General features: G+C 43.0%; 8 protein-coding genes across 9 annotated transcripts; 4 read left to right on the top strand and 4 right to left on the bottom strand.

Annotated features, from left to right (window-relative positions):
- Positions 1–9,699: 9,699 nt before the first annotated feature.
- Positions 9,700–11,148, bottom strand: LOC306916942 (uncharacterized protein). The gene is made up of 4 exons (XM_079495042.1): positions 10,801–11,148; positions 10,596–10,700; positions 10,054–10,156; positions 9,700–9,934 (listed from the first exon to the last, which is right to left on the bottom strand). Exons 1-4 carry the CDS (start codon positions 11,089–11,091, stop codon positions 9,882–9,884), a joined length of 552 nt encoding a protein of 183 aa, XP_079351168.1. The 5' UTR covers positions 11,092–11,148; the 3' UTR covers positions 9,700–9,881.
- Positions 11,149–11,645: 497 nt separating this feature from the next.
- On the top strand, positions 11,646–13,921 carry LOC306917102 (transmembrane protein 237A-like). The gene is made up of 4 exons (XM_079495232.1): positions 11,646–11,723; positions 12,152–12,239; positions 13,277–13,398; positions 13,716–13,921. Exons 1-4 carry the CDS (start codon positions 11,651–11,653, stop codon positions 13,778–13,780), a joined length of 348 nt encoding a protein of 115 aa, XP_079351358.1. The 5' UTR covers positions 11,646–11,650; the 3' UTR covers positions 13,781–13,921.
- A 12,803-nt stretch (positions 13,922–26,724) lies between these two features.
- On the bottom strand, positions 26,725–28,156 carry LOC306917460 (uncharacterized protein). The gene is made up of 5 exons (XM_079495686.1): positions 28,100–28,156; positions 27,666–28,015; positions 27,461–27,565; positions 26,919–27,021; positions 26,725–26,795 (listed from the first exon to the last, which is right to left on the bottom strand). Exons 1-5 carry the CDS (start codon positions 28,143–28,145, stop codon positions 26,743–26,745), a joined length of 657 nt encoding a protein of 218 aa, XP_079351812.1. The 5' UTR covers positions 28,146–28,156; the 3' UTR covers positions 26,725–26,742.
- Positions 28,157–40,466: 12,310 nt separating this feature from the next.
- On the top strand, positions 40,467–49,847 carry LOC306917558 (cytochrome P450 20A1-like). Its single transcript, XM_079495851.1, has 11 exons — positions 40,467–40,679; positions 41,182–41,231; positions 42,024–42,190; positions 43,202–43,458; positions 43,536–43,614; positions 43,893–44,005; positions 44,555–44,609; positions 46,412–46,532; positions 47,272–47,383; positions 48,445–48,636; positions 49,774–49,847. The coding sequence occupies exons 1-10, from the start codon at positions 40,608–40,610 to the stop codon at positions 48,526–48,528; spliced, it is 1,110 nt and encodes a 369-aa protein (XP_079351977.1). The 5' UTR covers positions 40,467–40,607; the 3' UTR covers positions 48,529–48,636; positions 49,774–49,847.
- A 15,531-nt stretch (positions 49,848–65,378) lies between these two features.
- Positions 65,379–116,244, bottom strand: LOC306917433 (uncharacterized protein). 2 transcript variants are annotated; one of them, XM_079495654.1, is made up of 16 exons: positions 116,211–116,244; positions 77,881–78,000; positions 76,792–76,890; positions 74,150–74,183; positions 72,200–72,280; positions 71,800–71,939; positions 71,028–71,166; positions 68,701–68,775; positions 68,492–68,610; positions 68,006–68,131; positions 67,464–67,509; positions 66,873–66,935; positions 66,439–66,788; positions 66,006–66,110; positions 65,737–65,839; positions 65,379–65,613 (listed from the first exon to the last, which is right to left on the bottom strand). In XM_079495654.1, the coding sequence occupies exons 2-16, from the start codon at positions 77,881–77,883 to the stop codon at positions 65,561–65,563; spliced, it is 1,536 nt and encodes a 511-aa protein (XP_079351780.1). In that variant the 5' UTR covers positions 77,884–78,000; positions 116,211–116,244; the 3' UTR covers positions 65,379–65,560. The 2 variants fall into 2 exon arrangements, with proteins under 2 accessions (XP_079351780.1, XP_079351779.1); XM_079495653.1 differs by lacking the exon at positions 116,211–116,244 and having other exon boundaries at positions 77,881–78,039.
- LOC306917438 (cytochrome P450 20A1-like) lies at positions 78,531–88,925 on the top strand. Its single transcript, XM_079495662.1, has 12 exons — positions 78,531–78,756; positions 79,385–79,434; positions 80,332–80,498; positions 81,492–81,637; positions 82,241–82,408; positions 82,473–82,551; positions 82,836–82,948; positions 83,345–83,399; positions 85,569–85,689; positions 86,327–86,438; positions 87,523–87,714; positions 88,852–88,925. Exons 1-11 carry the CDS (start codon positions 78,685–78,687, stop codon positions 87,604–87,606), a joined length of 1,167 nt encoding a protein of 388 aa, XP_079351788.1. The 5' UTR covers positions 78,531–78,684; the 3' UTR covers positions 87,607–87,714; positions 88,852–88,925.
- LOC306917557 (uncharacterized protein) lies at positions 103,286–116,247 on the bottom strand. The gene is made up of 12 exons (XM_079495850.1): positions 116,096–116,247; positions 115,145–115,243; positions 112,172–112,205; positions 110,221–110,301; positions 109,988–110,127; positions 109,215–109,353; positions 106,910–106,984; positions 105,050–105,112; positions 104,616–104,965; positions 104,182–104,286; positions 103,640–103,742; positions 103,286–103,520 (listed from the first exon to the last, which is right to left on the bottom strand). The coding sequence occupies exons 1-12, from the start codon at positions 116,096–116,098 to the stop codon at positions 103,468–103,470; spliced, it is 1,245 nt and encodes a 414-aa protein (XP_079351976.1). The 5' UTR covers positions 116,099–116,247; the 3' UTR covers positions 103,286–103,467.
- Positions 116,248–116,697: 450 nt separating this feature from the next.
- Positions 116,698–128,812, top strand: cyp20a1 (cytochrome P450, family 20, subfamily A, polypeptide 1). Its single transcript, XM_079495658.1, has 13 exons — positions 116,698–116,974; positions 117,485–117,534; positions 118,819–118,985; positions 119,903–120,048; positions 120,656–120,823; positions 120,934–121,012; positions 121,289–121,401; positions 121,955–122,009; positions 123,777–123,897; positions 124,651–124,762; positions 124,874–124,938; positions 125,812–125,901; positions 128,026–128,812. The coding sequence occupies exons 1-13, from the start codon at positions 116,903–116,905 to the stop codon at positions 128,174–128,176; spliced, it is 1,389 nt and encodes a 462-aa protein (XP_079351784.1). The 5' UTR covers positions 116,698–116,902; the 3' UTR covers positions 128,177–128,812.
- Positions 128,813–129,529: the final 717 nt, after the last annotated feature.

Genomic DNA, 129,529 nt, shown 5'->3' with positions numbered 1-129,529 from the left:
AGAGGGTCCACCTTGTTCAATTCATCAAAAATGAGTCAAACAATTTCAGTTGTAGAACCTTGATGGGCCACCCGAGTTACCTCCATTGGGCCTTTTGAGTTGACCTGGGCCTCCATTGGGCCTTTTGAGAAACCACAAATACTCAGGGAAGACATTTCAATATTCTAACCACACCTGGGGGTCTATTAAACTTAGTAATGCTAACTCCATAGACACATTCAAAACACAAAACGTACAGAAGTCACAGCACAACACAGCATAACATAGGCCATGGGGGCATTTCAAAAGGTATACCACATATTTTGTTTTGCATGGAATCCTGCCTTTAACTGCATATGTTTTCCCCGAATGTGGGTGTAGAAATGACTCACTCTTCCAATGTATACAATTGTGACAGGGGAAATGACCAGAGGGAAGCTTTGACAAGAAGTGTCAATGAGGAGCTTCTATTGGGCTGCTTCTTTTAATGTTTAGTCTTAGGCACGATTCATACTCCTATTTTAGAGCTGAATAAAAGTCGGTTCGGCTCTGTAGAGCCTACAATGTGACGTCATTTGAGGTTTGGGGGGGCGGGTACCGTCCCAAAGTCGGCTCTTCGGTGCTACTGAAAATGACGACCCAAAATCAATTCGGCACTACAGCGGTAAAATAGGCGTATGAATTGGCCCTTACACTTTGGTGACTTGGCAAGTCCTGCACAGAAAATAACAGCAGAGTCAGACCTATAGAGGTGTCCACAACCACTTGTGAGCTTGTAGAGTGGCTATTTTTTCGAGGTGTATAATAAATGTCACGTTATAATGTAGGCTAATAAAAGTTCACACGCGTGCATTGTCGGCATGCATTGTGCAGGCACAGTGACAAATGCAGTCAAGGGTGCGCCCTTTATTACCTAAACAGGAGAGAGCCATATGCGCACGGCGACCCACTGTATACTTTCTTCTCACCATTGACACCTCTCTCTCTCTCTCTCTGCACCCCTCCTCTCTCCCCTCCATAACCATAACCATGAAATGGAGAGCAAAATACAGCACAAGAATATAGTTTCACATGGCTATGCACACACCACGCATAGACAGTTAGACTTGTTGTTGCAGGTGTACTGCAATGGCATTTGGCCTGGGTCCTTATTGGTTAATATCCACAGTTTATCTGTAGCGGTCCGCAATTAACCTATATATTGTTCAAGCTTCGCACTCGGCACCAATACAAATTAAATCACCAGTCCGCACTGGACTAGTAGGCTGATATATGTATTATTGGAGGCAGCAGAGCAGAGCCTTTGCAGTTGATGCAACATATGATACGTTTTAAAGTTGTTAACAGTGATATATAAACATGAACAATTGGATAGATATCCATGTAGTTTCCATGCAGGCCTGCACAAGCTGCATTTCTCACCTAATTATAATAAAAATGATATGCGCTAATAAGCAGTGACATCATCGTTTCTCAAAAGCTCCGTTTCGCATGACTAAACAGATCCACTGATCCGGATATTTTCGAAAATGTTCACTTATTTATCCGTTTCCAAAAACCTCCGTTTGAGTGGCCGAAAACGCCGTTTGAGTGTGGCTGAAAGGCCCAAACGCGCACAAAAAAATTGCGTTTAGCAAAAGATCCATATTCGTGTAGCCTGGGCCTAAATGTAAGGTTGCAAATATGCTTATCGGTGTTGTGAGGATGAGGGGGTACCTGGAAAAAGATCTTCTCCCCAAGGGGTACCTGGGCCAAAAAAGTTTGGGAACCCCTGATCTAGCTGATCTTGAGGCCTAAAAAAAACGATCAACTAGTACCAACAAGGTCAACTAGTGGATTTACTAGTCGACTAGTTGCTTAAAGCCCTACTGCTTCGGCAGTACTTTTCTTTTCTCCAGTGTGGACAAGCTGGTGACTCTTCAAGTTACCTAACTTACTGAAACTCTTGTCACACTGTTTACACTGGAAAGGTCTGTCTCCAGTGTGGACACGCTGGTGTCTCTTAAAGCCACCTGAGAGACTGAAACTCTTGTCACACTGTTTACAGTGGAAAGGTTTGTCTCCAGTGTGGACACGCTGGTGTACCTTCAGTTTATCTGACCTACTGAAACTCTTGTCACAATGTTTACAGTGGAAAGGTTTTACTCCAGTGTGGACAAACTGGTGTGTCTTCAGGACAGCTGCCGTTCTGAAACTCTTGTCACAATGTTTACACTGGAAAGGTTTGTCTCCAGTGTGGACACGCTGGTGTACCTTCAGTTTATCTGACCTACTGAAACTCTTGTCACAATGTTTACAGTGGAAAGGTTTTACTCCAGTGTGGACAAACTGGTGTGTCTTCAGGACAGCTGCCGTTCTGAAACTCTTGTCACAATGTTTACACTGGAAAGGTCTGTCTCCAGTGTGGACACGCTGGTGTCTCTTAAAGCCACCTGAGGTACTGAAACTCTTGTCACACTGTTTACAGTGGAAAGGTTTGTCTCCTGTGTGGATACGCTGGTGTGGCTTCAGCTGACTTGAATGACTGAATCTCTTGTCACAATGTTTACAGTGGAATGGTTTTTCTCCAGTGTGGACAAACTGGTGTGTCTTCAGGACAGCTGCCGCTCTGAAACTCTTGTCACAATGTTTACACTGGAAAGGTCTGTCTCCAGTGTGGACACGCTGGTGTCTCTTAAAGTCACCTAACCTACTGAAACTCTTGTCACAATGTTTACACTGGAAAGGTTTGTCTCCAGTGTGGAGATGCTGGTGTGCCGTCAGGCTATATGACCTACTGAAACTCTTGTCACAATGTTTACACTGGAAAGGTTTGTCTCCAGTGTGGACACGCTGGTGTGACGTCAGATTACCTAACAAACTGAAACTCTTGTCACAATGTTTACACTGGAAGGGTTTGTCTCCAGTGTGGAGATGCTGGTGTGACGTCAGATTACCTAACCGACTGAAACTCTTGTCACAATGTTTACACTGGAAATATTTGTCTCCAGTGTGGACACGCTGGTGTCTCTTAAAGTCACCTAACATACTGAAACTCTTGTCACAATGTTTACACTGGAAAGGTTTGTCTCCAGTGTGGAGATGCTGGTGTGCCGTCAGGCTATCTGGCCAACTGAAACTCTTGTCACAATGTTTACACTGGAAAGGTTTGTCTCCAGTGTGGACACGCTGGTGTGACGTCAGATTACCTAACAAACTGAAACTCTTGTCACAATGTTTACACTGGAAGGGTTTGTCTCCAGTGTGGAGATGCTGGTGTGACGTCAGATTACCTAACCGACTGAAACTCTTGTCACAATGTTTACACTGGAAAGGTTTGTCTCCAGTGTGGACACGCTGGTGTCTCTTAAAGTCACCTAACATACTGAAACTCTTGTCACAATGTTTACACTGGAAAGGTTTGTCTCCAGTGTGGAGATGCTGGTGTGCCGTCAGGCTATCTGACCTACTGAAACTCTTGTCACAATGTTTACACTGGAAAGGTTTGTCTCCAGTGTGGACACGCTGGTGTACCTTCAGTTTATCTGACCTACTGAAACTCTTGTCACACTGTTTACACTGGAAAGGTTTGTCTCCAGTGTGGAGATGCTGGTGTGCCGTCAGGCTATCTGACCTACTGAAACTCTTGTCACACTGTTTACAGTGGAAAGGTTTTTCTCCAGTGTGGACAAACTGGTGTGTCTTCAGGACAGCTGCCATTCTGAAACTCTTGTCACAATGTTTACACTGGAAAGGTTTGTCTCCAGTGTGGACACGCTGGTGTGACGTCAGATTACCTAACAAACTGAAACTCTTGTCACAATGTTTACACTGGAAAGGTTTGTCTCCAGTGTGGAGATGCTGGTGTGCCGTCAGGCTATCTGACCTACTGAAACTCTTGTTACACATTTTACACTGGAAAGATCTTTCTACAGTGTCGACAGACTCGGCACCTCCACTTGTCTCCCCCCAATCACCACTGTCATCAGTGACTTCAGTGTCAGATTCGAGTTCAACTTCAGAGCAGTGTGAAGAGATGTCTTCATCAACTTCACCTTTCACTGCTAGTAATGTCAACATTGACCCATCAGGTTCCTCTGGTCTTTGAAGTAGTTCCTCCTGTTCTTCTTTAAGCTCCTCCTGCTCGTCTTTAATGTGTGGAGGCTCTGGTTCCTCCTGGAGCAGACTGGGGATCCTCTCCTGTCCAGGAGAAACTTCCTCTTTGCACACAACCATGTGCAGAATGTTGAGTTGTGGGAGGTCTTCAGGTTCCTCCTGTTTAATTGAAATGTCTTCAGGTTCCTGTTTAATAGAAATGTCTTCAGTTTCCTCCTGTTTAACAGAAATGTCTTCAGGTTCCTCCTGTTTAATAGAAATGTCTTCAGGTTCCTCCTGTTTAATAGAAATGTCTTCAGGTTCCTCCTGTTTAATAGAAATGTCTTCAGGTTCCTCCTGTTTAATAGAAATGTCTTCAGGTTCCTCCTGTTTAATAGAAATGTCTTCAGGTTCCTCCTGTTTAATATAAATGTCTTCAGGTTCCTCCTGTTTAATATAAATGTCTTCAGGTTCCTGTTTAATAGAGATGTCTTCAGGTTCCTCCTGTTTAATAGAGATGTCTTCAGGTTCCTCCTGTTTAATAGAAATGTCTTCAGGTTCCTCCTGTTTAATAGAAACATCCCTGGCTGAGTCTGGAGAGTTCATCTTCACCTGCAGTCTGGGCTCCACACTGGTTGAGGTATGGCTGGTCTTCAGGTTGGTCTGGCTAGGAGCTACAGGTGACATAAAAAAGTATTTTTGTAAAAAACAAAAATTGGTTTTCTGAGCTCAATTGTACCCAAAAGATAATCACACCCGTGTGAACCGAGTGGTGTAAGGTCTTATATAGCCTGATCAGCTGTGGTCTGACGTAATGGCTGACGTAATTAAATCACACCCGGGTGAACTGGGTGACCGTAGCAACCATGCTCATTTTTTGAGCACAGACAGACAGACAGACACGTAAACTAACAAAGCCAGTCGTAGGAGTGGTTTACACCACTCAAAAAACCTGAACTACAGAACATTCAGTAGATGTTCTGTGGTCTGGTGTTTTCTGGCTCAAACAAGTGCTCTGATCTTCCTGCTGTTTATGATGTCACAACCTGCAAATTCCATATATGTCAATGGGATTTGCCAGCAGATGTCACTGTTTTTATTGTTTTGCCTGTTTTCATTGCAGCTCAAAATGCTTCCAAACCCCAGAGAAAACGTCAGACCACAGAAAATCCACTGAATGTTCACAGTTCAGGTTTTTTTTGGGGTGTAATTGAGGTCATAAAACTAGCAGGGGGCGGACTTGTAAAGATTTGGTTTTTGGGGACTAGTTTCTGAATTTTGGTGTGGTGTTAGGTAGGCTATGCCACCCCATTCGACTGGTATCATGTATTGAATCGGCAAAATCATCCGTTATCAGCACGTTTGAATGGTGCCAAAATGTCCATACTGGCATCCTCACTGTTCAGTATGTCATTATCTGCGATTGTAGCATTGTCATTATCACTGATGTCCTGACGGTGTCTGGTGGCCATGAGCTACGTGAGGCACCGCCGAGCGAGGCGCTAGCCGAGGGAGTCGCCGTGCCGAGTGTTGCGAAGGCCACCAGACCCGACTCAGCGCCGTCCGAGTTACGTCCTGATAGGCAGAGAATAGTATATATTAGTAGCTCCTAGTTCCATGCACCGACAATAGTTGGAAATGACACGTCCACCTGGGGAAACCTTGACCAGGCTATGTGGTGAGGATGCCAGTATGGACATTTTGGCACCATTCAAACGTGCTGATAACGGATTTCGCCGTCGCAATGCAGAGATAACGTGGCTGGCTATGCCTAATTCTAAATGACGGAGCAGATGCGCAAAGACCCGCCCGGCAGCACTGTTTAATGCAATTTAAAAGTATTTTTTGTTGAATTACTTATGACAAAGTTGTAAAAGTCAAAAGTAGGTCTACCCATAACTTGCACAAATAAATTGCATTAAACAGTGCTGTCGGGCGGGTCTTTGCGCAACCACTCCGTCATTTTGATACATGCGTTAGGTATGGGTATAAGGTTTTCAAAAAGCTGTGCAAACGCGTTGGGTGCGCCCCCTAGTGGTCTGTTTGCACAGACTCAAATATTAGATACGTATAGGTATCGTTGAAAACCAAAATAATTGATAAAAGCAGTGTTGTAAATAGGTTTTCAATGTAATGAGTCCTGGGATGCAGGGATGGTCTTTTAGATGAGTCTCAGGGACATTTTATGAGTCCCACTTCAACGACGCTAGGAGTCATGTTTTGCCATTTTTACAAATTGCAGCATTTAACTCCCATTTCATTTTATATGGTTATAATGTGTTTATATTCATGTAGAAAACAGAAGAAGAAATGATATTATAACTAAAGCTAGCAAAATAAACTAGAATAAAAAAGTACAGTAGTACCGTAGTGCATCCCGTGGTCGTGGATGCAGAGGTTCTTGTTTTATTGCGTCCCTTAACTATAAACTGTGTTTTGGGATGCAAAATGCACCCTATTTTAATCTCTGTAAAAGAGATTTTTCAATTGATTCTGTTACTATTGGGTGTGCTAAATAACATACTAAAAGTTTGTGAACAACGAACAACCAGAAAGGCATAGTTTTCAAGATGGCGTCCACGGTGGCTAAAATGTAAATGTAAAAAATCATAACAATGATGCACTTTGTAACTACTTTTTGAATTGAATTTTGCATGGTGTTAGGTATGGGCATAAGGTTTTCAAAAACCATTGCAAACTAATTTGGCTCGCCCCCTAGTGGTCGGTTTGCAATGAAAGGATTCTGTTACCATTGGGTGTGCTAAATAACATACTAACATTTTACGGAAAACAAACAACTTGAAAGGGATCGTTTTCAAGGTGGCGTTCACGATGGCTGCCGCAAGCTTAAAGGGGACGAGCCAAATTAGTTTTTTTTTTTTGGAAAACCTTATGACCATAACTAATACCATGCCAAAATTCAAGGAGCAGTTACCAAGTGCATAATTGTTATAATTTTTTACATTAATCACAGTTTATATGCATTTTAGCTCCCGGCAGTGTCACGTAAAAAATCATAACAATTATGCACTTGGTGAATTTTGGCATGCTGTTAGGTATGGTCATAAGGATTTAAAAAAACATTGCAAACTTATTTTGCTCGCCCCCTAGTGGTCGGTTTGCAATGAAACCATAGGCATTTTAAGCTCCCGACAGCTCCATCGTGGACGTATCCCAAGAGGAGAATTAGCAAGAGAGGCCAACTTTCCTTATTTCCTGTATCTGCGTGAGGTGGGCGGTAACATTATTAGGAGACAGGAAGAATGTTGGAGTCTATTCATTCCCAATGGGAGAGTGAACGTGAACACAGCTTATGAACCATTCCTTAACTCCATGGTCACTGAACTAAATACTGGACCAAATCATCACAAGGCACACAATATTTAAAAGATATTCATAGTAAAATGGCTTCTTTTAGCGAGACAAATCAGGAGAAAATCGACTGTGTTAATGACATTTCTTTATCCCAGCAACAAACTCTCGCGAGATTTGAGATGAGTCCGGAAGCCTCTCTCTGTCCATCTGCAATTTCACGGACAACACATAGGGGGCTCTGACCCCATATTTAAGATGATAATATGTGAATATTATAATGTGAAATGAATGGACATATTTAAAACGATTAGAAATTATCCTTATGTGCCCAAATTAGAGCTGGCATACTTGGTCTGCATATTGAGACAGGCAGATATGTAGGCACGGTTGAGGAGGATAGATTATGTAGTCTGTGTGATCTAAAGGAAATTGTTATTGTCCATTCTACAGCTCTATTAGGGAGAGACTTTTTAATGAGATAGATCCAAATCATGAATTTATATGGTTGGAGGACTTCGAGAAACTAAAACGACTATTTCAAAAGTACACCTTGTCAGTTGTTTTCAATGTACTTTGTTAAATGACTTGTGTTAAATTACAGTGTGGTTGTCTTCTTCTTCTATTGGGTATCATGGCGGTCGGCAAACCTAAATGGTGCATTACCGCCACCTACTAGACTGAGTGTGGAAACAGTGTTGTTGTCAGGGGGGGGAGGGTGGAGGTCGGGGAGAAGCAAACCACGCCTACTATATTTAGGAGACCATTTGTAGGCTTTGTGTACCATTTCGCCTCTAGTGGCTCCAATGAAGTTGGCCCATCTTCATACATAAACCATCTTTGACGTATCCAAGACTACTAGGGCGCGCCCAATGCGTTTTTGCACAGCTTTTTGAAAACCCATACCTAACACCACACCAAAATTCAGAAACTAGTCACCAAAAGCCAAAGTCCGCCCCGTGCTAAAAGAAAAAGGAATGAAAAATGAATGTGAGAAACCAAACCTTTAATGTGGTATTTCAGTCCACTCACTGCCTTCTCAATCTCATTCCACGTTGCCAGAGGAACTTTGAGTGAAGCCCTGGTTGCTCAAAGCTCTATCTGGGTTGTCCTCTTTGTGTCTTCAGGTTGAAAAGGACAGACTGTCCCTCCAAACGGCGACCAACTGGTTCGGTTCACGTTAAACTTTCTATTCACTTGTATAGACGGACTGTACTTGAGGCTAGCTTAGCATTATCTCACAAAGCAAACAGTCTTTTTTGATCCTGCTGTTTTCACAACTTTACGCAGACTGTCGTGCAAAGACAATCTCAGACACAAAGTTACAGAAAGGTTTGTGCACTGCAGCACACGTCTATTATAAAACGTCCTCTGTTCGTCTCTCCTCTCCCGTTTGTTTCATTGTTCTCATCCACTCTCTCTGAGATGAATTCATTTGGTCTACTCCCAGTGTTGCCATATTTTGTGGGAGAAATAAGCAACCAGGACTATGAAAACAAGCCCAAAACAAGCAACTGCACTATTTCCAGCAACGACTCGTCATAGATCTGTTTTTATTTTTCAGATCTACAAGCCCAGTGCTTGTAGATCTGATATTTTCAACAAAACAAATATAGGAAAAAAGTGACAAATGTGGAATGTTTTTGAACAATTTGTCCTACACAAACATTAAATTCCCATTGACAATGGAGAATTTACGTCATATGTAGACGAGCACCGCATCAGCTCTTACCTTTTTGCCTATCCACTTCGTGCCTTATTGTGGCACAAAAACATCGACTACATTTGTCCTTGTCCTTTGACAATGAAGGGATGATAGCGCCCCTCACTTCACAAAGGTGTGATTTTTAATTGTTACAGCCTACTGCTGCACAAAGTTTTGGCATTATTACATCAGTCAACCTTGTCTTGCTGCAGTGCACACTGATATAGGAGAAATAACATGGGAAATAAATAGAATATGATTGACCGCACAGTGCACACTGATTCATCAGAAATGAAATGCAATTAAACCAAAACAAATGATTACATTTCTGTAAAATTGCATCTCGATATATCTTCATACACCGTGGCAGTGTTTTGTATAGAGATGGGGGTACCTTTATTGTAATTTAACACCTTTAACTTTAATCATTTTTGTTTAACCATCCGCCTTTAATAAAGACCATCAATGCTGTAAAGCAATTTTACTCACTAGTATGGAAACAAGTCATTTTGCATTCACTGTATGGAACAAAGTCAGTTTTTTATTTTTTGTATTTTAATAAAAGAAAGTCTTGGGAAAAGGGTTTTATAGGCCTACACCTTACAATTATTCCAAATAGGGAAGTGTGCATCACATTTTTTATAACAATGTCTCCAACTACAAATGTCCAAAGTACACACATTAGAAAACATGTGAATATAAAGTAAAAGACAACATGGCACAGCTACTGTTCATGTCAGAACTCAAATGTGAATTTTAATCATGTTAACAATTGTTTTGATTTTTATTCTTGTGGCAGTCATCCAATTAGTCAAACTATTTCAGTTGTAGAACCTTGATGGGCGCCCGAGTACCTTGATGGACCTGTAAAGACAAATTATAATGAAAAGTTAAATGTGACTTGACGATTCCATAATGATATGCTTGGTTACGGTACAATTGTAACCGTGCAGACATCTGCAAAAAGACAATGCTTTACATACCTGAGGGGCCTCCTGAGTAGCGATCTGCAGCACCGGGCATTCTGGAAGGAGGCGACGAGTAGCCCAGGGAACTCACTGGTGAACTGCTGCTCACACTAGGAACCTGCAACACTCAAGGAAAACCATTGGCAATTTAGTAGACATTTTCACTCCATTCCGTTTTGGTTCTGATTAAAATGCCTATGGTTAGAGCACATGCTCCTATGACACTGTTCTTGGTATCTGGAGCAGATTGATTGATGTATTCATTAACAGTTTGCAGAATTACAGTACATTTCAAGCACAACTCGCATTACACTTGTTTACAAGTTATGTTCAATTATCATAACATTTAGAGACATACAAATATACAGTCTTATACACTTCTATATAGCAAAAAAGGAAATCATCATCCTAAAGGAGGTAAAAGGGGAGAAGAAAACATATACAGTGAGGGGGGGAAAGGGGTGGGTGGTGGGGTCAGATTTTACGGGGCCCAGTTTCGAATTGCAGCCGTCCGTATAGTGCCCTTTGAAGTGTCCTGCATTATAAACGTTTCATACCGTGTCTACACTCCTCAGCCGGTAATCCATCAGCACATCGGTTAACTTCTTTAGCACCTTTAGCACAATTTGGGCATCGCTCTCATTTTCTATTCGGACGGTATCCTGGACACATTCCACACAAACAACAAATACAGTTATATTCATGAACCACAAATGATGTACACTGAAGCCATCTTTATAGCATTTATAATAACACACGTACCAGGTAATTGAGCAAAGTTGCCGGGAGGCTGCTCGAGTCTGGATCCGCTTGCGCCATCGAGCCTGGCCGATCCATTGTCCTGTCTGTTGGCCGTTCCAACAAGCTACTCCCCATTTGGCTGCCTCTGAACTCATCCGGAAAACGCCTTCCTGGGCTATCAACCTGCCGACCACTCATGCCAAAGTCATCTCTTCTGCAATCACGTCCAAAACCATCTCCACCCCCATGGTGATGGCCCATGCGTCTTTTTTTTAGCCATATCGAGGTTTGGGACATCTGGTCTGGCTGCATAGCCACCAAAACCCGGTTCTCGACGCCCAGCCATTTTAAACTCTCCAGGAAGCCTGCCCCCTGTAAGATTCCAATGTGTATGTGTATGCTCCATTTTAAATACATGTATTATAATAATAATAACAAAAGCGTTGAGAAAGAATCATCTTCCATCAATAGAGCGATATGGTCTTCAGCATTCAGTACATCAGTAGGGTGGGGCCGATATTAATAATAGTTTTTTTCTATACAAGGGTGGGCAGCATTTTCAGGCATGAGAGTTGATATTTCCAAGGCTGGTCACATGAGATCCACCATCACCAGACTGTAAAAAATATTAACCACCACTTTTACATCATATTATAGGTTGCTAACAGTTTGGGATGAATTATTATCTTGCTTTCCTAACTGTCTTTGACAATTCTGATGATACAAAATGATGTGAGGGGAAAAAGTGAAATTGTTAAATGAAATCAATTATAAGTCCATTGCTTTAAAAGAGATGTGTGCATTGTGTACAGTATGTATAGTCACACACATTGTTGAAAAATGAATTCACATACTGTGTTTTCTGTTCAGGATGAATCTGGCTAAAGGCCCCACGGCTATGCGGGAGTTTGTCACACTGGACCCTGTGGCGCTGGCAGCATTCTGTGAGTCTTTAGTTCACAGACATGCATTTATTTGAATGAAAAAAGGAATATCCGCACTCTCTAGTATAATCTCGATTGTAGTTTCTTCTTAACTTTGTATTTATAATGCACACACAGCAGCAGCCGAAAACGTCTGGGAACTTAGATTATGATCCCTATGACCAACCAGTCCCAAGACCAACCAGTAGGGGTCAGCAGTGACAACACTACACAAGTGTGTAGGGACATCAGGGAATTGGCATAACGACTAAAATGGGGGGAAAGTTGGCAGAAAAGAAGGAAGGTTTTCACAATAATGTACTTCTCCATTTTGTTTAGCATTCTGCTCGTCTCTATCCAGCTTACACTTACTGTGTCCCATTTGCCTGCCTGGGTGTGCACGTGCATGCGTGCATGTCTGTCTGTGCATCTTTCCGTACAACCTACAGTTTATTCCTCGGCCCTGGTCCTGTCTCTCAGCCAGCAGATGACCAGCGATCGTATCAACCTCTACGAAAGCCCCAATGTAACTTTGTGGTGAGTCAAGTCAAATCGAATGATCAAGTCAAAATGTCCTTTTAACTGGTGAGTTTTGTTGATACAATTGTTACAATTTAGGCATTTATCAGACGCTCTTAATCCAGAGCGATTTATAGTAAGCAAGAACAACAACCATGTGTTCCATAGGACGCACTTATAACATTTCTTTGTATGTGTTATTGATTCTGATGTTAGAATCGCTGTCTGTCAGTTTTCTTCGTCGGGTGGCTGGCATCTCCCTTAGAGATAGGGTGAGAAGTTGCAGTCATGCGACAGAGACTCGGAGTAGAGTCGCTGCTTCTTCGCCTGGAAAGGAGCCAGCTTAGGTGGTTCGGCCATCTTGTTTAGGATGCCTCTTGGGCGTCTCCCTATAGGGAGGTCCTCGAGGCACGTCCCCCCAGGAGGAAGTCACTAATGTTGCTCTGGAGAGGGAAGTCTGGAGCGCTCTGGTGGAGCTGTTGCCCCCGCGACCCGACTACGGATAAGCATTTGAAGATTGATGGGTTGATGTGTTGATTTCGTCGACTAAAACTAAGACGAAAAATGTTCGGCGACTACCTTTTTCCACTGACGAAAACTAAATGGAAACTAAATAATAAGACTAAATATAATGAAAATTTCATCAAAAAACTAGACTAAAATGTTAGGAAGGGACTAGTGGACAAGAGATCCAGTATAAGTCCTTTTACAATTAGCTGCACGATGAGAATAGCCGATCTACAAGCTCACAACGTGTCGTGGGCTTGTAGATCAGCTATTTTCAGCAAGTGTAAAAAACGGCATCAAGGCCCACCAAAATACATTTTGTTCGACTAATTCAACTGTAGATTTAGTCGACTAAAAATCTTATGACGACTAAAACTAGACTAACACTAAAACATTCCAGGTGACTAAAACTAAATGAAAACTATTCAAGAGAATATGACTTAAAACTAAAAACAACACTGGATGGATGGGATGGATGGATTCTGGTGTTATCTCCGAACAGCTTTTGAAGCCGTTTTGACTGAATGTGCTCTCCCTGTCTGTCTCAGGCCTCAAGGCTCAGAGCACCACTTCCTTCACCCCTGGCTGACGGTCAACCTGGTGGTGGCGCTGTTGGTCGGCCTCGCCTGGATCCTCATCGCCACCCGGCCTGACATTGACCACACTGAGAGTGAGAGACGTGCACACACACACACACACACACACACACACACACACACACACACACACACACACACACACACACACACACACACACACACACACACACACACACACACACACACACACACACACACACACACACACACACACACACCCCTTTTCCTAATTGTAAACCTATCTCAAAGTCTTAACCATAAAACCATAGAACAACCATTTCTCTCTCACTTGTCTGTTTCTCAACGCACATGCACGCACGCACGCACACACACACACTTTGCAAAAAAAACAAACGAAAGTAGCATTCACGTCTGTTGTGTTTTTCAGGGTACCTCATGGAGATGGAGATTAAACCACCTGAATTAGAGGACAAAAATGAAATGACTGCATGAGACAAAGAAAATACGCAATTACACATTTCACACACCTTTGTACTATTTAGCATCTTTTTTTGGCAGTACATTAGTTTTGTATTTTAATCTTTAATCTGTTGTATATAATGTTCACCTTTTGAAATATAAGATTTTATCCAACTGCAGTGATGACTGTGCTTCGTTCTTATATTCTATTGAGCTCAACAGTGAGATTTCGGAATTAACCCATTTTGGGGCGGGAACCCCTTTTGGTGTTTTAAGCATTGTTATACTTTAGCTATTGAAAAATAGCAGATCTACAGGCTCATAGCTACGAGCTTGTAGGTCTGCTATTTTTGGAGAAAAAAAATTAACTCAAATCTTTGCTTCTGGGGGTGGGGTGGGGGGGGGAATCCCTGGAACAACATATTTTCAGATGGGGGTCGGCGGCCAAATTCATATAATTTTTTGGGTGCTTGACATGAAAAACCTTGAGAACCACTGACATAGAAACATCGTGGGTTTTTCAGAAAATTATCAGGATTTAGAAGACATTTGTAGAATCGTCGAAATTTAAACGTTCCATTTCTGTCCTCTGTAGAGAGGATTTCATTATTTATCAGCCAATCCAATGTAGACTTACCACTAGGTAGCATCCTGGTTGTAAAATGACGATATGCTCCCGTATAGAAGCCAGGCGTCTGTATGCAATCACTATTTAAAAAATACTGGTGTAAGTTCTTACAGAGAAATACTCTACTACAAAGCCTAAAGAGAAATAAGAATACTGCAGTCAGGATACTGTGTGGGGTCAGTTTTTGCATCTCCATTTTCTCTCTGTTAGTCCAAGGGATTTATAACTTTGTTTTGGACTTAATTTAATTGTCTAACTATGTCTATATATATATATATATATATGTATATACACGCGCGCACACACACTTGGTAACATCTTTTTTGTAATAACTTAAGTTTAATTGAATTATATCCATCCATCCATCTTTTATCCAGTCAGGTTGCAGAAGTAACAGTTATGGGAGAGGATCCTAGATGCAATCTTCTAACTATAATTGATTAATTGCCTATAGTTAAATCTGTTCAAATGTAGTTACTAATTTGGTCAGGCTAGGGGGGTCCTTAGTCCCCACTTTGAAAACCAATGCGTTAGGGCCTAAACTGATTACTGGTGTTATTTTCAGCAAAAAGGTTTGGTGTCATCATTTTTCGACCGCGGTCGAGATCGTGGATTTCACAACATCACGCCAGACTTCCCGGTCCTTCATTGCCACCCCAGTTCCTGCTTACTGATGCCTGTGTCCCTAGGGGAACGACAGTTTTCTACCTCTGGTCTGCTTTGAGGCAGGACTCCAGAGAAGAAGGGAAGATATAACCTCATTGTCAGCTCTGTAGCAGTGGCCGGCAAACTGTTCTTCAGGATCGGACTAGTGAAGAAACACAGGGAACTGCAAAGACAATCTCAGACACAGGTTTGTGCACTGCAGCACACTATTATAAAACGTCCACTGTTCGTCTCTCTCTGCTGTTTGTTGTTTGTTTCATGTTCTCATCCACTCTCTCTCTGAGATGAATTAATTTGGTCTACTCTACTCCCAGTGTTGCCATATTTTGTGGGAGAAATAAGCAACCAGGTCTATGAAAACAAGCCCAAAACAAGCAACTGTTACTGCACTATATGTTATTGTCTCCACCAGGCCGAAGGCATGGGGAGAGAGTATGTTTTGCACGTCCGTCCGTCCGTCCGTCCGTGTGTGTGTCCGTCCGTCCGTCCTTCCGTCTGTGAACAGCTAATCTCCGGCACCATTAATCCGGTCGATGCCAAATTTTGCACTCACTCCCTGGATGAACCTCTGCCCCAAAATTTCCAGAACGGCCTGTTATAGCGCCACCAGGAGGCCGCTTTGTGCAAAACAAGTTTTTGGACAGTACACCTACAGATTTTGTCCAAACATCACGCAAATTGGTACACAGTCTCTCTAGAGCCATTCAACGAAAGGGTCTTTCAGATTTCTCAGACTCCATCCTGATTGGCTAAGATTGGCTTCCAAAGTTCGCAGGAGTGCTCAGTTTCAAACAAAATGCTGCAAATCATAAACACATCGTGTGATTTCCGTGAAATTGTGCACGCACATTCCCACTAGGACGAGGAAGAAATGCCAAATGAACATTTTCAACTCGGCCTCATGGTGGCGCTATAACTGGCCGAAAAGAGTTTTTACCTCTAACTGCACGGATCTGTGGATAACTTTGTATGCCAACTCCCTAGAGGCCAAGGAAAAACCTTTGCCTGGATTAAGAGCGTCTGCTAAATGCCTAAATTGTCTAAATTGTAATTTTAGCGCCACCAGGAGGCCGACATATGTAAAACACATTTTCTAATATTACTCCTTCAGATTTTATCCAAATTTCACGCAAATCGGTACACATGCTCTTCATAGTCATGTGATCAAGACGGGTTTGTTTAATTTCTCATAATCCACCCTCATTGGCTACGATTGGCTTCTAAACTTTTCAGGAGTAGCCCGCTTTGTACAAATCGCCACAACTACTGAATGCAGCGTCCGATTGTGGTGAAACTGTGCATGCATATTCCCACTAGGCTTTGGAAGAAATGCCACTTTTCGAATCAGCCTCATGGTGGCGCTACAACAGGCCAAGCCGCGGCGCACACACACACACACACACACACACACACACACACACACACACACACACACACACACACACACACACACACACACACACACACACACACACACACACACACACACACACACGTTTATATTGCTCCTAAACATTTTGCCAAACATTACACACACACTCCTATACTCCTGGTGGAGAGTAGATCTGTGCCCAGAAGGGCACTTTTTCTAGTTATTTATCAGATCTACAAGCCCAGTGCTTGTAGATATTGATATTTTCAACAAAACAAATATTGGAAATGTGGAATGTTTTTGGACAATTTTCGTCTTACACAAACATTATATTTACATTGACAATGGATGAATTTACGTCATATGTAGACGAGCACATCGGCTACATTTGTCCTTGTCCTTTGACAATGAAGGGATGATATACGATAAGAGTGCCCCTCACTTCACAAAGGTGTGATTTTTAATTGTTACAGCCTACTGCTGCACAGGGTTTTGGCATTATTACATCAGTCAACCCTGTCTTGCTGCAGTGCACACTGATATAGGAGAAATAACATGGGAAATAAATAGAATATGATTGACCGCACAGTGCACACTGATTCATCAGAAACAGCCTGTGCAAATGAAATGCAATTAAACCAAAACAAATGATTACATTTCTGTAAAATTGCATCTCGATATATCTTCATACACCATGGCAGTGTTTTGTATAGAGATGGGGGTACCTTTATTGTAATACAACATTTTTGTTTCACCATCCGCCTTTAATTTAATTTAAAAGACCATCAATGCTGTAAAGCAATTTTACTCACTAGTATGGAAACAAGTAATTTTGCATTCACTGTATGTATGGAACAAAGTCCGTTTTTTTTTTTTTTGTATTTTAATAAAAGAAAGTCTTGGGAAAAGGGTTTTATAGGCCTACACCTTAAAATAGGGAAGTGTGCATCACATTTGTTATAACAATGTCTCCAACTACAAATGTCCAAAGTACACATGCACATTAAAGAAAAGTGAGAAAAAAAAACATTTGAATAAGTAAAAGACAACATGGCACAGCTACTGTTCATGCCAGAACTCAAATATGAATTATAATCATGTTAACAATTGTTTTGATTTTTATTCTTGTGGCAGACATCCGATGAGTTTTTTGATTGATTGATTGAAATATTTATTAACAGTTTGCAGAATTACAGTACAATTCAAGCACAACTCAATACAAAGACTTAATTGAGTGGACAACCCAATAAAGCATTACACTTGTTTACAAGAGGGTCCACCTTGTTCAATTCATCAAAAATGAGTCAAACAATTTCAGTTGTAGAACCTTGATGGGCCACCCGAGTTACCTCCATTGGGCCTTTTGAGTTGACCTGGGCCTCCATTGGGCCTTTTGAGAAACCACAAATACTCAGGGAAGACATTTAAATATTCTAACCACACCTGGGGGTCTATTAAACTTAGTAATGCTAACTCCATAGACACATTCAAAACACAAAACGAGTATGAATCTTAGGCACGATTCATACTCCTATTTTAGAGCCGAATAAAAGTCGGTTCGGCTCTGTAGAGCCTACAATGTGACGTCATTTGAGGTTTGGGGGTGCGGGTACCGTCCTAAAGTCGGCTCTTTGGTGCTACTGAAAATGACGACCCAAAATCATTTCGGCACTACAGCGGTAAAATAGGCGTATGAATTGGCCCTTACACTTTGGTGACTTGGCAAGTCCTGCACAGAAAATAACAGCAGAGTCAGACCTATAGAGGTGTCCACAACCACTTGTGAGCTTGTAGAGTGGCTATATTTTCGAGGTGTATAATAAATGTCACGTTATAATGTAGGCTAATAAAGGTTCACACGCGTGCATTGTCGGCATGCATTGTGCAGGCACAGTGACAAATGCAGTCAAGGGTGCGCCCTTTATTACCTAAACAGGAGAGAGCCATATGCGCACGGCGACCCACTGTATACTTTCTTCTCACCATTGACACCTCTCTCTCTCTCTCTGCACCCCCCCCTCTCTCCCCTCCATAACCATGACCATGAAATGGAGAGCAAAATACAGCACAAGAATATAGTTTCACATGGCTATGCACACACCACGCATAGACAGTTAGACTGCAGGTGTACTGCAATGGCATTTGGCCTGGGTCCTTATTGGTTAATATCCACAGTTTATCTGTAGCGGTCCGCAATTAACCTATATATTGTTCAAGCTTCGCACTCGGCACCAATACAAACTAGAAAGGTCGCAATTTTAAAAAATTGCAAAGTGTGGTTGCCGCAGTGGCTTACATATGCCCCTCCCACTGATATTGCCAGCCAATTACAATGTCACGTCACCCCTGCGATCATGCGTAAGTAATTCGGAGGGGATTTATCCCCCAAAAATCATGTTTTTGCGACAAACGGTTACATTTCTCGCATTTGCGGCGCCCCCCTATGGATGAAAATAGAATCGCTTTTGGTACTTGGTTGATTGAACCACCCGCGACATGTGATTCAAATTTGGGATGGATTGGACATTCCGTTCGTGATTTTAGGCATTTTTTGTAAAATAGGCCCCTCCCACTAACTTCAGACGACGATTAAGGCCGAGCGATACATACAAAAAAAATCTGAAAAAAATGTAAACGCGGTCCGATAGGTCCAGAAATCATGTGTACCGATTTCTGTGAGATTCGGACAAAATCTGTAGATTGAGAAAATTAAAGTGTGTTTTGAAGAAAGTTCAAAATGGCGGAAAATCTATCCTGACGCAAATGGGCGTGGCCTATATGGGGAGATGCGTCATGACCCAAGGAATCCAGGGCAAAAATAATTTTGATTTTACGACCTACGGTTCAAGAGTTATAAACCAAAACGTAAAGTGGGCTGTTATAGCGCCACCATGAGGCCGACCGATATAATTACAAGTTAATTAATTTTAGTAAGTATTACGAATTATCCCTCCAAGTTTTGTAACTATATCGCTTACGGTCTCCGAGGAAAAAATACTTTAACGTGATGTTTCGCATTTTCCCATTCATGTCAATGGGGAAATGTAATGCACGAATAAATTAATATTAAACTATACAATATTTCTCTTAGCAATGAGCAAGCACACGATTCCCGGTCAATTTGACATATGGCTCAAGTGCGTACAGTCAAAACTGTAGGAGGAGTAGTACTACAAAGTTTAGGGTTACTCCAGTAAATGAATGAAAGAATAATAATAAAGTGTTACAATTACAATAGTCTGGTTGCCCTTTACTTGAATAGTCGACTAGTTGCTTAAAGCCCTACTGCTTCGGCAGTACTTTTCTTTTCTCCAGTGTGGACAAGCTGGTGTGTCTTCAGGACAGCTGCCGTTCTGAAACTCTTGTCACAATGTTTACACTGGAAAGGTCTGTCTCCAGTGTGGACACGCTGGTGTCTCTTAAAGCCACCTGAGAGACTGAAACTCTTGTCACACTGTTTACAGTGGAAAGGTTTTTCTCCAGTGTGGACAAACTGGTGTGTCTTCAGTTTATCTGACCTACTGAAACTCTTGTCACACTGTTTACACTGGATAGGTTTGTCTCCAGTGTGGACACGCTGGTGTCTCTTAAAGCCACCTGAGAGACTGAAACTCTTGTCACACTGTTTACAGTGGAAAGGTTTGTCTCCTGTGTGGATACGCTGGTGTGACTTCAGGTGACTTGAATGACTGAATCTCTTGTCACAATGTTTACAGTGGAATGGTTTTTCTCCAGTGTGGACAAACTGGTGTGTCTTCAGGACAGCTGCCGTTCTGAAACTCTTGTCACAATGTTTACACTGGAAAGGTCTGTCTCCAGTGTGGACACGCTGGTGTCTGTTAAAGTCACCTAACCTACTGAAACTCTTGTCACAATGTTTACACTGGAAAGGTTTGTCTCCAGTGTGGAGATGCTGGTGTGCCGTCAGGCTATCTGACCTACTGAAACTCTTGTCACAATGTTTACACTGGAAAGGTTTGTCTCCAGTGTGGACACGCTGGTGTGACGTCAGATTACCTAACAAACTGAAACTCTTGTCACAATGTTTACACTGGAAGGGTTTGTCTCCAGTGTGGAGATGCTGGTGTGACGTCAGATTACCTAACAGACTGAAACTCTTGTCACAATGTTTACACTGGAAAGGTTTGTCTCCAGTGTGGACACACTGGTGTCTCTTAAAGTCACCTAACTGACTGAATCTCTTGTCACAATGTTTACAGTGGAATGGTTTTTCTCCAGTGTGGACAAACTGGTGTGTCTTCAGGACAGCTGCCGTTCTGAAACTCTTGTCACAATGTTTACACTGGAAAGGTCTGTCTCCAGTGTGGACACGCTGGTGTCTGTTAAAGTCACCTAACCTACTGAAACTCTTGTCACAATGTTTACACTGGAAAGGTTTGTCTCCAGTGTGGAGATGCTGGTGTGCCGTCAGGCTATCTGACCAACTGAAACTCTTGTCACAATGTTTACACTGGAAAGGTTTGTCTCCAGTGTGGACACGCTGGTGTGACGTCAGATTACCTAACCGACTGAAACTCTTGTCACAATGTTTACACTGGAAGGGTTTGTCTCCAGTGTGGAGATGCTGGTGTGACGTCAGAATACCTAACCGACTGAAACTCTTGTCACAATGTTTACACTGGAAAGGTTTGTCTCCAGTGTGGACACGCTGGTGTATCTTCAGTTTATCTGACCTACTGAAACTCTTGTCACACTGTTTACACTGGATAGGTTTGTCTCCAGTGTGGAGATGCTGGTGTGCCATCAGGCTATCTGACCTACTGAAACTCTTGTCACACTGTTTACAGTGGAAAGGTTTTTCTCCAGTGTGGACAAACTGGTGTGTCTTCAGGACAGCTGCCGTTCTGAAACTCTTGTCACAATGTTTACACTGGAAAGGTCTGTCTCCAGTGTGGACACGCTGGTGTCTCTTAAAGTCACCTAACCTACTGAAACTCTTGTCACAATGTTTACAGTGGAAAGGTTTGTCTCCAGTGTGGAGATGCTGGTGTGCCGTCAGGCTATCTGACCTACTGAAACTCTTGTCACACTGTTTACACTGGAAAGGTTTGTCTCCAGTGTGGAGATGCTGGTGTGCCGTCAGGCTATCTGACCTACTGAAACTCTTGTTACACATTTTACACTGGAAAGGTCTTTCTACAGTGTCGACAGACTCGGCACCTCCACTTGTCTCCCCCCAATCACCACTGTCATCAGTGACTTCAGTGTCAGATTCGAGTTCAACTTCAGAGCAGTGTGAAGAGATGTCTTCATCAACTTCACCTTTCACTGCTAGTAATGTCAACATTGACCCATCAGGTTCCTCTGGTCTTTGAAGTAGTTCCTCCTGTTCTTCTTTAAGCTCCTCCTGCTCCTCTTTAATGTGTGGAGGCTCTGGTTCCTCCTGGAGCAGACTGGGGATCCTCTCCTGTCCAGGAGAAACTTCCTCTTTGCACACAACCATGTGCAGAATGTTGAGTTGTGGGAGGTCTTCAGGTTCCTCCTGTTTAATTGAAATGTCTTCAGGTTCCTGTTTAATAGAAATGTCTTCAGTTTCCTCCTGTTTAATAGAAATGTCTTCAGGTTCCTCCTGTTTAATAGAAATGTCTTCAGGTTCCTCCTGTTTAATAGAAATGTCTTCAGGTTCCTGTTTAATAGAGATGTCTTCAGGTTCCTCCTGTTTAATAGAGATGTCTTCAGGTTCCTCCTGTTTAATAGAAATGTCTTCAGGTTCCTCCTGTTTAATATAAATGTCTTCAGGTTCCTGTTTAATAGAGATGTCTTCAGGTTCCTCCTGTTTAATAGAGATGTCTTCAGGTTCCTCCTGTTTAATAGAAATGTCTTCAGGTTCCTCCTGTTTAATAGAAACATCCCTGGCTGAGTCTGGAGAGTTCATCTTCACCTGCAGTCTGGGCTCCACACTGGTTGAGGTATGGCTGGTCTTCAGGTTGGTCTGGCTAGGAGCTACAGGTGACATAAAAAAGTATTTTTGTAAAAAGCAAAAATTGGTTTTCTGAGCTCAATTGTACCCAAAAGATAATCACACCCGTGTGAACTGAGTGGTGTAAGGTCTTATATAGCCTGATCAGCTGTGGTCTGACGTAATGGCTGACGTAATGAAATCACACCCGGGTGAACTGGGTGACCGTAGCAACCATGCTCATTTTTTTAGCACAGACAGACAGACAGACAGACAGACACGTAAACTAACAAAGCCAGTCGTAGGAGTGGTTTACACCACTCAAAAAACCTGAACTACAGAACATTCAGTAGATGTTCTGTGGTCTGGTGTTTTCTGGCTCAAACAAGTGCTCTGATCTTCCTGCTGTTTATGATGTCACAACCTGCAAATTCCATATATGTCAATGGGATTTGCCAGCAGATGTCACTGTTTTTATTGTTTTGCCTGTTTTCATTGCAGCTCAAAATGCTTCCAAACCCCAGAGAAAATGTCAGACCACAGAAAATCCACTGAATGTTCACAGTTCAGGTTTTTTTTGGGGTGTAATTGAGGTCATAAAACTAGCGGGGGGCGGATTTGTAAAGATTTGGTTTTTGGGGACTAGTTTCTGAGTTTTGGTGTGGTGTTAGGTAGGCTATGCCACCCCATTCGACTGGTATCATGTATTGAATCGGCGAAATCATCCGTTATCAGCACGTTTGAATGGTGCCAAAATGTCCATACTGGCATCCTCACTGTTCAGTATGTCATTATCTGCGATTGTAGCATTGTCATTATCACTGATGTCCTGACGGTGTCTGGTGGCCATGAGCTACGTGAGGCACCGCCGAGCGAGGCGCTAGCCGAGGGAGTCGCCGTGCCGAGTGTTGCGAAGGCCACCAGACCCGACTCAGCGCCGTCCGAGTTACGTCCTGATAGGCAGAGAATAGTATATATTAGTAGCTCCTAGTTCCATGCACCGACAATAGTTGCAAATGACACGTCCACCTGGGGAAACCTTGACCAGGCTATGTGGTGAGGATGCCAGTATGGACATTTTGGCACCATTCAAACGTGCTGATAACGGATGATTTCGCCGTCGCAATGCAGAGATAACGTGGCTGGCTATGCCTAATTCTAAATGACGGAGCAGATGCGCAAAGACCCGCCCGGCAGCACTGTTTAATGCAATTTAAAAGTATTTTTTGTTGAATTACTTATGACAAAGTTGTAAAAGTCAAAAGTAGGTCTACCCATAACTTGCACAAATAAATTGCATTAAACAGTGCTGTCGGGCGGGTCTTTGCGCAACCACTCGGTCATTTTGATACATGCGTTAGGTATGGGTATAAGCAGTGGCGTGCACAGATAGACACTAGGGGGTGCTAGAGCACCCCCTGCCCTTTCTTTTTTTTTTTTTTTTGAAAATAGCAGACCTACAAGCTCATAGCGCGCCACTCGGTGGCGCGCTATGAGCTTGTAGATCTGCTATTTTTCAATAGCTAAAGCATAACATAATGCTAACACCAAAAGGGGTTCCCGCCCAAAATGGATTAAGGCAACCGGCCGGTTCCACGCGCTGCACAAGGTGCCCTTTTTTAACTTTAGCACCTGCCCCTCTAAATGTCTGTGCACGCCACTGGGTATAAGGTTTTCAAAAAGCTGTGCAAACGCGTTGGGTGCGCCCCCTAGTGGTCTGTTTGCACAGACTCAAATATTAGATACGTATAGGTATCGTTGAAAACCAAAATAATTGATAAAAGCAGTGTTTTCAATGTAATGAGTCCTGGGATGCAGGGATGGTCTTTTAGATGAGTCCCAGGGACATTTTATGAGTCCCACTTCAACGACGCTAGGAGTCATGTTTTGCCATTTTTACAAATTGCAGCATTTAACTCCCATTTCATTTTATATGGTTATAATGTGTTTATATTCATGTAGAAAACAGAAGAAGAAATGATATTATAACTAAAGCTAGCAAAATAAACTAGAATAAAAAACAGTACAGTAGTACCGTAGTGCATCCCGTGGTCGTGGATGCAGAGGTTCTTGTTTTATTGCATCCCTTAACTATAAACTGTGTTTTGGGATGCAAAATGCACCCTATTTTAATCTCTGTAAAAGAGATTTTTCAATGGATTCTGTTACTATTGGGTGTGCTAAATAACATTTGTTTGTGAACAACGAACAACCAGAAAGGCATAGTTTAAGATGGCGTCCACGGTGGCTAAAATGTAAATGTAAAAAATCATAACAATGATGCACTTTGCAACTACTTTTTGAATTGAATTTTGCATGGTGTTAGGTATGGGCATAAGGTTTTCAAAAACCATTGCAAACTAATTTGGCTCGCCCCCTAGTGGTCGGTTTGCAATGAAAGGATTCTGTTACCATTGGGTGTGCTAAATAACATACTAACATTTTACGGAAAACAAACAACTTGAAAGGGATCGTTTTCAAGGTGGCGTTCACGATGGCTGCCGCAAGCTTAAAGGGGGCGAGCCAAATTAGTTTGCGATGTTTTTTGAAAACCTTATGACCATAACTAACACCATGCCAAAATTCAAAGAGCAGTTACCAAGTGCATAATTGTTATAATTTTTTACATTAATCACAGTTTATATGCATTTTAGCTCCCGGCAGTGTCACGTAAAAAATCATAACAATTATGCACTTGGTGAATTTTGGCATGCTGTTAGGTATGGTCATAAGGATTTCAAAAAACATTGCAAACTTATTTTGCTCGCCCCCTAGTGGTCGGTTTGCAATGAAACCATAGGCATTTTAAGTTCCCGACAGCTCCATCGTGGACGTATCCAAGACTACTAGGGCGCGCCCAATGCGTTTTTGCACAGCTTTTTGAAAACCCATACCTAACACCACACCAAAATTCAGAAACTAGTCACCAAAAGCCAAAGTCCGCCCCCTGCTAAAAGAAAAAGGAATGAAAAATGAATGTGAGAAACCAAACCTTTAATGTGGTATTTCAGTCCACTCACTGCCTTCTCAATCTCATTCCACGTTGCCAGAGGAACTTTGAGTGAAGCCCTGGTTGATCAAAGCTCTATCTGGGTTGTCCTCTTTGTGTCTTCAGGTTGAAAAGGACAGACTGTCCCTCCAAACGGCGACCAACTGGTTCGGTTCACGTTAAACTTTCTATTCACTTGTATAGACGGACTGTACTTGAGGCTAGCTTAGCATTATCTCACAAAGCAAACAGTCTTTTTTGATCCTGCTGTTTTCACAACTTTACGCAGACTGTCGTGCAAAGACAATCTCAGACACAAAGTTACAGAAAGGTTTGTGCACTGCAGCACACGTCTATTATAAAACGTCCTCTGTTCGTCTCTCCTCTCCCGTTTGTTTCATTGTTCTCATCCACACTCTCTGAGATTAATTCATTTGGTCTACTCCCAGTGTTGCCATATTTTGTGGGAGAAATAAGCAACCAGGTCTATGAAAACAAGCCCAAAACAAGCAACTGCACTATTTCCAGCAACGACTCGTCATAGATCTGTTTTTATTTTTCAGATCTACAAGCCCAGTGGTTGTAGATCTGATATTTTCAACAAAACAAATATAGGAAAAAAGTGACAAATGTGGAATGTTTTTGAACAATTTGTCCTACACAAACATTAAATTCCCATTGACAATGGAGAATTTACGTCATATGACAATGAAGGGATGCTATACGATAAGAGCGCCCCTCACTTCACAAAGGTGTGATTTTTAATTGTTACAGCCTACTGCTGCACAAAGTTGGCATTATTACATCAGTCAACCTTGTCTTGCTGCAGTGCACACTGATATAGGAGAAATAACATGGGAAATAAATAGAATATGATTGACCGCACAGTGCACACTGATTCATCAGAAATGAAATGCAATTAAACCAAAACAAATGATTACATTTCTGTAAAATTGCATCTCGATATATCTTCATACACCGTGGCAGTGTTTTGTATAGAGATGGGGGGTACCTTTATTGTAATTTAACACCTTTAACTTTAATCATTTTTGTTTAACCATCCGCCTTTAATAAAGACCATCAATGCTGTAAAGCAATTTTACTCACTAGTATGGAAACAAGTCATTTTGCATTCACTGTATGGAACAAAGTCAGTTTTTTATTTTAATAAAAGAAAGTCTTGGGAAAAGGGTTTTATAGGCCTACACTTTACAATTATTCCAAATAGGGAAGTGTGCATCACATTTTTTATAACAATGTCTCCAACTACAAATGTCCAAAGTACACACATTAGAAAACATGTGAATATAAAGTAAAAGACAACATGGCACAGCTACTGTTCATGTCAGAACTCAAATGTGAATTTTCATCATGTTAACAATTGTTTTGATTTTTATTCTTGTGGCAGTCATCCAATTAGTCAAACTATTTCAGTTGTAGAACCTTGATGGGCGCCCGAGTACCTTGATGGACCTGTAAAGACAAATTATAATGAAAAGTTAAATGTGACTTGACGATTCCTAACATAATGATATGCTTGGTTACGGTACAATTGTAACCGTGCAGACATCTGCAAAAAGACAATGCTTTACATACCTGAGGGGCCTCCTGAGTAGCGATCTGCAGCACCGGGCATTCTGGAAGGAGGCGACGAGTAGCCCAGGGAACTCACTGGTGAACTGCTGCTCACACTAGGAACCTGCAACACTCAAGGAAAACCATTGGCAATTTAGTAGACATTTTCACTCCATTCCGTTTTGGTTCTGATTAAAATGCCTATGGTTAGAGCACATGCTCCTATGACACTGTTCTTGGTATCTGGAGCAGATTGATTGATGTATTCATTAACAGTTTGCAGAATTACAGTACATTTCAAGCACAACTCGCATTACACTTGTTTACAAGTTATGTTCAATTATCATAACATTTAGAGACATACAAATATACAGTCTTATACACTTCTATATAGCAAAAAAGGAAATCATCATCCTAAAGGAGGTAAAAGGGGAAAAGAAAACATATACAGTGAGGGGGGGAAAGGGGTGGGTGGTGGGGTCAGATTTTACGGGGGCCAGTTTTGAATTGCAGCCGTCCGTATAGTGCCCTTTGAAGTGTCCTGCATTAGAAACGTTTCATACCGTGTCTACACTCCTCAGCCGGTAATCCATCAGCACATCGGTTAACTTCTTTAGCACCTTTAGCACAATTTGGGCATCGCTCTCATTTTCTATTCGGACGGTATCCTGGACACATTCCACACAAACAACAAATACAGTTATATTCATGAACCACAAATTATGTACACTGAAGCCATCTTTATAGCATTTATAATAACACACGTACCAGGTAATTGAGCAAAGTTGCCGGGAGGCTGCTCGAGTCTGGATCCGCTTGCACCATCGAGCCTGGCCGATCCATTGTCCTGTCTGTTGGCCGTTCCAACAAGCTACTCCCCATTTGGCTGCCTCTGAACTCATCCGGAAAACGCCTTCCTGGGCTATCAACCTGCCGACCACTCATGCCAAAGTCATCTCTTCTGCAATCACGTCCAAAACCATCTCCACCCCCATGGTGATGGCCCATGCGTCTTTTTTTAGCCATATCGAGGTTTGGGACATCTGGTCTGGCTGCATAGCCACCAAAACCCGGTTCTCGACGCCCAGCCATTTTAAACTCTCCAGGAAGCCTGCCCCCTGTAAGATTCCAATGTTTAAATGTACTCATGCAATGTGGGAGAAAGGCTCAGAGGAACATACTTACTTAGATAAAATACAGACCTGATCTTGGTCCATTCGGTCCCATCCCACCCATTGAGGGTTTCATTGTAGGAAAAGAAAACTCTAAAAAAGACCAGAGAGAAACCGAATAATCTTGGCATCTGAACCATTTCACAATAAAAACGCTTAAAAGGACTGGGAGTGTTTTCGTATGTTTTAGCCCATTGACAACAAATCAGATATTATGGCACCATCAACAATTTTCCAAAGCAGTTTTTTTAAATGTATGCATCACACACACACACACACACACACACACACACACACACACACACACACACACACACACACACACACACACACACACACACACACACACACACACACACACACACACACACGAGCAAGAGTTCAGTGTCTTGTTCATGACACTAGAGGCTGGGCCACCTAGGCAAAAACAAAACCTAAGGTTTTTTGACCCCCCCCCCAGGGGTTTACTGGGGACAGGGAGGAATGCCTTATATGGTCAGAACACTCTATAGTAGGGAGGATTATCACAACAAAACAAAAAAAGTGATATTTGAATTAAGTGAAATGAATTGTAGTCAAAGGGCAAAAACACTGGTATGGTCCCTTGAATGACAGCGACTTACGGGGTCATTCAAGGGACAGGGACATCGCAGGGCTCTTTGAAGATAATCTAAAATCACCAGAAAGGAATCAGGATTGGTTGAAATCATTGTTATATACAGTAATTAATGTGTAAGCAACATAAAGTATATTTTCTGATCAAGCCCCCCCCCCTGGAGTTACTGCACTTTGACTTGAATAGTTTAGAGCAAGTCATAATGTTGACATCTGAAGTCTATCGGGCGGCCATAGCTAGTTCGTCCCCTCTGGCCCGAGTCCATGTGTTAAAGTGTCCCTGAGCAAAAAAACGTAAAGCCTAACTGCTCCCTAGGCGCTGTATTAATAGCACCCACTGCACCTAATAGTTATAGGACTGGTACCGCATGTGCAATGTACTGTGACAGCAATGTACTGTCACAGAAAATAGCCCAAAGGAGAGGGGGCCTTATCATAATAGTGTATTGTTATAAATATTTAAGCTACATTTGAATGCTGTGCATGTGGCTGCAAACAAACTAGCAGTAGACAAGCAAAAACATCTTTGATCCTGGTGCCACTCACCTTGACGTGACCCTTTCCCTCAGAGTGCTCAACCTCTGCTGCAAGCTCTGTAATGCTCTTCCTAATTTCATGGTCGTTCTGGGCATCTTCCTCTTCGCATGTGATCGTTTTTGGGCGTACACGCTTCTGTGAACACAACACCGCCGCACCAACATTGAGGACGCTGACCTGTATTTTTGAGTGGTGCAACCACTCCTATAGACAGCTGTGTGTGTGGCTGTGTCCCCGGGTCTGTCCCTGTGTCCCTGGCTGTGTCCGAGCACGGAAATAGCGTTATAGCGTTTGTTCACCACCAAGTGTCACTGTTGCACAGCCTAACACACAGATAGGCCAGGGAGGAGGGCTTTTACAGTACAGTACAGTACAGTACCACTCACTTCAGACGGGTCCGATTCTCTTTTGATTTTGTTGTCAATTTGTAAAATTCAAAGTCCAATCTAAAAATAGAAAACGCAAACCAAATGATGTAGGAAGTGTCACACTCACCAAGTATTTGAAGCCATGTTTCCAGCCTTTAATATGGTCCACCATATCACTTTGTAAACAGGACACGGCACAGAGCTTACACTGGTAGTGTAATCATACACATTTCAAATGTGCATTTTAACAGGTCCTTTGTCCACTGAACAACAATTAGAAAGCCAACATCCTCACTTGTGCTTTCAAAGACAAGAGGGAACATGAACAGGCGTCCTCTGCAACACCAGACATATGTCCAGAGTTATGCGACAGGAATCCAGCTCCAATGATGGCCTGCCTTCATCACACCCATCCACAGGACCAGATGATCTGCATGGTTACTGGGGCGGTGGTGGCTCAGGGGTAGAGTGGCTGGATGGTAACCGCAAGGTTGCCAGTTCGAACCCGGGTTCCCCCAGAGTTAGTGTCGAAGTGTCCTTGAGCAAGACACTGAACCCCTAATTGCTCCTGATGTGCAGGTTGATGCCTTGCATGGTTTCCGCCGCCATCGGTGTATGAATGTGCGGGTGAATGTGTGAATGGAATGCACAATCTATGTATGGATAAAGGCGCTATATAAATGCACCATTTTACCGACGGCAGTCCAGTAAAAAAACAAGGTTAACTGTCTGGATTGTTTAAATTACTCTGGTAAACCAAGAAACGAGGAGTTGAGTAGAATTCAGGAGCAAGGGAGATCAAAGATCATCACACAATCACTCCAACCAAACCAGTATGACACAAGCAACTGGGTGAGGAGAATGGAACACTGTTCAAAAACAGGTAAACAGTGTTTTAAATATTTGTGATAAACACAAGAAGACATATGTATTCACGCAGCCATCAGCCAGCATGAAAAGTGCACTGCAGTTGAAGATTGCTATGGTTTAAGAGTAGGCCTATTCACCGGCCATCATCACAGCAGATGCATGGTTGTCTGCCATCATGCCAAGCTGATTAAAAGTTGTTCGTGCTCTTTGCCGTGTTCCCAGCACAACAGTTGCCAGGAACGTTAGAGATGCTGTGGCATTGTTCTGTTCTAAAACGTTGGCATTTCTAAGGTTGTTCAGTTTAATAGCCAAGAACCATTTCAAACCATGAACTGGAGCTATATAGGGCATCACAGTCCCACGCCCTTTCATGACGACGAGAGACCCAGAAGTGAATTCCCCGTTAATTTTCCCCATAAGCTTTTCAAAAAGACGTTTAAGTTGACAACACCCACAATATTTTGTGCCGAACAAATAATTACAAAGCAGAAAAACAACAAAAAAGTGTAACCTGCCGTTTTTTCTTCTTCTTGTTGGTTTTGTACGAGGCTTAAAAGGTCTTTAAATAAATACTTTTTGAAATGTCTATGGGGAAAATGAACGGGGAATTATTTCCTGGGCCCTCGTAGGGGGCGGGACTGCGGCGCTCTATACAGTACAATACAGGACTGTAGCAAGACCATGTCCCATATCTTGCACATACTTTCAATCAGTGGAAAACACTGACCCACACATTCTGCAGCCATGGGCGGCACATCATTAAACCCCACTTGGTGAAAATGCCAACAAGCCCATGATGAGCTGACAAATGAGGCAATGACATCCAAGTCGCTGCTGCCTTCATCCCTCATCATTGGCATGGCTGAGGGAAGTAGGGGTGCTGGGGGGGCTGTAGCACCCCCTCCCCCCAGGCACAGCCCCCCCTTGAACAGGAGAGGAAGAAAAAAAAAAGAGATTTAAATATGCTGTATCACAGTATTGGCACCTTATCCTGGTTAATTGCCTGTGTCAGTTCGTTCATATATAACTTGCGTGTGGAGAGGGAAAGTAAAGGCCACGTTTGCGCGTGAAAATGCGGCGCGCGCTACGCGCGCGCACCCCCAGGTACACGTTCAGCCCCTGCTAGTGTAAAGTACTTCCCACGGGCCTGATCATTGGTGGCGGTACCATCACCGTGTGGAGCCAGAACTTACCCATCTCACTAGAACGCTTCATCTGTTGTTTTCTCTGTCAATGGTGAGAATTAACCCAAATGGAGGAGAGAGACACAAGCATTAGTGACAGGATGAGGCTAAACAGAGGTGTGGCCTTTCATCCCTGTCCTCCACATCTTAAATGGTGCTCATCCACCATGTCCCCTGCCCTGCATGAGGCAAATGAGACATGCCTCAAATGCTACTGTTACTGATTAAGTTAAAGTTCTCTTTACATGATGTATGACAGAGGAACTTGTTCAATTATAGACTTAAAGATATGCTGACACACTGAATGCTATATCTAGTTTAATCTACAAAAATATAATACACAACCAAAGCAGCAGCACTCTTAAGAAAAAAAACAGCAGCCTGCCATGGTTGGATAAAGATTATTTTAACCATTAATTATTGATATCTATGAGCTGCCTGAGGAGAATTCTGAGCATTTGCTGGCCAGACACCATCAGCAATAATGACCTCTGGCAGAGAGCGAGGCTACCACCAGTGGAAGAGGAGATTAAGAGAAGAAGGTGGGGATGGATCGGCCACACACTTCGGAAGCCCAATACCAGCATCACAAGACAAGCCCTTAGATGGAACCCGCAAGGCACAAGAAAGAGAGGGAGGCCGAAGAACACCTGGCGCAGGGACCTTGAGACTGACATCAAGCAGTGTGGACTGACATGGAAACAGCTGGAAAAGAAGGCCCAGGATAGAGGAGTCTGGCGAACTGTAGTCAACGGCCTATGCTCCATGAAAAGGAGCGATAGGCATAAGTAAAGTAAGTAATGAAGGAGTGTGGTACAAGCTGACAACTCTGTGGACATAAAAATAAAGAGCCTGGAGTTCCAGTGTAGTTCCTTATTAATTAATTGTAGAACATTGACTTCAGCCAACAGTTGTGAGGCAAATCCCCTTACACCAGGGCTCCACCGGGCGCGTCAGCGTCGCGTCTCCGTCACCGTCAGGGAATGTTCCCTTTTTAAATCAATGAAGGGTGGCTCCACTGCCCACGTTGCGTTGTGTGACTGCATTACAATTTTTCCCGGTTCGTTTTTTGACGCACGCGACGGAGACACAACGTGCCCACCACCGTGGAGACTGAGCTTCCGAGTCAGGCTTGGTTGGGTGCTCCAACAAACAATTGTCTGCAGGTGAGACCATTCTCTGTCGCTGCATGTCTGCGACTCCTACAGGTTGGCTGAGGCGCCTATATAGTGGGGAGCAGTGGAAGTGGAAGTGGAAGGATAGTGTGTTCCTCCGCTGCTCCGCACACATTATACCCTCCCGGTGAACAGAAGCGGCTGCCGACATGTGTATCAGAGGAGACAAGTGGATGTCTACACCCTCCCCAGACCAAACAGTACTGTAGTGGTCAGCAGTGAAGGGAACTATACACATGGGGGAAATTGGCATTAACGACTTAAATCAATTACTGACGCTAGGTGGTAGCATAAGCACACCTAACGAATGCCACCCGTCCACTCCAACTCTACTATCCTTGTTTAGTTTCCGGGTTATTCAGGGAGGTGGGGGCTGTTGTTGTGAGCAGTCATCGTTAGCAGTACTAGCAGCTCATACCCCTTAGCTATCATTACAAACAGTTACATGTGCTCAGCGATGCGATACAAACTCACAAATGATCGTCGGGATGCGCGACGGCTCACCATGGATTAGAGATACAGCGCTTTGAAAATCCTGTTATAATGGAGGCTCAATGGAGCTGGATTTTTAAAAATCCCATAGCTGGTGGGGACGGATGCTCTCCATAGTAACCGGAGCAATGCTAAAAGGTAAATTGACGGGCGCCGCTTTCATACATGCAGTATACGGTTATCTACGAACATGTACGTAGATAGCACCATTAGGTACCTATAGCCTAGCTACGTTTATAAACGTAGATAGCAGCAAAAAAGTTAATTGGGAGAAAAATAGAAGAAAAGAAAAATGGATGTCATCTGTCTTTATGTATAAAAATGATGCCAATAATGGGCTCACTTGAGCGGCAAGGTAGTTTAGGGTACTATGGGCCAAAGGCTCATGCTAGAGCTTTCACTTCTAGTGATTTTTGAGTGGTGCAACCACTCCAAGGAACAGCAATGTCCGGGACTATGGGACTATGTTTAGAGTACCAGTAGGGGCAAAAGTGGCGCTGTTGTGCCAGAAACAGAGAGAGATATAGTGCTGCACTGTTGCCTGCTAATGAGAGAGAGAGAGAGAGAGAGAGAGAGAGGGGAGTTGCACCACTCTGTTCACACGGGTGTGATTTTTACTAGTTGACTAGCTGCCTAGTTTACTAGTCGGCTAGTTGTTTAACTAGGCCTACCTATTTATTAAATTTTTATGTAAAAACAAAACTAGTCAACTAGTACCAACAAGGTCGACTAGTGGATTTACTAGTCGACTAGTTGCTTAAAGCCCTATGCCACTAGCACTGCTGCCCCAGGCATCAGAACAGCGTCAGGGAAAACTAGCCATAGAATTACTGATATTCCATTATCAGTCATAGAACACAAATTTGACTTTGGTGTGTGTGTGTGTATTAATAGAATAGTAATTATTATTATATTAATTATGGATATTATTATTATTATTGAAATTATAATTAATCAGAACACCTGCATTGTGAGAAAACCTACCCCGCCTCGGGTTTCTTCATCATCTGATTCTGTGGCACATTTTGCCGTCGATTCTGGGTGGGATGACGGGCTGCAGGTTCCACTTCCATGTTTTCCATCCTATAGTGTGGGATCAAATAAGTCTAATTTTAACAGCCACATTATTATTAACAATAACAAAGTCAGCCTACTATCATTAAAAACAATTTGTCAAGATTAAAGTCTCAGTCGTCTCTCCTAATCCAGGGCGCTCTCCGTGGTCTTGAGCACCCTAGAGCTCCTATTTTTTAAGGAATCCCGGCGCTGATTGTGTTAATGGCATTTAATGTTTGTGTTGGCACCGTTTGTTTTACATCACCATTACATCACCTAAATCAACATGAGTTAAGACTTTAATATATTTGCTACCCTCACTTATAGGCTATACTCCTCGCTCAGCACCTGCCCAAGTTTGGGTTGGGGATGTGCATTTCTTTCCCAGACTTCTCAGGTTGCACTGTTTTGGTGCCCACTGCCCAGTATTCCATGCACTAGGGACCCATGTCAGCCCCACATAAATTGCCAAGGTGGGGCCATAGGGGTGGGGCCCACCTAGGACCCAGGTAGAACCCACTTAAAGCCCACACAGGCTAGCCCAGTTAGGCCCACATAAAATTGCCAAGGTGGGACCCAGGTAGAACCCACTTAAAGCCCACACGGGCAACCCAGGTGAGATTTCCATATGGGTCCCATATAGTTATCCCATCTGGCTCCCACGTCGGCGTGCTGGCTGGGCTGTTTTGGTGCCCACTGCCCAGTATTCCATGCACTGTTTTGGTGCCCACTGCCCAGTATTCCATGCACTGTTTTGGCGCCCACTGTGTTTTTTTTGGTAACCAGGCAGACACTTTATGAAAGGTGGATGGAAGGAATCAGCCTGTTCGGCCAAGGAGAGAGCAGGTTCAGGGTCCTCCTGACTGGCTCTGGTCCATAGCCCTAATGCTATTTAATTTGCATTAGGGTTAGGGCTATGGACCAGAGCTAGGTCCTGCAAGTCCTGACGGCCGCTTGAATATAATTTGCCAATTATTAAACTCGATCGAAACTAGCAGCGAATGAGTAGCTTGGAGGGTTCCCGGGTTAGCGTTTTGTGATTTGATTTGCAAATACAAACCATAGCCTCTTCTCTCTTGAGCCTGATTCCTGGTGTGGATCGAGGTCTTCCCGGCAAGTAACACACTTTAGCGATCTGTTAATGCTAGATACAGTTTACTAGGACAGGACATGAAACGAACTGCTCTAGCTGTATCTGCTGCTGCTTGCTGCCAAAGCCATTAACCTCGTCCACCAGGCTTTCCACCACTTCGGAGGAAAACAAAGCCATAATATACCAAGGGGATTACATCGAGGTGAAATGGAGAAAAACAAAACCGCAAAAGAGGATTTTCAACCGGATTCTCACAGCGACTTTTACCTGGTCAGTGACGAAAGCAACGTGAACAATGGAAAGCGTCCTGGACACGGAATATGGGCTATTCAGTCCTTGTTGGCCCGAAGAGACAAGCTCCAGCTTAGCAAAGGGAAGAGATCTTTCTTTCTCATTATTTTGTTACTGTCTGGCGACATTGAAAGTAACCCTGGTCCCGTGAACACACGACAAATGACAAGACTACTCCGGAGTGAACAAGAAACCGGAGAGAACAAAGGAATCCCCATCGACTCAACAACACCAATGCCGACCAGCCAGGCGACGACCAACAACAACAACAACACCACTAGCATCATTCCTCACCACCAGCCAACCTGCACACCCATGCTGGATATACACGCTGATGTCCCGGCTGTGAATAATACATTCGCAAGAGCCGAGCGCGTCCCAGACAACAGCAGGCGGAATAATCCTACATCGGCGTCAGTCGAGGCAAAAGACACGGACAACACCACCATCTACAGGCGTGAAGAGTCTCCACATCCAACCAAGGGGGACAAAGCGACTGGAGACGGACACCGTGATACTTTACCTGCTATTTCTGCTGTTTCTCCGGTCGACACCATGGCTCAATCGGCCCCACCAGCGCCCTCAACAAACCTGGACGAGGGACCCCATCCCCCACTCCCGCCACCCCACGACGACCCCCACGCACCCCCCACCCTCCCCCCACGGCACCCCGCGGCTTCTACAGACATCAACAATGGCCCTCCGCTCCCCTATTTCGCCATGGAGGATATAAGCACCATAGTCGGAGCCAACGGACTTCATATCTTTCACCTGAACGTCAACAGCATTGGATCCAAAATGGCTGAAATCAGGCATATGTTTCAATGCGGTAAGGCGAACATCATTAGCTTCTCTGAAACCAAACTTGATGAGTCAACCAAAGACCCAGAAGTTGAAATAGAGAACTATTCTTTGATCAGAAACGACAGAAACAGGCATGGTGGTGGCGTGTGTATGTATATTCACAAAGACACTGAATATGTTACTCGTACTGACTTACAGCATGATGAAATTGAAACTGTGTGGGTTGAATTAATTTTCAAAAAAGCTAAATCAGTATTAGTGGGCACCGTCTACAGACCGCCTGACCAACATGGGTTCTATGATATACTTGAGGGGTGCTTAGCTGAGGAGGAATGTGTAGAGAAAATCCTGATTGGCGACTACAATACAGACATGCAACGAAAGGAAGCACCTGTGTTTAAGTCATTCAGTAAGTTCTGTGATCTACATAGTGTCAGTCAGCTAATTACCCAACCCACTAGAGTGTGTGATTCTACTCAAACTGTCATTGATCTCATTCTGTCCTCGGACAAATCCAGAATCTCCAAGAAAGGGGTTATTGTATGTGGGCTTAGTGATCATTTTATGATATTCTGTACCCGCAAAATACAAAAACTTAAGACCGGCTGCCACAAAACAGTCATATCAAGGGACCTCAAAACCTACTCTAGTGAGGTCTTTAACCAAGTATTGGAGAGTCTGGATTGGTCCGATGAGCTTAAAAGCACACATGTCGAAGAAGCTTGGCTTGGCTTCAAAACCAAATTTACATCAGTACTGAACAACATGGCTCCTTTGAGAACCACCAGGGGCAAAACCCGCTCGGAACCATGGATGAATTCGGACATACTGGCTGCAATGAAAGCCAGAGACAAAAAATGCTCTGAAGTTCTAAAATGCAAGTCAAAGCTAGCCAAGCGCTTCGACAGTGTTCGCCAAGCTCGTTTGAACAACCTAAATACACAACGAATCAAACTACGAAACAGTGTAACTGCCATGACCAAATCAGCTAAAAGTAACTTCATTAATGATAAAGCTGAGGAAAACAAAAACAATCCTCATGAGCTCTGGAAGCTACTAAACAATCAACTAAGCTATGGTCAGAAACTAAAAACCAGATTTTCGAACATAAACATCAAATCTGACAACACTCTCATCACTGACAACCTTGATGTGGCCAACTACTTGAATATCTTCTTTACAAACATATCAACAACTCTGGTTAACAAACTGCCCTCCCACTCTGGGCTCTTTGGTGTAGAGCACATTACAACCTTCTACAAAAACCTAGGTGTTTGTAAAGACGATTTTAAACTAGTTATGGTAACAACTGATGAGGTAATTAAGAAACTGAGTGCCCTCCAACCCCACAAGGCCACAGGACATGACAACATTCCCTCCAAATTTCTCAGAGACTCAGCCATCTCTATAGCTCCAATCATCACCCACATAGTAAACCTCTCCATCAAACAGGGACAGGTCCCCCAAGATTTCAAACTGGCCAAAGTAACCCCCTTGCACAAGAAAGGGAGTAAATTAGACCCCGGCAACTACCGCCCTATTTCTATTCTTAGTTCCATCTCGAAAGTGATGGAAAAAATAGTCTATGAACAGGTTGAAAAGTATCTTGCCACTAATAAATTATTGTACGAGTTCCAATCTGGCTTCAGAACATCCCACTCCACTGACACATGCCTCCTCTATTTGAGCGACCACATCAAACAAGAGGTGGACGCTGGCAAATACTGCGGCATGGTCATGCTGGACCTCCAAAAGGCTTTTGACACCGTGAACCACTCCATACTGGTTAACAAGCTAAAAGCAATTGGTTTCGATAGCACATCAGTGAGCTGGATGCAATCCTACCTGGAGGGGAGAGAACAGATGGTGGAAGTGAACGGAACACTGTCCCCCCCCCTCCCAGTGAGCTGTGGCGTTCCACAAGGAAGCATACTAGGGCCTCTACTGTTCCTAATATATGTAAACGACATGACTTCAGCCTGTGACTGCAACTTGTTCCTGTTCGCAGATGACTCAGCACTGCTGGTCTCGGACAGGGACAAACTGCAGGTTGAAAATGCCCTCAGCTCTGAACTCGGTAGAATCTGCACCTGGCTCGCTGATAACAAACTATCTTTACACCTGGGAAAAACTGAATCCATTCTCTTTGGCTCTATTAGTAATCTCAGCAAGGCAAATGGCTTCTTGGTTAGAGTGGGTGACAATGTTATCACACGTAAAGATGAAATTACCTACCTAGGTTCCATCCTGGAGGCTAATCTTTCCGGTGATAAAATGGCCACCAACGTAATCAAAAAAGTCAACCATAGAACAAGATTCCTCTACAGGATCTCCTCACTGGTCAACAAAAACACCCTGAAGACCTTAACAGGAGCCCTTGTACAGGGTTTCTTTGACTATGCATGCACCTCCTGGTACCACAGCACCTCAAAGGCCCTTAAAACCAGGCTCCAGACTTCCCAAAACAAACTGGTCAGGCTCCTACTTGATCTAGCCCCCCGAACCCACCTCACCCCTGCCCACTTCGACAGGCTGGAATGGCTTAGGGTCGACGACAGAGTACAGCATCTTGCAATGGGTCTGGTCCACAAGATTCGATACACCACCAAGATACCCATGTACCTGTCTAGATACTTCCTTAATGTTAACGAAGTCCACACCCACAACACCAGAGGGAGTGCAACGAACCATGTACAACCCAGATTCGGCACAAACAAGGGACTAAATTCTTTTCGCTCCTATGCCACTAAAATGTGGAACGCCCTACCAACTGTCATTAAGACATGCGAATCCCTTGACTCTTTCAAAACCGCTCTCAAAGGGCACCTACTGACGGCTGCAATTCGAAACTGGCCCCTGTAAAATCGGAATCCCTCAAACACGAACGCAATGACAACACAAGAGACGGTCGCGGCCACACAGCCAACTCAAGGTATGGCCACTGAGCCAACTTGGGGACCCAGCGCAAGGACAACACAAGAGATGGTCACGGCCACACAGCCAACTCAAGGTACGGCCACGGAGCCGACTTGGGGACCCAACGCAGCTCCTCCAAGGAAAACAAACAATTTAACGGAGCTGAACGTGAATCCCCCCCCCCGCCCCCCCCTTTTTTTCCCCTCACTGTATATTTTTCTTTTCCCTTTTTACCTCCTTTTTGATGAATTCTTTTTTGATGAATTCCTGTTCTGTCTATAGAAGTGTCTATTTGTACGTCTCTAAATGTTTTGATGATTTGAACATGGTGGACCCTGTTGGAAACAAGTGTAATGCTTAATTGGGTCGTCCACTCACAGTTAACAGCCTTTGTATTGAGTTTGTGCTTGAAATGTACTGTAATTCTGCAAACTGTTAATAAATTCTTCAATCAATCAATCAATCAATAGAGTCAGACAGAGTTACGACATTGAGGGGGCAGAAAACTGAGCGCTCGAGCGCTGCTGTTGTTCATGCAGCCTGAACGGGGACAAGCTGGAGTTGGAAATACATTGTTTTCAACGAGGGCGGCGCAAACAAGAGCTATTTTAAGGCACGTGTGCAACATGACTGACTGTTTAAAAGTATTGTACAGTGACAACTAAAGTCTTTGTCATGTTTATGTTGTACTATTACTACAAAACAATCTAAAATAAAGGTTTTATTTAAGATCATTAAAGCTGAGCTGTTGCCTGGGTCCTAGCCCTAGAATGGCTCTGTTGTTACATACGTAAGTTAATTAAATGATCACAGGCATTCTAGGTCTACCTGGGTCCAATGCATTTCTGCCAACTTGCGCTCCAGGACTTGTCCCCATTTGCTATGCTCTTGAAGTCTATGTAGGACTGAAGCCCCATGAAGTGAACGGAGTTGTCGTAACTCTGTTTTACTCCATGGCTGATCTGGGAGGAAATAGGTTCCTACTAGTCCGTGTAGTTGAACTCGGAGAGATGGATTAGTGACTAACTTGCAGAGTGCGTAGACGTGGTAACAGTCATCTGACCATGTGAAAGTCCTACTCCTTATAGTCCTGCACTAATTAAGAGTTAATAAAACGTTGTACTTTGTTTATAAACCATGCTGGACTTTGCCATCTTCGCTGTGACATTTGTTGTCATTCTGGTTGGTGCGGTTCTCTATCTTTATCCGGTAAGTTCGTGAAACAATAACAGCAGTGTAGTTAGCCTGATAGCAAACAAACGAACCCCCTGCTGCTGCTTTGTGTCTAAAACGGTTTGTAATGGAACTTTAACATCTGGAACCCCCAAAACAGATGTTTTATCATTATCTGGTGTGCTCATCATCTGTTGAAATGTAACAGAAACTTCCTGACCCTGTGACCCATATATAGCCTACTGTACTGTATGTATGTGTGTCAGTGAGAGAGATAAGGTGTGTGTGTGTGTGTGTGCGCGCGCGTGTGCGTGCGTGAGACTTCACTGGAGTCGTTTACATAATATTTCGTTTACAAACAAATCAGTTGAACCTCTTCCATATGTGAGCATAGTCTGCATGCTCACATTTTTATAGGGTTAGGGTTTTTCATACAAAATGCATATGGTTACAGAGCATACACTGCAACATATAGGCCTGCATTTATTTTAAATGAATGTGTTTCCATTGTGGCTCTTTTATCTGCTCACCATTCCAGTCATCCAGGCGTGCTTCTGGCATTCCAGGTCTCAACCCCACAGATGAGAAGTAAGTTCACTTTATTATTCTTATCAGGGTGGGAATGTAAGTTAACACATGGTGTTATGAAGTAGTGTTTGGTTGGATTTAATTAATTGAAAACAGGGCTGCAACTATCTTTTTCTATACTTTTTGCTTATGACCATGCGATACATCACTGAGGATACGTCCCAGGTGCATCCATGCGATATTCTTAGTTCTTAGTTATCTTATTATTTGTAAAAATGGCAAAACATGACTCCTAACGTCGTTGAAGTGGGACTCATAAAATGTCCCTGGGACTCATCTAAAAGACCATCCCTGCATCCCAGGACTCATTACATCGAAAACCTATTTACATCAATGATCATTACACTTGACTAGAGTCATGAGATTCTATGTTGCTGTATTCCATGCTAACTGCTGCAGCCTTAGTCTGGAGCCCATGCTGGTTAAACAGAACAACAGTACAGTCAAGGACGTGCACACATAGACATCAAAGGGGGCTTCAGATCCTGTCCTTTTGCCCGTCTGCAAAACAACTGCCCTCTTTCCATGCCAGCATTCTAGGAGAATAGATTTTTTCCGAAGTCTCCTGAACTTGAACACAGTATTTTGCATTGAACAAATGTATTTAGAAATCCATGTCGTACACCGCATCTCCACTAGCTAAAGAGTTCTGGGTTCCCCCCATGAAAATAGCTGATGTAGTGAGCTTGTAGATCTGCTATTTTCGCAATTTTTGTCCAAAAGTGCCCTAGGGGATTTCAGCCCCTGCCCCTCTAACACAGTGGTTCAGAACAGTGTTTCCTCTCTTGTCAGGGATGGGAACCTGCAGGACATTGTGAACCGGGGCAGTCTGCACGAGTTCCTGCTAAGCCTGCACCAGGAGTTTGGACCCGTGGCGTCGTTCTGGTTCGGAGGCCGGCCGGTGGTCAGTCTGGGCTCTGTGGAACAGCTACGACAGCACATCAACCCCAACAGGACCAGTGAGTGTGAACTGTGAACCATTTTTTTGGTCGGGAGAAACAGTCGATCCCATTCTGGACGGGAACCCCTTTTGGTGTTTTTTAAGCATTATGTTATACTTTAGCTATTGAAAAATAGCAGATCTACAAGCTCATAGCGCAGCACTCGTGCCGCGCTGCGAGCTTGTAGATCTGCTATTTTTTTTAATCTTGAAAATGTGGCGCACACCGCACATCTTTGAATATATATTCTTTCACAGCGAACTTTTTATAACTCAAATCTTTGCTTCTGGGGATGTCCCTGTCTGGAACAACATATTTTCAGATGGGGGTCCTCGGCCAAAATACAGATCATTCTGGGGATCCTTGACATGAAATGAAATTGACATAGAAACAGATCTCAGGTCTAAATGGGTACTTAAATCACAATGAGACTTTGGTAGATATTTGGCTTGTGTAAACTGTAATGAATGGATGAAACGGCTCTCAAAGTCACTGTCTTCATAGCACATATACAAATTGTAATCAAAGCAGATTCTGTCATATATAAAATCACAAAACCATCTTCCTGTTGAGTTGACTAATTAATTGGGCTGGACTGGACTGGACCAGTACAGTAGATCTGTATCTTCAAGTAGTAAAACACAACGGGAAGTTAAAAATGCCATTCAAATAAAAATACGAATGCCGTCTGGCAGAATCAGATTTGTTTTCCTTCTTTTATATATTGTAAAAGAGTGACTTTGAGAGCGGTTTCACCTGGCGTGCAACGTAAGCCATTGAGGGCTGGAGACTGTTGGGAATAAATATATCAATGAATCAGCTGAGTAACTATTGCAGATATCTCACCAATATTTGGAGTTACATCATGGCAAAGTAACATTCACGCTGCATGTTTATTATCTTCAGAACAACAACCATAATTTGCCCTTGGCTTGTTCTCTTTTGAAATGGATATAAAATGTTTCTACGGGGCGGGGCGAAACGTTGTTGAAAAGCGTACGCACCCCCTTTTAAGCGTGCCGAAAGTAGCCCGTCTAGAAGCCCAGAATGCGTCGTACGACAAAGTGTTCAGCAATGAGATAATCATTGCTGTTTTGTGCATTCCCTCTCTCTCTAAGCTGGTGGAGGAGCTGGTGGAGAAATGGCAGTCGTTCCCGCAGGGCCAGCACACCCCTCTGTGTGCCCACCTGCTCGGACTCTCCATGAAGACCGTCACCCAGCTGGCCCTGGGTCCACGCTTCAAAGACGACGCAGAGGTCATGCGCTTCCGCAAGAACCACGATGCGGTGAGAAAATTAACAGACAGTGCTTCACCTGACAAATATGACATGTCATATTTTTTTTTAACTGGGTTGTTGTTCAGATCTGGTCAGAGATTGGGAAAGGCTACCTGGATGGCTCCATGGAGAAGAGCTCCAGCAGGAAGGGACATTATGAGAGCGGTGAGTGAGAGGAGGTTCAATACGTCTGTTGTCTCTCTCTCTCTCTCTCTTTTATTATTTTCAGCAACGCACGGCATATAGAAACGCACAGACAAGGCAGATTACACATTAAAACCTAAGAGCTGACCAGTACAACCACAGTCTTTTACCGGTCCGTTAGCCATTGAGCAGCTCCACTGGAGCAGTTGGGGGTTCAAGTGCCTTGCTCAAGGGAACTTTGGCGGTGTTGGGCTAGGGTTCATGACATGTGGTTAACGAGAGCGTCTTGTGTTGTCCAGCCCTGTCCGAGATGGAGTCAGTACTGCTGTCTGTGACCAGGGAGAGGAAAGCCCTGCAGAGCCAGAGCGTGTTTGTAGACGCCTTGCTTCAATCCAGCCTCACAGAGAGACAGGTGAATACTAGAGCAAACGTTTTAAAGTCAAATCTTTGCTTCTGGGGGGGGGGGGGGGGGGGGGTCCACGGCCAATTACATATAATTCCTGGGGTCCTTGACATGAAATAGTGTGAGCACCACTGATATAGAAACTATATCTATTCAGATATGTTGTTGAATCGTCAGATATGTTGTTGAATCGTACCTAAGGTCTAAATGGGTTAAAAAAATCACACCCGTGTGAACTGAGTGGTGCAACTACACACGTCACATGCTAACCATAGCAACCATGCTCGTTTTTTTGGTACGAACACGGGTACACGGGTACAAAGCCAGTTGTTGGAGTGGTTTGCACCACTCAAAAATACATCTTTAATGTGGGTCACAGATTTTGCTATTTTACTCACAAGCTCTTGTTATTTCTTCATGAAATGATGCAATGGTATTAAAGTGGGGTTCAATCACAACACAAATGTGACGACTTATACTTCAAAATGTTGAAGTTGAAAGCCAACAGAGAAATTATTAAGTATTTTGACAGTGATAGTGTATAATGAATCCTTTCAGATCATGGAGGACAGCATGGTGTTCACTCTGGCAGGATGTGTCATCACAGCCAACTGTAAGTAAAGTTTGACACTTTTAAAGGAATACTTAAACCCCATTTGAATTACATGAAGCCTTGTGGGTGAGAGTGTCCTCCCTGGGATTTAGTGCTGCACAATTAATCGAAAAAAATATCGAGATCTAGATTCAGACACCTATGCAATCTCATTTTGTGAGAATTGTAATCGGTCATTACGACGGCATCAAGGCCCGAGAAAATACATTTGAGTCGACTAAATCAACTGTAGATTTAGTCGACTAAAATCTTATGATATTTAGTCGACTAAAACTAGACTAAATCATTCCAGGGCACTAAAACTATATGCAAATTATTCCAGAGACTATGACAAAAACTAAAAATCACATTTGCTGCCAAAAACAACACTGCTACTATCCAGTGTCATGTCCAGGGGGTGTACTTGTACAGTACATCATATGACACACTAGTGTCATGTCCAGGACAGGACAGGCCCCAGGGTGTGTACACAGCACTTGTACATCAAGCTGCCTCGCTAGAGTTGTTCCGATACCGATACTGGTACTGGTACAATTGACACTAGGCTGAACGAATGCAACGGGAGCAAGTCTGACCCAACAACACTGCAGCAAATCGCCAAAAACAGCCGATCTACAAGCATAAATGACAACTGACAAATGTAGGTATGACAATTAAATTAAATTGGCGAAAAAGGGGTAAAATAAGTGGTTATTCAAGGAAAATAAAAAAGTACTCGGTACCGGCGAGTACTAAAAATTAAGTACTTAAATACTCGTACTCGGTCTGAAAAAAATGGTATCGGGACAACTCTATGCCTCGCTCTATGGAAATGGATGTTGGGCTCCTGACCTACTGTATGTGCCACATCATGGCTCAGGAACCGTTGATTTCCAAGGCTGATTACTCACTGTATAAAAATATTAAAACACAGAAACACATTGGTGAAGAAATTTCTTGGTAACGATTTAGTTCCCAGATTTTCATAGATTTCTCTTACTATTAATGTACCCGTTGCCACTGACGCCTAAGGACGCCTTTTTTAATATCAATTCATTCGGGTGATCAGCTGTGTCTAGTTTCCCTGTGTAACACTCTGGTTTCGCTCCGGTTTTCATTTCCGGAAAAAAACCGTAAGTGAAGGCTTTTGCTTGCTATTGCAGTGATGTAAATAGGTTTTCAATGTAATGAGTCCCGGGATGCAGGGATGGTCTTTTAGATGAGTCCCAGGGACATTTTATGAGTCCCACTTCAACAACGTTATGAGTCATATTTTGCCATTTTTACAAATTGCAGCATTTAACTCCTATTTCATTTTATATGGTTATAATGTGGTTATATTCATGTAGAAAACAGAAGAATAAATGATTATTATAACTAAAGCTAGAAAAATAAACTAGAATAAAAAACAGTACAGTAGTGCATCCCGTGGATGCAGAGGTAGTCGTTTTATTGCGTCCCTCAACTATAAACTTCGTTTTGGGATGCAAAAATGCACCCTATTTTAATCTCTGCTATTGGACGGACTGGAGCATCTTAGAACGTAAATATCTCGGAATCACTTTTTAGACCAAAATGCAAGCTTGGTTTGCGTCTGATGTATCCAAACACTAGTATTTCGCTGATCAAAAGTATGTTTTGGGTGTATTAAATGACAATCAAGGGACATATCGGCTTTTGACTCCCCTTCAAAATAAGACTACCTCCCGTTGCCTTTGCATTACTGGCAAAAGCTCTGCTCAAAGCCACCACTAGATGGCAGTCAATGAGTTAAGAATGTATGCTAAAGGCCTTAATTGTAAATTGTTAATTGTTTGGTGCAGTGTGTGTTTGGGCGGTCCACTTCATGTCTACCTCTGAAGAGGTTCAGGACAAGCTGTATGAAGAGCTGGAGGAGGTTCTGGGTTCTGGTCCCGTTTCTCTGGACAAGATCCCTCAGCTCAGGTAAAACCAGTCACAGTTCAAACCTCCATCCACGATGCCCATCCATCTTCTGTTGTTGGGAATAACCTGTGTTCGACCACTGGATCCTGGATTAAGTTATTATTCAGTCATAAGCTCTTGTTGTATACAACCCAGACATATCCACTTTTCACTTTTCTCAAACCTAGTTGAAAATAGTGAAAATCTTTATTTTTTAACACCAAAGTACTAAAACACTCAAATCAAAATAGCTCTTTAAAGTTGAGGGTTATAGATGAGCAAAGCAAAGAACAACCCAAGGCCACACAACATTTCTAACAAGCTCATGGCTGACGGTTTTTCACAGATTAACCCATTTTCTAGGTATTAAATATCATACTGACATAGTGATTATACTCCCCGTTTCCCTCCAAAATAAAAAAAATATACACACTTTTATGTTCGAGTCATTTAGCTGGTTGGTCTCCAGAGGAAGTTCATATATCGCCCACACTACAAATAGATGACATGAAGTAGTACAAGGTCAAATAAATCCATTAAGCAGAGAAAATATGATCCTGTGATTACAGGAGCACATCATGGGGAAGTGTTGCAATAATATTAATAATAATAATAATGTGTACCGGTAAACTAAAATATGAGATTGAAGAAGGATTATTATATTTGGAAAATTAACTCTGTTAGGAAGATACAGACATTAAAGTGAAATATTGATCAGTTCAGTTGCCCTGCTCTGATGGCGTTTCTGTCCAGGACCCAGATACTGCCAGCAGGTTCTGAACGAGACGGTCAGGACCGCCAAACTGACCCCCGTCGCAGCCCGCCTTCAGGAAGTGGAAGGGAAAGTGGATCAGCATGTCATCCCCAAAGAGGTATCCGTTTTCTCCGTCTGTCTTGTCTGCTCATCACCAAGTTATCACGCGTGCGTGCGTGCGTGCGTGCGTGCGTGCGTGCGTGCGTGCGTGCGTGCGTGCGTGCGTGCGCGTGTGCGTGCGCGCGCGCGTGCATCTGCAGAGCGTTTTCAGCCAGCAGAGCGTTATGACAGGGGGGGGAAGACCAATCACCAGTCGGACAACTTAATGGAATTGCAGTCTCTCTATAACACCAGAGACGTGGCACTCAGAGTACACACAGGGTTCAGGTGTGTGTGTGTGTGTGTGTGTGTGTGTGTGTGCGCCCGTGCAGTGCCGTGCACCTTTTATTCTTGTTCCAGTTTTGTCTCCATCATTATGTGGCTATATCCACTCTCCGTTTCTCCTCCTGTCTCTCCATCTCTCTCCATTTCTCTCCCCTGACACGGTCCCCGCCCACCCCAGAGTGTAGAGTAGGAGAGTAGCGACACGCTTTGATCTCGCCGCAAAGCGGGTGCCTATGGGCTATAGTTCCAAACATTGCTCCTATGGCTGGAACTATCCCATTGAGATAGAATGAGCATTTCCGTATAGAGAGTATGCGCATTCTTAAAGTGAATGGCACATCGAGTGGCAAATCGAGTGGCAAAGCAACAGGAAAAGTGAGTTTAACATTGTTTAATGTTGTTTAATGCAATCAGATAGGACTTTTCTGTTTGGTGTATGGGCTGTCAAGGCCAGAAAGTAGTTTTTTGCCACTCATTAGGCATTCCTGCATAACTTCCGGGTTTGATGATGATGTCACACGCATACCCTCTATTCCATTGTTACAATGGGAGTCAACGCTAGTGTCGCCACTCTCTTACTATATTTCTCTGGCCCACCCTAGAGTCGGGTTCTGCGTGACGTTTTTTCCAGTTAATATCACTGTCATAGAATGTCTTGCTCTTGTTGTGATTTGACACTTTAATAAGATTGAATTGAATGTGAGTGCGTCACTGTATCAGTGAAGAAGCACACACCATATCCGTAGACAGATGGGAATGAAAAACACTCCTCCTCTCCTCTCTTCTCTTCTGCAGGGATCTAGGGGTGTTCTGTCATGGGTTCCTGGCCGGCTACGCCGTGTGGAACACCATCATAGTGTACGTCTTGGCCGGCCCTGAGCTCACAGCTCTCGACAACCTGCTGGAACACTACCACAGCCTGGCGTATCCGTCGCAGTCTCTGCTTTACATGCTGCTGGCAATTAGCACTGTGGCCGCCTTCGACAGGTACGCTCTCCCCTCTCCTACGCACGCTGAAACTAGCCGCCCTAGTGCAAGCTCACCAAGGCCCCTTTTCCACCAGGGTTGAACCGGCCCGGTTCTTAGTCCATGAGTCAGAGCTCCAAAATTGGAACGTACATTATGCATTGGGTAAAAGCATACCTATATTAAATTGTTTATAGGGTCAATATAAGTCAATTAATATATTATAACAGTTCCACAGTAGTAGCTTTTTCATATTTTACAATTTCAGAAAACTAAATTCAATAAATCATTATCTTTGTGTAAGTAATCAATCGGTTTCATGGTGATAACTATTAATTACATTTTTACCTATTCACCTGTATAGGCTACTATAGGTGAAAATTACTAAAGCTGTGATAAATATGACAAAGCTACGGAAGGGTTTATCATATCTTAATTTACTTATATTGATCCTATAAACAATGATCATATAAACAATTTAAAATAGGTATGGTTTTGCACAATTGCATAATGTGTAATTAACGTTCCAATTTTGGGGATCTGGCTCATGGACTAAGAACTGGGCCGGTTCAACCCTAGAGGAAAAGGGGCCAAAGTGTCACATTGCGATGCGTATCATGCGTTGATTAGCTATTTTCGCCGATAGTATGACAGAGTACAACTTAAGCCCAAGGGGGAGTTGTGTGTATGCTCCATTTTAAATACATGTATTATAATAATAATAACAAAAGCGTTGAGAAAGAATCATCTTCCATCAATAGAGCGATATGGTCTTCAGCATTCAGTACATCAGTAGGGTGGGGCCGATATTAATAATAGTTTTTTTCTATACAAGGGTGGGCAGCATTTTCAGGCATGAGAGTTGATATTTCCAAGGCTGGTCACATGAGATCCACCATCACCAGACTGTAAAAAATATTAACCACCACTTTTACATCATATTATAGGTTGCTAACAGTTTGGGATAACTTATTATCTTGCTTTCCTAACTGTCTCTGACAATTCTGATGATACAAAATGATGTGAGGGGAAAAAGCTAAATTGTTAAATAAAATCAATTATAAGTCCATTGCTTTAAAAGAGATGTGTGCATTGTGTACAGTATGTAGTCACACACATTGTTGAAAAATGAATTCACATACTGTGTTTTCTGTTCAGGATGAATCTGGCTAAAGGCCCCACGGCTATGCGGGAGTTTGTCACACTGGACCCTGTGGCGCTGGCAGCATTCTGTGAGTCTTTAGTTCACACACATTTTAACAGACATGCATTTATTTGAATGAAAAAAGGAATATCCGCACTCTCTAGTATAATCTCGATTGTAGTTTCTTCTTAACTTTGTATTTATAATGCACACACAGCAGCAGCCGAAAACGTCTGGGAACTTAGATTATGATCCCTATGACCAACCAGTCCCAAGACCAACCAGTAGGGGTCAGCAGTGACAACACTACACAAGTGTGTAGGGACATCAGGGAATTGGCATAACGACTAAAATGGGGGGAAAGTTGGCAGAAAAGAAGGAAGGTTTTCACAATAATGTACTTCTCCATTTTGTTTAGCATTCTGCTCGTCTCTATCCAGCTTACACTTACTGTGTCCCATTTGCCTGCCTGGGTGTGCACGTGCATGCGTGCATGTCTGTCTGTGCATCTTTCCGTACAACCTACAGTTTATTCCTCGGCCCTGGTCCTGTCTCTCAGCCAGCAGATGACCAGCGATCGTATCAACCTCTACGAAAGCCCCAATGTAACTTTGTGGTGAGTCAAGTCAAATCGAATTATCAAGTCAAAATGTCCTTTTAACTGGTGAGTTTTGTTGATACAATTGTTACAATTTAGGCATTTATCAGACGCTCTTAATCCAGAGCGATTTATAGTAAGCAAGAACAACAACCATGTGTTCCATAGGACGCACTTATAACATTTCTTTGTATGTGTTATTGATTCTGATTAGAGATGTGACGTTCGTGAACGAGTCGGATCTTTTGAACGGCTCTTTGAAAGGAACGATGGGATCCGGTTCACAGTAGGGAGCCGTTCCTTTTTAGAGGAGGAGGGGGGCAGGGGGGTTTCAACTGGGGGGGGGGGCACTGGGGAGACACTGGGGAGGCACTGGGGAGTGGGGAGTCCCTAGGGAGGCCCTGGGCAGATATTGGGGAGGTACTGGGGAGGCACTGGGGGGGACACTGGGCAGACTTTTTTTTTTTTTTTTTGCCCCCCTTCCCCCCCCCCCCCCCCCCCCCCCAGCGGGAACGTCGTTCAAAAGAGCCAGTCTTTTGAACGACTCTTTGAAAGGAACGGATCCCAGAGATCCGGCTCCCTTCAAAGAACCAAAAATCCCATCTCTAATTCTGATGTTAGAATCGCTGTCTGTCAGTTTTCTTCGTCGGGTGGCTGGCATCTCCCTTAGAGATAGGGTGAGAAGTTGCAGTCATGCGACAGAGACTCGGAGTAGAGTCGCTGCTTCTTCGCCTGGAAAGGAGCCAGCTTAGGTGGTTCGGCCATCTTGTTTAGGATGCCTCTTGGGCGTCTCCCTATAGGGAGGTCCTCGAGGCACGTCCCCCCAGGAGGAAGTCACTAATGTTGCTCTGGAGAGGGAAGTCTGGAGCGCTCTGGTGGAGCTGTTGCCCCCGCGACCCGACTACGGATAAGCATTTGAAGATTGATGGGTTGATGTGTTGATTTCGTCGACTAAAACTAAGACGAAAAATGTTCGGCGACTACCTTTTTCCACTGACGAAAACTAAATGGAAACTAAATAATAAGACTAAATATAATGAAAATTTCATCAAAAAACTAGACTAAAATGTTAGGAAGGGACTAGTGGACAAGGGATCCAGTATAAGTCCTTTTACAATTAGCTGCACGCTGAGAATAGCCGATCTACAAGCTCACAACGTGTCGTGGGCTTGTAGATCAGCTATTTTCAGCAAGTGTAAAAAACGGCATCAAGGCCCGCCAAAATACATTTTGTTCGACTAATTCAACTGTAGATTTAGTCGACTAAAAATCTTATGACGACTAAAACTAGACTAACACTAAAACATTCCAGGTGACTAAAACTAAATGAAAACTATTCAAGAGAATATGACTTAAAACTAAAAACAACACTGGATGGATGGGATGGATGGATTCTGGTGTTATCTCCGAACAGCTTTTGAAGCCGTTTTGACTGAATGTGCTCTCCCTGTCTGTCTCAGGCCTCAAGGCTCCGAGCACCACTTCCTTCACCCCTGGCTGACGGTCAACCTGGTGGTGGCGCTGTTGGTCGGCCTCGCCTGGATCCTCATCGCCACCCGGCCTGACATTGACCACACTGAGAGTGAGAGACGTGCACACACACACACACACACACACACACACACACACACACACACACCCCTTTTCCTAATTGTAAGCCTATCTCAAAGTCTTAACCATAAAACCATAGAACAACCATTTCTCTCTCACTTGTCTGTTTCTCAACGCACACGCACGCACGCACGCACGCACGCACGCACGCACGCACACACACTTTGCAAAAAAAACAAACGAAAGTAGCATTCACGTCTGTTGTGTTTTTCAGGGTACCTCATGGAGATGGAGATTAAACCACCTGAATTAGAGGACAAAAATGAAATGACTGCATGAGACAAAGAAAATACGCAATTACACATTTCACACACCTTTGTACTATTTAGCATATTTTTTTGGCAGTACATTAGTTTTGTATTTTAATCTTTAATCTGTTGTATATAATGTTCACCTTTTGAAATATAAGATTTTATCCAACTGCAGTGATGACTGTGCTTCGTTCATATATTCTATTGAGCTCAACAGTGAGATTTCGGAATTAACCCATTTTGGGGCGGGAACCCCTTTTGGTGTTTTAAGCATTGTTATACTTTAGCTATTGAAAAATAGCAGATCTACAGGCTCATAGCTACGAGCTTGTAGGTCTGCTATTTTTGGAGAAAAACAATTAACTCAAATCTTTGCTTCTGGGGGTGGGGTGGGGTGGGGGGGGTGGGGGGAATCCCTGGAACAACATATTTTCAGATGGGGGTCGGCGGCCAAATTCATATAATTTTTTGGGTGCTTGACATGAAAAACCTTGAGAACCACTGACATAGAAACATCGTGGGTTTTTCAGAAAATTATCAGGATTTAGAAGACATTTGTAGAATCGTCGAAATTTAAACGTTCCATTTCTGTCCTCTGTAGAGAGGATTTCATTATTTATCAGCCAATCCAATGTAGACTTACCACTAGGTAGCATCCTGGTTGTAAAATGACGATATGCTCCCGTATAGAAGCCAGGCGTCTGTATGCAATCACTATTTAAAAAATACTGGTGTAAGTTCTTACAGAGAAATACTCTACTACAAAGCCTAAAGAGAAATAAGAATACTGCAGTCAGGATACTGTGTGGGGTCAGTTTTTGCATCTCCATTTTCTCTCTGTTAGTCCAAGGGATTTATAACTTTGTTTTGGACTTAATTTAATTCTCTAACTATGTCTATATATATATGTATATACACGCGCGCACACACACTTGGTAATTTTTTTTTTGTAATAACTTAAGTTTAATTGAATTATATCCATCCATCCATCTTTTATCCAGAGTCAGGTTGCAGAGGTAACAGTTATGGGAGAGGATCCTAGATGCAATCTTCTAACTATAATTGATTAATTGCCTATAGTTAAATCTGTTAAAATGTAGTTACTAATTTGGTCAGGCTAGGGGGGTCCTTAGTCCCCACTTTGAAAACCAATGCGTTAGGGCCTAAACTGATTACTGATGTTATTTTCAGCAAAAAGGTTTGGTGTCATAATTTTTCGACCGCGGTCGAGATCGTGGATTTCACAACATCACGCCAGACTTCCCGGTCCTTCATTGCCACCCCCAGTTCCTGCTTACTGTGATGCCTGTGTCCCTAGGGGAACGACAGTTTTCTACCTCTGGTCTGCTTTGAGGCAGGACTCCAGAGAAGAAGGGAAGATATAACCTCATTGTCAGCTCTGTAGCAGTGGCCGGCAAACTGTTCTTCAGGATCGGACTAGTGAAGAAACACAGGGAACTGCAAAGACAATCTCAAACACAAAGGTTTGTGCACTGCAGCACACTTCTATTATAAAACGTCCACTGTTCGTCTCTCTCTGATGTTTGTTGTTTTCATGTTCTCATCCACTCTCTCTCTGAGATGAATTAATTTGGTCTACTCTACTCCCAGTGTTGCCATATTTTGTGGGAGAAATAAGCAACCAGGTCTATGAAAACAAGCCCAAAACAAGCAACTGTTACTGCACTATATGTTATTGTCTCCACCAGGCCGAAGGCATGGGGAGAGAGTATGTTTTGCACGTCCGTCCGTCCGTCCGTCCGTCCTTCCGTCTGTGAACAGCTAATCTCCGGCACCATTAATCCGGTCGATGCCAAATTTTGCACTCACTCCCTGGATGAACCTCTGCCCCCAAATTTCCAGAACGGCCTGTTATAGCGCCACCAGGAGGCCGCTTTGTGCAAAACAAGTTTTTGGACAGTACACCTACAGATTTTGTCCAAACATCACGCAAATTGGTACACAGTCTCTCTAGAGCCATTCAACGAAAGGGTCTTTCAGATTTCTCAGACTCCATCCTGATTGGCTAAGATTGGCTTCCAAAGTTCGCAGGAGTGCTCAGTTTCAAACAAAATGCTGCAAATCATGAACACATCGTGTGATTTCCGTGAAATTGTGCACGCACATTCCCACTAGGATGAGGAAGAAATGCCAAATGAACATTTTCAACTCGGCCTCATGGTGGCGCTATAACTGGCCGAAAAGAGTTTTTACCTCTAACTGCACGGATCTGTGGATAACTTTGTATGCCAACTCCCTAGAGGCCAAGGAAAAACCTTTGCCTGGAATTTTTCACATCTGCTCTTTTTAGCGCCACCAGGAGGCCGACATAAATTATGTAAAACACATTTTCTAATATTACTCCTTCAGATTTTATCCAAATTTCACGCAAATCGGTACACATGCTCTTCATAGTCATGTGATCAAGACGGGTTTGTTTAATTTCTCGTAATCCACCCTCATTGGCTACGATTGGCTTCTAAACTTTTCAGGAGTAGCCCGCTTTGTACAAATCGCCACAACTACTGAATGCAGCGTCCGATTGTGGTGAAACTGTGCATGCATATTCCCACTAGGCTTTGGAAGAAATGCCACTTTTCGAATCAGCCTCATGGTGGCGCTACAACAGGCCAAGCCGCGGCACACACACACACACACGTTTATATTGCTCCTAAACATTTTGCCAAACATTACACACACACTCCTATACTCCTGGTGGAGAGTAGACCTGTGCCCAGAAGGGCACTTTTTCTAGTTATTTATCAGATCTACAAGCCCAGTGCTTGTAGATATTGATATTTTCAACAAAACAAATATTGGAAAAAAGTGACATGTGGAATGTTTTTGGACAATTTTCGTCTTACAAACATATTTACATTGACAATGGATGAATTTACGTCATATGTAGACGAGCACATCGGCTACATTTGTCCTTGTCCTTTGACAATGAAGGGATGATATACGATAAGAGTGCCCCTCACTTCACAAAGGTGTGATTTTTAATTGTTACAGCCTACTGCTGCACAAGGTTTTGGCATTATTACATCAGTCAACCCTGTCTTGCTGCAGTGCACACTGATATAGGAGAAATAACATGGGAAATAAATAGAATATGATTGACCGCACAGTGCACACTGATTCATCAGAAACAGCCTGTGCAAATGAAATGCAATTAAACCAAAACAAATGATTACATTTCTGTAAAATTGCATCTCGATATATCTTCATACACCATGGCAGTGTTTTGTATAGAGATGGGGGTACCTTTATTGTAATACAACATTTTTGTTTAACCATCCGCCTTTAATTTAGTTTAAAAGACCATCAATGCTGTAAAGCAATTTTACTCACTAGTATGGAAACAAGTCATTTTGCATTCACTGTATGTATGGAACAAAGTCCGTTTTTTATTTTTTGTATTTTAATAAAAGAAAGTCCTACACCTTAAAATAGGGAAGTGTGCATCACATTTGTTATAACAATGTCTCCAACTACAAATGTCCAAAGTACACATGCACATTAAAGAAAAGTGGAAAAAAAAACATTTGAATAAGTAAAAGACAACATGGCACAGCTACTGTTCATGTCAGAACTCAAATATGAATTATAATCATGTTAACAATTGTTTTGATTTTTATTCTTGTGGCAGACATCCGATGAGTTTTTTGATTGATTGATTGAAATATTTATTAACAGTTTGCAGAATTACAGTACAATTCAAGCACAACTCAATACAAAGACTGTTAATTGAGTGGACAACCCAATCAAGCATTACACTTGTTTACAAGAGGGTCCACCTTGTTCAATTCATCAAAAATGAGTCAAACAATTTCAGTTGTAGAACCTTGATGGGCCACCCGAGTTACCTCCATTGGGCCTTTTGAGTTGACCTGGGCCTCCATTGGGCCTTTTGAGAAACCACAAATACTCAGGGAAGACATTTCAATATTCTAACCACACCTGGGGGTCTATTAAACTTAGTAATGCTAACTCCATAGACACATTCAAAACACAAAACGTACAGAAATCACAGCACAACACAGCATAACATAGGCCATGGGGGCATTTCAAAAGGTATACCACATATTTTGTTTTGCATGGAATCCTGCCTTTAACTGCATATGTTTTCCCCGAATGTGGGTGTAGAAATGACTCACTCTTCCAATGTATACAATTGTGACAGGGGAAATGACCAGAGGGAAGCGTTGACAAGAAGTGTCAATGAGGAGCTTCTATTGGGCTGCTTCCTTTAATGTTTAGTCTTAGGCACGATTCATACTCCTATTTTAGAGCCGAATAAAAGTCGGTTCGGCTCTGTAGAGCCTACAATGTGACGTCATTTGAGGTTTGGGGGGGCGGGTACCGTCCTAAAGTCGGCTCTTCGGTGCTACTGAAAATGACGACCCAAAATCATTTCGGCACTACAGCGGTAAAATAGGCGTATGAATTGGCCCTTACACTTTGGTGACTTGGCAAGTCCTGCACAGAAAATAACAGCAGAGTCAGACCTATAGAGGTGTCCACAACCACTTGTGAGCTTGTAGAGTGGCTATATTTTCGAGGTGTATAATAAATGTCACGTTATAATGTAGGCTAATAAAGGTTCACACGCGTGCATTGTCGGCATGCATTGTGCAGGCACAGTGACAAATGCAGTCAAGGGTGCGCCCTTTATTACCTAAACAGGAGAGAGCCATATGCGCACGGCGACCCACTGTATACTTTCTTCTCACCATTGACACCTCTCTCTCTCTCTCTCTCTCTGCACCCCCCCTCTCTCCCCTCCATAACCATGACCATGAAATGGAGAGCAAAATACAGCACAAGAATATAGTTTCACATGGCTATGCACACACCACGCATAAACAGTTAGACTTGTTGTTGCAGGTGTACTGCAATGGCATTTGGCCTGGGTCCTTATTGGTTAATATCCACAGTTTATCTGTAGCGGTCCGCAATTAACCTATATATTGTTCAAGCTTCGCATTCGGCACCAATACAAATTAAATCACCAGTCCGCACTGGACTTTTAGGCTGATATATGTATTATTGGATGCAGCAGAGCAGAGCCTTTGCAGTTGATGCAACATATGATACGTTTTAAAGTTGTTAACAGTGATATATAAACATGAACAATTGGATAGATATCCATGTAGTTTCCATGCAGGCCTGCACAAGCTGCATTTCTCACCTAATTATAATAAAAATGATATGCGCTAATAAGCAGTGACATCATCGTTTCTCAAAAGCTCCGTTTCGCATGACTAAACAGATCCACTGATCCGGATATTTTCGAAAATGTTCACTTATTTATCCGTTTCCGAAAACGCCGTTTGAGTGTGGCTGAAAGGCCCAAACGCACACAAAAAAATTGCGTTTAGCAAAAGATCCATATTCGTGTAGCCTGGGCCTAAATGTAAGGTTGCAAATATGCTTATCGGTGTTGTGAGGATGAGGGGGTACCTGGAAAAAGATCTTCTCCCCAAGGGGTACCTGGGCCAAAAAAGTTTGGGAACCCCTGATCTAGCTGATCTTGAGGCCAAAAAAAAACTATCAACTATCAACTAGTACCAACAAGGTCAACTAGTGGATTTACTAGTAGACTAGTTGAATAGTCGACTAGTTGCTTAAAGCCCTACTGCTTCGGCAGTACTTTTCTTTTCTCCAGTGTGGACAAGCTGGTGTGTCTTCAGTTTATCTGACCTACTGAAACTCTTGTCACACTGTTTACACTGGATAGGTTTGTCTCCAGTGTGGACACGCTGGTGTCTCTTAAAGCCACCTGAGAGACTGAAACTCTTGTCACACTGTTTACAGTGGAAAGGTTTTTCTCCAGTGTGGACAAACTGGTGTGTCTTCAGTTTATCTGACCTACTGAAACTCTTGTCACACTGTTTACACTGGATAGGTTTGTCTCCAGTGTGGACACGCTGGTGTCTCTTAAAGCCACCTGAGAGACTGAAACTCTTGTCACACTGTTTACAGTGGAAAGGTTTGTCTCCTGTGTGGATACGCTGGTGTGGCTTCAGCTGACTTGAATGACTGAATCTCTTGTCACAATGTTTACAGTGGAATGGTTTTTCTCCAGTGTGGACAAACTGGTGTGTCTTAAAGTCACCTAACCTACTGAAACTCCTGTCACAATGTTTACACTGGAAAGGTTTGTCTCCAGTGTGGAGATGCTGGTGTGCCGTCAGGCTAACTGACCAACTGAAACTCTTGTCACAATGTTTACACTGGAAAGGTTTGTCTCCAGTGTGGACACGCTGGTGTGACGTCAGATTACCTAACAAACTGAAACTCTTGTCACAATGTTTACACTGGAAGGGTTTGTCTCCAGTGTGGACACGCTGGTGTGACGTCAGATTACCTAACAAACTGAAACTCTTGTCACAATGTTTACACTGGAAGGGTTTGTCTCCAGTGTGGAGATGCTGGTGTGACGTCAGATTACCTAACCGACTGAAACTCTTGTCACAATGTTTACACTGGAAAGGTTTGTCTCCAGTGTGGACACGCTGGTGTCTCTTAAAGTCACCTAACTGACTGAAACTCTTGTCACAATGTTTACACTGGAAAGGTTTGTCTCCAGTGTGGACACGCTGGTGTGACGTCAGATTACCTAACAAACTGAAACTCTTGTCACAATGTTTACACTGGAAAGGTTTGTCTCCAGTGTGGACACGCTGGTGTCTCTTAAAGTCACCTAACCTACTGAAACTCTTGTCACAATGTTTACACTGGAAAGGTTTGTCTCCAGTGTGGAGATGCTGGTGTGCCGTCAGATTACCTAACAAACTGAAACTCTTGTCACAATGTTTACACTGGAAAGGTTTGTCTCCAGTGTGGACACGCTGGTGTACCTTCAGGCTATCTGACCTACTGAAACTCTTGTCACACTGTTTACACTGGAAAGGTTTGTCTCCAGTGTGGAGATGCTGGTGTGCCGTCAGGCTATCTGACCTACTGAAACTCTTGTCACACTGTTTACACTGGAAAGGTTTGTCTCCAGTGTGGAGATGCTGGTGTGCCGTCAGGCTATCTGACCTACTGAAACTCTTGTTACACATTTTACACTGGAAAGGTCTTTCTACAGTGTCGACAGACTCTGCACCTCCACTTGTCTCCCCCCAATCACCACTGTCATCAGTGACTTCAGTGTCAGATTCGAGTTCAACTTCAGAGCAGTGTGAAGAGATGTCTTCATCAACTTCACCTTTCACTGCTAGTAATGTCAACATTGACCCATCAGGTTCCTCTGGTCTTTGAAGTAGTTCCTCCTGTTCTTCTTTAAGCTCCTCCTGCTCCTCTTTAATGTGTGGAGGCTCTGGTTCCTCCTGGAGCAGACTGGGGATCCTCTCCTGTCCAGGAGAAACTTCCTCTTTGCACACAACCATGTGCAGAATGTTGAGTTGTGGGAGGTCTTCAGGTTCCTCCTGTTTAATTGAAATGTCTTCAGGTCCCTTTTTAATAGAAATGTCTTCAGTTTCCTCCTGTTTAATAGAAATGTCTTCAGGTTCCTCCTGTTTAATAGAAATGTCTTCAGGTTCCTCCTGTTTAATAGAAATGTCTTCAGGTTCCTGTTTAATAGAGATGTCTTCAGGTTCCTCCTGTTTAATAGAGATGTCTTCAGGTTCCTCCTGTTTAATAGAAATGTCTTCAGGTTCCTCCTGTTTAATATAAATGTCTTCAGGTTCCTGTTTAATAGAGATGTCTTCAGGTTCCTCCTGTTTAATAGAGATGTCTTCAGGTTCCTCCTGTTTAATAGAAATGTCTTCAGGTTCCTCCTGTTTAATAGAAACATCCCTGGCTGAGTCTGGAGAGTTCATCTTCACCTGCAGTCTGGGCTCCACACTGGTTGAGGTATGGCTGGTCTTCAGGTTGGTCTGGCTAGGAGCTACAGGTGACATAAAAAAGTATTTTTGTAAAAAACAAAAATTGGTTTTCTGAGCTCAATTGTACCCAAAAGATAATCACACCCGTGTGAACTGAGTGGTGTAAGGTCTTATATAGCCTGATCAGCTGTGGTCTGACGTAATGGCTGACGTAATGAAGCAACCATGCTCATTTTTTGAGCACAGACAGACAGACAGACAGACACGTAAACTAACAAAGCCAGTCGTAGGAGTGGTTTACACCACTCAAAAAACCTGAACTACAGAACATTCAGTAGATGTTCTGTGGTCTGGTGTTTTCTGGCTCAAACAAGTGCTCTGATCTTCCTGCTGTTTATGATGTCACAACCTGCAAATTCCATATATGTCAATGGGATTTGCCAGCAGATGTCACTGTTTTTATTGTTTTGCCTGTTTTCATTGCAGCTCAAAATGCTTCCAAACCCCAGAGAAAACGTCAGACCACAGAAAATCCACTGAATGTTCACAGTTCAGGTTTTTTTTGGGGTGTAATTGAGGTCATAAAACTAGCAGGGGGCGGACTTGTAAAGATTTGGTTTTTGGGGACTAGTTTCTGAATTTTGGTGTGGTGTTAGGTAGGCTATGCCACCCCATTCGACTGGTATCATGTATTGAATCGGCGAAATCATCCGTTATCAGCACGTTTTGAATGGTGCCAAAATGTCCATACTGGCATCCTCACTGTTCAGTATGTCATTATCTGCGATTGTAGCATTGTCATTATCACTGATGTCCTGACGGTGTCTGGTGGCCATGAGCTACGTGAGGCACCGCCAAGCGAGGCGCTAGCCGAGGGAGTCGCCGTGCCGAGTGTTGCGAAGGCCACCAGACCCGACTCAGCGCCGTCCGAGTTACGTCCTGATAGGCAGAGAATAGTAAATATTAGTAGCTCCTAGTTCCATGCACCGACAATAGTTGGAAATGACACGTCCACCTGGGGAAACCTTGACCAGGCTATGTGGTGAGGATGCCAGTATGGACATTTTGGCTAGCCTGGCTAATAAGCCAGACTATTATCACACAACACTGTCGCGGTTTATTAGTCTGGGCTGGCTCCACTTGGATTTCATTTCCCGGGGGGCGGGTTCAAACATTTTCTCTTTGACGCAATTGGTCAGAGCTACTGTCAGTCAAAAGTCTCAAGCATTGAACGTCACTGTACCAAAGCCCGCCCATATTGCATACCGTGTCCCGATTGGTCCGACCTGTTCTCGGTTGTAGGAAAGAGGCGTGCTACTGAGCCTCGCCAGACCGTAATCCGCTGGTAGGCAATTTTTTTTTGCCAACGGCTGATTCGGTCTGGTTTATTAACCAGGCTACATTTTGGCACCATTCAAACGTGCTGATAACGGATGATTTCGCCGTCGCAATGCAGAGATAACGTGGCTGGCTATGCCTAATTCTAAATGACGGAGCAGATGCGCAAAGACCCGCCCGGCAGCACTGTTTAATGCAATTTAAAAGTATTTTTTGTTGAATTACTTATGACAAAGTTGTAAAAGTCAAAAGTAGGTCTACCCATAACTTGCACAAATAAATTGCATTAAACAGTGCTGTCGGGCGGGTCTTTGCGCAACCACTCCGTCATTTTGATACATGCGTTAGGTATGGGTATAAGGTTTTCAAAAAGCTGTGCAAACGCGTTGGGTGCGCCCCCTAGTGGTCTGTTTGCACAGACTCAAATATTAGATACGTATAGGTATCGTTGAAAACCAAAATAATTGATAAAAGCAGTGTTGTAAATAGGTTTTCAATGTAATGAGTCCTGGGATGCAGGGATGGTCTTTTAGATGAGTCCCAGGGACATTTTATGAGTCCCACTTCAACGACGCTAGGAGTCATGTTTTGCCATTTTTACAAATTGCATTTCATTTTATATGGTTATAATGTGTTTATATTCATGTAGAAAACAGAAGAAGAAATGATATTATAACTAAAGCTAGCAAAATAAACTAGAATAAAAAACAGTACAGTAGTACCGTAGTGCATCCCGTGGTCGTGGATGCAGAGGTTCTTGTTTTATTGCGTCCCTTAACTATAAACTGTGTTTTGGGATGCAAAATGCACCCTATTTTAATCTCTGTAAAAGAGATTTTTCAATGGATTCTGTTACTATTGGGTGTGCTAAATAACATACTAAAAGTTTGTGAACAACGAACAACCAGAAAGGCATAGTTTTCAAGATGGCGTCCACGGTGGCTAAAATGTAAATGTAAAAAATCATAACAATGATGCACTTTGTAACTACTTTTTGAATAGAATTTTGCATGGTGTTAGGTATGGGCATAAGGTTTTCAAAAACCATTGCAAACTAATTTGGCTCGCCCCCTAGTGGTCGGTTTGCAATGAAAGGATTCTGTTACCATTGGGTGTGCTAAATAACATACTAACATTTTACGGAAAACAAACAACTTGAAAGGGATCGTTTTCAAGGTGGCGTTCACGATGGCTGCCGCAAGCTTAAAGGGGGCGAGCCAAATTCGTTTTTTTTTTTTTGAAAACCTTATGACCATAACTAACACCATGCCAAAATTCAAAGAGCAGTTACCAAGTGCATAATTGTTATAATGTTTTACATTAATCACAGTTTATATGCATTTTAGCTCACGGCAGTGTCACGTAAAAAATCATAACAATTATGCACTTGGTGAATTTTGGCATGCTGTTAGGTATGGTCATAAGGATTTAAAAAAACATTGCAAACTTATTTTGCTCGCCCCCTAGTGGTCGGTTTGCAATGAAACCATAGGCATTTTAAGCTCCCGACAGCTCCATCGTGGACGTATCCCAAGAGGAGAATTAGCAAGAGAGGCCAACTTTGCTTATTTCCTGTATCTGCGTGAGGTGGGCGGTAACATTATTAGGAGACAGGAAGAATGTTGGAGTCTATTCATTCCCAATGGGAGAGTGAACGTGAACACAGCTTATGAACCATTCCTTAACTCCATGGTCACTGAACTAAATACTGGACCAAATCATCACAAGGCACACAATATTTAAAAGATATTCATAGTAAAATGGCTTCTTTTAGCGAGACAAATCAGGAGAAAATGTCTTTATCCCAGCAACAAACTCTCGCGAGATTTGAGATGAGTCCGGAAGCCTCTCTCTGTCCATCTGCAATTTCACGGACAACACATAGGGGGCTCTGACCCCATATTTAAGATGATAATATGTGAATATTATAATGTGAAATGAATGGACATATTTAAAACGATTAGAAATTATCCTTATGTGCCCAAATTAGAGCTGGCATACTTGGTCTGCATATTGAGACAGGCAGATATGTAGGCACGGTTGAGGAGGATAGATTATGTAGTCTGTGTGATCTAAAGGAAATTGTTATTGTCCATTCTACAGCTCTATTAGGGAGAGACTTTTTAATGAGATAGATCCAAATCATGAATTTATATGGTTGGAGGACTTCGAGAAACTAAAACGACTATTTCAAAAGTACACCTTGTCAGTTGTTTTCAATGTACTTTGTTAAATGACTTGTGTTAAATTACAGTGTGGTTGTCGTCTTCTTCTTCTATTGGGTATCATGGCGGTCGGCAAACCTAAATAGTGCATTACCGCCACCTACTAGACTGAGTGTGGAAACAGTGTTGTTGTCAGGGGGGGAGGGTGGAGGTCGGGAAGAAGCAAACCACGCCTACTATATTTAGGAGACCATTTGTAGGCTTTGTGTACCATTTCGCCTCTAGTGGCTCCAATGAAGTTGGCCCATCTTCATACATAAACCATCTTTGACGTATCCAAGACTACTAGGGCGCGCCCAATGCGTTTTTGCACAGCTTTTTGAAAACCCATACCTAACACCACACCAACATTCAGAAACTAGTCACCAAAAGCCAAAGTCCGCCCCCTGCTAAAAGAAAAAGGAATGAAAAATGAATGTGAGAAACCAAACCTTTAATGTGGTATTTCAGTCCACTCACTGCCTTCTCAATCTCATTCCACGTTGCCAGAGGAACTTTGAGTGAAGCCCTGGTTGCTCAAAGCTCTATCTGGGTTGTCCTCTTTGTGTCTTCAGGTTGAAAAGGACAGACTGTCCCTCCAAACGGCGACCAACTGGTTCGGTTCACGTTAAACTTTCTATTCACTTGTATAGACGGACTGTACTTGAGGCTAGCTTAGCATTATCTCACAAAGCAAACAGTCTTTTTTTGATCCTGCTGTTTTCACAACTTTACGCAGACTGTCGTGCAAAGACAATCTCAGAAACAAAGTTACAGAAAGGTTTGTGCACTGCAGCACACGTCTATTATAAAACGTCCTCTGTTCGTCTCTCCTCTCCCGTTTGTTTCATTGTTCTCATCCACTCTCTCTGAGATGAATTCATTTGGTCTACTCCCAGTGTTGCCATATTTTGTGGGAGAAATAAGCAACCAGGTCTATGAAAACAAGCCCAAAACAAGCAACTGCACTATTTCCAGCAACGACTCGTCATAGATCTGTTTTTATTTTTCAGATCTACAAGCCCAGTGCTTGTAGATCTGATATTTTCAACAAAAAAATATAGGAAAAAAGTGACAAATGTGGAATGTTTTTGAACAATTTGTCCTACACAAACATTAAATTCCCATTGACAATGGAGAATTTACGTCATATGTAGACGAGCACCGCATCAGCTCTTACCTTTTTACCTATCCACTTCGTGCCTTATTGTGGCACAAAAACATCGACTACATTTGTCCTTGTCCTTTGACAATGAAGGGATGATAGCGCCCCTCACTTCACAAAGGTGTGATTTTTAATTGTTACAGCCTACTGCTGCACAAAGTTTTGGCATTATTACATCAGTCAACCTTGTCTTGCTGCAGTGCACACTGATATAGGAGAAATAACATGGGAAATAAATAGAATATGATTGACCGCACAGTGCACACTGATTCATCAGAAATGAAATGCAATTAAACCAAAACAAATGATTACATTTCTGTAAAATTGCATCTCGATATATCTTCATACACCGTGGCAGTGTTTTGTATAGAGATGGGGGTACCTTTATTGTAATTTAACACCTTTAACTTTAATCATTTTTGTTTAACCATCCGCCTTTAATAAAGACCATCAATGCTGTAAAGCAATTTTACTCACTAGTATGGAAACAAGTCATTTTGCATTCACTGTATGGAACAAAGTCAGTTTTTTATTTTTTGTATTTTAATAAAAGAAAGTCTTGGGAAAAGGGTTTTATAGGCCTACACCTTACAATTATTCCAAATAGGGAAGTGTGCATCACATTTTTTATAACAATGTCTCCAACTACAAATGTCCAAAGTACACACATTAGAAAACATGTGAATATAAAGTAAAAGACAACATGGCACAGCTACTGTTCATGTCAGAACTCAAATGTGAATTTTAATCATGTTAACAATTGTTTTGATTTTTATTCTTGTGGCAGTCATCCAATTAGTCAAACTATTTCAGTTGTAGAACCTTGATGGGCGCCCGAGTACCTTGATGGACCTGTAAAGACAAATTATAATGAAAAGTTAAATGTGACTTGACGATTCCTAACATAATGATATGCTTGGTTACGGTACAATTGTAACCGTGCAGACATCTGCAAAAAGACAATGCTTTACATACCTGAGGGGCCTCCTGAGTAGCGATCTGCAGCACCGGGCATTCTGGAAGGAGGCGACGAGTAGCCCAGGGAACTCACTGGTGAACTGCTGCTCACACTAGGAACCTGCAACACTCAAGGAAAACCATTGGCAATTTAGTAGACATTTTCACTCCATTCCGTTTTGGTTCTGATTAAAATGCCTATGGTTAGATTTTACGGGGGCCAGTTTTGAATTGCAGCCGTCCGTATAGTGCCCTTTGAAGTGTCCTGCATTAGAAACGTTTCATACCGTGTCTACACTCCTCAGCCGGTAATCCATCAGCACATCGGTTAACTTCTTTAGCACCTTTAGCACAATTTGGGCATCGCTCTCATTTTCTATTCGGACGGTATCCTGGACACATTCCACACAAACAACAAATACAGTTATATTCATGAACCACAAATTATGTACACTGAAGCCATCTTTATCCCATTCTGGGCGGGAACCCCTTTTGGTGTTTTAACTAAGCATTATGTTATACTTTAGCTATTGAAAAATAGCAGATCTACAAGCTCATAGCGCGCCACCGAGTGGCACGCTACGAGCTTGTAGGTCTGCTATTTTTGAAAAATCGTGAAAATGCGGCACATATCTTTGAATATATATATTCTTTCAGAAGACTTTTTTTTTTTCGACGTCAGGCCTAAATGGGTTATAGCATTTATAATAACACACGTACCAGGTAATTGAGCAAAGTTGCCGGGAGGCTGCTCGAGTCTGGATCCGCTTGCGCCATCGAGCCTGGCCGATCCATTGTCCTGTCTGTTGGCCGTTCCAACAAGCTACTCCCCATTTGGCTGCCTCTGAACTCATCCGGAAAACGCCTTCCTGGGCTATCAACCTGCCGACCACTCATGCCAAAGTCATCTCTTCTGCAATCACGTCCAAAACCATCTCCACCCCCATGGTGATGGCCCATGCGTCTTTTTTTAGCCATATCGAGGTTTGGGACATCTGGTCTGGCTGCATAGCCACCAAAACCCGGTTCTCGACGCCCAGCCATTTTAAACTCTCCAGGAAGCCTGCCCCCTGTAAGATTCCAATGTTTAAATGTACTCATGCAATGTGGGAGAAAGGCTCAGAGGAACATACTTACTTAGATAAAATACAGACCTGATCTTGGTCCATTCGGTCCCATCCCACCCATTGAGGGTTTCATTGTAGGAAAAGAAAACTCTAAAAAAGACCAGAGAGAAACCGAATAATCTTGGCATCTGAACCATTTCACAATAAAAACGCTTAAAAGGACTGGGAGTGTTTTCGTATGTTTTAGCCCATTGACAACAAATCAGATATTATGGCACCATCAACAATTTTCCAAAGCAGTTTTTTTAAATGTATGCATCACACACACACACACACACACACACACACACACACACACACACACACACACACACACACACACACACACACACACACACACACACACACACACACACACACACACACACGAGCAAGAGTTCAGTGTCTTGTTCATGACACTAGAGGCTGGGCCACCTAGGCAAAAACAAAACCTAAGGTTTTTTGACCCCCCCCAGGGGTTTACTGGGGACAGGGAGGAATGCCTTATATGGTCAGAACACTCTATAGTAGGGAGGATTATCACAACAAAACAAAAAAAGTGATATTTGAATTAAGTGAAATGAATTGTAGTCAAAGGGCAAAAACACTGGTATGGTCCCTTGAATGACAGCGACTTACGGGGTCCTTGAAAGGCAGGGACATCGCAGGGCTCTTTGAAGATAATCTAAAATCACCAGAAAGGAATCAGGATTGGTTGAAATCATTGTTATATACAGTAATTAATGTGTAAGCAACATAAAGTATATTTTCTGATCAAGCCCCCCCCCCCCCCTTGGAGTTACTGCACTTTGACTTGAATAGTTTAGAGCAAGTCATAATGTTGACATCTGAAGTCTATCGGGCGGCCATAGCTAGTTCGTCCCCTCTGGCCCGAGTCCATGTGTTAAAGTGTCCCTGAGCAAAAAAACGTAACGCCTAACTGCTCCCTAGGCGCTGTATTAATAGCACCCACTGCACCTAATAGTTATAGGACTGGTACCGCATGTGCAATGTACTGTGACAGCAATGTACTGTCACAGAAAATAGCCCAAAGGAGAGGGGGCCTTATCATAATAGTGTATTGTTATAAATATTTAAGCTACATTTGAATGCTGTGCATGTGGCTGCAAACAAACTAGCAGTAGACAAGCAAAAACATCTTTGATCCTGGTGCCACTCACCTTGACGTGACCCTTTCCCTCAGAGTGCTCAACCTCTGCTGCAAGCTCTGTAATGCTCTTCCTAATTTCATGGTCGTTCTGGGCATCTTCCTCTTCGCATGTGATCGTATTTGGGCGTACACGCTTCTGTGAACACAACACCGCCGCACCAACATTGAGGACGCTGACCTGTATTTTTGAGTGGTGCAACCACTCCTATAGACAGCTGTGTGTGTGGCTGTGTCCCCGGGTCTGTCCCCGTGTCCCTGGCTGTGTCCGAGCACGGAAATAGCGTTATAGCGTTTGTTCACCACCAAGTGTCACTGTTGCACAGCCTAACACACAGATAGGCCAGGGAGGAGGGCTTTTACAGTACAGTACAGTACAGTACCACTCACTTCAGACGGGTCCGATTCTCTTTTGATTTTGTTGTCAATTTGTAAAATTCAAAGTCCAATCTAAAAATAGAAAACGCAAACCAAATGATGTAGGAAGTGTCACACTCACCAAGCCTTTAATATGGTCCACCATATCACTTTGTAAACAGGACACGGCACAGAGCTTACACTGGTAGTGTGGTGGGACAGATTTAGTGGGGCTGCGGTACTCCCACACGTGCTGAAGGCCTGTGCATGCATATACACAACGAGCATGATTATAGTGGCTCAGCAAAGATCAGTTAGATATGATATACCAGGAACTGGGTTTTAACATACCAATGATTGGCTCAGTGGCCCCCTGCAACATGCTGAACAGAGAAAACGACTTGATGGATGTGTCTTTATTGAAGACTGGGAAAGCAGAGCACCATATAAGTACAAAGAAGTTCAAAGGTCTTTTGGCCGATATGGCCGATTATTAGTGGAGATCAAAAGAGCCTGATAGCCGATATTATGAGCCGATATGAATTTAAGTTGAACAGTTTTTACAGTAACATAAATTCCAACACAAGAATTCCTTTAAATGCATTGGAGGACATTTATTGCTTATAAAAAAGAAGTGCAAAAAGCACCAACATTGTTTCTCTAACACTTTCCCCCCATCAATTTTCTTTCTATTCAAGTGCAAACATGAACTGTAGCAGCATATGCAACATGGTACTGTATGACGTGCAGGCTGTGTTTACAGTAGGGCTGACCCACAAAAATCGAATTCAAAGCTTCGTTCTAATGTACAGGATTCGAACCTTTGAAAAAGAAAAAGAATTTGGGGAAAATAAATCTGTTTATTTTTTTTAATATTGATCAAAATAGGTGATCTACAAGCCCACAACGCATTGCGGCATGACATGTTGAGAGCTTGTAGATCTGCTGCCCAAACTCCCCAAAGCCATGTGACCTTGTTGTTTTTACTGGCCCCACCATTGTAACTACTGGCCACTTTTTTGTAGAATGTAGAATTTGTATTTTATAGCAATAATGACTTACAGTTCAATTATTGGCAACTAAATATGAATTAGAAATTAATACTGACTGTCCAATGGCGGCTCTTCTACATAGACTTCTACTGGTAACTGGAAGTTACGGAAGGCATTGGAGTATATGGGCTCGCGCGAGTACATGAACCACGTGACCAGGCTGTTTTCTGCCCCCCCAATGTCGTAACTGTCTATAGAGGGTATGCGCATGCTTAAAGTGAATGGCACATCGAGTGGCAAATCGAGAGGCAAAGCAACATGCAAAGTGAGTTTAACATTGTTTAACGTTGTTTAATGCAATCAGATAGGGCTTTTTATGTTTGGATGCATGGGTTGTCAAGGCCAGAAAGTAGTTTTTTGACACTCAGTAGGCATTCCTGCATAACTTCCGGGTTTGATGATGATGTCACGCGCATACCCTCTATACTCTATTCTATGGCTCTGCTTACAACCGTGCTCTACCGATTGTTCAATGAGAGTGGTTGTTGCACCGTGTTCGTGCATTTATGAGAAAAAAAGTAGATTATTATTTGTTTTGCACCGATATTAATAAAAAATATGAATATCGAAGCCGATAATCGGCCGTTGCCGATAATCGGTCGATCCCTAGTTCAAAGCATAGATGCAAATAAAGCTCGACAGCGGCTTACAAGCAATTGACAAGTGATACCACAAGGTTCACATACGGCGATTTATTATTTAAACACCAACGCCAGCATGAAAAGTACACTGCAGTTGAAGTCAAGATTATGGTTTAAGAGTAGGCCTTTTCACCGGCCATCATCACAGCAGATGCATGGTTGTCTGCCAACGTGCCAAGCTGATTCAAATTAGTTCGTGCTCTTTTGTCGTGTTCCCAGCACACCAGTTGCCAGGACCGTTAGAGATGCTGTGGCATTGTTCTGTTCTAAAACGTTGTCGTTTATTTATTCAATAAAGTCATTCTTTACCAAAAGAATGGTGTGCGGGCCCAACCTCCTTCCATAATTGCCTTATTGGCCCTGCACCCACTGTCGAGGTGTGTGCAAATAGGTATGCTCTGTTTCTAAAAGGTTGGCATTTCTAAGGTTGTTCAGTCAAGAACCATTTAACCCTTTTTGACCTGAGGACGATTCTTAAAAAATGTCTTCTAAATCCTAAAGGTTTTCTGAAAAACCCCATGTTTCTATGTCAGTGGTACTCAACCTTTTTCATGTCAAGGACGCCCAGAATTATCTGTATTTGGCCGCAGACCCCCCCCCCCCCCCATCTGAAAATATGTTGTTCCAGTGTCCCCCCCAGAAGCAAAGACTTGAGTTAAAAACGTTCACACTGAAATAATATATATTCAAAGATTTGCTCCACATTTTCACGATTTTTCAAAAATAGCAGACCTACAAGCTCGTAGCGGCGAGCTATGAGCCTGTAGATCTGCTATTTTTCAATAGCTAAAGTATAACAATGCTTTAAAACACCAAAGGGGTTCCCGCCCAGAATGGGGGTTAAACCCCACTTCTGAGAGGGAATCTCAGGAATGGTGAAAATGCCAACAAACCCATGATGAGCTGACAAATGAGGCAATGACATTCAAGTCGCTGCCTTCGTCATTTGGTGGCGGTACCATCACCGCGTGGAGCCAGAACGTACCTATCTTGAGTTCACCCCTTCCCTCAAGCTGCTCAACCTCTGCTGCAAACTCTCTAATGCTCTTCTTAATGGCAGAGTCTTCCTGGGCATCTTCAAGCTCTTCATACACGTATGTGATCGTATTTGGGTATACACGCTTCTGTGAACACAACAAACACCGCACCAACATTGAGGACGTAGACCTGGATTCTTTTGAGGGATACAGGTTTGTTTTTAGTTCAATGTTTGTTTTAAAAAGCCATTGACAATGAAGGGAAAATGTATGTCAGCTTGTCCCTAACACAAACATTAAATACCATTAACAATAATGGCATTCACATGTGATCTTATTTGGGTGTACACGCTTCTGTGAACACAACAACACCGCACCAACATTGGGGACGCTGACCTGTATTTTTGAGGGGCGCTAGCCCCTCCTATACACTGGCTTAATGTGTCTTAAGTTCAATGTTTGTTTTGTAAATGCCAATGACAATGAAGGGAAAATTTACGTCATAATGTGTCATTTACATCATATTGTCTCTTTATTGTTAACAGCGTTTAATGTTTGTGTTTGCACCGTTTGTTTTACATCACCTAATCGACATGTGTTAGACTTTAATATTAGCGCCCCTCACTTCACACAGGTGTGATTTTTCTTTTCTTATTTACAATAGGGACGTTTACAAGAGGGGGTTAGTGTGTGTGTGATTTTGTTGTCAAGTTGTAAAATTCAAAATCCTATCTAAAAAAAGGAAACGCAACCAAATGATGTAGGAAGTGTCACACTAACCAAGTAGTTGAAGCAATGTTTCCAGCTTTGAATATGGTCCACCATATCACTTTGTGAACGGGACACGCCACAGAGCTTGCACTCGTAGTGTGGTGGGACAGATGTAGTGGGGCTGCGGTACTCCCACACGTACCGAAGGCCTGTGCATGCATACACAACGAGCATGATTAAAGTGGCTCAGCATTAAGATCAGTTGGTAAATGGTAAATGGTAAATGGTGCATTTATATAGCGCCTTTATCCAAGGCGCTTTACAGAGATTGTGCATTACATTCACCCATTCATACACCGATGGCAGCGGAAACCATGCAAGGCACCAACTAGCACATCGGGAGCAATTAGGGGTTCAGTTGGATATCAGTTGGATATGATATAATACCAGGAACTGGGTTTTAACTTACCAAGGATTGGCTCAGTGACCCCCTGCAAGTGCAACATGCTGGACAGAGAAGCAATCGTCTTCAATGTGCCTTTAGTGAAGACTGGGAAAGCAAAGCAGCATATAAGTTCAAAGCATCTATGCAAATAAAGCTTGAAACAGCGGCTTACAAGCAATTGACAAGTGATCACATCCAATCACCTATATGGCGATTTATTGTTTAAACACTAAGAGGGTAATCCCAATGAGAACCCTCTTACATGGGCACCCTGTGGACAAGTTAAACACATGTATAGGAAACTTGTATGAAGGTGGACATTGCGGTAGCATGTACCGTATAACTCCAGGATTGAAATTATTTATTCTGAACCCCTCCTTGAGATGTACCATCTCGTTTTTGAGGGGATACAATGATACAATAATGTATAATCATACACATTTAAAATGTGCATTTTAACAGGTCCTTTGTCCACTGAACAACAATTAGAAAGCCAACATCCTCACTTGTGCTTTCAAAGACAAGAGGGAACATGAACAGGCGTCCTCTGCAACACCAGACATATGTCCAGAGTTATGCGACAGGAATCCAGCTCCAATGATGGCCTGCCTTCATCACACCCATCCACAGGACCAGATGATCTGCATGGTTACTGGGGCGGTGGTGGCTCAGGGGTAGAGTGGCTGGATGGTAACCGCAAGGTTGCCAGTTCGAACCCGGGTTCCCCCAGAGTTGGTGTCGAAGTGTCCTTGAGCAAGACACTGAACCCCTAATTGCTCCTGATGTGCTGGTTGGTGCCTTGCATGGTTTCCGCCATTCATCGGTGTATGAATGTGCGGGTGAATGTGTGAATGGAATGCACAATCTATGTATGGATAAAGGCGCTATATAAATGCACCATTTTACCGACGGCAGTCCAGTAAAAAAATAAGGTTAACTGTCTGGATTGTTTAAATTACTCTGGTAAACCAAGAAACGAGGAGTTGAGTAGAATTCAGGAGCAAGGGAGATCAAAGATCATCACACAATCACTCCAACCAAACCAGTATGACACAAGCAACTGGGTGAGGAGAATGGAACACTGTTCAAAAACAGGTAAACAGTGTTTTAAATATTTGTGATAAACACAAGAAGACATATGTATTCACGCAGCCATCAGCCAGCATGAAAAGTGCACTGCAGTTGAAGATTGCTATGGTTTAAGAGTAGGCCTATTCACCGGCCATCATCACAGCAGATGCATGGTTGTCTGCCATCATGCCAAGCTGATTAAAAGTTGTTCGTGCTCTTTGCCGTGTTCCCAGCACAACAGTTGCCAGGAACGTTAGAGATGCTGTGGCATTGTTCTGTTCTAAAACGTTGGCATTTCTAAGGTTGTTCAGTTTAATAGCCAAGAACCATTTCAAACCATGAACTGGAGCTATATAGAGCGTCACAGTCCCACGCCCTTTCATGACAACGAGAGACCCAGAAGTGAATTCCCCGTTAATTTTCCCCATAAGCTTTTCAAAAAGACGTTTAAGTTGACAACACACACAATATTTTGTGCCGAACAAATAATTGCAAAGAAGAAAAACAACAAAAAAGTGTAACCCGACGTTTTTTCTTCTTCTTGTTGGTTTTGTACGAGGCTTAAAATGTCTTTAAATAAATACTTTTTGAAATGTCTATGGGGAAAATGAACGGGGAATTATTTCCTGGGCCCTCGTAGGGGGCGGGACTGTGGCGCTCTGTACAGTACAATACAGGACTGTAGCAAGACCATGTCCCATATCTTGCACATACTTTCAATCAGTGGAAAACACTGACCCACACATTCTGCAGCCATGGGCGGCACATCATTAAACCCCACTTGGTGAAAATGCCAACAAGCCCATGATGAGCTGACAAATGAGGCAATGACATCCAAGTCGCTGCTGCCTTCATCCCTCATCATTGGTGGCGGTACCATCACCGTGTGGAGCCAGAACTTACCCATCTCACTAGAACGCTTCATCTGTTGTTTTCTCTGTCAATGGTGAGAATTAACCCAAATGGAGGAGAGAGACACAAGCATTAGTGACAGGATGAGGCTAAACAGAGGTGTGGCCTTTCATCCCTGTCCTCCACATCTTAAATGGTGCTCATCCACCATGTCCCCTGCCCTGCATGAGGCAAATGAGACATCCCTCAAATGCTACTGTTACTGATTAAGTTAAAGTTCTCTTTACATGATGTATGACAGAGGAACTTGTTAAATTATAGACTTAAAGATATGCTGACACACTGAATGCTATAACTAGTTTAATCTACAAAAATATAATACACAACCAAAGCAGCAGCACTCTTAAGAAAAAAAACAGCAGCCTGCCATGGTTGGATAAAGATTATTTTAACCATTAATTATTGATATCTATGAGCTGCCTGAGGAGAATTCTGAGCATTCGCTGGCCAGACACCATCTGCAATAATGACCTCTGGCAGAGAGCGAGGCTACCACCAGTGGAAGAGGAGATTAAGAGAAGAAGGTGGGGATGGATCGGCCACACACTTCGGAAGCCCAATACCAGCATCACAAGACAAGCCCTTAGATGGAACCCGCAAGGCACAAGAAAGAGAGGGAGGCCGAAGAACACCTGGCGCAGGGACCTTGAGACTGACATCAAGCAGTGTGGACTGACATGGAAACAGCTGGAAAAGAAGGCCCAGGATAGAGGAGTCTGGCGAACTGTAGTCAACGGCCTATGCTCCATTGAAAAGGAGCGATAGGCATAAGTAAAGTAAGTAATGAAGGAGTGTGGTACAAGCTGACAACTCTGTGGACATAAAAATAAAGAGCCTGGAGTTCCAGTGTAGTTCCTTATTAATTAATTGTAGAACATTGACTTCAGCCAACAGTTGTGAGGCAAATCCCCTTACACCAGGGCTCCACCGGGCGCGTCAGCGTCGCGTCTCCGTCACCGTCAGGGAATGTTCCCTTTTTAATCAATGAAGGGTGGCTCCACTGCCCGCGTTGCGTTGCGTTGTGTGACTGCATTAAAATTGCCCCGGTTCGTTTTTTGACTCACGCGACGGAGACACAACGTGCCCACCACCGTGGAGACTGAGCTTCCGAGTCAGGCTTGGTTGGGTGCTCCAACAAACAATTGTCTGCAGGTGAGACCATTCTCTGTCGCTGCATGTCTGCGACTCCTACAGGTTGGCTGAGGCGCCTATATAGTGGGGAGCAGTGGAAGTGGAAGGATAGTGTGTTCCTCCGCTGCTCCGCACACATTATACCCTCCCGGTGAACAGAAGCGGCTGCCGACATGTGTATCAGAGGAGACAAGTGGATGTCTACACCCTCCCCAGACCAAACAGTACTGTAGTGGTCAGCAGTGAAGGGAACTATACACATGGGGGAAATTGGCATTAACGACTTAAATCAATTACTGACGCTAGGTGGTAGCATAAGCACACCTAACGAATGCCACCCGTCCACTCCAACTCTACTATCCTTGTTTCGTTTCCGGGTTATTCAGGGAGGTGGGGGCTGTTGTTGTGAGCAGTCATCGTTAGCAGTAGCTCATACCCCTTAGCTATCATTACAAACAGTTACATGTGCTCAGCGATGCGATACAAACTCACAAATGATCGTCGGGATGCGCGACGGCTCACCATGGATTAGAGATACAGCGCTTTGAAAATCCTGTTATAATGGAGGATCAAGGGAGCTGGATTTTTTTAAATCCCATAGCTGGTGGGGACGGAGGCTCTCCATAGTAACCGGAGCAATTCTAAAAGGTAAATTGACGGGCGCCGCTTTCATACATGTATGTACGAGTATACGGTTATCTATGAACATGTACGTACCATTAGGTACCTATAGCCTAGCTACGTTTATAAACGTAGATAGCAGCAAAAAAGTTAATTGGGAGAAAAATAGAAGAAAAGAAAAATGGATGTCATCTGTCTTTGTATAAAAATGATGCCAATAATGGGCTCACTTGAGCGGCAAGGTAGTTTAGGGTACCATGGGCCAAAGGCTCATGCTAGAGCTTTCACTTCTAGTGATTTTTGAGTGGTGCAACCACTCCAAGGAACAGCAATGTCCGGGACTATGGGACTATGTTTAGAGTACCAGTAGGGGCAAAGGTGGCGCTGTTGTGCCAGAAACAGAGAGAGAGATATAGTACTGCACTGTTGCCTGCTAATGAGAGATAGAGAGAGAGAGAGATAGAGAGAGGGGCAGGGGGAGAGGGGAGTTGCACCACTCGGTTCACACGGGTGTGATTTTTACTAGTTGACTAGCTGCCTAGTTTACTAGTCGGCTAGTTGTTTAACTAGGCATACCTATTTTATTTATTTTTATGTAAAAACAAAACTAGTCAACTAGTACCAACAAGGTCGACTAGTGGATTTACTAGTCGACTAGTTGCTTAAAGCCCTATGCCACTAGCACTGCTGCCCCAGGCATCAGAACAGCGTCAGGGAAAACTAGCCATAGAATTACTGATATTCCATTACAAATTTGACTTTGGTGTGTGTGTGTGTGTGTGTATTAATAGAATAGTAATTATTATTATATTAATTATGGATATTATTATTATTATTGAAATTAGAATGAATCAGAACACCTGCATTGTGAGAAAACCTACCCCGTCTCGGGTTTCTTCATCATCTGATTCTGTGGCACATTTTGCCGTCGATTCTGGGTGGGATGACGGGCTGCAGGTTCCACTTCCATGTTTTCCATCCTATAGTGTGGGATCAAATAAGTCTAATTTTAACAGCCACATTATTATTAACAGTAACAAAGTCAGCCTACTATCATTAAAAACAATTTGTCAAGATTAAAGTCTCAGTCGTCTCTCCTAATCCAGGGCGCTCTCCGTGGTCTTGAGCACCCCAGAGCTCCTATTTTTGAAGGAATCCCGGCGCTGATTGTGTTAATGGCATTTAATGTTTGTGTTGGCACCGTTTGTTTTACATCACCATTACATCACCTAAATCAACATGAGTTAAGACTTTAATATATTTGCTACCCTCACTTATAGGCTATACTCCTCGCTCAGCACCTGCCCAAGTTTGGGTTGGGGATGTGCATTTCTTTCCCAGACTTCTCAGGTTGCACTGTTTTGGTGCCCACTGCCCAGTATTCCATGCACTAGGGACCCATGTCAGCCCCACATAAATTGCCAAGGTGGGGCCATAGGGGTGGGGCCCACCTAGGACCCAGGTAGAACCCACTTAAAGCCCACACGGGCTAGCCCAGTTAGGCCCACATAAAATTGCCATGGTGGGACCCAGGTAGAACCCACTTAAAGCACACACGGGCAACCCAGGTGAGATTTCCATATGGGTCCCATATAGTTATCCCACCTGGCTCCCACGTCGGCGTGCTGGCTGGGCTGTTTTGGTGCCCACTGCCCAGTATTCCATGCACTGTTTTGGCGCCCACTGTGTTTTCTTTGGTAACCAGGCAGACACTTTATGAAAGGTGGATGGAAGGAATCCGCCTGTTCGGCCAAGGAGAGAGCAGGTTCAGGGTCCTCCTGACTGGCTCTGGTCCATAGCCCTAATGCTATTTAATTAGCATTAGGGTTAGGGCTATGGACCAGAGCTAGGTCCTGCAAGTCCTGACGGCCGCTTGAATATAATTTGCCAATTATTAAACTCGATCGAAACTAGCAGCGAATGAGTAGCTTGGAGGGTTCCGTTTTGCGATTTGATTTGCAAATACAAACCATAGCCTCTTCTCTCTTGAGCCTGATTCCTGGTGTGGATCGAGGTCTTCCCGGCAAGTAACACACTTTAGCGATCTGTTAATGCTAGATACAGTTTACTAGGACAGGACATGAAACGAACTGCTCTAGCTGTATCTGCTGCTGCTTGCTGCCAAAGCCATTAACCTCGTCCACCAGGCTTTCCACCACTTCGGAGGAAAACAAAGCCATAGAGTCAGACAGAGTTACGACATTGAGGGGGCAGAAAACTGAGCGCTCGAGCGCTGCTGTTGTTCATGCAGCCTGAACAGGGACAAGCTGGAGTTGGAAATACATTGTTTTCAACGAGGGCGGCGCAAACAATAGCTATTTTAAGGCACGTGTGCAACATGACAACTGTTTAAAAGTATTGTACAGTGACAACTAAAGTCTTTGTAATGTTTATGTTGTACTATTACTACAAAACAATCTAAAATGGTATTTAAGATCATTAAAGCTGAGCTGTTGCCTGTATTTCTGCCAACTTGCGCTCCAGGACTTGTCCCCATTTGCTCTTTGCCAATAGAAGTCTATGTAGGAGAGCCGCCATTGGACTGAAGCCCCATGAAGTGAACGGAGTTGTCGTAACTCTGTTTTACTCCATGGCTGATCTGGGAGGAAATAGGTTCCTACTAGTCCGTGTAGTTGAACTCGGAGAGATGGATTAGTGACTAACTTGCAGAGTGCGTAGACGTGGTAACAGTCATCTGACCATGTGAAAGTCCTACTCCTTATAGTCCTGCACTAATTAAGAGTTAATAAAACGTTGTACTTTGTTTATAAACCATGCTGGACTTTGCCATCTTCGCTGTGACATTTGTTGTCATTCTGGTTGGTGCGGTTCTCTATCTTTATCCGGTAAGTTCGTGAAACAATAACAGCAGTGTAGTTAGCCTGATAGCAAACAAACGAACCCCCTGCTGCTGCTTTGTGTCTAAAACGGTTTGTAATGGAACTTTAACATCTGGAAACCCCAAAACAGATGTTTTATCATTATCTGGTGTGCTCATCATCTGTTGAAATGTAACAGAAACGTCCTGACCCTGTGACCCATATATAGCCTACTGTACTGTATGTATGTGTGTCAGTGAGAGAGATAAGTTGTGTGTGTGTGTGTGTGTGTGCGTGTGTATGTGTGTGCGCGTGCGTGCGTGTGTGAGACTTCACTGGAGTCGTTTACATAATATTTCGTCTACAAACAAATTTTATTTTTTATTTTATTTAACCTTTATTTAACCAGTAAAATCACATTGAGACCAAAGTCTCCTTTACAAGTGCGCACTGGCCAAGAGAAGAGGCAAATACATGTTACACAGCTCTGCCAGTAACAACAAATACAGGACATGACATCCGTAATACCAAAGACCTACTACAGGGAGACTCAGAGAGAGTCTAAATAGCTAACCACTAAACAACATATAGGCCTGCATTTATTTTTAAATGAATTTGTTTCCATTGTGGCTCTTTTATCTGCTCACCATTCCAGTCATCCAGGCGTGCTTCTGGCATTCCAGGTCTCAACCCCACAGATGAGAAGTAAGTTCACTTTATTATTGATTCATATTCTTATCAGGGTGGGAATGTAAGTTAACACATGGTGTTATGAAGTAGTGTTTGGTTGGATTTAATTAATTGCAAACAGGGCTGCAACAATCTTTTTCTATACTTTCTGCTTATGACCTTGCGATACATCACTGAGGATACGTCCCAGGTGCATCCATGCGATATTCTTAGTTCTTAGTTATCTTATTTATAGTGACTCATTTTTAAAAATGGCAAAACATGACTCCTAACGTCGTTGAAGTGGGACTCATAAAATGTCCCTGGGACTCATCTAAAAGACCATCCCTGCATCCCGGGAGTCCGGGACTCATTACATCGAAAACCTATTTACATCAATGATCATTACACTTTCAGTCATGAGATTCTATGTTGCTGTATTCCATGCTAACTGCTGCAGCCTTAGTCTGGAGCCCATGCTGGTTAAACAGAACAACAGTACAGTCAAGGACGTGCACACAATACATAGACATCAAAGGGGGCTTCAGATCCTGTCCTTTTGCCCGTCTGCAAAACAACTGCCCTCTTTCCATGCCAGCATTCTAGGAGAATAGATTTTTTCCGAAGTCTCCTGAACTTGAACACAGTATTTTGCATTGAACAAATGTATTTAGAAATAAATGGTAAATGGTGCATTTATATAGTGCCTTTATCCAAGGCGCTTTACATAGATTGTGCATTACATTCACCCATGTCGTACACTGCATCTCCACTAGCTAAAGAGTGCTGGGTTCCCCCCACGAAAATAGCTGATGTAGTGAGCTTGTAGATCTGCTATTTTCGCATTTTTTTGTCCAAAAGTGCCCTCTTAGGGGATTTCAGCCCCTGCCCCTCTAACACAGTGGTTCAGAACAGTGTTTCCTCTCTTGTCAGGGATGGGAACCTGCAGGACATTGTGAACCAGGGCAGTCTGCACGAGTTCCTGCTAAGCCTGCACCAGGAGTTTGGACCCGTGGCGTCGTTCTGGTTCGGAGGCCGGCCGGTGGTCAGTCTGGGCTCTGTGGAACAGCTACGACAGCACATCAACCCCAACAGGACCAGTGAGTGTGAACTGTGAACCATTTTTTTGGTCGGGAGAAACAGTCGATCCCATTCTGGCCGGGAACCCCTTTTGGTGTTTTTTAAGCATTATGTTATACTTTAGCTATTGAAAAATAGCAGATCTACAAGCTCATAGCGCGGCACCGAGTGCGGCGCTGCGAGCTTGTAGATCTGCTATTTTTTTATCTTGAAAATGTGGCACACACCGCACATCTTTGAATATATATTATTTCACAGCGAACTTTTTATAACTCAAATCTTTGCTTCTGGGGATGTCCCTGTCTGGAACAACATATTTTCAGATGGGGGTCCTCGGCCAAAATACAGATCATTCTGGGGATCCTTGACATGAAATGAAATTGGCATAGAAACAGGTCTCAGGTCTAAATGGGTACTTAAATCACAATGAGACTTTGGTAGATATTTGGCTTGTGTAAACTGTAATGAATGGATGAAACGGCTCTCAAAGTCACTGTCTTCATAGCACATATACAAATTGTAATCAAAGCAGATTCTACCATATATAAAATCACAAAACCATCTTCCTGTTGAGTTGACTAATTAATTGGGCTGGACTGGACTGGACCAGTACAGTAGATCTGTATCTTCAAGTAGTAAAAAGTAGTAGTAGTAGTAAAAAAAAAAGTTAAAAATGCCATTCAAATAAAAATACGAATGCCGTCTGGCAGAATCAGATTTGTTTTCCTCCTTTTATATATTGTAAAAGAGTGACTTTGAGAGCGGTTTCACCTGGCGTGCAACGTAAGCCATTGAGGGCTGGAGACTGTTGGGAATAAATATATAAATGAATCAGCTGAGTAACTATTGCAGATATCTCACCAATATTTGGAGTTACGTCATGGCAAAGTAACATTCACGCTGCATGTTTATTATCTTCAGAACAACAACCATAATTTGCCCTTGGCTTGTTCTCTTTTGAAATGGATATAAAATGTTTCTACGTCCGTTTCCTTTTGTTCTTCCCTCCCCAGCGGACTCCTTCGAGACGATGCTGAAGTCGTTGCTAGGTTACCAGGCGGGCGCGGGGGGCGGGGCCACAGAGGCCATGATGAGGAAGAAGGTGTACGAGAACGGCATCGACAACACGCTGAAGAACAACTTCCACCTCGTCCTCCAGGTTGGTGGGCTGGAGTAGAGATGCTCCGATAATCGGCCAGCGATCAGTGATCGGCCATATCGACCGATATTCACTCTGATCGGTGATCGGCATTTACCCTCTCTGTGATCGGCAATTTACCTTATCTGGAGAAACTGATCTTTTACACCAGTTAAGTGGTATAAATGTCAATCAGATATAGAGCATAATATCATTTTGCATTTTTGTGACAGGCCTAAACATTCTCCCCTTCCTCCCCCCACACACAGTTTTGACGTTGGTTTTGACATATAATAAGTATTATCCCTAGCTGGAGCGTAATTCATATGTAAAGAAGAACGATATGCACATCCCACAGTTTTTAAATATGATGCTTGTCCCCAAAAAATGATCAAATGAAGAAAAAAGTGGAATGTCCGCACACCATATAATTCTGCTCCCCGTCCTCTTTATTTCAACCTAATGAAACAACCCGGGGCGGGGCGAAACGTTGTTGAAAAGCGTACGCACCCCCTTTTAAGCGTGCCGAAAGTAGCCCGTCTAGAAGCCCAGAATGCGTCGTACGACAAAGTGTTCAGCAATGAGATAATCATTGCTGTTTTGTGCATTCCCTCTCTCTCTAAGCTGGTGGAGGAGCTGGTGGAGAAATGGCAGTCGTTCCCGCAGGGCCAGCACACCCCTCTGTGTGCCCACCTGCTCGGACTCTCCATGAAGACCGTCACCCAGCTGGCCCTGGGTCCGCGCTTCAAAGACGACGCGGAGGTCATGCGCTTCCGCAAGAACCACGATGCGGTGAGAAAATTAACACAGTGCTTGCTTCACCTGACAAATTTTTTTTAACTGGGTTGTTGTTCAGATCTGGTCCGAGATTGGGAAAGGCTACCTGGATGGCTCCATGGAGAAGAGCTCCAGCAGGAAGGGACATTATGAGAGCGGTGAGTGAGAGGAGGTTCAATACGTCTGTTGTCTCTGTCTCTCTCTCTCTCTCTCTCTCTCTCTCTTTTATTATTTTCAGCAACGCACGGCATATAGAAACGCACAGACAAGGCAGATTACACATTAAAACCTAAGAGCTGACCAGTACAACCACCGGTCCGTTAGCCATTGAGCAGCTCCACTGGAGCAGTTGGGGGTTCAAGTGCCTTGCTCAAGGGCACTTTGGCGGTGTTGGGCTAGGGTTCATGACATGTGGTTAACGAGAGCATCTTGTGTTGTCCAGCCCTGTCCGAGATGGAATCAGTACTGCTGTCTGTGACCAGGGAGAGGAAAGCCCTGCAGAGCCAGAGCGTGTTTGTAGACGCCTTGCTTCAATCCAGCCTCACAGAGAGACAGGTGAATACTAGAGCAAACGTTTTAAAGTCAAATCTTTGCTTCTGGGGAAAAAAACATATTTTCAGGTGGGGGTCCACCGGTCCACGGCCAATTACATATAATTCCTGGGGTCCTTGACATGAAATTGTGTGAGCACCACTGATATAGAAACTTCAGAAAACTGCGATGATTTAGAAGACATGTTGTGGAATCGTACCTCAGGTCTAAATGGGTTAAAAAAATACATCTTTAATGTGGGTCACAGATTTTGCTATTTTACTCCCAAGCTCTTGTTATTTCTTCGTGAAATGATGCAATGGTATTAAAGTGGGGTTCAATCACATCACAAATGTGACGACTTATACTTCAAAATGTTGAAGTATTTTGACAGTGATAGTGTATAATGAATCCTTTCAGATCATGGAGGACAGCATGGTGTTCACTCTGGCAGGATGTGTCATCACAGCCAACTGTAAGTAAAGTTTGACACTTTTAAAGGAATACTTAAACCCCATTTGAATTACTTAAAGGTATATTCAGTGATTTGACTTCATTCAAATATCACTTCTGGATAATCCTCCCTACTATAGAGTGTGCTGACCATATAAGGAGTTCCTCCCTGTCCCCAGTGAGCCCCTGGGGTCAAAAAACCCTAGTTTCAGTTTTGGTGGCGGGTGGCAAAACCTTCATCCAATCAGGATGAGTGGGGCCTTCCTCCAATCATGATCGAGTGGGGGCGGGCCTTGGTGCACATGCTGTTGGCCTGTTGCACTTCCCCCCACTGTAGAGCGTGCATGTGCACATTTTGTTACAGGGGCGGACTGGGTGGTTTTCCAAATCACCCAAATCACTGAATGCTCCTTTAACACATGAAGCCTTGTGGGTGAGAGTGTCCTCCCTGGGATTTAGTGCTGCACAATTAATCAAAGAAAATATCGAGATCTAGATTCAGACACCTATGCAATCTCATTTTGTGAGAATTGTAATCGGTCATTACGACGGCATCAAGGCCCGAGAAAATACATTTTGGTCGACTAAATCAACTGTAGATTTAGTCGACTAAAATCTTATGATATTTAGTCGACTAAAACTAGACTAAATCATTCCAGGGCACTAAAACTATATGAAAATTATTCCAGAGACCATGACAAAAACTAAAAATCACATTTGCTGCCAAAAACAACACTGCTACTATCCAGTGTCATGTCCAGGGGGTGTACTTGTACAGTACATCATATGACACACTAGTGTCATGTCCAGGACAGGACAGGCCCATGGGGGTGTACACAGCACTTGTACATCAAGCTGCCTCGCTAAAGTTCCGATACCGATACTGGTACTGGTACAATTGACACTAGGCTGAACGAATGCAACGGGAGCAAGTCTGACCCAACAACACTGCAGCAAATCGCCAAAAACAGCCGATCTACAAGCATAAATGACAACTGACAAGTGTAGGTATGACAATTAAATTAAATTGGCGAAAAAGGGGTAAAATAAGTGGTTATTCAAGGAAAATAAAAAAGTACTCGGTACCGGCGAGTACTAAAAATTAAGTACTTAAATACTCGTACTCGGTCTGAAAAAAATGGTATCGGGACAACTCTATGCCTCGCTCTATGGAAATGGATGTTGGGCTCCTGACCTACTGTATGTGCCACATCATGGCTCAGGAACCGTTGATTTCCAAGGCTGATTACTCACTGTATAAAAATATTAAAACAGAAACACATTGGTGAAGAAATTTCTTGGTAACGATTTAGTTCCCAGATTTTCATAGATTTCTCTTACTATTAATGTACCCGTTGCCACTGACGCCTAAGGACGCCTTTTTTAATATCAATTCATTCGGGTGATCAGCTGTGTCTAGTTTCCCTGTGTAACACTCTGGTTTCGCTCCGGTTTTCATTTCCGGAAAAAAAACGTAAGTGAAGGCTTTTGCTTGCTATTGCAGTGATGTAAATAGGTTTTCAATGTAATGAGTCCCGGGATGCAGGGATGGTCTTTTAGATGAGTCCCAGGGACATTTTATGAGTCCCACTTCAACAACGTTATGAGTCATATTTTGCCATTTTTACAAATTGCAGCATTTAACTCCCATTTCATTTTATATGGTTATAATGTGGTTATATTCATGTAGAAAACAGAAGAATAAATGATTATTATAACTAAAGCTAGAAAAATAAACTAGAATAAAAAACAGTACAGTAGTGCATCCCGTGGATGCAGAGGTAGTAGTTTTATTGCGTCCCTCAACTATAAACTGCGTTTTGGGATGCAAAAATGCACCCTATTTTAATCTCTGCTATTGGACGGACTGGAGCATCTTAGAACGTAAATATCTCGGAATCACTTTTTAGACCAAAATGCAAGCTTGGTTTGCGTCTGATGTATCCAAACACTAGTATTTCGCTGATCAAAAGTATGTTTTGGGTGTATTAAATGACAATCAAGGGACATAGCGGCTTTTGACTCAGCGGTTTCCGGCCAAACGCCCCTTCAAAATAAGACTACCTCCCGTTGCCTTTGCATTACTGGCAAAAGCTCTGCTCAAAGCCACCACTAGATGGCAGTCAATGAGTTAAGAATGTATGCTAAAGGCCTTAATTGTAAATTGTTAATTGTTAATTGTTTGGTGCAGTGTGTGTTTGGGCGGTCCACTTCATGTCCACCTCTGAAGAGGTTCAGGACAAGCTGTATGAAGAGCTGGAGGAGGTTCTGGGTTCTGGTCCCGTTTCTCTGGACAAGATCCCTCAGCTCAGGTAAAACCAGTCACAGTTCAAACCTCCATCCACGATGCCCATCCATCTTCTGTTGTTGGGAATAACCTGTGTTCGACCACTGGATCCTGGATTAAGTTATTATTCAGTCATAAACTCTTGTTGTATACAACCCAGACATATCCACTTTTCACTTTTCTCAAACCTAGTTGAAAATAGTGAAAATCTTTATTTTTTAACACCAAAGTACTAAAACACTCAAATCAAAATAGCTCTTTAAAGTTGAGGGTTATAGATGAGCAAAGCAAAGAACAACCCAAGGCCACACAACATTTCTAACAAGCTCATGGCTGACGGTTTTTCACAGATTAACCCATTTTCTAGGTATTAAATATCATACTGACATAGTGATTATACTCCCCGTTTCCCTCCAAAATAAAAAAAATATACACACTTTTATGTTCGAGTCATTTAGCTGGTTGGTCTCCAGAGGAAGTTCATATATCGCCCACACTACAAATAGATGACATGAAGTAGTACAAGGTCAAATAAATCCATTAAGCAGAGAAAATATGATCCTGTGATTACAGGAGCACATCATGGGGAAGTGTTGCAATAATATTAATAATAATAATAATGTGTACCGGTAAACTAAAATATGAGATTGTCCTGGACCCAGATACTGCCAGCAGGTTCTGAACGAGACGGTCAGGACCGCCAAACTGACCCCCGTCGCAGCCCGCCTTCAGGAAGTGGAAGGGAAAGTGGATCAGCATGTCATCCCCAAAGAGGTATCCGTTTTCTCCGTCTGTCTTGTCAGCTCATCACCAAGTTATCGTGTGTGCGTGCGTGCGTGCGTGCGTGCGTGCGTGCGTGCGTGCGTGCGTGCGTGTGCGCGCGCGTGCATCTGCAGAGCGTTTTCAGCCAGCAGAGCGTTATGACAGGGGGGGGGAAGACCAATCACCAGTCGGACAACTTAATGGAATTGCAGTCTCTCTATAACACCAGAGACGTGGCACTCAGAGTACACACAGGGTTCAGGTGTGTGTTTGTGTGTGTGTGCGCCCGTGCAGTGCCGTGCACCTTTTATTCTTGTTCCAGTTTTGTCTCCATCATTATGTGGCTATATCCACTCTCCGTTTCTCTTCCTGTCTCTCCATCTCTCTCCATTTCTCTCCCCTGACACAGTCCCCGCCCACCCCAGAGTGTAGAGTAGGAGAGTAGCGACACGCTTTGATCTCGCCGCAAAGCGGGTGCCTATGGGCTATAGTTCCAAACATTGCTCCTATGGCTGGAACTATCCCATTGAGATAGAATGAGCATTTCCGTATAGAGAGTATGCGCATTCTTAAAGTGAATGGCACATCGAGTGGCAAATCGAGTGGCAAAGCAACAGGAAAAGTGAGTTTAACATTGTTTAATGTTGTTTAATGCAATCAGATAGGACTTTTCTGTTTGGTGTATGGGCTGTCAAGGCCAGAAAGTAGTTTTTTGCCACTCATTAGGCATTCCTGCATAACTTCCGGGTTTGATGATGATGTCACACGCATACCCTCTATTCCATTGTTACAATGGGAGTCAACGCTAGTGTCGCCACTCTCTTACTATATTTCTCTGGCCCACCCTAGAGTCGGGTTCTGCTTGACGTTTTTTCCAGTTAATATCACTGTCATAGAATGTCTTGCTCTGGGTGGGATCTCTGTCGGGCCTTTGCTCTACATGTAAAGTGTCTTGAGACAACTTGTTGTGATTTGACACTTTAATAAGATTGAATTGAATTGAATGTGAGTGCGTCACTGTATCAGTGAAGAAGCACACACCATATCCGTAGACAGATGGGAATGAAAAACACTCCTCCTCCCTTCTCTTCTGCAGGGATCTAGGGGTGTTCTGTCATGGGTTCCTGGCCGGCTACGCCGTGTGGAACACCATCATAGTGTACGTCTTGGCCGGCCCTGAGCTCACAGCTCTCGACAACCTGCTGGAACACTACCACAGCCTGGCGTATCCGTCGCAGTCTCTGCTTTACATGCTGCTGGCAATTAGCACTGTGGCCGCCTTCGACAGGTACGCTCTCCCCTCTCCTACGCACGCTGAAACTAGCCGCCCTAGTGCAAGCTCACCAAGGCCCCTTTTCCACCAGGGTTGAACCGGCCCGGTTCTTAGTCCATGAGTCAGAGCTCCAAAATTGGAACGTACATTATGCATTGGGTAAAAGCATACCTATATTAAATTGTTTATAGGGTCAATATAAGTCAATTAATATATTATAACAGTTCCACAGTAGTAGCTTTTTCATATTTTACAATTTCAGAAAACTAAATTCAATAAATCATTATCTTTGTGTAAGTAATCAATCGGTTTCATGGTGATAACTATTAATTACATTTTTACCTATTCACCTGTATAGGCTACTATAGGTGAAAATTACTAAAGCTGTGATAAATATGACAAAGCTACGGAAGGGTTTATCATATCTTAATTTACTTATATTGATCCTATAAACAATGATCCTATAAACAATTTAAAATAGGTATGGTTTTGCATAATTGCATAATGTGTAATTAACGTTCCAATTTTGGGGATCTGGCTCATGGACTAAGAACTGGGCCGGTTCAACCCTAGAGGAAAAGGGGCCAAAGTGTCACATTGCGATGCGTATCATGCGTTGATTAGCTATTTTCGCAGATAGTATGACAGAGTACAACTTAAGCCCAAGGGGGAGTTGTGTGTATGCTCCATTTTAAATACATGTATTATAATAATAATAACAAAAGCGTTGAGAAAGAATCATCTTCCATCAATAGAGCGATATGGTCTTCAGCATTCAGTACATCAGTAGGGTGGGGCCGATATTAATAATAGTTTTTTTCTATACAAGGGTGGGCAGCATTTTCAGGCATGAGAGTCGATATTTCCAAGGCTGGTCACATGAGATCCACCATCACCAGACTGTAAAAAATATTAACCACCACTTTTACATCATATTATAGGTTGCTAACAGTTTGGGATAAATTATTATCTTGCTTTCCTAACTGTCTCTGACAATTCTGATGATACAAAATGATGTGAGGGGAAAAAGCTAAATTGTTAAATAAAATCAATTATAAGTCCATTGCTTTAAAAGAGATGTGTGCATTGTGTACAGTATGTAGTCACACACATTGTTGAAAAATGAATTCACATACTGTGTTTTCTGTTCAGGATGAATCTGGCTAAAGGCCCCACGGCTATGCGGGAGTTTGTCACACTGGACCCTGTGGCGCTGGCAGCATTCTGTGAGTCTTTAGTTCACACACATTTTAACAGACATGCATTTATTTGAATGAAAAAAGGAATATCCGCACTCTCTAGTATAATCTCGATTGTAGTTTCTTCTTAACTTTGTATTTATAATGCACACACAGCAGCAGCCGAAAACGTCTGGGAACTTAGATTATGATCCCTATGACCAACCAGTCCCAAGACCAACCAGTAGGGGTCAGCAGTGACAACACTACACAAGTGTGTAGGGACATCAGGGAATTGGCATAACGACTAAAATGGGGGAAAGTTGGCAGAAAAGAAGGAAGGTTTTCACAATAATGTACTTCTCCATTTTGTTTAGCATTCTGCTCGTCTCTATCCAGCTTACACTTACTGTGTCCCATTTGCCTGCCTGGGTGTGCACGTGCATGCGTGCATGTCTGTCTGTGCATCTTTCCGTACAACCTACAGTTTATTCCTCGGCCCTGGTCCTGTCTCTCAGCCAGCAGATGACCAGTGATCGTATCAACCTCTACGAAAGCCCCAATGTAACTTTGTGGTGAGTCAAGTCAAATCGAATGATCAAGTCAAAATGTCCTTTTAACTGGTGAGTTTTGTTGATACAATTGTTACAATTTAGGCATTTATCAGACGCTCTTAATCCAGAGCGATTTATAGTAAGCAAGAACAACAACCATGTGTTCCATAGGACGCACTTATAACATTTCTTTGTATGTGTTATTGATTCTGATGTTAGAATCGCTGTCTGTCAGTTTTCTTCGTCGGGTGGCTGGCATCTCCCTTAGAGATAGGGTGAGAAGTTGCAGTCATGCGACAGAGACTCGGAGTAGAGTCGCTGCTTCTTCGCCTGGAAAGGAGCCAGCTTAGGTGGTTCGGCCATCTTGTTTAGGATGCCTCTTGGGCGTCTCCCTATAGGGAGGTCCTCGAGGCACGTCCCCCCAGGAGGAAGTCACTAATGTTGCTCTGGAGAGGGAAGCCTGGATCGCTCTGGTGGAGCTGTTGCCCCCGCGACCCGACTACGGATAAGCGTTTGAAGATGGATGGATGTGTTGATTTCGTCGACTAAAACTAAGACGAAAAATGTTCGGCGACTACCTTTTTCCACTGACGAAAACTAAATGGAAACTAAATAATAAGACTAAATATAATGAAAATTTCATCAAAAAACTAGACTAAAATGTTAGGAAGGGACTAGTGGACAAGAGATCCAATATAAGTCCTTTTACAATTAGCTGCACGCTGAGAATAGCCGATCTACAAGCTCACAACGTGTCGTGGGCTTGTAGATCAGCTATTTTCAGCAAGTGTAAAAAACGGCATCAAGGCCCGCCAAAATACATTTTGTTCGACTAATTCAACTGTAGATTTAGTCGACTAAAAATCTTATGACGACTAAAACTAGACTAACACTAAAACATTCCAGGTGACTAAAACTAAATGAAAACTATTCAAGAGAATATGACTTAAAACTAAAAACAACACTGGAAGGATGGGATGGATGGATTCTGGTGTTATCTCCGAACAGCTTTTGAAGCCGTTTTGACTGAATGTGCTCTCCCTGTCTGTCTCAGGCCTCAAGGCTCCGAGCACCACTTCCTTCACCCCTGGCTGACGGTCAACCTGGTGGTGGCGCTGTTGGTCGGCCTCGCCTGGATCCTCATCGCCACCCGGCCTGACATTGACCACACTGAGAGTGAGAGACGTGCACACACACACACACACACACACACACACACACACACACACACACACACACACACACACCCCTTTTCCTAATTGTAAGCCTATCTCAAAGTCTTAACCATAAAACCATAGAACAACCATTTCTCTCTCACTTGTCTGTTTCTCAACGCACATGCACATGCACGCACGCACGCACGCACGCACGCACGCACGCACGCACGCACGCACGCACGCACGCACGCACGCACGCACACACACACACACACACACACACACACACACACACACACACACACCCCTTTTCCTAATTGTAAGCCTATCTCAAAGTCTAAACCATAGAACAACCATTTCTCTCTCACTTGTCTGTTTCTCAACGCACGCACGCACACACGCACGCACGCACGCGCGCACACACACTTTGCAAAAAAACAAACGAAAGTAGCATTCACGTCTGTTGTGTTTTTCAGGGTACCTCATGGAGATGGAGATTAAACCACCTGAATTAGAGGACAAAAATGAAATGACTGCATGAGACAAAGAAAATACGCAATTACACATTTCACACACCTTTGTACTATTTAGCATCTTTTTTTGGCAGTACATTAGTTTTGTATTTTAATCTTTAATCTGTTGTATATAATGTTCACCTTTTGAAATATAAGATTTTATCCAACTGCAGTGATGACTGTGCTTCGTTCTTATATTCTATTGAGCTCAACAGTGAGATTTCGGAATTAACCCATTTTGGGGCGGGAACCCCTTTTGGTGTTTTAAGCATTGTTATACTTTAGCTATTGAAAAATAGCAGATCTACAGGCTCATAGCTACGAGCTTGTAGGTCTGCTATTTTTGGAGAAAAAAAATTAACTCAAATCTTTGCTTCTGGGGGTGGGGTGGGGGGGGGGGGGGGGGAATCCCTGGAACAACATATTTTCAGATGGGGGTCGGCGGCCAAATTCATATAATTTTTTGGGTGCTTGACATGAAAAACCTTGAGAACCACTGACATAGAAACATTGTGGGTTTTTCAGAATCGTCGAAATTTAAACGTTCCATTTCTGTCCTCTGTAGAGAGGATTTCATTATTTATCAGCCAATCCAATGTAGACTTACCACTAGGTAGCATCCTGGTTGTAAAATGACGATATGCTCCCGTATAGAAGCCAGGCGTCTGTATGCAATCACTATTTAAAAAATACTGGTGTAAGTTCTTACAGAGAAATACTCTACTACAAAGCCTAAAGAGAAATAAGAATACTGCAGTCAGGATACTGTGTGGGGTCAGTTTTTGCATCTCCATTTTCTCTCTGTTAGTCCAAGGGATTTATAACTTTGTTTTGGACTTAATTTAATTGTCTAACTATGTCTATATATATATGTATATACACGCGCGCACACACACTTGGTAACATTTTTTTTGTAATAACTTAAGTTTAATTGAATTATATCCATCCATCCATCTTTTATCCAGAGTCAGGTTGCAGAGGTAACAGTTATGGGAGAGGATCCTAGATGCAATCTTCTAACTATAATTGATTAATTGCCTATAGTTAAATCTGTTAAAATGTAGTTACTAATTTGGTCAGGCTAGGGGGGTCCTTAGTCCCCACTTTGAAAACCAATGTGTTAGGGCCTAAACTGATTACTGATGTTATTTTCAGCAAAAAGGTTTGGTGTCATCATTTTTCGACCGCGGTCGAGATCGTGGATTTCACAACATCACGCCAGACTTCCCGGTCCTTCATTGCCACCCCCAGTTCCTGCTTACTGATGCCTGTGTCCCTAGGGGAACGACAGTTTTCTACCTCTGGTCTGCTTTGAGGCAGGACTCCAGAGAAGAAGGGAAGATATAACCTCATTGTCAGCTCTGTAGCAGTGGCCGGCAAACTGTTCTTCAGGATCGGACTAGTGAAGAAACACAGGGAACTGCAAAGACAATCTCAAACACAAAGGTTTGTGCACTGCAGCACACTTCTATTATAAAACGTCCACTGTTCGTCTCTCTCTGCTGTTTGTTGTTTGTTTCATGTTCTCATCCACTCTCTCTGAGATGAATTAATTTGGTCTACTCTACTCCCAGTGTTGCCATATTTTGTGGGAGAAATAAGCAACCAGGTCTATGAAAACAAGCCCAAAACAAGCAACTGTTACTGCACTATATGTTATTGTCTCCACCAGGCCGAAGGCATGGGGAGAGAGTATGTTTTGCACGTCCGTCCGTCCGTCCGTGTGTGTGTCCGTCCGTCCGTCCTTCCGTCTGTGAACAGCTAATCTCCGGCACCATTAATCCGGTCGATGCCACATTTTGCACTCACTCCCTGGATGAACCTCTGCCCCAAAATTTCCAGAACGGCCTGTTATAGCGCCACCAGGAGGCCGCTTTGTGCAAAACAAGTTTTTGGACAGTACACCTACAGATTTTGTCCAAACATCACGCAAATTGGTACACAGTCTCTCTAGAGCCATTCAACGAAAGGGTCTTTCAGATTTCTCAGACTCCATCCTGATTGGCTAAGATTGGCTTCCAAAGTTCGCAGGAGTGCTCAGTTTCAAACAAAATGCTGCAAATCATGAACACATCGTGTGATTTCCGTGAAATTGTGCACGCACATTCCCACTAGGACGAGGAAGAAATGCCAAATGAACATTTTCAACTCGGCCTCATGGTGGCGCTATAACTGGCCGAAAAGAGTTTTTACCTCTAACTGCACGGATCTGTGGATAACTTTGTATGCCAACTCCCTAGAGGCCAAGGAAAAACCTTTGCCTGGAATTTTTCACATCTGCTCTTTTTAGCGCCACCAGGAGGCCGACATATGTAAAACACATTTTCTAATATTACTCCTTCAGATTTTATCCAAATTTCACGCAAATCGGTACACATGCTCTTCATAGTCATGTGATCAAGACGGGTTTGTTTAATTTCTCATAATCCACCCTCATTGGCTACGATTGGCTTCTAAACTTTTCAGGAGTAGCCCGCTTTGTACAAATCGCCACAACTACTGAATGCAGCGTCCGATTGTGGTGAAACTGTGCATGCATATTCCCACTAGGCTTTGGAAGAAATGCCACTTTTCGAATCAGCCTCATGGTGGCGCTACAACAGGCCAAGCCGCGGCACACACACACACACACACGTTTATATTGCTCCTAAACATTTTGCCAAACATTACACACACACTCCTATACTCCTGGTGGAGAGTAGACCTGTGCCCAGAAGGGCACTTTTTCTAGTTATTTATCAGATCTACAAGCCCAGTGCTTGTAGATATTGATATTTTCAACAAAACAAATATTGGAAAAAAGTGACATGTGGAATGTTTTTGGACAATTTTCGTCTTACACAAACATTCTATTTACATTGACAATGGATGAATTTACGTCATATGTAGACGAGCACATCGGCTACATTTGTCCTTGTCCTTTGACAATGAAGGGATGATATACGATAAGAGTGCCCCTCACTTCACAAAGGTGTGATTTTTAATTGTTACAGCCTACTGCTGCACAGGGTTTTGGCATTATTACATCAGTCAACCCTTGCTGCAGTGCACACTGATATAGGAGAAATAACATGGGAAATAAATAGAATATGATTGACCGCACAGTGCACACTGATTCATCAGAAACAGCCTGTGCAAATGAAATGCAATTAAACCAAAACAAATGATTACATTTCTGTAAAATTGCATCTCGATACACCATGGCAGTGTTTTGTATAGAGATGGGGGTACCTTTATTGTAATACAACATTTTTGTTTAACCATCCGCCTTTAATTTAATTTAAAAGACCATCAATGCTGTAAAGCAATTTTACTCACTAGTATGGAAACAAGTAATTTTGCATTCACTGTATGTATGGAACAAAGTCCGTTTTTTATTTTTTGTATTTTAATAAAAGAAAGTCCTACACCTTAAAATAGGGAAGTGTGCATCACATTTGTTATAACAATGTCTCCAACTACAGTACACATGCACATTAAAGAAAAGTGAAAAAAAAAATTGAATAAGTAAAAGACAACATGGCACAGCTACTGTTCATGCCAGAACTCAAATATGAATTATAATCATGTTAACAATTGTTTTGATTTTTATTCTTGTGGCAGACATCAGATGAGTTTTTTGATTGATTGATTGAAATATTTATTAACAGTTTGCAGAATTACAGTACAATTCAAGCACAACTCAATACAAAGACTGTTAATTGAGTGGACAACCCAATAAAGCATTACACTTGTTTACAAGAGGGTCCACCTTGTTCAATTCATCAAAAATGAGTCAAACAATTTCAGTTGTAGAACCTTGATGGGCCACCCGAGTTACCTCCATTGGGCCTTTTGAGTTGACCTGGGCCTCCATTGGGCCTTTTGAGAAACCACAAATACTCAGGGAAGACATTTCAATATTTTAACCACACCTGGGGGTCTATTAAACTTAGTAATGCTAACTCCATAGACACATTCAAAACACAAAACGTACAGAAATCACAGCACAACACAAGCAGTGACATCATCGTTTCTCAAAAGCTCCGTTTCGCATGACTAAACAGATCCACTGATCCGGATATTTTCGAAAATGTTCACTTATTTATCCGTTTCCAAAAACCTCCGTTTGAGTGGCCGAAAACGCGTTTGAGTGTGGCTGAAAGGCCCAAACGCACACAAAAAAATTGCGTTTAGCAAAAGATCCATATTCGTGTAGCCTGGGCCTAAATGTAAGGTTGCAAATATGCTTATCGGTGTTGTGAGGATGAGGGGGTACCTGGAAAAAGATCTTCTCCCCAAGGGGTACCTGGGCCAAAAAAGTTTGGGAACCCCTGATCTAGCTGATCTTGAGGCCTAAAAAAAACTATCAACTATCAACTAGTACCAACAAGGTCAACTAGTGGATTTACTAGTAGACTAGTTGAATAGTCGACTAGTTGCTTAAAGCCCTACTGCTTCGGCAGTACTTTTCTTTTCTCCAGTGTGGACAAGCTGGTGTGTCTTCAGGACAGCTGCCGTTCTGAAACTCTTGTCACAATGTTTACACTGGAAAGGTCTGTCTCCAGTGTGGACACGCTGGTGTCTCTTAAAGCCACCTGAGAGACTGAAACTCTTGTCACACTGTTTACAGTGGAAAGGTTTTTCTCCAGTGTGGACAAACTGGTGTGTCTTCAGTTTATCTGACCTACTGAAACTCTTGTCACACTGTTTACAGTGGAAAGGTTTGTCTCCTGTGTGGATACGCTGGTGTGTCTTCAGGACAGCTGCCGTTCTGAAACTCTTGTCACAATGTTTACACTGGAAAGGTCTGTCTCCAGTGTGGACAAACTGGTGTGTCTTAAAGTCACCTAACCTACTGAAACTCTTGTCACAATGTTTACACTGGAAAGGTCTGTCTCCAGTGTGGACACGCTGGTGTCTCTTAAAGTCACCTGAGAGACTGTAACTCTTGTCACAATGTTTACAGTGGAATGGTTTTTCTCCAGTGTGGACAAACTGGTGTGTCTTCAGGACAGCTGCCGTTCTGAAACTCTTGTCACAATGTTTACACTGGAAAGGTCTGTCTCCAGTGTGGACACGCTGGTGTATCTTAAAGTCACCTAACCTACTGAAACTCTTGTCACAATGTTTACACTGGAAAGGTTTGTCTCCAGTGTGGAGATGCTGGTGTGCCGTCAGGCTATCTGACCTACTGAAACTCTTGTCACAATGTTTACACTGGAAAGGTTTGTCTCCAGTGTGGACACGCTGGTGTGACGTCAGATTACCTAACAAACTGAAACTCTTGTCACAATGTTTACACTGGAAGGGTTTGTCTCCAGTGTGGAGCTGCTGGTGTGACGTCAGATTACCTAACCTACTGAAACTCTTGTCACAATGTTTACACTGGAAAGGTCTGTATCCAGTGTGGACACGCTGGTGTCTCTTAAAGTCACCTGAGGGACTGTAACTCTTGTCACAATGTTTACAGTGGAATGGTTTTCTCCAGTGTGGACAAACTGGTGTGTCTTCAGGACAGCTGCCGTTCTGAAACTCTTGTCACAATGTTTACACTGGAAAGGTCTGTCTCCAGTGTGGACACGCTGGTGTCTCTTAAAGTTACCTAACAAACTGAAACTCTTGTCACAATGTTTACACTGGAAGGGTTTGTCTCCAGTGTGGAGATGCTGGTGTGACGTCAGATTACCTAACCGACTGAAACTCTTGTCACAATGTTTACACTGGAAAGGTTTGTCTCCAGTGTGGACACGCTGGTGTGACGTCAGATTACCTAACCGACTGAAACTCTTGTCACAATGTTTACACTGGAAGGGTTTGTCTCCAGTGTGGAGATGCTGGTGTGACGTCAGATGACCTAACTGACTGAAACTCTTGTCACAATGTTTACACTGGAAAGGTTTGTCTCCAGTGTGGACACGCTGGTGTCTCTTAAAGTCACCTAACCTACTGAAACTCTTGTCACAATGTTTACACTGGAAAGGTTTGTCTCCAGTGTGGAGATGCTGGTGTGCCGTCAGGCTATCTGACCTACTGAAACTCTTGTCACACTGTTTACAGTGGAAAGGTTTTTCTCCAGTGTGGACAAACTGGTGTGTCTTCAGGACAGCTGCCGTTCTGAAACTCTTGTCACAATGTTTACACTGGAAAGGTCTGTCTCCAGTGTGGACACGCTGGTGTCTCTTAAAGTCACCTGAGAGACTGTAACTCTTGTCACAATGTTTACACTGGAAAGGTTTGTCTCTAGTGTGGACACGCTGGTGTGACGTCAGATTACCTAACAAACTGAAACTCTTGTCACAATGTTTACACTGGAAAGGTTTGTCTCCAGTGTGGACACGCTGGTGTCTCTTAAAGTCACCTAACCTACTGAAACTCTTGTCACAATGTTTACACTGGAAAGGTTTGTCTCCAGTGTGGAGATGCTGGTGTGCCGTCAGGCTATCTGACCTACTGAAACTCTTGTTACACATTTTACACTGGAAAGGTCTTTCTACAGTGTCGACAGACTCGGCACCTCCACTTGTCTCCCCCCAATCACCACTGTCATCAGTGACTTCAGTGTCAGATTCGAGTTCAACTTCAGAGCAGTGTGAAGAGATGTCTTCATCAACTTCACCTTTCACTGCTAGTAATGTCAACATTGACCCATCAGGTTCCTCTGGTCTTTGAAGTAGTTCCTCCTGTTCTTCTTTAAGCTCCTCCTGCTCCTCTTTAATGTGTGGAGGCTCTGGTTCCTCCTGGAGCAGACTGGGGATCCTCTCCTGTCCAGGAGAAACTTCCTCTTTGCACACAACCATGTGCAGAATGTTGAGTTGTGGGAGGTCTTCAGGTTCCTCCTGTTTAATTGAAATGTCTTCAGGTTCCTGTTTAATAGAAATGTCTTCAGTTTCCTCCTGTTTAATAGAAATGTCTTCAGGTTCCTCCTGTTTAATAGAAATGTCTTCAGGTTCCTCCTGTTTAATAGAAATGTCTTCAGGTTCCTGTTTAATAGAGATGTCTTCAGGTTCCTCCTGTTTAATATAAATGTCTTCAGGTTCCTGTTTAATAGAGATGTCTTCAGGTTCCTCCTGTTTAATAGAGATGTCTTCAGGTTCCTCCTGTTTAATAGAAACATCCCTGGCTGAGTCTGGAGAGTTCATCTTCACCTGCAGTCTGGGCTCCACACTGGTTGAGGTATGGCTGGTCTTCAGGTTGGTCTGGCTAGGAGCTACAGGTGACATAAAAAAGTATTTTTGTAAAAAACAAAAATTGGTTTTATGAGCTCAATTGTACCCAAAAGATAATCACACCCGTGTGAACTGAGTGGTGTAAGGTCTTATATAGCCTGATCAGCTGTGGTCTGACGTAATGGCTGACGTAATGAAATCACACCCGGGTGAACTGGGTGACCGTAGCAACCATGCTAATTTTTTGAGCACAGACAGACAGACAGACAGACAGACACGTAAACTAACAAAGCCAGTCGTAGGAGTGGTTTACACCACTCAAAAAACCTGAACTACAGAACATTCAGTAGATGTTCTGTGGTCTGGTGTTTTCTGGCTCAAACAAGTGCTCTGATCTTCCTGCTGTTTATGATGTCACAACCTGCAAATTCCATATATGTCAATGGGATTTGCCAGCAGATGTCACTGTTTTTATTGTTTTGCCTGTTTTCATTGCAGCTCAAAATGCTTCCAAACCCCAGAGAAAACGTCAGACCACAGAAAATCCACTGAATGTTCACAGTTCAGGTTTTTTTTGGGGTGTAATTGAGGTCATAAAACTAGCAGGGGGCGGACTTGTAAAGATTTGGTTTTTGGGGACTAGTTTCTGAATTTTGGTGTGGTGTTAGGTAGGCTATGCCACCCCATTCGACTGGTATCATGTATTGAATCGGCGAAATCATCCGTTATCAGCACGTTTGAATGGTGCCAAAATGTCCATACTGGCATCCTCACTGTTCAGTATGTCATTATCTGCGATTGTAGCATTGTCATTATCACTGATGTCCTGACGGTGTCTGGTGGCCATGAGCTACGTGAGGCACCGCCGAGCGAGGCGCTAGCCGAGGGAGTCGCCGTGCCGAGTGTTGCGAAGGCCACCAGACCCGACTCAGCGCCGTCCGAGTTACGTCCTGATAGGCAGAGAATAGTATATATTAGTAGCTCCTAGTTCCATGCACCGACAATAGTTGGAAATGACACGTCCACCTGGGGAAACCTTGACCAGGCTATGTGGTGAGGATGCCAGTATGGACATTTTGGCACCATTCAAACGTGCTGATAACGGATTTCGCCGTCGCAATGCAGAGATAACGTGGCTGGCTATGCCTAATTCTAAATGACGGAGCAGATGCGCAAAGACCCGCCCGGCAGCACTGTTTAATGCAATTTAAAAGTATTTTTTGTTGAATTACTTATGACAAAGTTGTAAAAGTCAAAAGTAGGTCTACCCATAACTTGCACAAATAAATTGCATTAAACAGTGCTGTCGGGCGGGTCTTTGCGCAACCACTCCGTCATTTTGATACATGCGTTAGGTATGGGTATAAGGTTTTCAAAAAGCTGTGCAAACGCGTTGGGTGCGCCCCCTAGTGGTCTGTTTGCACAGACTCAAATATTAGATACGTATAGGTATCGTTGAAAACCAAAATAATTGATAAAAGCAGTGTTGTAAATAGGTTTTCAATGTAATGAGTCCTGGGATGCAGGGATGGTCTTTTAGATGAGTCTCAGGGACATTTTATGAGTCCCACTTCAACGACGCTAGGAGTCATGTTTTGCCATTTTTACAAATTGCAGCATTTAACTCCCATTTCATTTTATATGGTTATAATGTGTTTATATTCATGTAGAAAACAGAAGAAGAAATGATATTATAACTAAAGCTAGCAAAATAAACTAGAATAAAAAAGTACAGTAGTACCGTAGTGCATCCCGTGGTCGTGGATGCAGAGGTTCTTGTTTTATTGCGTCCCTTAACTATAAACTGTGTTTTGGGATGCAAAATGCACCCTATTTTAATCTCTGTAAAAGAGATTTTTCAATGGATTCTGTTACTATTGGGTGTGCTAAATAACATACTAAAAGTTTGTGAACAACGAACAACCAGAAAGGCATAGTTTTCAAGATGGCGTCCACGGTGGCTAAAATGTAAATGTAAAAAATCATAACAATGATGCACTTTGTAACTACTTTTTGAATTGAATTTTGCATGGTGTTAGGTATGGGCATAAGGTTTTCAAAAACCATTGCAAACTAATTTGGCTCGCCCCCTAGTGGTCGGTTTGCAATGAAAGGATTCTGTTACCATTGGGTGTGCTAAATAACATACTAACATTTTACGGAAAACAAACAACTTGAAAGGGATCGTTTTCAAGGTGGCGTTCACGATGGCTGCCGCAAGCTTAAAGGGGACGAGCCAAATTAGTTTTTTTATTATATTTATTATAAATTAGAAAACCTTATGACCATAACTAATACCATGCCAAAATTCAAAGAGCAGTTACCAAGTGCATAATTGTTATAATTTTTTACATTAATCACAGTTTATATGCATTTTAGCTCCCGGCAGTGTCACGTAAAAAATCATAACAATTATGCACTTGGTGAATTTTGGCATGCTGTTAGGTATGGTCATAAGGATTTAAAAAAACATTGCAAACTTATTTTGCTCGCCCCCTAGTGGTCGGTTTGCAATGAAACCATAGGCATTTTAAGCTCCCGACAGCTCCATCGTGGACGTATCCCAAGAGGAGAATTAGCAAGAGAGGCCAACTTTCCTTATTTCCTGTATCTGCGTGAGGTGGGCGGTAACATTATTAGGAGACAGGAAGAATGTTGGAGTCTATTCATTCCCAATGGGAGAGTGAACGTGAACACAGCTTATGAACCATTCCTTAACTCCATGGTCACTGAACTAAATACTGGACCAAATCATCACAAGGCACACAATATTTAAAAGATATTCATAGTAAAATGGCTTCTTTTAGCGAGACAAATCAGGAGAAAATCGACTGTGTTAATGACATTTCTTTATCCCAGCAACAAACTCTCGCGAGATTTGAGATGAGTCCGGAAGCCTCTCTCTGTCCATCTGCAATTTCACGGACAACACATAGGGGGCTCTGACCCCATATTTAAGATGATAATATGTGAATATTATAATGTGAAATGAATGGACATATTTAAAACGATTAGAAATTATCCTTATGTGCCCAAATTAGAGCTGGCATACTTGGTCTGCATATTGAGACAGGCAGATATGTAGGCACGGTTGAGGAGGATAGATTATGTAGTCTGTGTGATCTAAAGGAAATTGTTATTGTCCATTCTACAGCTCTATTAGGGAGAGACTTTTTAATGAGATAGATCCAAATCATGAATTTATATGGTTGGAGGACTTCGAGAAACTAAAACGACTATTTCAAAAGTACACCTTGTCAGTTGTTTTCAATGTACTTTGTTAAATGACTTGTGTTAAATTACAGTGTGGTTGTCTTCTTCTTCTATTGGGTATCATGGCGGTCGGCAAACCTAAATGGTGCATTACCGCCACCTACTAGACTGAGTGTGGAAACAGTGTTGTTGTCAGGGGGGGAGGGTGGAGGTCGGGGAGAAGCAAACCACGCCTACTATATTTAGGAGACCATTTGTAGGCTTTGTGTACCATTTCGCCTCTAGTGGCTCCAATGAAGTTGGCCCATCTTCATACATAAACCATCTTTGACGTATCCAAGACTACTAGGGCGCGCCCAATGCGTTTTTGCACAGCTTTTTGAAAACCCATACCTAACACCACACCAAAATTCAGAAACTAGTCACCAAAAGCCAAAGTCCGCCCCGTGCTAAAAGAAAAAGGAATGAAAAATGAATGTGAGAAACCAAACCTTTAATGTGGTATTTCAGTCCACTCACTGCCTTCTCAATCTCATTCCACGTTGCCAGAGGAACTTTGAGTGAAGCCCTGGTTGCTCAAAGCTCTATCTGGGTTGTCCTCTTTGTGTCTTCAGGTTGAAAAGGACAGACTGTCCCTCCAAACGGCGACCAACTGGTTCGGTTCACGTTAAACTTTCTATTCACTTGTATAGACGGACTGTACTTGAGGCTAGCTTAGCATTATCTCACAAAGCAAACAGTCTTTTTTGATCCTGCTGTTTTCACAACTTTACGCAGACTGTCGTGCAAAGACAATCTCAGACACAAAGTTACAGAAAGGTTTGTGCACTGCAGCACACGTCTATTATAAAACGTCCTCTGTTCGTCTCTCCTCTCCCGTTTGTTTCATTGTTCTCATCCACTCTCTCTGAGATGAATTCATTTGGTCTACTCCCAGTGTTGCCATATTTTGTGGGAGAAATAAGCAACCAGGACTATGAAAACAAGCCCAAAACAAGCAACTGCACTATTTCCAGCAACGACTCGTCATAGATCTGTTTTTATTTTTCAGATCTACAAGCCCAGTGCTTGTAGATCTGATATTTTCAACAAAACAAATATAGGAAAAAAGTGACAAATGTGGAATGTTTTTGAACAATTTGTCCTACACAAACATTAAATTCCCATTGACAATGGAGAATTTACGTCATATGTAGACGAGCACCGCATCAGCTCTTACCTTTTTACCTATCCACTTCGTGCCTTATTGTGGCACAAAAACATCGACTACATTTGTCCTTGTCCTTTGACAATGAAGGGATGATAGCGCCCCTCACTTCACAAAGGTGTGATTTTTAATTGTTACAGCCTACTGCTGCACAAAGTTTTGGCATTATTACATCAGTCAACCTTGTCTTGCTGCAGTGCACACTGATATAGGAGAAATAACATGGGAAATAAATAGAATATGATTGACCGCACAGTGCACACTGATTCATCAGAAATGAAATGCAATTAAACCAAAACAAATGATTACATTTCTGTAAAATTGCATCTCGATATATCTTCATACACCGTGGCAGTGTTTTGTATAGAGATGGGGGTACCTTTATTGTAATTTAACACCTTTAACTTTAATCATTTTTGTTTAACCATCCGCCTTTAATAAAGACCATCAATGCTGTAAAGCAATTTTACTCACTAGTATGGAAACAAGTCATTTTGCATTCACTGTATGGAACAAAGTCAGTTTTTTATTTTTTGTATTTTAATAAAAGAAAGTCTTGGGAAAAGGGTTTTATAGGCCTACACCTTACAATTATTCCAAATAGGGAAGTGTGCATCACATTTTTTATAACAATGTCTCCAACTACAAATGTCCAAAGTACACACATTAGAAAACATGTGAATATAAAGTAAAAGACAACATGGCACAGCTACTGTTCATGTCAGAACTCAAATGTGAATTTTAATCATGTTAACAATTGTTTTGATTTTTATTCTTGTGGCAGTCATCCAATTAGTCAAACTATTTCAGTTGTAGAACCTTGATGGGCGCCCGAGTACCTTGATGGACCTGTAAAGACAAATTATAATGAAAAGTTAAATGTGACTTGACGATTCCATAATGATATGCTTGGTTACGGTACAATTGTAACCGTGCAGACATCTGCAAAAAGACAATGCTTTACATACCTGAGGGGCCTCCTGAGTAGCGATCTGCAGCACCGGGCATTCTGGAAGGAGGCGACGAGTAGCCCAGGGAACTCACTGGTGAACTGCTGCTCACACTAGGAACCTGCAACACTCAAGGAAAACCATTGGCAATTTAGTAGACATTTTCACTCCATTCCGTTTTGGTTCTGATTAAAATGCCTATGGTTAGAGCACATGCTCCTATGACACTGTTCTTGGTATCTGGAGCAGATTGATTGATGTATTCATTAACAGTTTGCAGAATTACAGTACATTTCAAGCACAACTCGCATTACACTTGTTTACAAGTTATGTTCAATTATCATAACATTTAGAGACATACAAATATACAGTCTTATACACTTCTATATAGAAAAAAAGGAAATCATCATCCTAAAGGAGGTAAAAGGGGAAAAGAAAACATATACAGTGAGGGGGGGAAAGGGGTGGGTGGTGGGGTCAGATTTTACGGGGGCCAGTTTTGAATTGCAGCCGTCCGTATAGTGCCCTTTGAAGTGTCCTGCATTAGAAACGTTTCATACCGTGTCTACACTCCTCAGCCGGTAATCCATCAGCACATCGGTTAACTTCTTTAGCACCTTTAGCACAATTTGGGCATCGCTCTCATTTTCTATTCGGACGGTATCCTGGACACATTCCACACAAACAACAAATACAGTTATATTCATGAACCACAAATTATGTACACTGAAGCCATCTTTATCCCATTCTGGGCGGGAACCCCTTTTGGTGTTTTAACTAAGCATTATGTTATACTTTAGCTATTGAAAAATAGCAGATCTACAAGCTCATAGCGCGCCACCGAGTGGCACGCTACGAGCTTGTAGTTCTGCTATTTTTGAAAAATCGTGAAAATGCGGTACATATCTTTGAATATATATATTCTTTCAGAAGACTTTTTTTTATTTCGACGTCAGGCCTAAATGGGTTATAGCATTTATAATAACACACGTACCAGGTAATTGAGCAAAGTTGCCGGGAGGCTGCTCGAGTCTGGATCTGCTTGCGCCATCGAGCCTGGCCGATCCATTGTCCTGTCTGTTGGCCGTTCCAACAAGCTACTCCCCATTTGGCTGCCTCTGAACTCATCCGGAAAACGCCTTCCTGGGCTATCAACCTGCCGACCACTCATGCCAAAGTCATCTCTTCTGCAATCACGTCCAAAACCATCTCCACCCCCATGGTGATGGCCCATGCGTCTTTTTTTAGCCATATCGAGGTTTGGGACATCTGGTCTGGCTGCATAGCCACCAAAACACGGTTCTCGACGCCCAGCCATTTTAAACTCTTCAGGAAGCCTGCCCCCTGTAAGATTCCAATGTTTAAATGTACTCATGCAATGTGGGAGAAAGGCTCAGAGGAACATACTTACTTAGAGAAAATACAGACCTGATCTTGGTCCATTCGGTCCCATCCCACCCATTGAGGGTTTCATTGTAGGAAAAGAAAACTCTAAAAAAGACCAGAGAGAAACCGAATAATCTTGGCATCTGAACCATTTCACAATAAAAACGCTTAAAAGGACTGGGAGTGTTTTCGTATGTTTTAGCCCATTGACAACAAATCCGATATTATGGCACCATCAACAATTTTCCAAAGCAGTTTTTTTAAATGTATGCATCACACACACACACACACACACACACACACACACACACACACACACACACACACACACACACACACACACACACACACACACACACACACACACACACACACACACACACACGAGCAAGAGTTCAGTGTCTTGTTCATGACACTAGAGGCTGGGCCACCTAGGCAAAAACAAAACCTAAGGTTTTTTGACCCCCCCCCCAGGGGTTTACTGGGGACAGGGAGGAATGCCTTATATGGTCAGAACACTCTATAGTAGGGAGGATTATCACAACAAAACAAAAAAAGTGATATTTGAATTAAGTGAAATGAATTGTAGTCAAAGGGCAAAAACACTGGTATGGTCCCTTGAATGACAGCGACTTACGGGGTCCTTGAAAGGCAGGGACATCGCAGGGCTCTTTGAAGATAATCTAAAATCACCAGAAAGGAATCAGGATTGGTTGAAATCATTGTTATATACAGTAATTAATGTGTAAGCAACATAAAGTATATTTTCTGATCAAGCCCCCCCCCCCCCCCCCCCCCCCCCCCCCCTGGAGTTACTGCACTTTGACTTGAATAGTTTAGAGCAAGTCATAATGTTGACATCTGAAGTCTATCGGGCGGCCATAGCTAGTTCGTCCCCTCTGGCCCGAGTCCATGTGTTAAAGTGTCCCTGAGCAAAAAAACGTAACGCCTAACTGCTCCCTAGGCGCTGTATTAATAGCACCCACTGCACCTAATAGTTATAGGACTGGTACCGCATGTGCAATGTACTGTGACAGCAATGTACTGTCACAGAAAATAGCCCAAAGGAGAGGGGGCCTTATCATAATAGTGTATTGTTATAAATATTTAAGCTACATTTGAATGCTGTGCATGTGGCTGCAAACAAACTAGCAGTAGACAAGCAAAAACATCTTTGATCCTGGTGCCACTCACCTTGACGTGACCCTTTCCCTCAGAGTGCTCAACCTCTGCTGCAAGCTATGTAATGCTCTTCCTAATTTCATGGTCGTTCTGGGCATCTTCCTCTTCGCATGTGATCGTATTTGGGCGTACACGCTTCTGTGAACACAACACCGCCGCACCAACATTGAGGACGCTGACCTGTATTTTTTAACCACTCCTATAGACAGCTGTGTGTGTGGCTGTGTCCCCGGGTCTGTCCCCGTGTCCCTGGCTGTGTCCGAGCACGGAAATAGCGTTATAGCGTTTGTTCACCACCAAGTGTCACTGTTGCACAGCCTAACACACAGATAGGCCAGGGAGGAGGGCTTTTACAGTAAAGTACAGTACAGTACCACTCACTTCAGACGGGTCCGATTCTCTTTTGATTTTGTTGTCAATTTGTAAAATTCAAAGTCCAATCTAAAAATAGAAAACGCAAACCAAATGATGTAGGAAGTGTCACACTCACCAAGTATTTGAAGCCATGTTTCCAGCCTTTAATATGGTCCACCATATCACTTTGTAAACAGGACACGGCACAGAGCTTACACTGGTAGTGTGGTGGGACAGATTTAGTGGGGCTGCGGTACTCCCACACGTGCTGAAGGCCTGTGCATGCATATACACAACGAGCATGATTATAGTGGCTCAGCAAAGATCAGTTAGATATGATATACCAGGAACTGGGTTTTAACTTACCAATGATTGGCTCAGTGGCCCCCTGCAACATGCTGAACAGAGAAAACGACTTGATGGATGTGCCTTTATTGAAGACTGGGAAAGCAGAGCACCATATAAGTACAAAGAAGTTCAAAGGTCTTTTGGCCGATATGGCCGATTACCAATTAGTGGAGATCAAAAGAGCCTGATAGCCGATATTATGAGCCGATATGAATTTAAGTTGAACAGTTTTTACAGTAACATAAATTCCAACACAAGAATTCCTTTAAATGCATTGGAGGACATTTATTGCTTATAAAAAAGAAGTGCAAAAAGCACCAACATTGTTTCTCTAACACTTTCCCATCAATTTTCTTTCTATTCAAGTGCAAACATGAACTGTAGCAGCATATGCAACATGGTACTGTATGACGTGCAGGCTGTGTTTACAGTAGGGCTGACCCACAAAAAAACAATTCAAAGCTTCGTTCTAATGTACAGGATTCGAACCTTTGAAAAAGAAAAAGAATTAAAATCTGTTTATTTTTTTTAATATTGATCAAAATAGGTGATCTACAAGCCCACAACGCATTGCGGCATGACATGTTGAGAGCTTGTAGATCTGCTGCCCAAACTCCCCAAAGCCATGTGACCTTGTTGTTTTTACTGGCCCCACCATTGTAACTACTGGCCAATTTTTTGTAGAATGTAGAATTTGTATTTTATAGCAATAATGACTTACAGTTCAATTATTGGCAACTAAATATGAATTAGAAATTAATACTGACTGTCCAATGGCGGCTCTTCTACATAGACTTCTACTGGTAACTGGAAGTTACGGAAGGCATTGGAGTATATGAACCACGTGACCAGGCTGTTTTCTGCCCCCCCAATGTCGTAACTGTCTATAGAGGGTATGCGCATGCTTAAAGTGAATGGCACATCGAGTGGCAAATCGAGAGGCAAAGCAACATGCAAAGTGAGTTTAACATTGTTTAACGTTGTTTAATGCAATCAGATAGGACTTTTTATGTTTGGATGCATGGGTTGTCAAGGCCAGAAAGTAGTTTTTTGACACTCAGTAGGCTCCTGCATAACTTCCGGGTTTGATGATGATGTCACGCGCATACCCTCTATACTCTATTCTATGGCTCTGCTTACAACCGTGCTCTACCGATTTTTCAATGAGAGTGGTTGGTTCATTTATGAGAAAAAAAGTAGATTATTATTTTTTTGCACCGATAGCGATATTAATACAACATATGAATATCGAAGCCGATAATCGGCCGTTGCCGATAATCGGTCGATCCCTAGTTCAAAGCATAGATGCAAATAAAGCTCGACAGCGGCTTACAAGCAATTGACAAGTGATACCACAAGGTTCACATACAATCACATACGGCGATTTATTATTTAAACACCAACGCCAGCATGAAAAGTACACTGCAGTTGAAGTCAAGATTATGGTTTAAGAGTAGGCCTATTCACCAGCCATCATCACAGCAGATGCATGGTTGTCTGCCAACGTGCCAAGCTGATTCAAATTAGTTTGTGCTCTTTTGTCGTGTTCCCAGCACAACAGTTGCCAGGACCGTTAGAGATGCTGTGGCATTGTTCTGTTCTAAAACGTTGTCGTTTATTTATTCAATAAAGTCATTCTTTACCAAAAGAATGGTGTGCGGGCCCAACCTCCTTCCATAATTGCCTTATTGGCCCTGTACCCACTGTCGAGGTGTGTGCAAATAGGTATGCTCTGTTTCTAAAAGGTTGGCATTTCTAAGGTTGTTCAGTCAAGAACCATTTAACCCTTTTTGACCTGAGGACGATTCTTAAAAAATGTCTTCTAAATCCTAAAGGTTTTCTGAAAAACCCCATGTTTCTATGTCAGTGGTACTCAACCTTTTTCATGTCAAGGACGCCCAGAATTATCTGTATTTGGCCGCAGACCCCCCCCCCCCCCCCCCCATCTGAAAATATGTTGTTCCAGTGTCCCCCCCAGAAGCAAAGACTTGAGTTAAAAACGTTCACACTGAAAAAATATATATTCAAAGATTTGCTCCACATTTTCACGATTTTTAAAAAATAGCAGACCTACAAGCTCGTAGCGGCGAGCTATGAGCCTGTAGATCTGCTATTTTTCAATAGCTAAAGTATAACAATGCTTTAAAACACCAAAGGGGTTCCCGCCCAGAATGGGGGTTAAACCCCACTTCTGAGAGGGAATCTCAGGAATGGTGAAAATGCCAACAAACCCATGATGAGCTGACAAATGAGGCAATGACATTCAAGTCGCTGCCTTCGTCATTTGGTGGCGGTACCATCACCGCGTGGAGCCAGAACGTACCTATCTTGAGTTCACCCCTTCCATCAAGCTGCTCAACCTCTGCTGCAAACTCTCTAATGCTCTTCTTAATGGCAGAGTCTTCCTGGGAATCTTCAAGCTCTTCATACACGTATGTGATCGTATTTGGGTATACACGCTTCTGTGAACACAACAAACACCGCACCAACATTGAGGACGTAGACCTGGATTCTTTTGAGGGATACAGGTTTGTTTTTAGTTCAATGTTTGTTTTAAAAACGCCATTGACAATGAAGGGAAAATGTATGTCAGCTTGTCCCTAACACAAACATTAAATACCATTAACAATAATGGCATTCACATGTGATCTTATTTGGGTGTACACGCTTCTGTGAACACAACAACACCGCACCAACATTGGGGACGCTGACCTGTATTTTTGAGGGGCGCTAGCCCCTCCTATACACTGGCTTAATGTGTCTTAAGCTCAATGTTTGTTTTGTAAATGCCAATGACAATGAAGGGAAAATTTACGTCATAATGTGTCATTTACGTCATATTGTCTCTTTATTGTTAACAGCGTTTAATGTTTGTGTTTGCACCGTTTGTTTTACATCACCTAATCGACATGTGTTAGACTTTAATATTAGCGCCCCTCACTTCACACGGGTGTGATTTTTCTTTTCTTATTTACAATAGGGACGTTTACAAGAGGGGGTTAGTGTGTGTGTGATTTTGTTGTCAAGTTGTAAAATTCAAAATCCTATCTAAAAAAAGGAAACGCAACCAAATGATGTAGGAAGTGTCACACTAACCAAGTAGTTGAAGCAATGTTTCCAGCTTTGAATATGGTCCACCATATCACTTTGTGAACGGGACACGCCACAGAGCTTGCACTCGTAGTGTGGTGGGACAGATGTAGTGGGGCTGCGGTACTCCCACACGTACCGAAGGCCTGTGCATGCATACACAACGAGCATGATTAAAGTGGCTCAGCATTAAGATCAGTTGGATATGATATAATACCAGGAACTGGGTTTTAACTTACCAAGGATTGGCTCAGTGACCCCCTGCAAGTGCAACATGCTGGACAGAGAAGCAATCGTCTTCGATGTGCCTTTAGTGAAGACTGGGAAAGCAAAGCAGCATATAAATTCAAAGCATCTATGCAAATAAAGCTTGAAACAGCGGCTTACAAGCAATTGACAAGTGATCACATCCAATCACCTATATGGCGATTTATTGTTTAAACACTAAGAGGGTAATCCCAATGAGAACCCTCTTACATGGGCACCCTGTGGACAAGTTAAACACATGTATAGGAAACTTGTATGAAGGTGGACATTGCGGTAGCATGTACCGTATAACTCCAGGATTGAAATTATTTATTCTGAACCCCTCCTTGAGATGTACCATCTCGTTTTTGAGGGGATACAATGATACAATAATGTATAATCATACACATTTCAAATGTGCATTTTAACAGGTCCTTTGTCCACTGAACAACAATTAGAAAGCCAACATCCTCACTTGTGCTTTCAAAGACAAGAGGGAACATGAACAGGCGTCCTCTGCAACACCAGACATATGTCCAGAGTTATGCGACAGGAATCCAGCTCCAATGATGGCCTGCGTTCATCACACCCATCCACAGGACCAGATGATCTGCATGGTTACTGGGGCGGTGGTGGCTCAGGGGTAGAGTGGCTGGATGGTAACCGCAAGGTTGCCAGTTCGAACCCGGGTTCCCCCAGAGTTAGTGTCGAAGTGTCCTTGAGCAAGACACTGAACCCCTAATTGCTCCTGATGTGCAGGTTGATGCCTTGCATGGTTTCCGCCGCCATCGGTGTATGAATGTGCGGGTGAATGTGTGAATGGAATGCACAATCTATGTATGGATAAAGGCGCTATATAAATGCACCATTTTACCGACGGCAGTCCAGTAAAAAAATAAGGTTAACTGTCTGGATTGTTTAAATTACTCTGGTAAACCAAGAAACAAGGAGTTGAGTAGAATTCAGGAGCAAGGGAGATCAAAGATCATCACACAATCACTCCAACCAAACCAGTATGACACAAGCAACTGGGTGAGGAGAATGGAACACTGTTCAAAAACAGGTAAACAGTGTTTTAAATATTTGTGATAAACACAAGAAGACATATGTATTCACGCAGCCATCAGCCAGCATGAAAAGTGCACTGCAGTTGAAGATTGCTATGGTTTAAGAGTAGGCCTATTCACCGGCCATCATCACAGCAGATGCATGGTTGTCTGCCATCATGCCAAGCTGATTAAAAGTTGTTCGTGCTCTTTGCCGTGTTCCCAGCACAACAGTTGCCAGGAACGTTAGAGATGCTGTGGCATTGTTCTGTTCTAAAACGTTGGCATTTCTAAGGTTGTTCAGTTTAATAGCCAAGAACCATTTCAAACCATGAACTGGAGCTATATAGGGCGTCACAGTCCCACGCCCTTTCATGACAACGAGAGACCCAGAAGTGAATTCCCCGTTAATTTTCCCCATAAGCTTTTCAAAAAGACGTTTAAGTTGACATACCACACAATATTTTGTGCCGAACAAATAATTACAAAGAAGAAAAACAACAAAAAAAGTGTAACCTGCCGTTTTTTTCTTCTTCTTGTTGGCTTTGTACGAGGCTTAAAAGGTCTTTAAATAAATACTTTTTGAAATGTCTATGGGGAAAATGAACGGGGAATTATTTCCTGGGCCCTCGTAGGGGGCGGGACTGCGGCGCTCTATACAGTACAATACAGGACTGTAGCAAGACCATGTCCCATATCTTGCACATACTTTCAATCAGTGGAAAACACTGACCCACACATTCTGCAGCCATGGGCGGCACATCATTAAACCCCACTTGGTGAAAATGCCAACAAGCCCATGATGAGCTGACAAATGAGGCAATGACATCCAAGTCGCTGCTGCCTTCATCCCTCATCATTGGTGGCGGTACCATCACCGTGTGGAGCCAGAATTTACCCATCTCACTAGAACGCTTCATCTGTTGTTTTCTCTGTCAATGGTGAGAATTAACCCACATGGAGGAGAGAGACACAAGCATTAGTGACAGGATGAGGCTAAACAGAGGTGTGGCCTTTCATCCCTGTCCTCCACATCTTAAATGGTGCTCATCCACCATGTCCCCTGCCCTGCATGAGGCAAATGAGACATGCCTCAAATGCTACTGTTGCTGATTAAGTTAAAGTTCTCTTTACATGATGTATGACAGAGGAACTTGTTAAATTATAGACTTAAAGATATGCTGACACACTGAATGCTATAACTAGTTTAATCTACAAAAATATAATACACAACCAAAGCAGCAGCACTCTTAAGAAAAAAAAACAGCAGCCTGCCATGGTTGGATAAAGATTATTAATTATTGATATCTATGAGCTGCCTGAGGAGAATTCTGAGCATTCGCTGGCCAGACACCATCAGCAATAATGACCTCTGGCAGAGAGCGAGGCTACCACCAGTGGAAGAGGAGATTAAGAGAAGAAGGTGGGGATGGATCGGCCACACACTTCGGAAGCCCAATACCAGCATCACAAGACAAGCCCTTAGATGGAACCCGCAAGGCACAAGAAAGAGAGGGAGGCCGAAGAACACCTGGCGCAGGGACCTTGAGACTGACATCAAGCAGTGTGGACTGACATGGAAACAGCTGGAAAAGAAGGCCCAGGATAGAGGAGTCTGGCGAACTGTAGTCAACGGCCTATGCTCCATGAAAAGGAGCGATAGGCATAAGTAAAGTAAGTAATGAAGGAGTGTGGTACAAGCTGACAACTCTGTGGACATAAAAATAAAGAGCCTGGAGTTCCAGTGTAGTTCCTTATTAATTAATTGTAGAACATTGACTTCAGCCAACAGTTGTGAGGCAAATCCCCTTACACCAGGGCTCCACCGGGCGTGTCAGCGTCGCGTCTCCGTCACCATCAGGGAATGTTCCCTTTTTAATCAATGAAGGGTGGCTCCACTGCCCGCGTTGCGTTGCGTTGTGTGACTGCATTAAAATTGCCCCGGTTCGTTTTTTGACGCTTGGTTGGGTGCTCCAACAAACAATTGTCTGCAGGTGAGACCATTCTCTGTCGCTGCATGTCTGCGACTCCTACAGGTTGGCTGAGGCGCCTATATAGTGGGGAGCAGTGGAAGTGGAAGGATAGTGTGTTCCTCCGCTGCTCCGCACACATTATACCCTCCCGGTGAACAGAAGCGGCTGCCGACATGTGTATCAGAGGAGACAAGTGGATGTCTACACCCTCCCCAGACCAAACAGTACTGTAGTGGTCAGCAGTGAAGGGAACTATACACATGGGGGAAATTGGCATTAACGACTTAAATCAATTACTGACGCTAGGTGGTAGCATAAGCACACCTAACGAATGCCACCCGTCCACTCCAACTCTACTATCCTTGTTTAGTTTCCGGGTTATTCAGGGAGGTGGGGGCTGTTGTTGTGAGCAGTCATCGTTAGCAGTAGCTCATACCCCTTAGCTATCATTACAAACAGTTACATGTGCTCAGCGATGCGATACAAACTCACAAATGATCGTCGGGATGCGCGACGGCTCACCATGGATTAGAGATACAGCGCTTTGAAAATCCTGTTATAATGGAGGCTCAATGGAGCTGGACTTTTTTAAATCCCATAGCTGGTGGGGACGGAGGCTCTCCATAGTAACCGGAGCAATGCTAAAAGGTAAATTGACGGGCGCCGATTTCATACATGGAGTATACGGTTATCTATGAACATGTACGTACCATTAGGTACCTATAGAGCGTCGCAGTCCCGCCTCCTACCCGGGACCAGGAAATGAAATCCAATGCATTATTCTCATAGACATTTCGTAAAGTATTTATTTAAAGACGGTTACGCCGCGGACAAAGCCAACTCGAGTCGTGACAACTCATGACAACACAAATAATATTTTGGACCAAACAAATAATTAGAAAGAAGAAAAACAACAAAAAAAGTGTTGTAACCTGCCGTTTTTTTCTTCTTTCTAATTATTTGTTTGGTCCAAAATATTGTTTGTGTTGTCATGAGTTGTCACGACTCGAGTTGGCTTTGTCCGCGGCGTAACCGTCTTTAAATAAATACTTTACGAAATGTCTATGAGAATAATGCATTGGATTTCATTTCCTGGTCCCGGGTAGGAGGCGGGACTGCGACGCTCTATAGCCTAGCTACGTTTATAAACGTAGATAGCAGCAAAAAAGTTAATTGGGAGAAAAATAGAAGAAAAGAAAAATGGATGTCATCTGTCTTTGTATAAAAATGATGCCAATAATGGGCTCACTTGAGCGGCAAGGTAGTTTAGGGTACCATGGGCCAAAGGCTCATGCTAGAGCTTTCACTTCTAGTGATTTTTGAGTGGTGCAACCACTCCAAGGAACAGCAATGTCCGGGACTATGGGACTATGTTTAGAGTACCAGTAGGGGCAAAGGTGGCGCTGTTGTGCCAGAAACAGAGAGAGAGATATAGTGCTGCACTGTTGCCTGCTAATGAGAGATAGAGAGAGAGAGAGATAGAGAGAGAGGGGCAGGGGGAGAGGGGAGTTGCACCACTCGGTTCACACGGGTGTGATTTTTACTAGTTGACTAGCTGCCTAGTTTACTAGTCGGCTAGTTGTTTAACTAGGCCTACCTATTTATTTATTTTTTATGTAAAAACAAAACTAGTCAACTAGTACCAACAAGGTCGACTAGTGGATTTACTAGTCGACTAGTTGCTTAAAGCCCTATGCCACTAGCACTGCTGCCCCAGGCATCAGAACAGCGTCAGGGAAAACTAGCCATAGAATTACTGATATTCCATTACAAATTTGACTTTGGTGTGTGTGTGTGTGTATTAATAGAATAGTAATTATTATTATATTAATTATGGATATTATTATTATTATTGAAATTAGAATTAATCAGAACACCTGCATTGTGAGAAAACCTACCCCGCCTCGGGTTTCTTCATCATCTGATTCTGTGGCACATTTTGCCGTCGATTCTGGGTGGGATGACGGGCTGCAGGTTCCACTTCCATGTTTTCCATCCTATAGTGTGGGATCAAATAAGTCTAATTTTTTTGAATCACCATTACATCACCTAAATCAACATGAGTTAAGACTTTAATATATTTGCTACCCTCACTTATAGGCTATACTCCTCGCTCAGCACCTGCCCAAGTTTGGGTTGGGGATGTGCATTTCTTTCCCAGACTTCTCAGGTTGCACTGTTTTGGTGCCCACTGCCCAGTATTCCATGCACTAGGGACCCATGTCAGCCCCACATAAATTGCCAAGGTGGGGCCATAGGGGTGGGGCCCACCTAGGACCCAGGTAGAACCCACTTAAAGCCCACACGGGCTAGCCCAGTTAGGCCCACATAAAATTGCCATGGTGGGACCCAGGTAGAACCCACTTAAAGCCCACACGGGCAACCCAGGTGAGATTTCCATATGGGTCCCATATAGTTATCCCACCTGGCTCCCACGTCGGCGTGCTGGCTGGGCTGTTTTGGTGCCCACTGCCCAGTATTCCATGCACATGTTTTGGTGCCCACTGCCCAGTATTCCATGCACTGTTTTGGCGCCCACTGTGTTTTTTTTGGTAACCAGGCAGACACTTTATGAAAGGTGGATGGAAGGAATCAGCCTGTTCGGCCAAGGAGAGAGCAGGTTCAGGGTCCTCCTGACTGGCTCTGGTCCGGGTTAGGGCTATGGACCAGAGCTAGGTCCTGCAAGTCCTGACGGCCATATCGGCCTGCGTATAGGCACTTTTAGGTGGCGGCTTGAATATAATTTGCCAATTATTAAATAAACTCGATCGAAACTATCAGCGAATGAGTAGCTTGGACCTTGGCGGGTTCCGGGTTAGCGTTTTGCGATTTGTTTTGCAAATACAAACCATAGCCTCTTCTCTCTTGAGCCTGATTCCTGGTGTGGATCGAGGTCTTCCCGGCAAGTAACACACTTTAGCGAGTTAGATGCTAGATACAGTTTACTAGGACAGGACATGAAACGAACTGCTCTAGCTGTATCTGCTGCTGCTTGCTGCCAAAGCCATTAACCTCGTCCACCAGGCTTTCCACCACTTCGGAGGAAAACAAAGCCATAGAGTAGTGTAAGACACTAAGACAGAGTTACGACATTGAGGGGGCAGAAAACTGAGCGCTGCTGTTGTTCATGCAGCCTGAACGGGGACAAGCTGGAGTTGGAAATACATTGTTTTCAACGAGGGCGGCGCAAACAAGAGCTATTTTAAGGCACGTGTGCAACATGACAACTGTTTAAAAGTATTGTACAGTGACAACTAAAGTCTTTGTAATGTTTATGTTGTACTATTACTACAAAACAATCTAAAATGGTATTTAAGATCATTAAAGCTGAGCTGTTGCCTGTATTTCTGCCAATTTGCGCTCCAGGACTTGTCCCCATTTGCTCTTTGCCAATAGAAGTCTATGTAGGAGAGCCGCCATTGGACTGAAGCCCCATGAAGTGAACGGAGTTGTCGTAACTCTGTCTTACTCCATGGCTGATCTGGGAGGAAATAGGTTCCTACTAGTCCGTGTAGTTGAACTCGGAGAGATGGATTAGTGACTAACTTGCAGAGTGCGTAGACGTGGTAACAGTCATCTGACCATGTGAAAGTCCTACTCCTTATAGTCCTGCACTAATTAAGAGTTAATAAAACGTTGTACTTTGTTTATAAACCATGCTGGACTTTGCCATCTTCGCTGTGACATTTGTTGTCATTCTGGTTGGTGCGGTTCTCTATCTTTATCCGGTAAGTTCGTGAAACAATAACAGCAGTGTAGTTAGCCTGATAGCAAACAAACGAACCCCCTGCTACTGCTTTGTGTCTAAAACGGTTTGTAATGGAACTTTAACATCTGGAAACCCAAAACAGATGTTTTATCATTATCTGGTGTGCTCATCATCTGTTGAAATGTAACAGAAACGTCCTGACCCTGTGACCCATATATAGCCTACTGTACTGTATGTATGTGTGTCAGTGAGAGAGATAAGTTGTGTGTGTGTGTGCGCGCGCGCGTGCGTCCGTGCGTGTGTGAGACTTCTCTGGAGTCGTTTACATAATATTTCGTCTACAAACAAATCAGTTGAACCTCTTCCATATGTCAGCATAGTCTGCATGCTCACATTTTTATTTAATGTGTTAGGGTTTTTCTTATAAAATGCATATGGTTACAGAGCATACACTGCAACATATAGGCCTGCATTTATTTTTAAATGAATGTGTTTCCATTGTGGCTCTTTTATCTGCTCACCATTCCAGTCATCCAGGCGTGCTTCTGGCATTCCAGGTCTCAACCCCACAGATGAGAAGTAAGTTCACTTTATTATTGATTCATATTCTTATCAGGGTGGGAATGTAAGTTAACACATGGTGTTATGAAGTAGTGTTTGGTTGGATTTAATTAATTGAAAACAGGGCTGCAACTATCCTTTTCTATACTTTTTGCTCATGACCTTGCGATACATCACTGAGGATACGTCCCAGGTGCATCCATGCGATATTCTTAGTTCTTAGTTATCTTATTTATAGTGACTCATTTGTAAAAATGCCAAAACAACGTTGTTCAAGTGGGACTAAAAGACCTAAGATCTAAAAGACCATCCCGGGATCCCGGGATCAATGATCATTACACTTGACTAGAGTCATGAGATTCTATGTTGCTGTATTCCATGCTAACTGCTGCAGCCTTAGTCTGGAGCCCATGCTGGTTAAACAGAACAACAGTACAGTCAAGGACGTGTACACATAGACATCAAAGGGGGCTTCAGATCCTGTCCTTTTGCCCGTCTGCAAAACAACTGCCCTCTTTCCATGCCAGCATTCTAGGAGAATAGATTTTTTCCGAAGTCTCCTGAACTTGAACACAGTATTTTGCATTGAACAAATGTATTTAGAAATCCATGTCGTACACCGCATCTCCACTAGCTAAAGACCGTTATCACCCGACAAGACCGCAGTTATCAGTTAGGATCAGCACGACTTTTTCGGATGAGTATGCGCCATAGAGTAGTATGCGCATGCTCTGCCAACCCATGGCTCAGTCGGTAGTTCTCCGTGAGTATTTTGCTTGATAATCACTGATGTCCTGGTCAAGGTTTCCCCCTGGTGGACGTGTCATTTCCAACTATTGTCGGGGCATGGAAACTAGGAGCTACTAATATATACTATTCTCTGCCTATCGGGACGTAACTCGGACGGCGCTGAGTCGGGTCTGGTGGCCTTCGCAACGCTCGGCACGGCGACTCGCTCGGCTAGCGCCTCGCTCGGCGGTGCCTCACGTAGCTCAAGGCCACCAGACACTGCGCGCCTCCGTCAGGACATCAGTGATTATCAAGCGAAATACTCACGGAGAACTACCGACTGAGCCGTTGGGTCGGCAGAGCATGCCCATACTCGTCTGAAAAAGTCGTGCTGATCCTAACTGATAACTGCGGTCTTGTCCATTGATACCAGTCGAAACGGGTGGAAAATAGTTGATGTAGTGAGCTTGTAGATCTGCTATTTTCGCAATTTTTGTCCAAAAGTGCCCTAGGGGATTTCAGCCCCTGCCCCTCTAACACAGTGGTTCAGAACAGTGTTTCCTCTCTTGTCAGGGATGGGAACCTGCAGGACATTGTGAACCGGGGCAGTCTGCACGAGTTCCTGCTAAGCCTGCACCAGGAGTTTGGACCCGTGGCGTCGTTCTGGTTCGGAGGCCGGCCGGTGGTCAGTCTGGGCTCTGTGGAACAGCTACGACAGCACATCAACCCCAACAGGACCAGTGAGTGTGAACTGTGAACCATTTTTTTGGTCGGGAGAAACAGTCGATCCCATTCTGGACGGGAACCCCTTTTGGTGTTTTTTAAGCAGATCTACAAGCTCATAGCTTGTAGATCTATGTAGCTATTTTTTTAATCTTGAAAATGTGGCACACACCACACATCTTTGAATATATATTCTTTCACAGCGAACTTTTTATAACTCAAATCTTTGCTTCTGGGGATGTCCCTGCCTGGAACAACATATTTTCCGATGAGGGTCCGCTGCCAAAATACAGATCATTCTGGGGATCCTTGACATGAAATTAAATTGACATAGAAACAGATCTCAGGTCTAAATGGGTACTTAAATCACAATGAGACTTTGGTAGATATTTGGGTTGTGTAAACTGTAATGAATGGATGAAACGGCTCTCAAAGTCACTGTCTTCATAGCACATATACAAATTGTAATCAAAGCAGATTCTGTCATATATAAAATCACAAAACCATCTTCCTGTTGAGTTGACTAATTAATTGGGCTGGACTGGACTGGACCAGTACAGTAGATCTGTAGTAAAACACAACGGGAAGTAAAAAATGCCATTCAAATAAAAATACGAATGCCGTCTGGCAGAATCAGATTTGTTTTCCTCCTTTTATATATTGTAAAAGAGTGACTTTGAGAGCGGTTTCACCTGGCGTGCAACGTAAGCCATTGAGGGCTGGAGACTGTTGGGAATAAATATATCAATGAATCAGCTGAGTAACTATTGGAGATATCTCACCAATATTTGGAGTTACATCATGGCAAAGTAACATTCACGCTGCATGTTTATTATCTTCAGAACAACAACCATAATTTGCCCGTGGCTTGTTCTCTTTTGAAATGGATATAAAATGTTTCTACGTCCGTTTCCTTTTGTTCGTCCCTCCCCAGCGGACTCCTTCGAGACGATGCTGAAGTCGTTGCTAGGTTACCAGGCGGGCGCGGGGGGCGGGGCCACAGAGGCCATGATGAGGAAGAAGGTGTACGAGAACGGCATCGACAACACGCTGAAGAACAACTTCCACCTCGTCCTCCAGGTTGGTGGGCTGGAGCTAGAGATGCTCCGATAATCGGCCAGCGATCGGTGATCGGCCATATCGACCGATATTCACTCTGATCGGTAATCGGCATTTACCCTCTCTGTGATCGGCAATTTACCTTATCTGGAGAAACTGATCTTTTACACCAGTTAAGTGGTATAAATGTCAATCAGATATAGAGCATAATATCATTTTGCATTTTTGTGACAGGCCTAAACATTCTCCCCTTCCTCCCCCCACACACAGTTTTGACGTGGGTTTTGACATATAATAAGTATTATCCCTAGCTGGAGCGTAATTCATATGTAAAGAAGGACAACGATATGCACATCCCACAGTTTTTAAATATGATGCTGGTCCCCAAAAAATGATCAAATGAAGAAAAAAGTGGAATGTCCGCACACCATATAATTCTGCTCCCCGTCCTCTTTATTTCAACCTAATGAAACAACCTGGGGCGGGGCGAAACGTTGTTGAAAAGCGTACGCACCCCCTTTTAAGCGTGCCGAAAGTAGCCCGTCTAGTTGCCCAAAATGCGTCATATGACAAAGTGTTCAGCAATGAGATAATCATTGCTGTTTTGTGCATTCCCTCTCTCTCTAAGCTGGTGGAGGAGCTGGTGGAGAAATGGCAGTCGTTCCCGCAGGGCCAGCACACCCCTCTGTGTGCCCACCTGCTCGGACTCTCCATGAAGACCGTCACCCAGCTGGCCCTGGGTCCGCGCTTCAAAGACGACGCGGAGGTCATGCGCTTCCGCAAGAACCACGATGCGGTGAGAAAATTAACAGACAGTGCTTGCTTCACCTGACAAATATGACATGTCATATTCTTTTTTTTAACTGGGTTGTTCCTTGTTCCTGACTGTCGCTCCTAATTCACCAGATCTGGTCAGAGATTGGGAAAGGCTACCAGGATGGCTCCATGGAGAAGAGCTCCAGCAGGAAGGGACATTATGAGAGCGGTGAGTGAGAGGAGGTTCAATACGTCTGTTATCACTCTCTCTCTCTCTCTCTCTCTCTTTTATTATTTTCAGCAACGCACAGCATATAGAAACACACAGACAAGGCAGATTACACATTAAAACCTAAGAGCTGACAAGTACAACCACAGTCTTATACCGGTCCGTTAGCCATTGAGCAGCTCCGCTGGGGTTCAAGTGCCTTGCTCAAGGGCACTTTGGCGGTGTTGGGCTAGGGTTCATGACATGTGTTTAACGAGAGCGTCTTGTGTTGTCCAGCCCTGTCCGAGATGGAGTCAGTACTGCTGTCTGTGACCAGGGAGAGGAAAGCCCTGCAGAGCCAGAGCGTGTTTGTAGACGCCTTGCTTCAATCCAGCCTCACAGAGAGACAGGTGAATACTAGAGCAAACGTTTTAAAGTCAAATCTTTGCTTCTGGGGGGGGGGGGGGGGGGGGGGGGGTCCACGGCCAATTACATATAATTCCTGGGGTCCTTGACATGAAATAGTGTGAGCACCACTGATATAGAAACTATATCTATTCAGAAAACTGCGATGATTTAGATCATCAGATATGTTGTTGAATCGTACCTCAGGTCTAAATGGGTTAAAAAAATCACACCCGTGTGAACTGAGTGGTGCAACTACACACGTCACATGCTAACCATAGCAACCATGCTCGTTTTTTTGGTACGAACATGGGTACACGGGTACAAAGCCAGTTGTTGGAGTGGTTTGCACCACTCAAAAATACATCTTTAATGTGGGTCACAGATTTTGCTATTTTACTCACAAGCTCTTGTTATTTCTTCGTGAAATGATGCAATGGTATTAAAGTGGGGTTCAATCACATCACAAATGTGACGACTTATACTTCAAAATGTTGAAGTTGAAAGCCAACAGAGAAATTATTAAGTATTTTGACAGTGTATAATGAATCCTTTCAGATCATGGAGGACAGCATGGTGTTCACTCTGGCAGGATGTGTCATCACAGCCAACTGTAAGTAAAGTTTGACACTTTTAAAGGAATACTTAAACCCCATTTGAATTACTTAACACATGAAGCCTTGTAGGTGAGAGTGTCCTCCCTGGGATTTAGTGCTGCACAATTAATCGAAAAAAATATCGAGATCTAGATTCAGACACCTATGCAATCTAATTTTGTGAGAATTGTAATCGGTCATTTCAAGGCCCGAGAAAATACATTTTAGTCGACTAAATCAACTGTAGATTTAGTCGACTAAAATCTTATGATATTTAGTCGACTAAAACTAGACTAAATCATTCCAGGGCACTAAAACTATATGAAAATTATTCCAGAGACTATGACAAAAACTAAAAATCACATTTGCTGCCAAAAACAACACTGCTACTATCCAGTGTCATGTCCAGGGGGTGTACTTGTACAGTACATCATATGACACACTAGTGTCATGTCCAGGACAGGACAGGCCCCAGGGTGTGTACACAGCACTTGTACATTAAGCTGCCTCGCTAAAGTTGTTCCGATACCGATACTGGTACTGGTACAATTGACACTAGGCTGAACGAATGCAACGGGAGCATGTCTGACCCAACAACACTGCAGCAAATCGCCAAAAACAGCCGATCTACAAGCATAAATGACAACTGACAAGTGTAGGTATGACAATTAAATTAAATTGGCGACAAAGGGGGTAAAATAAGTGGTTACTCAAGGAAAATAAAAAAGTACTCGGTACCGGCGAGTACTAAAAATGAAGTACTTAAATACTCGTACTCGGTCTGAAAAAAATGGTATCGGGACAACTCTATGCCTCGCTCTATGGAAACAGAAGTTGGGCTCCTGACCTACTGTATGTGCCACATCATGGCTCGGGAACTGTTGATTTCCAAGGCTGATTACTCACTGTATAAAAATATTAAAACACAGAAACACATTGGTGAAGAAATTTCTTGGTAACGATTTAGTTCCCAGATTTTCATAGATTTCTCTTACTATTAATGTACCCGTTGCCACTGACGCCTAAGGACGCCTTTTTTAATATCAATTCATTCGGGTGATCAGCTGTGTCTAGTTTCCCTGTGTAACACTCTGGTTTCGCTCCGGTTTTCATTTCCGGAAAAAAACCGTAAGTGAAGGCTTTTGCTTGCTATTGCAGTGATGTAAATAGATGAGTCCCAGGGACATTTTATGAGTCCCACTTCAACAACATATTTTGCCATTTTTACAAATTGCAGCATTTAACTCCCATTTCATTTTATATGGTTATAATGTGGTTATATTCATGTAGAAAACAGAAGAATAAATGATTATTATAACTAAAGCTAGAAAAATAAACTAGAATAAAAAACAGTACAGTAGTGCATCCCGTGGATGCAGAGGTAGTAGTTTTATTGCGTCCCTCAACTATAAACTGCGTTTTGGGATGCAAAAATGCACCCTATTTTAATCTCTGCTATTGGACGGACTGGAGCATCTTAGAACGTAAATATCTCGGAATCACTTTTTAGACCAAAATGCAAGCTTGGTTTGCGTCTGATGTATCCAAACACTAGTATTTCGCTGATCAAAAGTATGTTTTGGGTGTATTAAATGACAATCAAGGGACATAGCGGCTTTTGACTCAGCGGTTTCCGGCCAAACGCCCCTTCAAAATAAGACTACCTCCCGTTGCCTTTGCATTACTGGCAAAAGCTCTGCTCAAAGCCACCACTAGATGGCATTCAATGAGTTAAGAATGTATGCTAAAGGCCTTAATTGTAAATTGTTAATTGTTTGGTGCAGTGTGTGTTTGGGCGGTCCACTTCATGTCCACCTCTGAAGAGGTTCAGGAAAAGCTGTATGAAGAGCTGGAGGAGGTTCTGGGTTCTGGTCCCGTTTCTCTGGACAAGATCCCTCAGCTCAGGTAAAACCAGTCACAGTTCAAACCTCCATCCACGATGCCCATCCATCTTCTGTTGTTGGGAATAACCTGTGTTCGACCACTGGATCCTGGATTAAGTTATTATTCAGTCATAAACTCTTGTTGTATACAACCCAGACATATCCACTTTTCACTTTTCTCAAACCTAGTTGAAAATAGTGAAAATCTTTATTTTTTAACACCAAAGTACTAAAACACTCAAAAATCAAAATAGCTCTTTAAAGTTGAGGGTTATAGATGAGCAAAGCAAAGAACAACCCAAGGCCACACAACATTTTTAAAAAGCTCATGGCTGACGGTTTTTCACAGATTAACCCATTTTCTAGGTATTAAATATCATACTGACATAGTGATTGTACTCCCTGTTTCCCTCCAAAATAAAAAATATATACACACTTTTATGTTCGAGTCATTTAGCTGGTTGGTCTCCAGAGGAAGTTCATATATCGCCCACACTACAAATAGATGACATGAAGTAGTACAAGGTCAAATAAATCCATTAAGCAGAGAAAATATGATCCTGTGATTACAGGAGCACATCATGGGGAAGTGTTGCAATAATATTAATAATAATAATAATGTGTACCGGTAAACTAAAATATGAGATTGAAGAAGGATTATTATATTTGGAAAATTAACTCTGTTGACTTCCAGTTTAGGAAGATACAGACATTAAAGTGAAATATTGATCAGTTCAGTTGCCCTGCTCTGATGGCGTTTCTGTCCTGGACCCAGATACTGCCAGCAGGTTCTGAACGAGACGGTCAGGACCGCCAAACTGACCCCCGTCGCAGCCCGCCTTCAGGAAGTGGAAGGGAAAGTGGATCAGCATGTCATCCCCAAAGAGGTATCCGTTTTCTCCGTCTGTCTTGTCTGCTCATCACCAGGTTAAGGCTTAAGTAAATAATTAATATAATATGAATGCTAATGTGTTGCTTTTTTTTAACGGTATTTCCAGACTCTAGTCATCTATGCACTAGGAGTCGTCTTGCAGGATGCAGACACTTTTCAAGTCCCATACAGGTCGGTGTGAATTTAATTACTTTTGACAATTTACAGTATTTCCTGATTAATTGCTTGGTTCTTGTAGGTTTCAGACGACCTGAGAAGAGCTGCTGCCGATAAAAAAAACTAAAGTAGATACTAGATACGTGTAGGAACGAGGCGCTGCACTCTCTCTGTAGAAAGATTTTGTATTACATTTTGAACATTTTAAACATGACGTTTCTGCCCCATATGAACTTCATTAGATCCAGTGATGGTGCATGTTTCTATTGGGAGAGCCAAGTGCCTCCTTCCTATGATTCAGTGTTGTTTTTGTCGACTAAAACTAAGACGAAAAATGTTCGTCGACTACCTTTTTCCACTGACAAAAACTAAATTGAAACTAAATGAAAACTAAGCTATGATGACTAAAACTAAGACTAAATATACTGTCGATTTTGTCAACAAATAAAAACTAAACTAAAATGTTAAGAAGTCATTTTACACTTGGCTGCATGCTGAAAATAGCAGATCTACAAGCTCAATCTACAAGCAACGCAACAAGCAACGACGCGTTGTGAGCGTTGCTTTTGGCCCGCCAAAATACATTTTAGTCGACTAAATCAACTGTAGATTTAGTCAACTAAAATCTTATGATATTTAGTCAACTGAAACTAGACTAAACACTAAAACATTCCAGGTGACTAAAAAGTGACTAAAACGTTTCAAGAGACTAATGACTAAAACTAAAATAGAAATTTGCTGCCAAAAACAACACTGCTACGATTGTATAACTTCTTAAAACATATTGTAATTTGTGTCTACATTCTCCTCCCCCCACACATTAACGTTGTGTTATAATTTATGGACATTGTGTTTATAATTTGTGACACTCCTGCTCCGCACTCGCAGATTTGACCCGGATCGATTTGAGGAGGAGTCGGCCAGCAAGAGCTTCTCCCTGCTGGGTTTCTCTGGAAACCAAGCATGCCCAGAGCTGAGGTACAAACGCCCGTTCTCACAACATTTAGAGTTGGGGTTGTTTTTCTTAATGCAACTAGGAGGTCTGAGTCTTTCTGTTTATTTATTGAGGCAGCTCGCTGGTAAGAACGTGGAGAGGAAAACGAGTGTGTAAACTGCACAGGGGAGGCACTGTGCCTGGTGGGGCTCGATCCCAGGCCCAGCTTCCTAGATGGGGAGCCAATGCAGCGCCTCTGGGGACTTGAAAGAGAAACGTTATGGGTAGCTAATCGTTGCAGGGTTTTTTAAACAAAGATTTATTTGCAGCAGTCCACCGGAATGTCAGTAGCCTGCCACAAAACTTCCCCAGAGCAGTAGAATAACATGTTACATGTGAGTGAGATTCACGTTGTTTTTTTACTGCTCAGTTTTGTGTGCACTGTGGCTTCTTAACCACGACCGTATATACTCAGTTGATCGGGGTCCCCTACAGTAGGGCTCTAGTCTACACTAGTGGCCCTATCTTGGGCGCGCCTCACGGCCAAGCGACACCAGGCTTTTCTCGCGCGTTTACCCTAAACGTGCGACCCGCGCGTGCGTTTTTTTTAAATAGGACTGGACCTAAATTAAACGCACGCGCGGGGGTAAACGCGCACGTTTTGTGCGCGAAATGCCTGGTGTAGCTTGGCCGTTACACTATATCACTATAATTCAATGCCATATTTTACTATCTTGAAAAACATTTTAAAATAGTTGAACTAGCCGATCTACATTGACACGTTGTGAGCTTGTAGATTGGCTATTTGAACTATTTTAAAATGTTTTTCAAAATTATATATAAAAATCACATCCGTGTGAACTGAGTGGTGCAAGGTCTTATATAGCCTGATCAGCTGTGGTCACTGACGTAATGTCTCATTCCGGCCAATCACAATGCACCATGCTCATTTTTTGAGCACAGACAGACAGACAGACACGTAAACTAACAAAGCCAGTCGTAGGAGTGGTTTACACCACTCAAAAAGGTAAATTAGTTTAGTGGTAAGGGGTGGCTCAAGATATAGCACTTGGTCTGATCCTTCTCTATGCCAAAACATTTCACTGAAAATAGATGATCTACAAAGCTCAAAAGGGTCGCGTGACAGAGTATAAATAAAATCTGTCCTGTCCAGTCTACCACCTTGATAAGTGACCTAATTACAGGGTGTCCTTAAAAAGCCTTTTATTGTCTTAAATTCATATATTTCATATTTTTAAAAAAAATCTCAAAAGGTATGACATTACTTTTTCTTCTTCTTCACTATCTTCATCCGCTTATCCAAATTTGGTTGTGGAGGTATAAGGTATTCCCTTTCTCTGGCCATGTTATCCAGCTCTGACTGGGGGATCCCGAGGCTTTCCCCAGGCCAGTGTGGAGATATAACCCCCCACCTGGTGGTTGTTCTGCCCAGCTGGCCGTGCCTGGAAAACCTCCCTAGGGAGACCTCCAGGAGGCATTATGTCAGCAGAAGCAAGCACCTCAACAAACTGGTCTCTTTTCTATGCAAAGGAGCAGCTGCTCAATTCCATGTCTCTCACAGAAGACTGAGCTTCTCACCTTATCCCTAAGGGAGATGTCAGCCACCCTCCTGGGAAATGGGAAAGGCCTTTCCCAGGAGGGTAAAACAGGAGGTAAAATAACGGAACACGTTATTTCAACCAGTTCTTTCCGCTCCGTCAGGTGCCCCGGCTGGCCAGGGGGAGGCAGTTTAGAGACCAGGATTATTGCATGTGTTTTTGTGAGGGTACCTACCCTAGGGGACACGGGGAGAACATGTGAGGGTATACCTACCCTAGGGGACACGGGGAGAACGTGAGGGTACCTACCCTAGGGGCCACAGGGAGAACATGTGAGGGTACCTACCCTAGGGGACACGGGGAGAACAGGTGACTGGTGAGGGTACCTACCCTAGGGGACACGGGGAAAACATGTGAGGGTATACCTACCCTAGGGGACACGGGGAGAACATGTGAGGGTACCTACCCTAGGGGCCACAGGGAGAACATGTGAGGGTACCTACCCTAGGGGCCACAGGGAGAACATGTGAGGGTACCTACCCTAGGGGACACGGGGAGAACACTTGCGTGTCCCATCCTACATGACTATGTGTTGATGTCTCTTGTCAGGTTCGCCTACACTGTCGCCGCTGTCCTGCTCAGCACGTTGGTACGGCGGCTCAGGCTCCACCGGTTGAAGGGTGAAGTTGTGGAGGTGAAATCCGAACTGGTTTCCACCCCTAAAGATGACACCTGGGTCACCGTCAGTGAAAGAAGATAGAATTGACCCTCCTCCAACTTCCTGACCAGTGGGGAAGTGTGGAACCTCTGGAAACTACTAAAACAGCAATCTCTCTGTTCTCCCTGAGAGGAAAAACATTAACGTGGAGGTTCTTTGGTCAGTGTCTCTGATTTAATAATGTAGACGCTTTGTTGTTCTGTTTAAGGACTGCACTTCTGTCATGAAATTAACGATTTACAGCTTTCAGTGTTAACTATTGTTTTAACATAGAAAGACATTTCATTTCGGATAGCACTTTTTTAGTTTGTGTTTACTTATTGTTTTTTTTTTGCTTGTGGGTTCTGTGCACGCGTGCGTGCGTGCATGCACGCACAAGACATGTTGCTTTGTTCAGCCAATAAGCCTTAAACCACATTATTTCACCAGCCCACCAGTCATATTTTAATTTGTTCAGAGTTGATACCTTTTTGATTGGGGGAAACCTGGTGTTTTTATGCTTTTGCGCTTCGTAACAACAGTTTAACCTGGACCTCTTTTAGCATCCACATTCCAGATGAAAATGTGTCATTAAAAAAAGGTGTATAGACAGTATACTAATTAACCTGATATACCAAACTCAGGATTTATACATGACATCCCTTTTTTTTATAGAAAAATAAATAAACCTTTCTACTATTTGTTGTATTCAATTTTAATGTGAGATGTTTCATTTGAATCGAGATTCATACCATGCATTTCTGCTGTTCCATTTTACTTTTCTTCTTTTTGAGTGGTGCTAGTGCCACTCCAATACGCAGCAATGTGTGTGTGTCTGTATGTATGTGTACGTGTCTGTCCGTCCGAGCACGGAAAAATGCTATCATTTTTCACCAGCAAGTGTCACTGTTGCACATCCTAACACACGCATGTACACAGGCACAGGCCAGGGAGGAGTACAGTGCTGTAGTACAGTACTACAGCACGAGTACAGTACAGCACCACTCGGTTCAGACGGGTCTGATTTTCCCTACACAAACTGCCTCTCACTCTGCATTTGAGATAATTGTAAGTTGCAGCTCTGGATAAGAGTGCTAAATGCCTAAATTGTAATTGTAAATAGCAAATAATTGCATCGTTTGGGTGTAAATAGAAAGTGTTGAATAGTCAGTCAGTTTTAGAGACTCTTCCATTTCAAGATGCTATGATTGAGCACAAAAAAGGCTCGTTAGAACAGTGGTTCTCAAACGTTTTCATGTCAAGGACCCCCAAATAGACCCTTATTAGCCCGCGGACCCCCATTTGAAAAGAGGCTCTAGCAGTGACTGAACCATTTTAGGACCCTCCGTTTGACATGGATTAGGCTACGGACCCCCGTTTAGTGGCATTTCTATCTCTGGGACATCGTTCAATGTT

This window comes from Electrona antarctica, assembly GCF_951216825.1.
Source record: "Electrona antarctica genome assembly, chromosome: 24".
NCBI lineage: Eukaryota > Metazoa > Chordata > Actinopteri > Myctophiformes > Myctophidae > Electrona > Electrona antarctica.
This window is presented reverse-complemented; position numbering and strand designations above follow the sequence as displayed.

Coding starts and splice junctions, on each gene's coding strand:
- LOC306916942 (XM_079495042.1), bottom strand. CDS start 11,091: ATGCAGCCAGACCAGATGTCCCAAACCTCGATATGGCTAAAAAAAAGA. Junction 10,157..10,595: donor GGCTGAGGAGTGTAGACACG/GTATGAAACGTT, acceptor TGAGTGTTGCAG/GTTCCTAGTGTGAGCAGCAG. Junction 9,935..10,053: donor CTACTCAGGAGGCCCCTCAG/GTATGTAAAGCA, acceptor TTGTCTTTACAG/GTCCATCAAGGTACTCGGGC.
- LOC306917102 (XM_079495232.1), top strand. CDS start 11,651: ATGAATCTGGCTAAAGGCCCCACGGCTATGCGGGAGTTTGTCACACTG. Junction 11,724..12,151: donor TGTGGCGCTGGCAGCATTCT/GTGAGTCTTTAG, acceptor TACAACCTACAG/TTTATTCCTCGGCCCTGGTC. Junction 13,399..13,715: donor TGACATTGACCACACTGAGA/GTGAGAGACGTG, acceptor TGTGTTTTTCAG/GGTACCTCATGGAGATGGAG.
- LOC306917460 (XM_079495686.1), bottom strand. CDS start 28,145: ATGAAACCCTCAATGGGTGGGATGGGACCGAATGGACCAAGATCAG. Junction 27,022..27,460: donor GGCTGAGGAGTGTAGACACG/GTATGAAACGTT, acceptor TGAGTGTTGCAG/GTTCCTAGTGTGAGCAGCAG. Junction 26,796..26,918: donor CTACTCAGGAGGCCCCTCAG/GTATGTAAAGCA, acceptor TTGTCTTTACAG/GTCCATCAAGGTACTCGGGC.
- LOC306917558 (XM_079495851.1), top strand. CDS start 40,608: ATGCTGGACTTTGCCATCTTCGCTGTGACATTTGTTGTCATTCTGGTT. Junction 40,680..41,181: donor CGGTTCTCTATCTTTATCCG/GTAAGTTCGTGA, acceptor TCACCATTCCAG/TCATCCAGGCGTGCTTCTGG. Junction 43,615..43,892: donor GAAGGGACATTATGAGAGCG/GTGAGTGAGAGG, acceptor TGTGTTGTCCAG/CCCTGTCCGAGATGGAGTCA.
- LOC306917433 (XM_079495654.1), bottom strand. Junction 72,281..74,149: donor GAAGCGTTCTAGTGAGATGG/GTAAGTTCTGGC, acceptor TTGCTTTCCCAG/TCTTCACTAAAGGCACATTG. Junction 68,776..71,027: donor AAGGGGTGAACTCAAGATAG/GTACGTTCTGGC, acceptor CTGCTTTCCCAG/TCTTCAATAAAGACACATCC.
- LOC306917438 (XM_079495662.1), top strand. CDS start 78,685: ATGCTGGACTTTGCCATCTTCGCTGTGACATTTGTTGTCATTCTGGTT. Junction 81,638..82,240: donor ACTTCCACCTCGTCCTCCAG/GTTGGTGGGCTG, acceptor TCTCTCTCTAAG/CTGGTGGAGGAGCTGGTGGA. Junction 83,400..85,568: donor ATGTGTCATCACAGCCAACT/GTAAGTAAAGTT, acceptor TGTTTGGTGCAG/TGTGTGTTTGGGCGGTCCAC.
- LOC306917557 (XM_079495850.1), bottom strand. Junction 104,966..105,049: donor ACCGAATGGACCAAGATCAG/GTCTGTATTTTC, acceptor GGAATCTTACAG/GGGGCAGGCTTCCTGAAGAG. Junction 103,521..103,639: donor CTACTCAGGAGGCCCCTCAG/GTATGTAAAGCA, acceptor TTGTCTTTACAG/GTCCATCAAGGTACTCGGGC.
- cyp20a1 (XM_079495658.1), top strand. CDS start 116,903: ATGCTGGACTTTGCCATCTTCGCTGTGACATTTGTTGTCATTCTGGTT. Junction 116,975..117,484: donor CGGTTCTCTATCTTTATCCG/GTAAGTTCGTGA, acceptor TCACCATTCCAG/TCATCCAGGCGTGCTTCTGG. Junction 118,986..119,902: donor CATCAACCCCAACAGGACCA/GTGAGTGTGAAC, acceptor GTCCCTCCCCAG/CGGACTCCTTCGAGACGATG.